This window comes from Lutjanus erythropterus, chromosome 9 (genome assembly GCF_056507025.1).
Source record: "Lutjanus erythropterus isolate fLutEry1 chromosome 9, fLutEry1.hap2, whole genome shotgun sequence".
Classification (NCBI taxonomy): Eukaryota; Metazoa; Chordata; class Actinopteri; order Lutjaniformes; family Lutjanidae; genus Lutjanus; species Lutjanus erythropterus.
Window position 1 is genome coordinate 18858322 of NC_139325.1, and position 121679 is coordinate 18980000.

The 121679-nt window shown below is 39.3% G+C and overlaps 4 protein-coding genes and 1 pseudogene across 17 annotated transcripts in view; 1 reads left to right on the forward strand and 4 right to left on the reverse strand.

Annotated features, from left to right (window-relative positions):
* Positions 1 to 31090: 31090 nt before the first annotated feature.
* Positions 31091 to 36084, forward strand: oprd1b (opioid receptor, delta 1b). 4 transcript variants are annotated; one of them, XM_084725660.1, is made up of 3 exons: positions 31091 to 31435; positions 34338 to 34715; positions 34916 to 36084. In XM_084725660.1, the coding sequence occupies exons 1-3, from the start codon at positions 31182 to 31184 to the stop codon at positions 35433 to 35435; spliced, it is 1152 nt and encodes a 383-aa protein (XP_084581786.1). In that variant the 5' UTR covers positions 31091 to 31181; the 3' UTR covers positions 35436 to 36084. The 4 variants fall into 4 exon arrangements, with proteins under 4 accessions (XP_084581786.1, XP_084581785.1, XP_084581787.1 ...); XM_084725659.1 differs by having other exon boundaries at positions 34338 to 34704; positions 34905 to 36084; XM_084725661.1 differs by having other exon boundaries at positions 34338 to 34693; positions 34906 to 36084.
* A 14528-nt stretch (positions 36085 to 50612) lies between these two features.
* On the reverse strand, positions 50613 to 61638 carry rcc1 (regulator of chromosome condensation 1). Its single transcript, XM_084726356.1, has 10 exons — positions 61497 to 61638; positions 60265 to 60361; positions 57997 to 58184; positions 57716 to 57895; positions 53611 to 53707; positions 53393 to 53515; positions 53074 to 53214; positions 52772 to 52891; positions 52313 to 52465; positions 50613 to 51380 (listed from the first exon to the last, which is right to left on the reverse strand). The coding sequence occupies exons 2-10, from the start codon at positions 60341 to 60343 to the stop codon at positions 51205 to 51207; spliced, it is 1257 nt and encodes a 418-aa protein (XP_084582482.1). The 5' UTR covers positions 60344 to 60361; positions 61497 to 61638; the 3' UTR covers positions 50613 to 51204.
* Positions 61639 to 64022: 2384 nt separating this feature from the next.
* Positions 64023 to 103123, reverse strand: phactr4b (phosphatase and actin regulator 4b). Of its 11 annotated transcripts, none has more exons than XM_084726361.1 (16): positions 102993 to 103123; positions 93945 to 94059; positions 93314 to 93358; positions 83190 to 83354; positions 82813 to 82893; positions 78862 to 79383; positions 75359 to 75700; positions 72921 to 73052; positions 70504 to 71035; positions 69161 to 69465; positions 68426 to 68624; positions 68175 to 68230; positions 67670 to 67731; positions 67443 to 67580; positions 67262 to 67338; positions 64023 to 65590 (listed from the first exon to the last, which is right to left on the reverse strand). In XM_084726361.1, exons 3-16 carry the CDS (start codon positions 93324 to 93326, stop codon positions 65575 to 65577), a joined length of 2640 nt encoding a protein of 879 aa, XP_084582487.1. In that variant the 5' UTR covers positions 93327 to 93358; positions 93945 to 94059; positions 102993 to 103123; the 3' UTR covers positions 64023 to 65574. The 11 variants fall into 11 exon arrangements, with proteins under 11 accessions (XP_084582487.1, XP_084582486.1, XP_084582490.1 ...); XM_084726360.1 differs by having other exon boundaries at positions 102941 to 103035; XM_084726364.1 differs by having other exon boundaries at positions 93317 to 93358; positions 102884 to 103013.
* LOC146321283 (tripartite motif-containing protein 16-like) lies at positions 98921 to 109174 on the reverse strand (annotated as a pseudogene).
* An 8938-nt stretch (positions 109175 to 118112) lies between these two features.
* LOC146321284 (endothelin-2) overlaps positions 118113 to 121679 on the reverse strand; it is a 4611-nt gene continuing 1044 nt past the window's right edge. The window contains exons 2-5 of the mRNA XM_084725662.1: positions 121297 to 121453; positions 120945 to 121058; positions 120171 to 120236; positions 118113 to 119276 (exon numbers count right to left, since the gene is read on the reverse strand). Coding sequence (XP_084581788.1) covers positions 119201 to 119276; positions 120171 to 120236; positions 120945 to 121058; positions 121297 to 121453 — 413 coding nt within the window. The 3' untranslated portion in view covers positions 118113 to 119200. The remainder of the gene's footprint in view (positions 119277 to 120170; positions 120237 to 120944; positions 121059 to 121296; positions 121454 to 121679) is intronic.

Consider the following 121679-nt stretch of genomic DNA (forward strand, 5'->3'; position numbering starts at 1 on the left):
TCATGCTAAACAAACCTTTGTTTTAAAGTCTAATAATTTTGCTGTTACCCCTACCTGAACCTGAGTGTTTGTGATACTGCAATAAATTAATGTTAAATAGATAGTTTAGGTTATTTGAAGAGGCGTTGTGTGAGGTATTTATTGATAGTCAGTGTATTACCTACAGTAGATGCCAGCTGATACACACACAATTAGTAGGAGCAGAGAGGAGAACCAGCATGCAAAGTATGTGGACAGGATCAGCAACTAATTCTATCTTGCAGGACACAGGAATCTCTGATGCAGAGTTTTCTCGGTCTGTTAGTTATTTTGGGTTATTGTTTGACTTTGGTGAATCTGAAAAAACCTTTTAAAACACAGAAGTCACACAATAGCACAAACAAACTAACAGATCAAGGGAGTGGTAGACCAGTAACTTTTGTTCTGAGGTAAATTACTGTTTTTGTCAAAGGGCTCAGGTTAGTTTGGAAAGAGTGATATGTGCTAGTACTCTACTCTGTATCTCCAAACTGTGGGCATGATATGTACCTTTACAACTTGAGTTTAAGGTTGATCGGTCAGCAGGCATGCTCCTATAGTCCTCTCCTGTCCGAGTGGATCAATGACCCAACACAGTGGCCAGGCGCTGCTTAGGCTGTGTGTCTGTAAATAACCAACCTGTTAACAGACAACTGTTTTATCTTAGCCAGGCCAAAACTTAGAGACGACAGTCTGTCGCTGCTGTACTGTAACGTTATTACTGTAGTCCAACAGCCTCCCACTCAAGTTATCGCTAGTTCTCCATCAGCTGTCACCATCATTGTTCAGCTGTTTACCACACTGACAGAGAATATTCATGTATATTATGTGCCTCCAACTGTCAGTGTGAAAGCTTTGGTTATTAGAAGAATTGTTTCTAATTTGTTTTTCAGTATCATTTAAAGCCTCTGAACACCTAGACAGACATTTTCAGTTACTGTGACAGTTTAGACCTCTACTCAGGTTGACGGTGGACTCGAGCTCTGATGGGAATTTATTATGTCTCAAATCTCAGTCTGCCAATAAGAATGATAAATGAATAATGAGTAATTTGTCCCATCCTAACAGGTGCAACAAAGCTAACAGGAGAGTCAGGAAGATTTCAGTCAGTTAGTCTATACGCGCCGACACAGTCCTGACAAGAGGTCTAATCAGACAGATTAACTACAAACACCTGTGTGGGTGTTCACAGGCTTTAAATGACAGAGGCTAAATCATATTTATTGTCATCAAAAAGGAATTAACACTGCAGCTTAAATAGAAAAAAACATTTCTAGAGGATTATACTGCTTTCCTTTTGGAACTGTTTTCTTTTTCCAGGAAGGATGGGGAACCAGATACTGTGATTAACTGTGGTTTTATTTGGTGCACAGCAGTTTTTAAGCATTTTCCTGATTTTCCTTGTATTGTCAAACCATGATCTTTCTCCAAATATTTTAGCCTTTTTAATTAATCCTTATTAGCTTTTCCAATAGTGATTGTACAGCACGTGTGTCTACTTTTATGCCAATGTTGGACTTTGTGGCTTGGGGGCATCAATCTGATGGGGTCACCACAGTGAGAGATGACATTTAAAAGACCACAAGGAACACAAGCTTTAATTAATTAATTTTTTTAAATTTCCAGTTGTGGAAAAAAAATCAAAAAACAATTCTGCATATCTGTGAAACCTGCATTTGACTCCAGACTGATAAAAATCCATGGTCTGTTAATTTTGTTTCTTTTTTTTTCTTAACAAGCATTTTCAAACAATGCACATTTTTTGCATCTTAAAGATAAATTTTGACTCTATCATATATGAAAGGAATGATTGTGACAGTTATTAGCTCCATTGTACTTTAGTTTTGCTGATGTGCTGGATTTAATTATGTTGCAATATTGTTTACTGAGACATGAGTGTTTGGATGGGCCTTTTTTTCCCAATGTGACCTATTATATAAATCCATTCTAGTGTGGCATGTCACGTCATGTCAAGTAAATCAAAGACACACGCTGATGTAAACTCAGTATAGATGTTTCTGTCTCTCTTGGGATCACACATGTCGATTCATCACTAACCGCCACATGCAGGCATCGTCCAATCAGATGACTCCATCTGCTTCAGAACAATCAGACCTCAGGAGTTTAAGTGACTGTCAGTCAGGATGGATTTACTTCACTACACAGCAGAACTATTTGGGCATAATTACATCTGTGTCAGAAGAAAACAGGCATTGCAGCAGTGTTTCAACATTAACACTGCGCTCAGTGGTGTGTTAATGGCAGGTTAAACGCTGCATAATACAGCCTGCCTTGCCTTACACAGGAGAGTCACAGATTCTTTGAATATATTCGCAACTCTTGTAATTGCGTGGCAGCTCGTACTCTTGAAATCTTATTGCCTTGTGCCATCTTTGTTTGAACTGTTTCTCTGCTGTGTAATGATGAGTCTGTAACCTCTCAGCTTCCTGTTGATGCTGCATGCAGCCTCTCTATAAATGGAAATAAATCAGACTTGGTAGGCATGCAGTGTCCTCTACATAACATAATCAGTCAACCGAATAAATGTACTAAACACTTTGCCCTGCAACTATAAATATGCTTTGAGCTATATAATGATGCTGATATATTCTGAAATTTCTACTTTAGGGAAGAACAATGGTGCATTTATGGAGCTTGTCTATATAATTTCTCTCATATTTACTGTGATAAAGTAAAATAATTCAAACATGTTTTAATTTTACAAGACCACCGACTTGATTATAAATAGGTTTCTGAAGAGAAGTAGAGCAAAGAGCCACTGTGAAGCTCACAGTGTGGCGTCTATAGGCCATATATTAATCAGTGGACAGAAGTGAAGCCAAGGCAGAAGTGCCTTAAACCTAACCTACATTGTTTCTAATGGCCAGCAGGGGGCGACCCCACTGGTTTCAAAAAGAAGTCTGATTGTATGTAAAATGACCCTATTTCTCATTTGATTTATTACCTGAGTAAACCGTTTCCCAAGGAGTTTATGGTCTCAGTCACTAGTGTAAAGTCTTCTTCAATACAGCATGATATTCATTTTGTAAATTACGGGCCAATTTAAAATAAAAAAGATGATAAAGCAGGGTATCTTTTAGAGCAGTGCTACCTTGTGATTGACGAGTCATTGTCAGTGAGTCTATCCAGTGCAACACACTTAGCTCATGACACTCAGGTCAAACTGCCAAAGTAGATAGAGCTGATCAAATATGTATCAAGATTCTGTTATTATATGATCTATTTGTTGTCTAAAACATGTTTTAGAAACATATTTTAGTGCACTGTCTAAAGAATGGCACATCTGCTAAAGAGACATACAAAAAACAAGCAAGTTACAGTACATCACCCACCAGCTCCACACACTTGTCACTGCACATGCTATGGTTGCATAGAACCAAGACAGCGACCCCCAAAAATTCAAGGCTTCAAAATGTCCACAAACCAATAGGTGACATCATGGTTGGTTCACACCTGGCACTGGCCATCGGCAACTTGGTAGTGCCTGATTTGGCTGACTCCTGGCTAACCCAAATATGGGTAAACAGGTGGAGCATGGGAGGGTGGAGCTGAAGCAGCTACCTAGTGGCTAGCCGGCTGTGACATCACCCAGCTGTCACTCAAAGAGGACATTCCCTTAATTATGCAAAATTATACAAAATTATGCTTAATTGAAGCAGACGAGTTATATAAAAATTCACAGGCCTTACAATTATCTTAAGTGCCGCTTTTTGTGTCAGACTGTAAACATGTTTATCCCTGCTGGGACTAACTCACTTTTGGAGCGATGTTGGCTTCATTTTTCAGCCCCAGAGGTCATCACTTGAATCTAACTTGCCGATGTTAAATCTTCAATTTTGTTTATCCTTATGCATATGAATATGGATGGAGCCTTGTGTCCATACTCTGATTTTATTTTTTGTGTTTATGAAAATTTTCTGAAAGCTTGCAGATACAGATGCATTATTATTCTGTGAATTTCCCTAAATAGGACCAGACACATTTTGTGTTGAAGTATATCGCAGGTGCTCTCTGAGTCATCTTTAAACAATACTTGGTTTCTGTGTATGCCCTGGGACACACAATACAGAACAGACACTGAGTTGTTACTTTGAGACAGAAGTGAACCTGCTACACTCTCAGCTCTACATAAAGAAAGTCTGACTAGGGATAATTGTTAAGACAAAAGCAAGCTGTACAATATTATCTTCACAGTATTTCTTGAACACTTTCTTGAACACTTTCTTGAACATGCAGCATCAGCTTGGAGGACAGTCAGCTGCATACTTTTAAAAAGAGATCATGACTTTGTTTCTCTTCCAGCTTGTACATACTGAACATAGCAAGTGCTCACAAGGACAAGGGTCTCGACTTAAAGCCCTGTGATCTTGGTTATGTGATTTTTTCCCTGCCTCAGTAATGTATCTTAAAAGCGTTGTGCCAACCTGCTGTAAGGAAACATTATCTCCCTATGAAACTTTTCAATTTGGAACATCTGCAGCCTCTAAAGCATCTGAACCGTCTTCAGCCTTTGAAATGGTGCCATCGCTGCACTCTAAGCAGGCATGGCATCCTTTCAACCTCTGTGACTGTCTCATCCTCTGAGAAGCCTGTGATGCTCTAAAATTAAACTTTCAAAAATGCCATAACTGTTTTGAGTAGACTGCATCAGGTAATCTTTGCTCAGAAATAATAGCCTGTTCAAACAGAAAGCCAATACTTTAAAATATTTTTAAAAAATGGCATCCTCAGCTTGGCTGAAACAAGATCCGCTCTTGTGTTTGTTCAAACTAAAGGGGAATGCATTTCATCAGTGTCTCAATCAGTATTTTATTGCAGCAGAAGTAGAGGGAATTCAATAATTTTGATGCTTAATGTTCTGAGTCCTCTTTAAAAACCTTGTGAGTGGGTGTTAAAATGTTAAATGTTCACCTTTACTGTCGCTGTGTCAGATGAAAGCGTCATGGTTGAGACTTCTTAAATTGCGAGGGAAATGCACCGAGAAAAAGAGGGAATGGATGATCTATAACTCTCCAGACTCCTGTGGAGCCGACTGCCTCATTCTGAGCCTCCTGCCTTTTGCTCTCAAATAAGCAAATGCCGCTTCACCGCTTTTGCTCATGAGTGGCGGGAGGAAATGCATTTGATGTTGAGAGCTGTCAGACTGAGAAGGAATATTCACGTCCTGTATATACACCTGTCTCTTTGCTTTAGAAGTCATTCATGTAGGGAGTCAGAATCCCCAAGCCAAGAAGCTGCCTTATGACCTGCTGAATAAATAATCCAAGCACCCAGTACACTGTAGAGGGAAAACGTCAGTGGTTATTAGCCAGGAGCTTGTCCCACTTGTGTTGGGGTGGCATATGGAATGGAATGGGCCTACCAGGCCCAAGCCCAAGGGCTCAGGTTGCACCTAAACCAGAGCCTGTGAGGGAGGTCACTTGTATTAAAGGGAAAATTTAACACTTTTCATGTGAATGTCCAGTCAGTGTTGATAGTAAATGTAGCCACTTGAAACACTAAATTCCTCACTACTGCTATATTGACCATCAGAGATGTTGAAAACAGAGTTCTCCTGCTCACAGAGCCATGCCAGCAATGCCTACATGGATGCACTGCACACAAGCCTCTTACACCCACACCCATGTTGCTGTGTATGACCCCCTAGCCTATAGCTATTATGTTTATTGGCCAAAACATAGCATTAGGTGACAAAAATACTCATTTAGCCCCCTGGCTACGCAGAGGCGTAGACTAGAAATCCAAGCTGAAAGAGCCAGTGGTTCTTCCTGCAATTCATTGCTTCAATTAACTACATCAATCATCAACACTAATGGACATTCACATGGAAAAAAGTCATTTTTGTTATTTTAACTTAGCATTTTTATTTTATTTATTTATTTATTTTTTTTGCATGGCCAAAGGGGATAGTCATGAATCAATTACAGAGCCCTGGAAATCCAAAACATTCATTTGAGATGTCAAAAGAAAGAAACTATACTTGATACATTTTAAATGTTTATCCACTCAGTCAGGGGCTGAGTCCTCCAAGCAAAATATGCACCCTTCAGCTCTGTGGGGAGGAATCCAAAAAGCAAGGCCAAAACAACAACATCATAAGCTCAGACTAAGAGGCCTCTCAGAGATGGTCCATTTTAAAACTATAACACTGTGATCTAGGGCAAACTTTGAACCAGCGTTAATGGTCTCAGGCCTTAAGCTGTAAGACCAAAAATAATTTGTATTTCCATTGTCACACTGAAAGTGATGCCATGAAACCAGCCTATAACATGACTCCGTGGTCACCCATCCCGTCACTATCATGTGAGTGGCAAGTAGGCAAAGGAAGCTCAAGTTGAGCTATCACATAAAGTTTTCATGCCAGCCATGTACCAGTGACCTACTGCATAAAGGAATAATAGAAACCAATGCAGCTGTTTGTTTGCTGATACTGACCTTTGCTATGACCCTTGACTCACGCCATGACTAGCCCTGATTATCCCTGCTTGGCTCATGGTCAGTTGGAATTTGGATTTGATTTTGTCATGTGCAGTTATGTGCCTGGTATAGATGTTATTGATGGAGTCACTGACGTTGTCTCATCGCCATCCTTCTGCTCCAGTACGGTACAAATCATCATTTAGATGGCACATAAATAAAAACTAAGCAAGTTAGATCACTCTTGAGTTTAAATAGATGACATTAACAGACTTGTCAGACTCTTGTAACTTAAAATAGCCATATTGGAATTACAGTTAGTGCCATAGTTTCGCTCTTCAGCAGGCAAAATGAATTAATACCAAAAATCTCACTGACTGAATCTGCCTGGGCAGTCTCTGTTGATTGCAGTGCAATGTCCCAGGACACCATCCATCAAATCATACCAAAGGCATTTTTGCTTTTGGATACCACTTTGTCCGTAGTGTACCTTGTGTCTTGTGTCTTGTAATGGACCTGTACCATTGTGCATTGGATTTCCAGTGCTGCAAGTTCTCCTACTATATATTTCATCATATCCTCATTTTAGCAGGTGCTGTCGATTCATTGTTGGACATTATTCTCTGGCCAGATAGTGAGCAAAGTCCTAATAACCTCAACTGACCATTACTGTCGGCTGTTGTCCGTGTTTTGTTAACCATTATTCTTCAGTGATGAAATAGCATGAATGAGAAATGTGCCGCTGCGCTGACATCTCTGCATTAATTACTGGCATCTGTCTCCTAGATCAGTGCCAGGTAAGCCCTGCCTATGACCTTTGACTTCTGGTTAGCCCATTGTCAAGCAGTAGGCAGTTGGGAATTGGCCCTGACATAGTGGATCATCTGCACTTGGAAAATAGGTCTATATAGCCACTCCAAGGTGCGAGAAAACTGGAAGCAACAAGGGAAAACAAAATTGGCTGTGGCATGCACAAGCTTGCTTGTGTGTTAGTGGGAAAGCAGCAATTCTATAAAGTTGTATCTATTCTTGTTATCTATCCCTGATCTGTCTGAACGCCTTATTTAACCTGTTGTTTGTGTTAACTGTGTGTATATAATGTTGAGGTAAATTTAGTTATTGTGCTGTTGGCTACACGTCCATGTCCAGGAGCCCATTGTCATAATATCCTCTGTGGGCTTGTGTCTGGGATTTTTTAAACGCAGTATGACACCTGTTTCTTGTTGTCCTTGTTATATTACTGTCTATTTTGGCAGGCTGAAAAAATTGGACATCTTAACTATTCATAAACAGTTGGTGGACTGAAGAAGTCTGACCAGTAGGAGAGTCTCTAACACATTTTGAAACTGACTTTGAGGACCTGCAACTTGTCAGATGTTTGGAGCAAGTCATGTTTGTCAGGAAAGAGAGCCAGGGGAGTAACGTCCAAATAGTACTGGTTATAATATGCATGGTTGCGTAATGTTGGGTGAAATGACCTGGACCAGACGGGGGCACAGTGGTTTGCTAGAGAGAATTCGAGGACAAGCAGCGGGACTCCTTTCTGCAAGATTGCTTCTGGACTTTACCTTCACTGGCTTTTATTTCAGGGTTGCCTTAAGGTCCTTTAAATAGTCACTTCTGAGAAACTGCCAAATAGTAGATAATGCCATCATGTGAAGCAGCAGACCTTCTGCTATGTCAGCCTTATACTGGTATTTTTGAACACCAAACCCACAGAGACACACAATTTAAAAATGAGGTATTCTTGCAGCTTGCAAAACACATTTGTTATCTGTCTGAGTGTGCAGGTAGAACGGGGGAAAAACTAATTTCAACCTCATCAAAAAGCCTGGAGCCTGGCAAGCTGTCTGTAGTCACGCCAGATGAAAATGAGCAAACTGAGCTTAAAGTTGTTAACACAGAGAAATCTGATGACTGAAGATGTGAAAGAGAGAGACAATCAGCCTCTGAAGGGAACACATAAAGAAGTAAAGCATTCCCCAGAACCGCCCGACAGTGAGGAGACAGTCAGACAAACAAAACGTTTAACTTAAATCAATAAAATCTGACTAGTGTTACAGGATGCAATGAGCTGAACCACACAGCCTGTGTCTACAGATGTGATGTGTGGCTGGATATGAATGAGTCTAGCAGACTACAGCCATGCTAGTAGCCCTGAGGCTAAAGTTTGGCAGAACAATACTTAAAAGACCAGTGTGTAAGAGTTATGTGGATTTGTTGTTACAATATGGCAGAAATGTAATATATTCATAAGTACAGTATAAATACTGAGTCTTGCTCAGAAGGATCAGTCGCAAATGTCTGCTACTTTTGCACCTGATTTATTAATACACAGCACAGTCACTATATGTAAGTTATTGATAATTCAGAGCCATGGTCGGCATCATAGATTCTACTTTCCACAAATTTCAATTAGATACAAGAAGGAGGCAAGCTAGACTTACAACTAAACAACCTCTCTGCCCCTGGACTTTCTCTGGTACTAGGGGATGGAGAGCAGGGATGGCAGTTTAAACTAGCTGAGAAAATATTTCGTGTCTGGACCATGGTGGTGGGCAAACTAACCAAACTAACCAGCACTGCCATTCCTATAGCTGCTAGCTGCTGACAAGCCCTGTTGGCCAGGCTAGCCTGGTGGTGATAAAAGACTCAGGTCTGCCCGCCAGAGTGAAGTCATCTTCTCCAGGTGCAGCTGTTTGATTCAGACCAAGCAAACAAAAACAACCTTTACATGAATATGCAAATGCTCCTGAATGATGCCCAAAATGTCATGCTCACTTCATATAGTCCTTATCAACACCATTATCATGTGTAATGAGGGTGAAGCCATTTTCATGGAAATTTTGCTACCCTCTCCTTTTGAGCTGGAAATTATTCAATGAGCCTTGTAGAGCCTTGAGAGGGTGTAAAACTGAGACAGCAACATCCAAAGCTGCTGTCTCTCTTAAGTGGAGCAGGAGGAACAATGCAAGCTGAATGAAAACTGATATTTCTATCTTTTAAAGGAGCAATATGTAGCAATTGTGCATGCAAAAACAAATACCACAGTCTAAATTGTGAGTTGATGGCATAGACTATATATTAAATAGGTTGACATCCTATTAAATATACAATCTATGGTTTCCCCTTGCTACCTCCTACCCAGACTTAAGGAAAACTCGGCACGCTGCAGGAGCAGGATGCACAAAACATTTTAAACTGACAATAACAAGCAACAACAAGTCCTCCACTGTAGGTCAGCTGTAGGTTAGCTGTTTGAAACTGTCACTAAAACTGTCATTCTACTAATATAAAGCTAGGCCTGTTATTCTGAATACAAACGCTCACTGCTCTGAAAATACACTGTTGATGTATCAGTAATTCTATGGTTTATTAATTACAGTAAATATATTACAGATTTCTCCTTTAAACGTTGGTGAAACACATAGCACTGTGCTTTTGTGTCAGGAACATCTTCACACAACTTGATTGTACTTGTGTCAAGAGTTGACAAGTGTTCACAGACATCGGGAATTAAAATTACAATGATCTTTTCCTTTGTGTTTCCCTGCTTTTATCTTCCTCTTGGAGAAATTAACTGCAACAGTCTTTGAATTCGTAATGCTGCTATGCTAGATATGCTGTCAGCAGCACAAATAAGTCCTCAATAACATCAATAAAATATGCCTGAAGGTGTATGTGGCAGGCATAACAATAATATCAGAAGCTCAGAACATCAACGCTCAAATGTACTTTTCTTTTTAACCCGTCTTCACAAGGCACATTTATCAGAAACCTTGGGGAGACCTTGCCTCTCCTGCTCTTCACTTCCCCCTGAGGACAAGAGGAAGCTATAATCTCTACATATAATGTAGTTTCTAATGACACAAGCGCTAATTACCTCATGTATGTAGAAGATCTACCATTCCTCTTGGTGAAAACAGCAGTGATACAACCTTTACAGCTCCATCACTACAATCATATGATGCACCCTGGCTGTATTGAGTCAACAGTGCTTACAGTGATCCGTTTGGAGGTCGATCACAGCCTGGTGGCACCTGGAAAAACACTGTTCCTCCTCACTGTCCTCTGTCATTGTAGGGACCAGCAGGGAGACTAGTGCCAGCTGCACTGTTCATCCTCGCTTGTGTTTTTTCTTGGCTGATGAATCTCACTGCGATGTCTGGCTAACAACACTCTCTCGCTACAAGGATCTAATTAGGGCTTTGGTTTGGAGCCGGCCTTCTCCCATTGAACGCTTTGCCTTAAACATTAGTGTTTGAAGGAAAACAGGAAGCTTAGATTGCAATTAGCCGCTCTGTTGCCAGCTTTTAAAACTTGCCTTCAAGAACAACAACAATTTCATTTGCAGTTGCCACAACTGTGCCCTTCTCTGAACATCTAAATATGGATATAATGCTTTGCTTTGCCTTTCTATAACGCTCTATAACTCTCTTCACATTTTAAATGATCATTAATTTCATGCTGCTTACATAGATTTGTTTTCAAGTATATTTTTCTCCCAGTAATGTCCTTATTGATCCATTTTATATTGTTCTAGCAATTATTCATCTCTTTTAGCAAGTGCACATGTTGTGCTGTTGACACACAAATGAAATATTAATATTCTTGTTCTCTTTTCTGCCGTGGCTCTATACTATATTTACTATATATTTCACAGAATCATCTGAACCTCAGTTGTCTTTCGCTCACACGTATAGTCACATCAATATAGTGATTCCCCTTGAGACAGCAACATTCACACAACACCTGTTTTTCAATTCAGTGCTTTGACTACTAACCTTCTGGAGAAGAGCTGCACAGTGAGTGAACGTAACATTTTCAACTGCATACTTATGTAGAAACCTTTCTTATTTACTTACCAAATTGTATAACTGAAGATGACTGACCTTTGCTGATAGGATATTAGAAAGAAATGAACTGAGCCTTTATTAATAACTTCATGACCTTGTTCTTATAAATGACTAATAATATATGTATTATAAGTAAGTATTCATAAAGACTATGACATTAATTACAGCTAAAAGCCCTTTATAAAGGTCATGTCTAATCAAAAAACTTAAGATAACTTAATTCTTACCCTCCAGTACAGTTATTAAGGCCATTTTTCAACCGGATATATAGATGTGAATATATTGCACATGTTTGCACATCCTCAATAACCTTTATATTATACATATCTATTTATTTCATGATGCTTATACAAAATTTATTTGCAGGTATATTTTTATCCAAAGAATCTCCTTATAAATCAATTTTATATTATTCTGCTATGCAGCAGTTATTTTAGCAAATGAACATGTTGTGCTGTTGACATTGTTAAAATGAAATATTAACATTCTTTTGCTTTTTTTCTGTATCGTGTCACTGTTTGATGCAGCAACAACCCAGTTTCTTTACACTCATCATCAAAGTTTCATCTTATCGTCTTATGTTTAGCACCCTGGGAGGTTCTGTCAATCCTAGATTTGCAGGAACTCAATCATATAATCCCCTCTCTTCTCTCCAGAGTTTAACCCAGCTATATGTCACTGCAGTACTGGGAATTGCTTCTTGCATGAGACATTCATTAAATCTAATCCCCCCCTCCAGCAGCGTTGTTGAATCTGAATGCCCTTCTCTGATTCAGAGACTGATGACTCTTGAACCAGACCTTTTCTTCACAGCAATCTTAAAAAGTGGTTGAATTATTGAAGTAGGCTTTTGCTGCATTGGTGCTGAGCAGGTACAAATCTAGAGAAATATTCAAGTGGTGGCAAGAGGGTTGCATGGAGACTTTTAGAAGTAGCAAATATATAGATTTAGGTGACATTAGAAATCAATCAATTCTTTTATGTCCAAATCTTCAGATATTTTTCCAAATACATGTCTAACACACAGCACTATTGACTACTGTAAACTCCAGTCTGCAACAAGTTCCTTACTCCTTCATGGGAACTTTAAACTCTTGTACATTGCACTTTCATGACTAATCTAAAATTTGACTATGTTTGTCTGCAGAATGAGCAGTTCCAGAGATGTTGGCAGCTGTGGGCTATCTGTAAACCCTGGTGAAGATTTTGGCTTAGTCAGGTTTAATCCATCCCTAACACAAGCAAACAATTCCAAAAAAACCCCTTGCACTCGGACACTGAGTTGTAAATTTCCAACAATACACAAATCTTTAGTTTTTTACTATATTTTTTAATTAGGTTGTCCAAAACTGGGGCAACTTTTAGGGGTATGAGCAGCCACCACATGCTATCCATAACCCTCCTGGTGCCGAGCACTTAAGACAGAGACAGAATGAGTCTCTTGCCAAATCTGTGAAACAGTCAGTACACTACCTGTTATGCATAAGCATTGAGCCAAGTGATAAACTTGAAGTTATTGCCTGGTCAGCCTTAACAAGGAGACATTGTTAAGGCTGAATGGCGCCACGGCCTTTAGACAGACACAAATGTCAGTGGTCCTCAGAAACTACTAACTCAAATGCTATGATGACAATCTTAAACAGCAAGAAAGTGGAGACTTCTGCATGAATAGTGAAGGCCTGAATGACATTTACTCACAGTTAGAAATCAGAAAATAGATTTTATTTGTATATTATATATGGGCTGCCAACTCCACCCTCTTTATTTCCTTCTTCTTTATCTTTTTCATCTCTACTCTGCTGCTTTCTTGACCTCGCTTTCAAACATGTTCGTGACTAAGGTCACTGCCTCCACCCTATCTCATTAGCTCAGTTTCAGTCGATCACAGGAGCGAACGGTGACTCCATTTCCACTCTGTGCTCATTCTTTTTTTTACACATGGGAATAGTGTTACATGTAGTGGAGGTGCTGTAACACCCTGCCAAGTCACCACCCTGTCATTATCAATGCTGCAGTGGCTCTCCACCATGTTTGATTTTTCTTTTAATCATCTGAAATTATAGATAGTACAGCCACATAATAATCAATATAGTGATTTTAGAAAAGTCAGTTCATGTTAGTTATATCATTTCCCCTTGAGATGTCAGCATTAAAGTAATACCCTCTTTCAATCCAGTGCTTTGATTACTAACCCTCTGGAGAGGGGCTGTGTTTTCAGCTGCAGGCTTGGGCCATGTACAAACTTTCACTGATTATTTATAACTGAGGATGACTTACTAATGTTTGCTGATAAGAAAACCTTTATAAATGTCTAACAATGACCCCAGAGTTGCTCTTATTAAAGACTTATAACTGACTATGATATTACTGACGTCTAACCCTTTGAAAAACCTAAAGCTACAACAAGCAACTTTTCTATTTCGTTAATTTTGAGGCCCCTGTGGAAAAAAGCCACAAAATATGACTAATTTCTGAAACTCCACTTCATTTCTGAAATTATCCAAACTGCAACACAAATCTATCCACTCTCACGTGAGCTTCTCCTACTAACAGATTGATGTTGGAAGCCAAAAACAGTTTCATTCACTGCTTTCACTGTATTATCTTGTTTTAAAAGCAGAAAATCCTTCTGGGCCATTGATAACTTTTTATTTAATTTCATCAGTTTATGGAGAAAACTCTCTGACGGGCTTCAGCTACACTGCAGGTTCGCCACTCAGTGTCCTTGCTGGCTGCAGGCTGATGTAAACATCTGTCCTTCAGATGTCACAGTACGGGCAGCAGACCTCCCAGACGCTGACAAAAGGCAGAATTATAGAAGTGGCCGCCTCTGCTCTTTCAGGGAGAATTCAAATGGAAATTAGGCTGCTGTTTCCTTGACAACCACATTTTACCAACTTAAATTTTGTCACTCTGATGACTGAAGTCCTCTCATTCACACCTTCTCCCTTTTCCAGTTGGTGTAAGTCACACTTTTCTCTCAATCTTTTTCAACATCTGCTCTCAAACTCATCTCTCATGCAGTGATTTTTTCATCTTTTTATTCCTTCTCCTTCTTTTTCATCTCTCAGGCCTTTTGTTGTCCTGTATCATTCGGTCCATCTTTACTCAGTCAGACGGCCCACTCGATATTTTTTCCTTTGCTGCATTGATCGCCATATTTCACTCTCCTCTTAAATCCATAGCTCTGGGAATGAATGTCATCATCACATTGATCCGTTAGACACTTCATAACCTACAGCCATATACACATGTACATTATCCTTACTACTGCAGACGTGCAGGCCTTAAAGGGATAGTTCAAATTATTTCAAGAGGGACTGAATGAGGTACTTATCAATAGTCACTGTATGATGTGGTCGGCACGTGCCCAGTTAGGAAAAACAGAGAAGAAGAAACCTTTATGATCAAAAGAGCTATCTTTGGCCAAAAAACAAAAAAACTAGCCACCTTCAAAATTTACAGGAAAAGGCACCACATATATTTCAGTGATGGAATGACTGTAAGAATGATTTTAGACCTACAATGATGATAAATGAAAACTTAAACCGTAAAAAAAAAAAAAAAAGAAAGAACAGTTTTTAATTTCCATACAATTTTTTGCCAAAGGGAGCTTCTAGATGGGTCAGTTGTACCACATGTTGCTCTAGAGCCATAGGTTGCAGACCCCCGACCTGAGCGAATCAATATCAGTTTAAGTGTATGCTATACTTAGAATATTTCCACTGCTTTACCTTTACCTCCTTTTCTGATGGGGAAACTGCTGTTATATAAGCAAAATAATGCTATCTACAACCCAACCAAAATCCATGGGTGAAATCAGAAATTTTACCGTGCAGAACACTGGCAGGCTTACAGTTGCTTGTTTGTTTGTTTGTTTGTTTGAGTTACTGAGTGACTTTGGTGAATCCTAACTATCCTTTTAAAACACCAGAGTCACAGAATAAACAAGGTATAGCAGTGAAAATGCTCTAAATCTAGCAGCACTAAAGCTGATGTTGATTTTTTTTAGGTGGACTTTTATTTAAGTACCTAAAACACCTTTTATTGCTAACTGACCCTGTACATAGCAGTTCATTGCTTAGCTTCTGTGTTGGTACTCCTCTCTGCTTCTCCTAAATGGGGGCGTGCCGACCACCGTCTCCTGTAGGTAATACACTCACTACTGAAAAGTATCCATCCTACATCCTGTTAGATTCCTGCACACTTTGACAATACAAAAAAAAGGTTTTAAAAGTTGGTGCACTGGCATCAGGGGATGTTTCAGCTGAAAGTCATATCCATTTTCACTCTTTTAGCAGGTTTCTTTTTAGCGAGTCACAGGGAGCACTGATGATCATCTGCCACTCCAACAGTCATGTGTATAATTAGATGTGATCTGTGCCTCTTTACGGTGTTACATAAGCCTTTTTCCCCCCTCTTGTTTTCTCATGCGAGTAGCATCTCTTTTTTTTTAAACTGTCTGTTTAGGTAATAACTGTGTTTGTACATTTTTACAAGTGTGTATCTGTCTGTGTGTGTGCAGCCAACGCTGCTCTCTGGCACGCTGTACTCTCTTCCATCTCATTTCACACCTTTCTGACACACACCCCCATATTGCACCTTCACTATGAATTAGTGTAGATATCCAGTGACCCTAGAAAAGATTGTGCAGTGACAATAACAGTAATAGGGACAGTAATGCTGCAGCAATGAGATGAAACTCTGTGTCCCCTGATTCAGTGGAAGAAATTATAAGAAAATAGAATAAATATCTATTTTATTTTCTCTGTCGTGCTGTGTTTCTGTACATGCACAACCTAATTATATTACATGTTGCAGATTTATTCCCTACGATAAAGCATATACAGTGAATTTATAAATACTAAATCAATAGAAAAACACTTCACCAATTAAACAAACCAGTTCAAACCAGTACTGCTCTGTTGGCAGTCCAGAATTGCTGTATGTGCATCAGTCAGTTTGAGTTTCAGTCTTCTCTTGTGCAAGTATAATGTTTCATTTCACACTGTGTATTCACTGATACCTGGTGTTTTTCTTATTTCTTTCCCTCAAGCATAATTTAAATCAATATAACAAGCAGATTGAATATGAATATTTTGTTTGCTGCATCACTGCTTGGCTCAGCTATGCACAGCGATTCTTTTCACAACATTGTTATAATTTATGACTGGCACAGAGAACATACAGTATGACGAGACATGAATTGGCTTTGTGTGGGTCAAGGACAGCAGATCTGCCATCGCACATAACCCCCAGTGGATGACAGCGATGACTAACACTGCTCTTTCAGAAGAAGAGATGCCTCAGACCTTGACGTGAAGAGGAACTGTTGAAAAAAGATTTTTTTTTTCCAAACTGAGGGCTGTCTCTGCCTCTTCTATGGTTCGTTTTCAGTCATTATTAGATTACATCAGGGCTGCAACTAATGATTATTTTCATTATCTGCTGGTTATTTTCATGATTAACTGATTAGTTGTTTATTCTGTAAAATGTCATAAAATGTGAAAAGAGTCCAAAGCAGCATCTTTAAAATGCTTCTCTTGTCCAACCAACAGTCCAAAAGACTCAAATAAAAGCAGTGAATCATATACACTGGTGGAGGGCTGCAACAAATGAATATTTTCTTTGTCCATCAAGTTGTCGTTTATTTTCTTGATAAATTGATTAGTAGTTGTTTGTTTCAAAAAATCAGTAAATTGTGAAAAATGTCAATCAGTGTTTCCCAAAGCTTAGGATGACGTCCTCAAATGTCCTGTTTAATCACAACCCAAAGATATTCCGTTTACTGTCAAAAAGGAGTAAAGTATGTAAAATATACATATTTAAGAAGCTGATATCAGAGTATTTGACAGCAGACCTGCATGAATCAGCATATTACCTACAGTAGATGGTGGTCAACAGACCCAGTCTCACATCAAAATGTGTAATAGCTACATTGCACAGACACTAAGTAATGTACTGCTGTGGACAGGGTCAACAACATAATGTATATAGCCACCTAAAAAGTCTGTTTGAGAGTACACTATATTCAGAATATTTTCACTGCTTTAAGTTGCCATTTCTGCTGGCCAAGAATAACTCTCTACAAACAAACTCTCCATTGGCAAAAACTGATTTTTCCCCCCTTACACGACATGGGAGTTGCTTGTCTACTGCTGCCTCTCTTGCTCAATTTATTTGTGTTATTGTGTGACTTTATTGAATCCAAACTAACCCTTTAAATCACTGAAGTGGCATAATAACACAAACAAACTAATCAGTCGAGGTGGCAGGAGACCAGCACCTCCACACGAGGTAAAATGACTGACTTTGCCAGTGGAGTTTGGTTGGTTTTGACAGAGTGATATTTGGATTATGTTACTGTGGTTTCCCATTGGAAAAGGGTTCTGATGGTGAGGTAAAGTGGTGAAGATCTTGTAAATATTGCATACACAATTGTTTGATTTTTTTTAAGTGGCTAAAATACTTTTTGCTGCTGAACCTGTACACAGCAGCACATTGCTTAGCTTCCTACACAGGTACTCCTGCTGCTTCTCCAAACTGGGGTTGTGTCGACAGCCATTTACTTTAGGTAATGCACTGACCTTAAGAAGCTGGAACGAGCAAATGTTTGATGTTTTGCTTGAGCAATCACTGGAACGATTAACAGAGTATTAAAATAATTGCCAACATTTTTTTTTTTTTGATCAATGAATCAATTAATTAGCTCTTTGTGACATCCGTGTCTCTTGAAACAATGAAGAAGACACATTAGCCCCACCACAGCCTTATTTCAAAAGGCCCTCTCTGGCACTGTTCCACAGTTATCACAATTACTTGTATTCATTAACTGACATAATGTGTGTTACAGGTACAAACGTTTTTAATGAATGCATGCTGTCTCCATGTATCCAACCTTCGCTGGCTGCCTCCACCAGAAATCAGAAAACTAATCAAGTCCTAGAGCCAGACAAATCGCTGTTGCATAACTAATTGTCAGCTGAAACTGCTGAACCTGTGCCCGTTACTGCCGAGTACCGCTGTGAAAAGAAAGAAAAAAACAAACACAGATGAAAACAACATCTTGAGAGAGGCGTTCTTAGATGTACTTTTATAGCAGCTATAGCTCCTGAGTGTCAATCACAGCTATCATGCCGGGCCAAGGTCTCGTGTTAAAGATGATTATGGCAAAACCCTCACATTTTACATTAGGAATCATTTATTACCTTGATAATGATGTTGAGAAAGAAAAAAAAACACTAAATGGATTTGACAAGCATCAGTAACTTTGCAATCAGACGCACTGACGCCGTGAGTTTTACTTGATGTGATAAACTATTAGTGTGACTAATTAATTTCTTCTAAACCATTCAACCAACTCTAAATGAAATATATTTATACAATATCACTTTTGATTTATTCCATGAGGTGTTGTATTTGAAGTGTATCAGTCAGGTTGCTGGTCTGTATTCATCCTGTGTGCAGCCATAAGAGCAGGAAGAAGAAGCCTCTTTGACGAGGCACTACACAAATCCAATTTCCTCTAAGTGATTGCCCAGTTGTGCTGACAACTCTCTAGTTTACAGACTCACAGAGGCTCAAGTACCTCATTTTCATGGCTGCTGATTTAAAATTTTACACTCTCTATTCTGCCTGTCCATTGTCCAATATGAATCACAAATATTATGCAGACGGAAAAGGAAAACAAGGACAAAAATGGAACAGTGACATGTGTGAATTTTGTCCTCAAATAAGGGAGTGTATGAAAATGCCTGCAGTGGGGAGGGGGACTGAATTAAACATTTTATGTGATAAAAGAGCATTATTATTTTCTTTGGACATCACACACTATCAATCATAAACAGTGGAACTGAGGTGGAGCAGATGAGCAGTTTTATGTTCACAGAGAACCTGTCATGGACATCAAACATCTCCACACTGGTAAAAAGGCTCAGAAACGGCAGTATTTCTTAACCAAACTTAAGAAATTCTTGTGCCACATTCTTGTTCACAGGAGCAATAGAACTCATCCTGACTGGAAACATCATAAACTGTCACGAGATGTACACAGACCAGGACAGGAGGATACAACTGGTGATTAAAACCACGCAGAACATCACTGGTACAAACATCAGTGATATCAAGGAGGTAAGGTGCCTGTTTGCCCCACTGCCATACAGCAAGAGATAAAAAAGTGTCCACTGCCATGCCACCAAACTAAGGAGCAGCTTCTTCTCTCTTCGTTTTATTTTTATTTCTACAACTTATAATGTATTCAACCAATTTACTGTGCATACATTTAGTATAATACTTGTTTTGTGAGAAGCAAGAGGGATACTACAACCTTATTTCAACCAATCCGCAGTTGAAAAATTATAAATAAATCTGCCTTGTACCTTGTACATGAAAAACGGCACTGTCTCCTGGAAAATGCATTTATATACAACCAATTTGCCACTGGATTACATTTTCTATTAACATAATGAGGAAATGTTATTGTATCTGGCAAGCAACAAAAATGTTTATACTGAACATATCGGTAAAATTTTCACTGACTGCTTAAAAAAAACAAGCTCATCCAGGCACTGATTAAATGTCCCCACAACACAATCAGAAAGGAGAAAAAAAAACAATTTAGCAGGAAAGGGTTGTGAGGCAATATATTTATGGCAAACACTACAAAATTGTGAAGACAGAGGCACAAAATGAATGAAGTGGGCCCAGGTGGAAAAAAGGCACTGTTTACCCAGTATGAAATTTAGCTGAGGTGCTGGAGCTACAGACTATTAAACTGAAGGAAAAAAGAATCTGCACACCCAAATACTTAAAAACAGCAAGCTTTTAGCCACACACCTTTGTCAAGGAACAGCTAGAGCATGCCTTAATAGTTAAAAGGTTAAAAGACATTACTTGATTGGCCTTGAGGCAGAATACTTGTGTCAATCAGATGAACTTGTGAGGCTAGCCATCAAGGCCATTATAGTCCAAGGACTACAACACAGTGTCTATAGAGACAGCGAAGAAACACCAAGCACACCTAATGTTCACAAATTCACAATCGGCACAACAAGATAGAATCTGCAACAGTAAGGATAAATATTAACATCAGGCTTCAGCTGTCACAAAACACATACAGTACAGCATATAGAATCTATTGTAGTCTATTCATAACAAAACACTTGTGAAAATCCTTATTGAGATCCAGTGGCTGCAGTGTTCATAAAGAGTGGATCCAAAAAACCTCTCTTTGACATAACCTGCTGTGTGACCCCCTCTACGAAGAATAATCTGCTCTGTCCTATAGTATTTATTGTTATATTTTCTGTCTTGTTGTGTACATTGTAAATTTTGTAAATTAGGTGCACTTAGTGTTTCTTGTCTCTGTAGACAGTGTGTCTTTAACTTGTAGTTCACCACACATGGGGCTACAATTCCCCTGATGTCAAGCTGCACAAGTTCACCCTACAGAGTCCTAAAATTCAGAAACAATGCAGCATATTAGCCCCTTCCATTCCCTCCTCTTTTTTCATGTTTTGTTCTATGACATAACAATAGTTTACTGTTTACTTATGACAGTAAATACCGTCAGTACCCAATTGCGTTTATGCTTCAAAAATCATAACAGTGGTGTTCATTTGTGAAGATTATCTTGCTGCACAAAACATCTTGGTATTATAAACTTATTTTCTGCACTAATCCAAAATTTGTCTGTGGAACCATTGTGATGCTAGTCTTGGCCTGCAAGATACGCCATCCCTGCAGCACTCTATTGACAGAAGTGCTCTGCATTAAGGCTAATCAAGCGATGTCTTTTGTTCTGCTGTATTCACTTGATACCTGACAATGCCTTAAAGATCTCTAACCGAACGTTTGCTAACAATAAAGATTTTTTGCATGAATTCGAGTGTGTGGATGATTTTTTTTTCATTTAGACCAGGATGAATTGAAAAAATATATAATTTTGGGATGAGAAGTAGTAGGAATAACCTCCACCTAATCTTCAAAAGATTATAGACTACCTAACCTTGAGCAAAACTTAAAAAAATACACAGCTCTCCCTGTTTTCTGACACCCTTCCCCACAAAATAATTTTCATACATCCCTAAATCCCCAAATTTATACAAATCCAGCTGTAACTAAATCTTCCTTGTAACCAAACCAACAGTGTATGTATTATTAATAGCCATGATTTGGAAAACACTTTCATATGATATAAACATGTAGATGCTTTAAATTATTCTGGTTTGATGTGAGTTTCTCGATCTTGGGTGTGAGATACATTTGCAGGGCAACACATTGCTTGTTGTGTTTTGCACCATGACAGCATCGTACCACAGCAGGGCATCTGTGACTTCTCCATAAATTAATAACACATACATGTACAGGCTGCACCGCCACGTTTCATAAAGGAAATAGTGTTCTTTTGCCAACAGATGTGAAAAAAAAAAACAAAGCTACAACATTTCAAAGCCCATGTTGTTGTTTATCTCCATGTGCCACTGTCACCACAGCAGTCAATGGTTGTGCTCTGCTCACACTCATGCACACTTTTCATTTGTCACACAGAGAAACCCTATTAGGTTTAACAAAATTTTGACTTTATTACAGAGTCCAGAATTAATCAGGTTGCTGGCTGCACGATTTCTCAGTGCAGAAAAGGAACCTGCTGTTTTCCTCTGCCCCAGTCTTTTCCCTGTAATGACTGACTCTCTTTTGCTCATTCAGAGCAGCAAAATAAGAAGATCCAGAAAACGTGTCTTGTGCATTTATGAAGAATGTGACCTGTAAATAGTATGGATGTGAAGTCCCCTGAGAATCGTTGCACAGAAAGCCAACAATGAAATGTGATGTCAGGTTGTCACATTTAATTTTATGGTTTCTTGGTGTGACACTTCCTATCTGTTTTCAGCGTGTGTAAATTCAGCATCCTACAGCAGAGCATCAATAACTGTAAAGATCACCCTTACACAGATATTGATCTACAGTGATTCATTGCTGCGGTGCAACAAAAACACCTTGAATGTGTGACAGCAAAATTACATGACCACATCATAAAGATATTGCTCTGACCAGTAAGTAGCAAAGACAACCTAAACCAAAGTCATGACCAAGACTAGGCTTGACTTTATACCAGGGTATTAAAATGCTCTCTTTGTCTATCAAACTAATACAGAGATGCTGTATTGAGGGAATGTGTAATGCACAACTCCTGAGTGTGTGTTTCCAAACGGCAGGAACAGCTCCACTGTAGTGATCAACTCCGCCTATGTTGAAGGAGGAGTTTTACACAAATACCGTATAATACTGTATACCCTAGTAAAATGTCAGGAAGGTATGAACTATCAACCAGGATGACTATATATACACTAGGTACTAGATGATGAGGGGAGAAAAGTAAAGTGAAGGAAAGTTAAACGTAAATGTGTACATAAATATTTTTGCGATACAATGCTAACCTTTATTTCACTACAATTCAACTTGATATTTTTTATTAGCTGCTTCCTCAGTTGTTGTTAGGAGGGTGACCTTTTACAGCGTCAGAAAAACTTTGGGATCCACTGAGCTACACAGCTTATGAGGTCTGTCTTGTCACTGTTTATCACAAGCAAAAACTTAACTTAGCAACCTACCTTTGAGAGCATCACTTACACCTAGGCCCACCTTTCTTTATGCTTCATTTGTGCTAATAAAAGTTTGACGTGGTCTGAGCCATCTCAGTAAGTGTTGCATTGTAGGATTTACATACTGCTGTGTGTGGAGTGACAGCTGGTAACAGTACAAAAAAGAACAAATAAGAAATGAGTCAAGTTATTGATGATACTGCACAGTGATCCCTGCGCTTGTGGTCTTGACCGGTCTTGAAATAACATCCAGGCTCCTCTTTGTCTCAGACAGAGTAAAAATGTGATTAATTCAGAGAGGAGAACAATCTCAAGTACTACAACACTAGCTATAACTTAAGTGTATTTATAGAAACTAATAATAGTCCATGCCTATCCAGGAACCAGAAGATAACACGAGTTCATAGATAAAGGTTGAACAGGTCAGGCTGATATACGATACATACCTTGGTGTGTGATTGTTAGATAGTGATAAAATGTGGCAGCCAGCAGAGGCTCAGTCCTGCACTGAGCTTCAGAAAAAAAAAACAGGTAACTTACCAAAGCCTCAGCACATGTATTTTTTTTATAGTCGCTCTTCCATCTAAGGCAGTATGTGTGGAAAGATATAGGCAATCTGGAGAAATAAAATGTCAAGATATAATACAGTGTGTATTCCTTGTTTCTCTGACCTTTCAGACTGTATGAAGTATACCGGCTCATATCAGAACTGCTGCTGTGCACGAAATACAGCAACCTGATAGCAGCTATAAAACACATCCCCTCATAACAGCAGCAACATAAAAAAATAACTGTAAGTGCAACAAGTATGACAGTCGATCAATACAAGCTGGCAAGCCAGAGTATTAAACATGATTTATTTAGATTCGATCAATCAGCAGCAGCTGATAGGACTCTGCTTGCCTTGTGTGATCATTTAAAAATCAAACATGCATCATCATCGCTCCATCCTAACACTAAAACCTAACATCAAGGCCTGCACTTTAAATTGTCTGCACTCTGTATTCCCCGCCATGAATATGATGGGTTCAGGGAGGCAGCATAATGCTTCCCAAGGTTTCCATTGGGCTGATGAGTGATGCGAGTAATCATGCTGTCTGTACAGACTAATCATGAGTGATTCTCCCCGAGAGAAGATGAGAAAACATAAACACAGCAATAGCAAAAGTCAGCAGCATTTTGTTGGTGTCAGCTACTGTACGTCCAGACCCATTTCTCTCTCTTTTACAACACATTTTCACCACATCTCAAAATTGTGTACAGAGACAGATATGGCTCATAATGTTCACTCGGCCTGTACCAACCCTGCACTCATACATTACAGTACTTTCAGCCCTCTTCATTAGAGGGATAGATAGCCGCCCTCTAATCTCACCCTGTGTTTCATCATGGCTCCTGCAGCAGTAGCAGGTGTCATATACTATCTCCCACCTAGCTGGAACTGAAATTAAACTTGGTGAATTTACATTGTGAACTGCTGTGTAAGTCATTTCATGCCGGCAGGCCGTGCTGTCCCACATGAACTATTGTTGGTGAGATTGAGTGTTGGGCTTCAGTGTCAGACTTGTGTATACAGGCCAGATAACTGTCGAGACCAGAATTTATTGCCCTCTGGAGGCGTCGTGGGCTGATTTCAATGAAACTGAAGGGAGGTGTCTGTTTGATAACCCCTGCAACCTCTCTGCCCACACCACCTCCCTCCCCTTATTTTACTCTCAGTAAAGGGCACTCACCCTCAAATATCTGTTCCTTTAATGTAAGACAGCGTGTGACACATCAGATCTTGATGTTTTTGTAAATGCATCTCAGATTTTCTGCAGGGCTCGACATTAATGCTTGCCCAGGGCAGGGAAACTCTGTGTTCAGACATGTGGAATGTCTCATGCAGTGTATAAGTGGGCAAGTAAAAAATAATGTGGTGTCTTAAACTATTTTCCTGTTTCTGACTGTGTTGACAGCTCTGATCCCTTATGCACTGTGCAACTGAATGAGTGACTGTCCTGTTTATTCTTTCAGTGTTCCTCCAGCATCCTGAAACTGGCCAGTGTTTCCATTATAGAACGTTACAGTTACTGCCACCACTGCTTCAGACATACATGAAATGTAATGGAGATGCAATCGCACATATCTGCAGAGCTCCACTGAGCTCAAAGCTTGCTATACCAGCTACAAGTCAATGTGATTTTTTTTCTCTGAGGTGGAAAAAATCTCAAGAGAAAACGTGATTGATCATGTGATTCCCACAGCCTCCAGCTCTGCAGCTCTGAAACCTAATTGGGAGACATCCGGTTTTAGGCTTTTTAAATTGTCTTTAGCCTGACATGTAGTTGCTAACTGGCTGTTCACTGTCTGGACAAACTCTGCTGTGTAACTATTATACTGCAACTTGAGCTTATCTACAGACTTTGTGGCTGACTAAATTAATGTAACTACCCATCACACACTGGGAAAAACTCACTTAACAACAATCCCACTAGACTCAGCCTGTGTGTGTGTGACACACACACACACACACACACACACACTGGCTGCCCGTATAAAGGCCATAAAGGTGAACGCTTGGCTGGTAACAAAAAGGTGAGGTTTGGCCGTGGGTGTACTGACCAGAGGTGGAAGCATTTAAGTCCATTACCTAAACAAAAGTACTTAAAAGAAACCAACTGTGAAAATACAACAAGAAAAGTTAAACATTCTAAGAAAGTTTGGTGGTCGTGCAAGTAGAATATTTCTGCTGCCTGAGCCTATACCTCCTTCATAACTACACTTTACACCCTAAAGTCTTGATGTTCATCACTCCTGTGCTTTTTTCTGTCTTTGTCTGATGTAGATAAAAATTGAAGGAACTCAGACTGAAATTACTTTCTTACCACTGTATCTTTTTTTATTTTTTAACAATCCACTCGTCCTTCACCCCTACACGTCTTCACTGTTTTTAATATTTTAAAACAAGATTAAAGACCGACATCCATGCTTGAGGCTCTGTGCTGCATGAAGTCAAAAGCACGGCTCCAGTGCTGATGATTACCGTGCAGACTCTGGCTGCTCTGGCTCTAAATTCTGATTTAGCCCTCCCCTAACTTGAATGTGGATAAAATGATTTAATCACGTGGCTCTTCCAGACTTTCCAAATATTATTATTCTAAATAGATCTTATTGTGATATTGAAACAAGTTATTTTGTGGGGGTTGACACTAAAGGAAAGGTATCCGCCATTTTACAGCCACTTCTTTTACAGTGTAAGTCTAATGGAAAAAGTCTTTTTGGGCTCCAGTGCATCACGTGTCGCTGTCATTACATGGCCTGACCCCCTTGTAACATTGGCTTTACAACCCGGCACACTTACTACAGGCTCGAGTATTTAGGTATAGTAGCATTTTGAGATAAATGCTATTCTTGCAATATACTAAAAAGTCATTTTCACCATCTTAATTTAGCATATTAACATTTGGTAATTGTCACTGTATGAAAAGACAATAGATCACCAGCGTCAATAGGATTAATCCTCTGGGAACCACGAATGTCTGTAGCAAATTTCAATACAGTCCATTCAGAAGTAACTGAGATATTTCAGACTAGCAGTGGACTGACAGAATGACTGACATTTCTATCCACATTTCTATCCATTCTAACTCTTAATCTTGTTGAGAATTACGCTCACGTGTGGATGGCCAGAAATCTAATTGGGAGCTTGAAACTACCCTCCATTAATGAAAGAGAAAGGAATTTTCTGAACTCTCAAAATGATCATTTTAATCACTAGGAGGACACACATGGTCTATCTTTAGAATGAACAGTAAAGCGGGGGGCGACAGAGCTTTTGTTCAGTGCACTGTGCCCATTCGTCTGACTGTCCCAGCATTGTGCCACGCTGATGGTGGTTGCTTAAAGGCGGATTTTGTAAAGGTCACATTGCAGAGTGCATAAAGACTGCTGCAGTTATGAGCACTACAGCCACAGGAGGATTTTAATGTGCCTGTCTTCAAATAAACAATTGCCCCTGAGTAATGCTCTCAAACACACTGCACAGTCGCATGCATCCGCCAGTTTTAGCAGACACATGATCACAAGCACCTGCATGTTTTTGATGGTTTCTGATATTCACGGTCATGAGCCACAGACAAAAGGCAGCGACAGATAAATGAGTGCTTTGATGGATTGTGAAAAGAAGCAGCTGGTTGGGATTAAAAGTCAAACATTTGATTAAGAATTTATGTGACATGAGATGAGCAAACAGAGATGAGCAAACAGAAACTTTTTTATCCACAGACAGAGCCGGGCAGTATTTCAGTTTAATGTATATAAAATATGTATTTAATTACTTTTGAGTATTTTGTTATTTCTATGTTGCTGGGCAGAAAAAAAAGTATATTTTTAACAAGTACTTCAAGGGCTTGTATTTGTGTATTTGAAATACCTAATACCTCTTTTATTCTCAAATAAGACACATTTGTAACACTCAGTTTAAACTATAGAGAGGGAAAACTGTGAAAAAAAAATCTGTCAATCATCATCTAATCAGTCTTGGGTTATGTAAGTGAATCACATGACATGTTGGCTCTAACTCATTGAGAGCTAGAAGAGGTCACTCAGTAGAACGCTGATCCCCACCAAGCAACAGATGATGAAGCACCTACTGCAATAGTTCCACAACTGCAAGATTATTCTGCCAGCATTAACATGACCCCTCAAAACATTATCTCCAGCTGAAGCAAGATTTCTAACTGAAGCAGTTGCTGATCACTTGCGGCTGTTTAAGAAGAGTGAGAGGTCAGCTGTCAAGGGTTGTATAAAACTGAGCAGTCAGAAAACAGAACTGCTGTCTTCACTTTTGACTGGACTATTTCTACAGAGGACTGATAGAGAGCTGAAGATATTAGATATTTGTGTGTATTTTTTTCATTATCAGCATATGAATTCTTGAGTGATGGTCAACAGTATGTTTAGTGATGTCACTGTGACCTTTGACAATCAAAATCTAATGATTTCATCTTTGAGTCCAAGCGGCCATTTGTGCCAAGTTTGAAGATATTCCCTCAAGACCCACTTGAAATATCATGTTCACAAAAATGGGATGCCCTGAAAACTATTAAAAACATAAAGGCAGTAAAAAAAAATTCAATTGAAAAAAAAAAAGACTTTTATTCTATTTAAATATATTTTCCACACTACTATTTTGTATTTTACTTTATATTTTTTTGAGCAAGTATTTGTTACAAGATGCTCTTTAATGTACTTGCACCCATCTCTGTCCATGGATGGGAAATGTTCCAGAGAAAACATATTTTATCCAGCTGAACATGAGCTGCATTGATCAGGCTAAATATTGACCAAGAATGAATACAGAGCTCTCAAATGAATGTGTCTGCATGTTTGCATATGCTTGTTTGCTCGTACAGATGTAACTGATACCACCACAATCACCCAGGCGGTGAATTTAAAGGGTAACATAACAGTCCTGTAGGATTCACTCCTCATTTTGACTGCGGCTGTATGCTATCAAAACCACCTTAAATATTTCATCAGCCATGTTACTGGCAGGTAATTGCATCACTCTTGTGGTTTAGCAAGGTAATTTCATGGAGGTGACTGCCTGGTGAGAACAGTCAGTCCTCTAATGGAGCTCTGCTAACACAGGCCACAGGCCATGGAGAGTGGGAGAAGAAGAAGTACCTCTAGGGGTGGAAGGTAGGCAGCAGTAAGAGGAATGGCTCAATAATGACAGGTCTAATTGAGCCGTGAAGCTACAACAATGAGAGATGCTCAGACTGGGCTTGACTGACAGTGTATGATGGGTTCGCAGGGTGGCAGGTGGAACAAGAGGCTGTTATTTTGGAAAACAGCCAAAAAAAGAAAAATGTGATAAAGCATTATTATATGCTTGAGCTAATTAAAGCACTTTGACAAATGGTAGCCTATCCCTTTAGGCAGTGTATGAATTGGGCAGAAAAACAGTTTCTGCACATCTTGCTTTGTGCACTAGTGAGCTTTGCCAAAGGGAGTGTATGGAGATGCACATACACACACACACACAAAGAGAGAGAGAGAGAGAGAGAGAGCAGCATTTCCTACTACAATGAAGCAAATATGAAGACATTCGAACAAAGTTCTTTAAAAATATTCAAGGAGAAATCTGTAATATATTTACTGGACTACATCACAAAATGATGACCATGATATGTCATCAGACATTAAGGACACATGGTAAGTTGAAATACTGGCTTTTCTAACATCACTACAGACAGCACATTCTCCTTTGAAATCTCCGTTCTGGGCCATTATTGATCACTCCTTTCACATTTATTGGAGTTAGAATTAATGCAGAATGTTTGCTGAATGAGTTAGTGTCTATTTATGAGTTGTAAGAAATCATTAATAATCTTTTAGAAGGGGTAGATGTTTATAACGGTTAAATTAATCAGTATTTCACCGGAGTCTGGCATGTAGTGAGACAGGCAGTCACTGAGCTCCAGTTCCAGAGTGTGTATTTTCAGAGCAGTGGGATTTTGCTTTCAGGATAACAGGCTTGACAGACAACTGACAGTTATGACCAGCTGATGAACTTACAATGCAGGACTCGTCATCACTTGTTATTGTCAAAATATAATGTTGCTCTGATCTCGAGCTCTTGTTTAGTGCCTGCAGGAAGCCTGTCTGTGCTTTGAATCTGGGGAGGAGGGGCTGGACTAAAAACTTGCTTCAACCATAGATCATATATTAAATAAGGATTCAACCTATTTAATACCGTCTATGGCTCCAACTAGCCATTTGGACTGCAGTACTCATTTTTGAATGCTATAGGGACTTACATATTTCTCCTTTAAATGTGAATTCAAAGATTCAGATGTACTCTCTGACCAGACTAAAATGCAACATCTACTGAAAGAAAATAGTGTCATCGTTATAGAAGCAGCAAGAAATGTCAGTGCATGTCACAACAACACATGTCACAGCTCACACTGCCTTTTCAGCTAATATCTGATTTGACGGATTATGTCAAGGCATTAGGTTTTAATAATTCTCCATAATTCTTTATAAAAGCCAAAGTATATTTGTGAAGTTTTTTGATGAAGTTTGCTATAAATAAGAAATGAGCATTTGAGGAGTCAGAAAAGTTCTTTGTTTGATGTCAGTTAGATTTGTTTCAGTCAGAGTTGTGGATTATTAAATCATCCATCTTGTTCACTACATCTGAGCCTTTCTTACCCTCACTACAGGTTATATGAACTTATTTAAAACACAAAAAAGTGAAATTATCTGTGATCTCATCGGTATCATCAGTTATCATATTGGCTGAGAGAAAAACATTGTGCATCCCTAATTAATATACTGTAGTATAGTTAGAGCCCAACCAACATATTCATTGACTGATAATATTGATCCAATATTAGCTTATCACAGTCTGTATCTCTCTATATGTTGTCTGATATGCCCTGATATGAAAACTTTTTTTTCTCACTAAGATTGTTTTTATTTTTATTTTTTTATCTTTATAGGCAACAATTTATGTGTTTTTGATCCACTGATTCAGTCTCAATATATAAATATCTTTTGTTATTATTTATTTATAGTTACTTATAATTATTAAAAATACAGGTGAAAGTTAACTGTATCATTTTGGACAATAAAATTTATTGTTAAACTGTAAAATATCCTGTCTTCATTACGTATCATTGTCACAAGTGTTTGATATCCACTTTTGAGGAATCATCGCAAAAAGTGTGTTTATATATTTTGTACAAAGGCTATTGACTAATATATCAATATTGGAATTATTTTACTCCCTGACATTGGTGTCGGCACCAACCCCCAAATCCAGTATTGGCTGGCTTGTCTCAGTATTATTACTTGCTTATTTATTCATACAAAACGAACATTATCTTATATAGACCTTTGATAAGATACACACACACGCAAAACATGTGCTTAGTGTTTTCTGCCATTTTCTTATTCTTTTCGTGTATAGTTTACTCCATTTTACTTTATGAATTGTCTTTTTCATATTATTTTTAACTGCATTATCCTTGATGCTTTGGAAATATTGTTTATCTGCCAATAAAGCGTATTGAAGTGGACTGAACTGAGAGAGGGAGGGAGGGAGACAGAGAGAGACAGAGAGAGACACAGAGCTCAAACCTCCTCTGGGCGCCTCATTACAACATTTGCCGTCCAGTTTTTCGTGCGCTCCTGTGTGTGTCTCTCTACCTGCTTTGGAAACCTCTGACTTTCTCCGCGCCCTCATACAGTCTCACCTGAATTTATCTCAGAGATGGAGTTCTCCACTCCTCTGCCCGACTCTCTGGGTGATTATAACGAACGCTACTCGGTCTCCTCAACTCCTTTCAACGCCACCTTCTTCTCCGAGGATCTGCTGCCGGCGTCTTCAAGGAGCAATGAGACCAACGAGGCTGCGACCAGGGACACCACAAGTCTCATCATCGCCGTTTGTATCACGGCTCTCTACTCCCTCATTTGTGTGGTGGGTCTGCTGGGAAACGTGCTTGTAATGTACGGGGTGGTCAGGTAAGAAATATATAAAGAAAGAACCAAAGAACCATAAACTAATAAGTAAGAAAAACATACTGGAAAGGGAAAGAAAAAATGTTTTTTTCCTCATTAAGTTGATAATTGATACTACAATTTGCTGTTCGCTATATGCTGATCAGTAAAAAGCAACACAAAAGCCTATACTGTATAATAGTCACATCCAGTATTGAAAATATTCTTTATTATTGTTTTATAATGGCAAACTGCATTAACATATTGTTCATTTTATCATTATAAACATCTACTTCTAAAATATTATTAATCATTTCTTATTGCTCATAAACAGACACTAACTCATTAAGCGAATTTGGCATTAATTTGAACTGTAATTAACGCAAATAAACAATAAGACAAGTTACTGGCCACAAGACAAATTTGAAAAGACACGCAGCTGTGGCGTTGTTGTCAGAAAAGTAACAATTTCAGTGTAGCACATCTTATTAATCTCTGATGTTGCATAATGGTCATTTTATGATTTATTACAGGAAATAGCCTGTATAACAGATTTCTCCTTCACAGCACCTGGAAACCTTACTTCTGGGAATAACTGATATTCTAGGACTCCATTAGTAAATTAAGAATGGAATATGTGTATAAAAATACATGTTGACAGCTATATTACTTCATTTTATGATGGTCCTTTTCAACTGCCCACTCTTTCAGTGCGTCTGAGAGCTGCTCTCTAACACACCCACACACAAACAGGCACACACAAACACACACACACCTCCTCCTACACACAAGAGAGGATGGAGGGAGGGTGGTGCATGTGCACCACAGCTTAGTGTTGAAATTACTTCATTGCACCAATTATTCCTGTCAGGAATAATGCTGTAAACTCAGGTGATTAATTTGCATGGAGAAATAAGAAGCATGTTGAAGCCCCTTACCAGCAAAGCAAAATCAATTTCAGTAATTCATGTACTGAGGATTCTGAGCATCATTTGTTGTTGAACTAATGCAGCTTATATGAGAAAGCAATGGCGGTGATGAAGAGTGGACCTCCAGTGTCATTCAGTCACCTCACTGGACTGCTTCGTAAATCAAATGTGCAAGATGAAATATGAGTTTCTGTGATTTTCAGAATTATCAAACAAAGTGAATATAAAAGCCATTATTGTGCCCACTCTCTACATGGCAAAGCAATTACAGTGAGATCAGTGCATGATGTGCACTGTAATGCATCCCTTTATGTGGATTAAGATAAAAGATAAGACATTCCTTTATATTCATATCTTCAGAGCCTGTTGCTGCAATTTAATTAAATCTGACCCACTACTGTCATATCGTGGTCTCATGTGGAGGAATCCATCTTTAAACCAGGCAGACAACTGTTCAGCTGGCATTCGGACAAGACTGGTCACTGGTAATAGGAGGGAAAAAAATACTCTGTGAATCCAATATCAAGGAGGAGTTTTGGAGGATTTCTCAGTGACTCATTACAGAGAAGTGCAGTTTAATGGAGGCATACATTCACTTTGAGCAGAGAAGCTCTCATGCATTTAGTGTAGTGCCATAAAAAAACATTATGCGCACAAAAAGCTCTTGATATTTTTCAAGGGAAACAGCAGATCACAGGGTTGAAAAAGGAAATGGATTAGATCAAACAATAGATTGAATTTCTAACCTTGAAATGTTTTAATGGGAATCGTGATTCAGCCACACTCTGCGTCTTCTTTGCAACAGTAAGCAGACCTTGAGAAAAAAATTCAGTCTCTCCAACTAACAGCGACTCTTATTGACTGAGTCCCAGAGGACCAGTGTGTAGGGTTCTGCAGCATCTAGCAGTGAGCTTGCAAATTGCAAACAACTCTCCTCACCCTCCCCTTCAAAGTTCTAGGGTATAGTAGAAACATGGCAGCACAACATGGTGGCGTCCATGGAAGAGGACGCCCTTTGTAGATATAAAGGGCTCGTTCTAAGGTAACAAGGTAACAAAAACACAACACTTGACTATTCCTAAGTTCTGCAGCTTTTTGGTCTGTGTTTTAATGACAGTTGAGCAGCTTCCTCCTTTCCCGATCCCTGTACTTAGATATAGAACTTTAATTGGGCCTGAAAAGTTGAGCCTCAATAGGCCCAGGCCCGACAAAATTCTGGCTGAACCCGATCTGAACCTGTCCCTCATTAGCATATTTCAGTCTGAACACAATTACAGCCCGACATTTTTCTTAACACGCTTCCCTCTGTACCAAAAAGTAGGACTTGGCCGTGTCAGGGACAATACATTGGGGGAATTTGAATTGGCAATGACAGACAATGGTAGAAAAATGAAAAAAAAAAAAAAGTATATATATATATATATATACATGACAGGCAATCAAAATGCCGATAATGTGTCAGATGATGACATCAAACTAGGATGTGGAATCATTCTAATTGATTTTAACTGACAACAGCTTATCGCCAAAATGAACAGATTTGGAAAATGATCTTTTGGATGCTTCAGAGGGACACAGCTCGATTCCTATTACAGCCATTATAAAACAAAGCATTTAGCCAGAGCCAGAAGTAAAATCACACAACACACCCAAATTGATATTATTCAGCGAGGAAATGATACAAAATAAGATACAAAGAAGCAAATATAGTAACACTTAAAACTGGATATAGTCTAGCAAGAAAACAATTAAGACAGATGAAAAAATACTACATTAAGACAGCTAATTTTAGTGAAATAAACTATTAAATCCTGTTGCAAGCAGAGTTGCTGTTTTTTAAATTTTTGCCATGTTTTTTGTAACTGTCAAGTTGCATGGAAATTATTTTTCATACAATTTTGAAAGTACAACTAGTTGCTTGAAAGTTTCACCGTGTGAAGCCAGCCTTACACACTGGACCTTTAAAGGTGCTCAGTGCTTTTCCTCCAACCAACCAGGTACACCAAGATGAAGACTGCTACCAACATCTACATCTTCAACCTGGCTCTCGCCGACGCTCTCGCGACCAGCACCCTCCCCTTCCAGAGCGCTAAGTACTTGATGAGAACATGGCCCTTTGGGGAGCCGCTGTGTAAAGTGGTCATTGCGATTGATTACTACAACATGTTCACCAGCATCTTCACGCTCACCATGATGAGTGTAGATCGCTACATCGCTGTATGTCATCCAGTGAAGGCCCTTGACTTCCGCACACCTGCCAAAGCAAAGCTCATCAACGTCTGCATCTGGATCCTCTCCTCTGCTGTTGGAGTCCCTGTGATGATCATGGCCGTTACCAGGGTGACAGAAAAAGGTGAGAGTTTTTTATTACTGAAGAAAAAAAGCAGAAAAATACCATGGTGTATAAACTTCTCTTACCAGCACAAGCTTTTTAGCACTTTTAGTGGCAAGTGTTCAGGGAGTGATCACGCTGTAAAAGAGAAAACATTTGAGCTTGGGTTATTAACTTAAATTAGCCTCTCCACATGGCCCTCTATTAAACGTCTAATTGTTTTATCTCCGCAGGAAACACTGCCTGCGCACTCAGTTTCCCCAAACCTGAGTGGTACTGGGACACAGTGATGAAAATCTGTGTATTCATCTTTGCCTTTGTGGTTCCCGTCCTGGTCATCACCATCTGCTACGGTCTGATGATCCTGCGGCTCAAGAGCGTCCGCTTGCTCTCCGGCTCCAAAGAGAAGGACAAGAACCTGCGACGGATCACCCGCATGGTTTTGGTGGTCGTGGCAGCCTTCATTATTTGCTGGACTCCCATCCACATCTTCATCATCGTCAGGACCATGGTGGATATCGACCACAAGAACCTCCTGGTGATGGCCAGCTGGCATCTGTGCATCGCGCTGGGTTACACCAACAGCAGCCTCAATCCCGTGCTATATGCCTTCCTGGATGAGAACTTCAAAAGGTGCTTCAGGGATTTCTGCCTGCCCTATCGCTCCCGCCTGGAGCAGAGCAGCTTCTCCAGGGCACGCAACAGTACACGGGAGCCTGTGTCTGTTTGTGCTCCTGCACGGACAGAGAGACCGCCGGCCTGACTAGGCATGGATCAGTGGGGAGAAAGAACAGTTCAAGATGACCTCCAGACCGAGGTCACACAGTTCTCCACCACAGGAGTCTGAGTCCACAAATGTAGGCTTTTATGTAAATGATCGATTGTGCTCATATACTGAAACGCCTTTGTCCCAATAGATTTGTGAGACACAATTCTTTAAGGATTATCTTTCAGGATGATCACAAACATGCATGTGCCTGCCTGTGCATAAGGAAAAAATACAAATATACATACATTCATGGAGTGTGTATAAAGCACAAGCATAAAGCAAGCATAATGAACAAACATATACTGTGCAGTCAGAAGGTACTGGGATAGTAGTGTTTTCAGCAAAATAAAAAAGGAGGTTAAAGTTTTGAATCTAAGCTTTAAGAGGATTTGTGGGTCCTCACCATTGACAGTAAATTAGTGGACAGAGTCACTGCAACATCACATTGGTTTGTGGACTACTATTTTGAAGCCTCGAGTTTGGCATTATGGAGGTGGTTGCCATCTTGCGTGGTTGCGTGGGACTGGTGGTTAATGTAATGTATCTTGTATGGTGTTTATGTTGGCTCATCCTTTCAGCAGGAAATAATGCCCAGTCATGATATTTCTCGCATTACAACTATCAGTACTACATAAACATTTGAGGCAAGAAATGTAGTAACAGATGATCCTTATTTGATCAACACTGCCTAGTTGTACAGTTCTAGAGGCTCTGTTGGAAGCTAGAAACAATTTGTGTCTGTTTGTCCAACTTAACCACAGCATTGTTACATTTTAGAGCATAATTACTTCATAGAAAGTGTACTATGAAGAAACAACACATGTAAAATCTCACAAAAATTAAGCAAATCAAGGGTTCTTTGATAGACACAACTTGGCTGCCTGGTCAAAAATTTTTTCTCATATTTCAGCGGAACAGAACACTAAATTATGTTTCAAAAACAGTTTAAACAAGAAATAAACAATGTAGTAACATAATCTTGATCCATATTCATTCATTGGGAAACTGTTTACTGAGGTCATTTAAGACTCAATACAATCACGTTTTTTTGTAACCAACTGAGTTTCCCCCTGCTGGCCATTAGAAAGAGTGCAGGTATAACCTACTTCCACAATAGCTTCAATTTTCACACCCGAAAGCTTTGTCCACCTCTGCTTCTTCTGTCTGTGGCCTTCACATCCATATTTGGTGAACAAAGTAGGACTCAGTGCCTCATGTGTGCATAGTCTCACTATAATCAGATTGTCAGGCAAGGACAATGATCCTAAGCACACGGACAAAGCCACCAAGGAGTCTTTTTATGGCCAAGCAGTGGCCGACGTATGATTGGCCAAGTCAGGCACTTGACCTCAGTCCAAGAGATTGTGTGTTTCACTTGACGAAGACCAGAGTGACTCGGAAATCCCCTGTAGCAGGAAGAAGTGATGATGGCTGCAGTACAGTGCTGGCAGAGCATCAACAGGAAAGATACTGCTGTCTGATATTCAGCTGGTCATTTATTTTGCGCTAAGTATTATAGGATGGTTTATGTCAGCTTGTCGAATGACTTTTGATTCCTTAAATTTGAGACACCATTTAAGAAGGGCTACAATTTCCATACTGTTGCTGTAACTCCTTCAAGTAATTAAAACTTAGATAAGTGCTTTTTTGGCCATTTGTTGGCATAAGAAACTGTAAATACTACATTGGGATGTCGCCTTTTAAGCTGATATGACAAACTTAGCATATAGTTGCTGTTTACACATCCAGCTGTTATGAAGCAACATTATTATTCATTTGGAGTCATGTTTCTGGCTACTTGACAAATGTAAGTTGAAAATTTGCTCCTCTTTTAGTCCTGTTTTTGGTCACCACCAGCTCCTGAAGAAATTATGATCTTTAGGTGCTAAATACTCCATTATGTTCATCAACTCAAATATGTTCACCAGCTAGTTGCCAACCGTGTCTGTCTGCTGTTTGGTGTTGGGAAAGAAGTGCACAGTCAGTTTTAGACTTTTTTCTTAAAACAGATGCGTGCAGTGGGTGAAACTAAGACAAGAAAGTGAGAGTGACCCAACCCAGCAAAGTTGCCAAAACAATAAGCCAAAAGATGCTATAATGCTCTTGAAGCTGAGGTAGAACTGCAGAGTGAAGTGACAATTGACCCTTCCTAAGTTGAGCCTAGCATATAGCATATTTAAGTACAGGAAACAGGAAAGGAGAAAGTTGCCAAGTACTGAGCTTATTCAACTGTTACTGAAACAGAGCAAAGAGGGGTGAAACTTAAGTAGAGTCAAATCTCTGTGGGTTTGTGATTATGAGCAACTCCTTTTACTTTACACATTACTCGATGGAAGTAACAGTCCTCCACTGGTTGTCAAACTGGGCCCCATGTTGGGTAGTATCTTGCTTCTATCATGGTCCAAAGAAAAAAAATTAAGCAATGGAAACATTGCTCACTACTTGGGTAAACAGGATGAATCTTCGATACCACTTGGCAATGGGAGATATTTCTAGTCCACTCGGCCTATAAACCCTTCGGCTCAGCTATGAGCCAGATAACTAATGTTTTGCTAGCAACATCCAAAGTCAATTATGTATGGCTGACAAAGAGTAAATATAATTTGAAACTTTCAGAACAACATTAGCCAGCTATCCAGCCATGTTACTGTCCTCTAATTGATATCAAGATTTTCACAAAGTGCAGAGATACGTCTGGCTATGTGAGACTAGCCGCAGCCTGATGAAGTGAGTTGAATGGCGAATGGGATGTGAGATGATTGTTTCTGTGATGTGAAGTACCAGCAAGTTCAGAGGGGCACAAAACCATTCAGAGGGGCAGTGTATTTCTTGCAGCTTGTGTGACACATTTACCATCCACTTAATTCTTTGGGTCTTGTCATTTATTGTAAGCTAAACAGACTGCATCCTTTATTACTCATTTCAACTAATTCCAACACTGGAACTACTTAGTAGGGATCCATTATCAGGAATCAGTGGACACCCTGCAACCAATCAGAATTGAGTATTCACTCAGACACTAGTGTAAAAAAAATCTTTGACAGCAGCTTTAGAGCTGAGTTTACTTTAAACCAGGACTTTAACCTCATAGTGTTTAATTTCATGTTCAGTGTACTGGAGTACAGAGCCAACTGAGTGACAAATGTGTCTCTGTCTAATAGTTTCTGTATATCTAGACTGGTAATAGTGTTGTCACTCAACCTCAGTGTGACGTTAATGAGAATCCAATAATGTGAATGTTCAGCTGAGACTATATTTTCATCGTCTCTGTAATATTTAAATTAAATGATGTATCCAGTTCCACGCTTCTTGTTGTGATATTAAGAGGAGAAATAATTACTGATTGAAGGCCACACAGATAATAAGAGCAATTTTAATGGAGGTGAAATTCTATGTGACTACAGAGACATGTTTTAGTGTCATTTTTCCACTTTATGCCGATGCACCATAAAAGATGCTCATGAAAGACATCTTAAATAACAGGAAAATACTGCCTTCATGATTAAGCAGAGATGACTGGGCGCTTCCAGCATATATTCATCATGAACTTTAGCTGACTCACTGTTTCCACTCCTCTAGCAGCTGGGTTGCTCTGTTTTTTTTGTTTTTTTGTTTTTTTTTTTGCACAACCAAAACATTCAGCCAACAGTAAATTGAGGAAGTGAAGGGGAAAGCGGCAATCTGTTTCAACTCATAGCTGTGACTGAATGACCTCACACTGGCATGGAGGCGAGCCTGAATGGGATCAAATGCATTAGCGAGCAACAGGAGTTTCTTATACACATTACAGCTAATGGACAGTGTTCCAGTGAGGATGATTGGACACTAAGAAGATCTTTTTTGCACATTTTGAACTAACAGTCAAACCGGTGCCTCTTATTATTTGTTTAACAAGGCATCCATATATTAAGTGTAAAGATAATATTGTTCGGTAACAGCATATTAAGTGATAATGTGATTTATTTTGTTTCAGTGTACTGTCAAGCTGTTGTAACATTAAGCTTCATTTGTAACAAATTCGTAAAATCAAATGTTACAGAATATAATATGTATTTACACTAAGTGCTCTAAATGTTAAGTGAGGCATTCTGAATCTTAATATATCGTTCCTGTCTCCTGTCTGGACTATCTCCTAACTTTTTTTTTTTTTTTTTTTACCATCACTGTAAGGAGATCATTTATAAATGTTTTCTGCAGTGTGGTCAACAATATGTTAAGCTGAATGAAAACATGTACCGTAATGCCTTATTCAGCATTATGTTTAATTTTTGTTTTGTAAAGGAAAGTGCTTGATCTTTAAGTGTTTTCACATTTTGTGTTTCAGCAGACACAGTATATAAAGTACCTTATTATATAGATGTAATAACTGCTTTTGTCTTTTGAAAACTTTAATACAATCATCATATGGAATAGCATAAGGTGTATCTTGTTAGTGATTTTATTTTGAAATATTGCTGTAAATATTTCAGTCTAGAGCCAATATTTAGTTTTTTGTGGTTGTTAGTACAGATGTTAATATTTATACTCTTTTTTAAATGCCAGTGAGGCCTCGTGGGAGGTAGACATGTAATTTGTTGAAGAATGGATTACCAATCAGGGCCTAGGGGCCTCTGACCCAGGTCAGAGGCCAGCAGGTCCTGGGGCACATATATGACACATCTAAAGTGTGTTTGTAAATGTGAGTGAATTATTGAAAGCACAATATGAAACAAGTCAGGGATGATGTTGGGGTTTCTGGACACCAGATGCCTCAAAGAATTAGCTTATTTTACAATGTATTACCTAAATAAAAATAAGGCTGGTGATATTATTTACCATCGTTACTGTCAGCAAATCTTTTGAAAACAACAACAACAACAACAACAATAACAACAACAACAAAATCCCATTGTGCTATTTCAATGCTTTCTGACTCCCACAGTCTGTCCGTGGTTCTCAGGCCCATGTGCACTGGTTCACTGTAAAGAAGTTAGAAAATAGGTCTTGAAAATATACTTTAAAACTTGATATTTTCTGAGCATAGCTGGGCACTGTAGTTTTTAAGCACACTGTATTCAAATAGGCATAAATAGTGTGTTTCTTGTGGACTTTTGTCAGTGGGAGATTTGGTAGTCTGGCTCCCAACCTTTATCCTAAAGGATCCGTTTTCTTTAATTGAATAAACTGACAACCCCTGACTAAGTGACATATATTATGGACATTTATATTTAATGCATAACAGTAACAATGTAAAAGAACTGATAAACTGTACAATAAACTGAAATGGTGAATGCAATATATTTAAAGAATATTAAACTAATATTTTTTAATGGATGTTGAATACAGTCCTCCATTGTTACTGATACTTTTAGGAATTTGTTATACAATTCTCTGTCTGTTTTATGCATGACATAATATTTTATTTTTAATAATCATACATACTCAATAGGTTTGTTTTTTTCTTTTTGGACAAATGTAGTGTTTTCTTCTACCTGACGTTTGGACATTTTTCTGGTAGAGCGTTGGTTGGTTTAACTGTATTTTTCTAATGGAGGATGAGGCTGTTTAGAGCCAGGACTGAATATGAATATAGCTTGTGATCAGGTCTTCCCTGTGCTACTCTCCTAAGAGATTTTTATATTTTAAAAAATAAGCTAAACGTTAAACATCAGCTATCATTTAGCTTTCCTCATAGAAATGAATGAAATGCTAAGGTATAGACTGACACACACCAAAAAAACAGTTTCTTACACCCTTTAAAATCAAAAGGGTCTCATGACCCCCTGTGAAGGTTTGGTGACCCCTACTGGGGTTGGCACCCCAAGTTTGGGAACCAGTGCTCTAGTGAGTATATACTGTGGAAGGATTGATTCAAAAACAAATAACAGTGTGTTGTCGCCCAGTGCAACAGTGTGGCTATAAATGTGTTTTAATAGATTTTGGACAACAATGAAGCTCTATAGCACAGAGGAATAAGTTATATTAAGATTTGGTTTGTTTTTATGATTCACTCGTTGTTTTTTGTCTATTCACATGGTTTGCTGACAGTAAGATAAATACAGAATATCTCCAGCTTTATCATTTTAACTGTTTAGAAGTGACTGACCCAAAACCTCAAGTGACTGCCGCTTTCATCACAGTTTTTGTTTACTCATCCTGGAGAAAAAAGGAATAAAATAAACCACTGCAGTATCTTTTTATCCGGAATTCAGATTCTCATTGAATGTGGAGTGTGTATAATCAACTGCATAGGTCATACTGGAGTGCAAACAGCTATGATTGAATGAGATCCACTGAGACGCTATTACAGATGCATTTAACAATAATATGAGACACGCCTGTGAGGCCCACTGAGGATGTGTTGGAAATGACAAATTCTTGGCTATTTTTGTATCATGGTCCATGATTATTTGTTCAACCGGTTTGTCTTACACACATTAAAGGGCTGAAATCATTCTCTGCTGAAAGACTCATGATGAAACCATGATAAGCAGGCATCAGTCACAATCATTTCTCTTTCATACTTCTGTGGATGTTCAGTCTAAGGCTTGGAGCAGGAGATGTTCAGTCTAAATCCTTCAGACGCTTCTATACAAGACATCACACAGCTCCCAGCAAGAGACCAGATAGACAGTGACGTTTGTCATGGGGGGTTGAAGCTCACTATAGATTTCCCCTGCGCTACGGAGCGATGCATACAGTAAGTCCTCTATGAAATATACATGGCTCTGCCTATATGTTCACTGTGGAAAAGACAATCGAAAAAAGCAACAAAATGAATAATTCAGTCTGGCTCCTGACTTGGCTGGACTACAAGTTGAAATGTGAAAACCAAAAACCTTTATTCAACAGAGCAGTCACACTACAGCATCACTGTCATGTCTGAAAACTCATGTGTAACTGTGATATTTGCCCCTACAGAGACAGCTTTGTTCTGCAATTTTAAAATCTGTCTTTGTTTGCTCTCAGAGGTTGCACACAACAGGCATTTAAAAAATTGTTTGCTATCACACGGGTACCGTTACAAACAGAGACACTATAGACCGCGCAGTGACACATAAATAATTAAACAATTTCATCTTCTGACTCTTAGTCTGGTTGGCACCAACAACTAATTTAATCTAAGATTAGTTCTAATCAGTTTCATTAAAATAAAAAATTAAAATTAAGCAGACCTCGATTAAAAACTAATTTCAGTTTCAAATCAAAGTTTAGTGATTTAAACCAAAATTAAACAGTGTAATCAATATAGAGATGATTGCTTACACAAATTAAGATAAATAAAATAAATAAATAATATTATGTAATATGTAATAAGAGTTTGTTAGCTAGCTAAAAAGATTTTTAAAAAGTTGCATTGATTACCAACTAGCTAAAAAGCCAATTAGCCTAGTTAGATTTCTCATGACGGCTCGGCAGAGTGGCTCATATTTCACCTTCACTGAGAAAAACCTGTTGGCTGAATTAATGGAGAAGTGGCCAAAGGATCAACTGGAGTGAAAGAAAGAAGGGGCACATCATAAAACTCAGTTGAGTTGAATCTCTTGAGGCCCTTAACTTTCTTCAAGAAATGTGATTATTTTGTTCAACAAATGCATAACAGGGACAGACATTTTAAGAGTTAAACCACCAAACGACTGCTTATTGGTTGTGATTCCTCTGAAACAGGCAGATAGGGAAGGACTTGTCACAGATCTTGATTGGCGTTTGCAGTACTAACTACAGGTAAAGACATCTGTCCATCAGGAAAATCTGTAATAAAATAAACAAGGGTTGAAGCTGAGGAGCCAGAGGACATCAAAGAAAAGGATCACATTTTAAATTGGAACTTGGTGGTGCAACATAATGAAATTGAATCTAGGTTGAGAGTAAAAGCTAAATTGATGTTGAAAGAAAGGCTTAAATTTAATCTTTCTTCATTCTAAACTACTTTGGTGCAACATAATTTACAGTTAAACCATTATTTAAATAATAAATAACTAATGTTTCCTCATACCCTCAAACAAATTAACAGAGGGAAATGAGAAGAGATGAAATCTTTCTGAAGCATTCATAACATTTCTCCCTTGCTTGCATCAAAATCTCAGAGCATCCAAGAGTCACGAGGCAAGATTTTGTTTTCTGCTTCATGTGGTCGACACTTGTTATGTGACTTCCTCTACTAATTTGTCTGTGAGGGAGACTTAATGAAAAGATCTACTGTATGTGAGACGTCTTGCTCCTCCGGTCACAGTGAAGATGTTGTATGGAACACAATTATTTTGTTTGGCAGCATGGACAAAAGGATGACTTGAGCTCCATTACACTGTAAAACGACAGTCATATAAATTTTTCATTATAACAGATGTTAAGGCGTCGACAACAGACACCAACATACTGTAAGTGAGGCTCGTACAACACAGCATGTTGGCTTACAGTTTGTGACCTGTCAGTGTCGAGTCAAAACCATATAATCCAAAAATAAAGATGTAAAATACACGCAAAAGAAATAATGAGAGATTCTGCTAATGAATTTGCCAATTTGGGTTGCTGCTGTGTGTGATAGATGCCTGCCGTAATGCAGACAATCAGACCTCCTGGCTGCCTGAGGTGTCTGAAATTCCAGAAGTGCCAAAAGCTCTGAAGCAGCTTTACTGGATGTTTCACAAGGCAGCAAATACTTGGGTATTCCCTGCTGAGGAGCAGAGACAGGGAATCAAGCTGGGCGCCATCTGCCAGCTGACTGTCATGAGGGACTGTGCGAAAAAGGAATGGAGTGGTGAGGGGGAGTTTAACCCTACATTTCCCTTTCTGAGAACCCAAGACCCTTTTTTAACCTTGCTCTTGATGTAGAGAAAAACACCCTCCTTACAACATGTCCAAAATAGTAGTATTAAATATGTGCAACTTTATTGTTTAATAGTGTAACCCAGTTTAAATTATAATATCTTAAAGGCATTTCTAGTTTGCCCCACCAGTCTACACATTAAAGGACCACTGTGTAGGATTTAGTGGCATGTAGTGGTGAGATTTTCTTTTTCTCCATAATTCAGTGTATCTTTATGTGTCTGGGCACTGGGAAAATTTTATCTTTTTGGGGTAACTATTTCCTACATTGCCTAAAATTAATTACTGAAAATGATTACTACCCTGCCTTAAGCCAACATAAAACTTACAATACCCTTCCCCTTTTCTGACTTCCTTTCTTCTTAATCTATTCAGCTGTCAACCATAAAGGTGATTTATATGATCATAGATTATGTGGACCCATGTAGGTAATTAGCACAGAGACGAAATGTCATGGAAATCAAGTAAATAACAAGAAAAGTCAATTAAAGGAATGAGTCATACCCCTTGGTGATTCATTACCGGGGTTTGAAGCCTGTTGTTATCTGGTCAGCGTAACAGATCTGTAAATGTGTGGCTATCAACAGATTGGCCCTTCTGACAAGCCCCGGCACAGCTGTTGGTCCTCCACTGAGGGGCTCACAAGAAGCCCTCAGCCCACTGGACGAGGAGTCCAATCTATCAAGACAATCTCCAGTAATTACAAGCGTGGTCTGCAGGCGACGAGTACCAGCAGCTTAACAGCAAGAGAGGCACTCATTTGTTAATAATATGCTCTTTGGTTTCCTCTGCACACACTCACAGAAATACATGTTTTGTCAGTGCCGATGCCAAAACAACTGTGCCATGGCAACAGCTGAGTATTTTATACATCTAGTACTTCATACTTCACTTAATCCATCAATAACAGCCAGAGGCAACTGTTGTTGTTGAATGATGTGTTGTTTGAAGATAATGTGCTATACATATTGCAATGTTTTTTATTATTATTATTATTATTGTTATTAGGCCAAAAAATGCTGCTTCGTACCTCAGTAACAATGATAGTTATTGACCTATCTGAAGCTACAGAGCAACATTTTTCGGATACAGCAGAAGTTTTATCTGTTTTATAATCTATGTGGTGGAAAGTGAGAGTAGGTTGAATGCTTTCTGGAAATTACACCCTGGATCCACATGTAAAGGACACTGTAAAAAATCTGGTGTGATAATGGATAGTGATTTTAAACTGGACAAGCAGATAAATTCTGTGGTAAAATTGACTGACACAGGTTTTGCATGCTTTTATCATGACTAAGCTTGACTACTGTAATGCACTTTATGTTGGTGTTGGTCAGGCCTCTCTGCTACCTTAAGGCTTATTTATGTGTATGTTTACTTTAATTACTTGTATGGATTCAGACGGAGCCTTCTGTCTGTACTCTGTATTCATTTTGTCCATATTTCTGCTCTTGGGAGTATGTGGGCACTGAAACTTACAAATGGATGCATCTATTTTCTCCAGCACCGAGTCGTAGTTAAGGTCCACCTAAAAAATCCTGGACACAAAAATCATGAACAACAATTTAACAGTCGAACTCTACAAGTCAGTACTACAGAGTTCTCAGTGTTTTCATGTGTTGTCTAGAGGGAAAATTGAGAATTTTCTTTACACAGACTTTTAAGTAATGATGCCTGCAACTGATTAAGGCTGGATGGCTGAAAACGTTTTGTGTAACATACTGTCAGATGTGATCAAGGTTTATTATGACATGGATATATGCATTTAGGATAACACACCAGGTGTCAGAGCACAGCGGTGACCCCGCAGATAGAAATGCTTCCTCACACAGTCAATCTGTCACTGGGGGCAGCAATGATAGAAAATGGAAGATAGATGTTGTGTTATGTGGTATGCTGTGTTTGCTGTGCAGAAATGAATCTTTTCTTTCTACATCTCAGATTCCCACAGACACACATGCAGTATTTAAAGGTATTTTATCAAACTGTGATTCAGCTGTGTGCGTGAGAGACAGAAAGCAAGTATGAAGTTATCTGGACAAAAGCTTCCTGTTGCGCTGTGTTCAACAGGTTCACACCAACAACCCACAGAAAAGCATCTTAGAAGCATTCAAATCATCACAAAACTCTGGATTTCTTGATTAAGACATACTTGAGAAACAGCACTTGGCACTTGAAATGACAAGTTAATTAAGAAAGCAGCAGGGTGACTCGAGAGCTGCAACCTCCCAATCAAGGCAGAGCCAAATGATGCAGACTATTGTGAGGTTATAATTTTAATAGCATGACATGGTTGTTTGTGAATGCGTTGCGCAGCCTGTCAGGAGCCTGTTACAGCTGTGTAGTGTAAAGCACACGCAAAGACAGCGTTACCAAAACAAAAGCTCATGAAAGCCTTATGTACAGCTCTGAGTGGAGCTGCCACTTGCTGTGATTAATTTGGCTCCCTCCATTATCAGTGAATGTGTGGCAATGCAGGTGGCTGAGACTCCTCGGTCTCCTCTGTGATTAGTTTAACAAGAGGAAGATTAGAGCCCACATGCACTATGAAAAATCCAGTTATACTTTCTAGGAGTGAAAAGAATTAATCACAGGATGTCACCGCTGAATTCCTGTATGAATGTTTCTCTTTGTGCTGTACACGCAGGAGAAGGTTCCTGGGTTTAAAGCATTATGAGCCTCTGAATGCCCCAGCATGTGGAAAGCTGTTAACAGATGTCAAAGATGGGTGCTTTTAACAGCCTCTCCTAACCTCGCAGTTTAAATCAGACCCATTTACCTACGCCTGCACAGTGAATGTCTTCAAAAGAGCTAAGCTTTATTGTTTTGGAGGTCTGAAGGTGCATAACCTGAAAGGACAGTGATGAAACAACTGCACTTTATCAGGTTTAATGTCATCTGGAGGTTTCACAAAAAAACAGCGTTAAATTGCTTAAAATTCAGGTGCAGTGGGTGACCATAAAAAATAATAAGTCGATGTCTAAAGGCCACTTAATCAGTGTCATGATAATGTGATATTATATTTTAGAATATTTTACTCTGCTTGATAGTGTAACAGCTCATTATTGAACAAAGGCAACATTTTAGGAAAGAAAATGTTATATCTGAAAAATATTGAGGAGGTGTAAAAACTGCAATCACACCAGTGAGAAATGTCAAATGATGTCATTTCCAAAATAGACTATTTTCATTATAGTAGAAAGAGATCATTCTTATGAAACTGTATGTTATGCCAGTGGAGCAGACTACTTTCACACATAACATTGTTTTTTTTCATATTACACGTCATTACATAACTGCTACTACAATATATAAAGAAAAAAATGTAACCTTATGATCTTTGTAAAACAATGTACTTTTAGAACATCTGTATAAAAACACTAATTGAACGTGTGTTTCTTTTGATACACAGAACCATTTCAGATATTCTTCTGATAAAAAGGAGAGTTGAAGGTTTTATTGATAACATTTTTATGTATAAAAAAACTAATACAAAGCAAAGCAACAGAAAACATCCACAAAGCTTTTGGAAAGGTGTGGAATAAAAGTATTACCTTTCCTATTTTCCTAGTTTAGAGATATCGGCCAGAAAGATGTCTGCCTTCTCTCAAGGAGAGGATACAGCTCAGCTGAGGAGGACGTCATTAACGTCATTTTGCACAATACTGTAGTAACTTAGTGTCTTTGTGGTTGTTTTGCCACAGTTTTATTGTCATTTCGCATCTCTTTGTAGTTGTTATGCATCTGTCTTTAGCTTTGTGTCTCATTGTGGTCATTTTGTTTTGTTTTGGATCTCTTTATTGTCAAATTGCATTGCTGTAGTAATTTTTTCTCTCTTTGTGGTTGCTTTGCCTCTTTTTGTAGTCACTTTGCATCTTTGTAGTCATTTTGTGTCAGTTCATGGCTGTTTTGCTCCTTTTTGCAGCTCTTTTGCTTCTCCTTGTGGTCACTGTGCCCCTGGGCTGCACCCCTACGTCTGTTCAGCAATCCTTCTAAAAGTGTGAGCCTCTCTTCCATGAGTAGATGTGTTTCTTTCTGTGTGGTGGATAAGGTTGGTAGAAAGAAAATAGTTTCTACATGAAACAACTCACAGCAAGGTCTGTGAATTATCTTGAGTAATCAGGTCATGATTTCTGTAAAGAGACGTTGTTGAGCTTTTTAAGTGTTTTTTTTTTTTTTTTTTTTTGCCTACAAGCCAAATACCATGTTAAATTATATTCCAGAACAGTGCCTACAATTCAAATGTATTCCTGACAGTTCTTCTTTGTCACAGGACTAACGGTGACTCAAAACAAACATGGGGAGAGGTTCACTCTGATCAATTAACTGCTTATGAAAGATACTTTAGCATTTCAAAGCTTTCTGAGAAGCCGTTTGCCACGAGCGTTTTTTAATGTCATCATCAGGGCTATTGGCTAGATGAAAGAAAAATGAGACAAGCAAGGACCCTGTGCATTTCACCCCTGATAAAACACAAAAGCATGTAGCTTTGATGCACTTGTACCATCATTTGCATCCTTAAGTGTTGCTAATTTACATTCATGACTGGGTGTGCATGGAATGTGTTGTTTGCATATATAGTAGACATAAAGCAGCGAGGGTGCCACTAACTGCTTAATGCCAGCAACTTTTCCTCTGAACCTCCCTTCAAAGAAGAAAAGTGACATTGTCTGCAGGACTAATGTTAATGTCCAACACTACTGTAAGGGTACAGCCAAACTCCAACCCCAATTCCAAAAAAGTTGGGATGCTATGTTAACTGTAAATAAAAACAGAATGCAATGATTTACAAACACCTCTGAAGTTTTTAAGGTTCAAACTGATAAACTTGATTTTTTTTATATACACTCATTTTGAATTTGATGCCTGCAACACATTTAAAAAAATCTTAGTCCAACAAAAGACTGGGAAAGCTATGGAATGATCATCTGTGTGGAACACTTCAGACTGTTTTTGGAAATCATGGACGAAGTGTGTTAGTGCCCATGACATCATGGGTGACTGTCACATCTCTGAAGGCACCATTAATGCTGAAAGGCACGTACAGGTTTTGGAGCAACATGACGTCTTTTTCAGAGATGTCCCTGCTTATTTCAGCAAGACATTGCCAAGACACATTCTGCATGTGTTACAACAGTGTGGCTTCACAAAAAAAGTTTTAAAAAAGCTAAACTGTCCTGCCTACAGTTCAGAACCGTTTCCCATTGAAATGTGCGGTGCATTATGAAGAGCAAAATTCAACAGAGACTGTTTATAAACACTTGTTTATCAAATAAGAATGAGAAAAAAATTCACTTTCAAAACTTCAACAGTTAGTGTCATCAGTTGTCAGATGCTCACTGAAAAAAGAGGTGATGTAACACACTGAAACGTATTGCAGGAATCAAATTCAGAATTAGTGCATATTAACAAAAAAACAATAAAAATGATCAGTTTGAACATTAAACATCTTGTCTTTGTATTGTATTCAATTGAATATAGGTAAAAATATTTGCCAACACAATGGACCCTCAGAGACAGGACTGGACTGCAACAATAGCATCTATTGGAACAGTGAGGCAGACTATGAGGACTGGGTGATATGACAGTATTTACCATGAGCCAGACTAGTCTCCTATTAGAGATTACCCCTTTAATATGTCTGGGTGTATTTCACTATTATGGATAACAATGTAACAAATCAACAAACATGATTGCTTTATGGCCTTATTGTAATTTATTCTTATTTCTGCATCAATTTGATGAAGTTTAATGATTTGTATTGTATTATTTTATTAATGTATTGAATTATTACTGTCAAAATAGATGTGTGAAGGGTTTTATCCACATCACCCAAACCTACAGGCTACAAAACCTTTTATCTGTGAAATAAGCAGGAAATGTTGCCTTTATTCACCCTGAATAATCATGGACACAACTTGATCTTTAACATTACAAGTTATTTCTTTATGGCAATAGTTATAAGAAACAAAATCACTTAAATGACGATCAGCTCATCGTCATCATTTGTTAACAAAGGTCTTCAATATTGGCTAAATATCAACCCTTATTGGATTTTGTTTTCCCCCTTTCGTAAGCATGGTGTTAAATTGAGCACCCTGACAGCATATTTGTGATTACAGACCAGACGGACCATGACTACAACTTTTAATTACTGCTCTAACTGCTAACTATGTTGCTGCTTCATTAATTGTCTATTTAATGTCTAAAAAAAGGTTTAAAATGTCCATCACAATTTCCTGAAGCCAATTTTTAAATCTTCACATCCAAGAAGCTCAAACCAGGAAATATTCAGTGTTCTTGCATAGAAAATAACTTAAATAACAAAAAGTAGCTAAATATTAGATGCATTAGATAAGAGAAGGCTTAAAAACTTAAAATGTAATCTTTATTTTCAGACAGGAAAACCAACAAAATGCAGGATACAGTATGTCATGTTACCAAATGTCCAAATAGTCACAACAATGTTGTTAGCCCAAGGTGAAATAAACAGTAGTCTCACATATTAAGCTCACCAAGTATAAATGTCCCGTCTGAACCAAGGTCAATGAAATTATTGCTTAAAAGAAAAAAAGAACATTAAAAAAAGACCTTCATTCAGTCATTTAAAGGCTTGCACTCTCATTTCCTTTATGTACATGTCCAATACTCGCATTCACAAACACCACATTTTTCATCTTACAGTCATACTAATGACCTTCAATGAAACAAATTTAAAGATAACACCAAAAAACTAGATTTAAAAAAATAGTTTCTCATTTGTCATGATCTACTGAACACCCATGAACAGTTTCCCCCACACAATGAAGAGAAGAGTTTCCATAAAACGGCCTGAATATCACTTCTCCCTCAGCTCAGCACATAGATTAACCCCTTCCCCAGACTTAGGCATCGTGAACAAGGCCCCACCACAGAATAGATCAAAAGATCTCCCATCATTCTTTGCCTGACAAGGACATCAGCTCTCCTGCTGGTCTTTGACCAAAAGAACTGTGTGCTGCCCTCCACTGGAGGCCATCAGTACTGTGCGGTTCTCCAACTGCTTGCCCATCATCTTCACGGGGCTCCACTCATCATCCTCCTCTCCTGTGCCAAGCTGCAGGTTGGTGCCCATGCCCCAGGCATACACAGATCCTGGAGTAACCACAGCCAATCAATGAGTGGAGTGAACATCTTTTATTTCTCTCTTAGCTCATTACAAGCATAAGAAAAACGAAGCTGACAAAAATGGAATTCACATCAGATAGCAGTATAAAGAGAACCTGCTGTAATAAAAGACTTCTCTATTGTACATCCAACTATACTCAAAAAGACATGTTTTCCTGACAAACAGCTCCTGCATGTGAACAATGACAGTCCTCTGGAAACAGCAAAGGCAGAGGAATCAAGCAGCGGTTTGACCGTCATATAACATGTTAGAGAGTAGGTCAAAGTGGATGGTTGTGTAGAAAGAATGCAACTTTGACACAAAATATTGTGTTTATGTATGTAGATCTGGGCCACTCTCCTGTTCAGAGAGATTTCCTGCTGTCCAGGATCTCACAACTGTACCAGTCAAATGTTTGTTCACATTTTCTCATTTAATACTTCTGTATTTTTTATAATTTTTCTACATTGCAGATTAATATTGGAGATATCAAAACTATGAGACATGGAATTATATCCTAAGCAAAAAGACAGAGCAAAATGTCTTGGCTTTTTAAGAATCAAAAATATAAAAGACTCACACAGTCTTCTGCATGTGCAATCAAAGATTTAATAACAGCGTTAAGTCTTCTTGCTTTTTTATTGTCTTCTCCTGCACCTGTTGACCTGTAAGTTTGCAAGGTTTCCTGCTCTTTGATATTTAAGATTCTTCAAAGTAGCTTTGCACACTTTTGGTATAATCTGAACCATTTCTTGTAAAAATGAAAAAACACTGAATGAGAAGTGTGTCCAAACTTTTAAAATATCAAGATATTGTTTATAAGACATATTGTCCCATCCTGGTTGTAGATCTACCCAACTGGCACAGCCATTTTGGTTTACAACCGTTGGAAACTGAAAATGAATGACTTGTTTCTCACCTTCTCTGGTGACCGCGAAGCTGACAGACGCCCCACATGTCACACTGGTGGCTGGCTCAATCCCCATCACAGGTGTGGGCTTACTCTGCTCCTGGGCCTCAGGACCCAGACCAAGACGCCCATACTCTGCTCTGCCCAGGCTATATACCTGTCCTAAAAGATGATGAGAAAACATTAACTGTTTGTCAAAATTACCAAACTACTGATGTGTCAGAGTGGATTCTACAATTTTTACTTGTGTCTTTTAATATACTTTTGACATCTTAACATTTTCATGTTAAACATCATCATGCAATTTCTTGAACAGATTTGACTCAGCTGAGACTTGACTGCTAAAATACGAGTTGTATCATCAGTTGTATATTATCTGTGAACCTATTTATTACCTGTTAAAACTGAAAGTTTTAAGTCTCAACCTGGATCAGACGTGATCTGAAAGAACAGTTAGTAGGAGCTTACCTTCAGCATCAAGACATACTGTGTGATGTTGTCCTCCAGAGAAGTAAACCCAGGAGGTGGTAGAGTTCTTGAAGTTTGCCAGCTTTTCTGGGAAAAATCGCATCTTGATGCTGTCGGTGCCTGGGCAGATGAGTACCAAAAAAAGGTGTAATGACACGTAAAATAATCTGCAATGTCTGATGCAATTCACTTTGAGCAGAAGGTGAGAAACTAAATCAAAATTAACCAAAAAGTACTGTGTGATACCACAACAAAAACTGGATCGAATTCAGAAGTACTAAACACTGATGTTTCACACTCACCCAGCTGGTGATAGTTGGTGAGACCAAAACCATAAACATGTCCGTCCTTTGTCAGAGCAAAGGTGAAGTACGCTCCACAGAAGGCATCTATGAAGTGAATTTTCCCTCTGATTTTTACTGTGTTTGGTGACAACAAAGGCTCTGAAATGAAAGGGCACAAAGTCAGGTCAGTCGAGTCACAGTAAAACACATTACACACAAGACATAAAAAACATGTTTTGTTAATATAATCATAAATAAGAGATTAATATACATGCTCTATCTTGTACAATTGTATTTCAAAATGAGTCATTGCATTGGAGAGGCTTGTGCTACTTACTGAGGCCTTTTCTGCCTCCTCGCTCTGAAAAAAACGGAGCCACTCTTCCCAGCTGCCCCTGCTCACCATTGCCTAATGAGTAAAGATTTCCATCCAGTGTAACCAGTACCACATGGTCGTTACCTTTTAAAGGATTCATGAAAATGAAAGTAGAAGTTAGAAGTTAATATGCAATGTACAAACAAAAGCATATGGCACAAAAGAGGACTGTTACTTACCTGATGCAATTTTCACAACAGGTTTTGGCATGTCAATTTTGATAGGAACATTAGATGTTTTCATGGGCTCCAAAAGACCTATAACACCAGTGTTATCCTGGAAAAAGAGTCAAGCATATTAATAGTTAAACCCAGGGATATACAATACTCGTGTTTTGGGTACTGAAAAGTATAGCACGGCTGTAAACAGGGCTATTTGAGTTACAAATTCTCTCCTAGAGGTTTCCATTATCAAGAACAGAACTGGGGCAAGCAGTATAATGATTACAAATACATCTCTAACTATACAGAGACACCTACTGTAGCAGGACTACCACGGAGGTGGCTTTGATTACTTCGACAAGTGTTTATATGTCTGTCTGTAGACAGATACTGCAGTCATAAAACTTTACAGGTCTGTAGTTGAGATCAAAATTAAGGCTGCATTTTAAGAAACTGTGTGTAAACATGTCGCTGGGCATGGCAGCTGGTGTGGTCCTATTGCAACATGGTCTTTTGTTATGAAATATTTCACATTTATGCATATTTTGATGCCAGTTGAGCATAGTCCTAAATACTTTAAGTAATACTAAAGTCAGGGCTCAACATTAACACTTGCCTGGGACAAGTAAACTCTGTGTTCAGGCAAGCAGAATGTCTCATGCAGCTGAGTGAAAGAATAAGAATAAAAGAATAAAAGTATCTAATTTCCTGTGTTTCTGACCATGTTATTTTTGGCTTACAATGCTCCTCTAGCCACCTAAAACTGGCCAGTGCTGAGCTGTCTGCTCCACTGAATGCAAAACTAGCCAATTAGGATCTACGTGTCATTGCTATATTTTTTTTTTTTGCTACAGAGGAAAAATATCTCAAGAGAAAAAGAAATTTATCATCCGATTCCTGCAGAATGTAAAATCAATAATACAAATGACAATACAAATCAATATCATTGAACTTTTTGTATTTTGACATTACAATGGAACAGTCTTTTTCAGTGCTGTCAAAAATCATGTAAGAGTGCAGCAGATAGGCACAAGTAATAGAGAGGTAATTGCCAGTGTGCCATTGAATATTAATAAGGAAAACCCAAGGAGTAAACTAGGAGGGGAACTACTAAGTGCAGCGATACTAAAACAATAAAAAATGGCTTAATGAAGAACATCAGGCTGTGTGTAAATTACTGTTTACTAATTATTACTCCTTAATTTTCTAAACTTTGGAGTCATTTTCCTTCTACGATGGAACATACACAACTGTCAGAGATTTGGTCCCATTGCCTCAGTAGTTTAAATTTTATAAGTAAACACGCACCTGATAGAAGTGGCAGGATAATTCACCACCATTAACATAAAGACCAAGAGTTTATACTGCAGTAATACAAGTGTAGTTGACCACAACACTGTGATAATCCAGCACAATAACCAACAAAATAGACAAAATTTGCAAAGGATTTTTCTGAACTAGGGATCTGTCAAAACATTTGTGGGGCGACACTGAAGCTACAGGTTTATAATTGAGGATATGTTGGACGTAGAGAGCCTGGTGTGCTTGAATAATGGTGACATGAGTGGAAAAGACAGGAAATGAATCTAATCTTGACCTCACATTAAGAAGACAAATGAAATGTTAGTGAAGTGGAAGTGACATCAGCCATGTATCTGTTCATGATAATGGTCAAAGATATTTTCCTGCAGTTGTGCCAGATTTTTTGATGGAGCTCTGTGGAGGAGGGTGAACACATTATGGCCATGAAAATAAAAGTATTGATGAAGTGAAAATCTGTCAGTGCAGATAAAATACTGATGTTACAAGTAATTGCAGACATGAGTGTGAGCTGGAAGAAAGAGGAGTATTTTCTGCAAATTCTTAGTTTCTGCTACACTACCAAAGAGTTGTTTCTTGCTGGGAACATGGACTAGCTCAAGATCAAGTTTGATATGGGGGGGAAAAAAACGAAATTAAAGCATATAGAGATATTATAGTGTGAGCGAAAGATTTTGTTTGAGTTACTGGAAACAGTAATCATAATCCAAGAGTGTATCTTTTTTGATATCTATTATGTTTTTACAAATGGGGACAGATGACTTGCTTTCTCAGTAACAGCAAGAAGAGTGGAATGCGTTTATATATGCACATCCAAACATTTGTAATTTTGTTGACATTGTACAATGAGTAGAGATGACAAACCCTGGAAAGTTTTAATATATTCAGACTATGTACTAATAAGCTTTGCTGCGCATGCTATACATGTTCAAAATCAATAGTCAGAACAATATTCTGTCATTTGCTCAAGTTCCAGTCAAAAGTAACCCTGAACAGCATTTTAAGTAGTATCCAAACCAAATGGGACTGAAAGGAAATGAGCCCATCAGTACCACTGAGTTTGCAAATGCATAAGAAAATCAACAAGATTAATATGGAGGATATTATGTATGGATAGCAGATTGTTTTATGTTTTTAACTCATCATTTTATCATTTGTATTTACCCAGGACTAACCAGAAAGCAGTGATAATAAGTTGATTATCCTGGTAAAAGTAACAAAAGCAGAAGGAATGAGGAATCTTTGAACAGTGATGGGCAGATATTAAGATTTAAATAAGGTAAACGGGCAGAAAATTTGAACAAGAAAAGAAAATATTCCAAATGACATATTAAAGATTATAAGGACTTATCCTGCAGGTTAATGTGAATACTGGGCGCTTGACTCCACCCAGAGACAATATTGGACAATAAACGTGTCATGTCTAAAACATGATGTTAAGGTGTTTTGTTTACTGAACATCATTCACTGCTTTTGTAACATGGGATAATTCAAAAGCATTATACAAAATTGAGATGTAGTGATCTACTTTTTTTCAGTTCCAACCTATTATCTGTAGATACCAGTGCTCTTTTTTTCATTATCATTATCAATATTATTCTTATGAGGCTGAAACTGAACTTCAGTCTGGAAAGTTTATGTAGTTTGAGCAATGGCATCCATTGAGAGACACTGTAGGATTCTGACTTGTGACATTCACATGTGCAGCTGATAGGCTGAGAGACAGCCCTCCTTTACAGAATTCTTAATGATGAATTTTACCTTGCGGAGCATGAGATGACACAAGAATTCATCTTGTCGAGATTCAAGTTATCCGTTTACGTCTGCATCACATGGAGGGACTACTAGCGGCTACGGGCATGGTTTTAGGTGTGACAACAGTGAGAAGCATCCATGGAAGTGACTCACCAAACAATGGTGGCTCCTGAAGAGGTTAGCATAGCTATGGCGATAGCATCAGTTATATCAGAACTGGAGAGTATTTCTTCATTGAAAGAGGAGCAAAGAACAGAACTGAAGGCTTCTCTCCACGGAAAAGATGTTTTTGCTCTTCAACCGCCCAGCTTTGGCAAGAGCTCAATCTGATCAGTTGAAGTTAGCCCTTGTTAGATGTGATAGACAGATTGTTTATCCAATCACCTGGCAAGAGTGTTTTGAACATGCCTGCCCTTTTCAAAACAGTTTCTAAGGATGACTTCCAAGATTGTTGTGTGTAACAAACCAGTTCAAGTTTGTAATCCTATGTTCCAAAATCAAAATGTTACTGTTTGTTAGTGTTTGTCATGCATCTGTAAAGTGCTTGTTCACAACATAGTGGTTTATGGTGGTTTCTGTTTGCAATTGTTTTAAACCACGAGTGGAGTGGCTAATACAAATTACTAAGCTATAATTCAGATGTCATGAAGAAATGCAACATATTTCCCATATCCTAAATGCAAATACATAGAAATGAAAAACACTATTCAGCTTTCACTTTGCACTATTAGGTATAATGATTACAACTGCTTATACGGGATCACGTCTGTCCTGTTTCTAATATAAAGTAAAACTGTTCTCTAGAAGAGATTCGGAAAACATTATACAATGGTAAAATGGGCTAATGACTGCCAGCTCTGAAGTGACTTGTACCCATCCTGAAAACCAGTGTATCTTGAATGGAACCAAACTGTACATGCTGTGTTTTTGTGATGGTCAAGTGCAAGTTCCATAATTGACTACATTTAGAAAACATTAGAAACATTTAGAAAATATCTCTCACACACAAATACGCACACTTCCAAGAAGTGTAACTAAGGTAACTAACCCTGAAGGCACCCCAGATGTACACTGTTCCATCATCAGTGAGTGCAGCTGTGTGGCTGTCCCCTGCTGACACCAGGATCACCTTCTCCTCCAAAGTCACCTTTCCTGGAACCATCTCAGATGTCGTCCCTGTGGTGTCCCGACCAAGTGCCCCTTCGTCATTACAGCCAAAAGTGTAGACCTGCAAAAGAAAACAAAATATCAATTTATTCAGGAAATTCAACATCCTTATTAAAAATATTAGCAGCATTAGACAGAAAAAAAAGACAGATGGTCCCTTACATGGCCAGTGTCGCTCAGGCACACAGTGTGCATGCCCCCTGCAGCTACTTGCACGATTTTCTCTGGCAGGGGCACAAGGGATGGCTTCTTCCTCTGCATGACGTCTTCACCTTGACCCAACTGTCCAACATCACCCTGGCCTAGAACAAGAACCTGGCCTGCCTCTTTGGGATGACTTTTGTGGGACACTGTTACACACAGACGCACAAAATTTCATATGTTTGTCAGAAGTATGACAATTACAGATGCAGGTGAAAAGCTTACTCTAATTGGAGAAGACTCATTAGGCCATTGGACCACCTTATTTAGCTTTAAAAACTCTCAAATCGGACAACTGAGTTCTGAAACAAAACCCTGAAACCTTAAATTAACCGTGCCTAAACTGCAATTGGACACAAAAACTGCAAATGTGAAGAGAAGCAGGGTGGTGGCTTAATGTCATAAAAGTTTCAAAAATAAACATGACTGAATGAGCCAGTCAGAAGAAAACCACATGTGCCTGTTGGTAAACTGGGACTCTACAGGAGAGTGTTACAAGACCAAACTTGTCTGTGGCATAGGAAAAACCTGCTTGGTAGACAAGTTAGTAAATGTACACCATGAGGGTGTGTCGTGAAATGCTTAGAGCCAAATGCTTCCCTTCCACAAACTGGGTGTGTTGTTATTAGGGATGTAACGATGCATCATGAGACAGCTAAAAATTGATACAAATGTGTGACAACTTAAATCGGTTGAGATGAAAAATCAATCGCGATGCCATTTTTAAAGGGCAGAGCCTGTAAGACTCTGCGAGACCTGCCCAACCCAGAGAGAAAAAGGTATGGATGCTTCTGACAGAGCTCGGTGGATATATCGTGCATAATTTTGCACATTTCAAATTTCAGAATTTCTGTTTCCTACACCCACAGTAGTGTTAGCAGGATGGAGGAGTGAGGATGGGAGGAAGCCACGAGGAAGTTAAACTGCACGCTCTTGCGTTTTCACCCCTTGAACCAGGAGATTTGTCTCCGTGCTTTGAAAATCTTTTCTCTGCGTTTCCTCCTGGTAAATCTGCAGTCATGCTGCCATCACTTGCGCTCCTTGCGTACCTGCTTCTTAAAGGTGATGAGAACCAACTTTCTGGTCGGCTTATTGCATGTTTGGCCTAAACTCGCCAGTGAATTAATGAGGGCACTTGGGCACATCTGATAGATGTATCGTGCAGTGCACTGGTGGTGCAAGGAGCAGGACAGGGCAGGATACCCCTGCACCTCTGGCGCAGGACGGCAAAAGTGGATTTGGTCACACCTTGAATAAATTAATTCCACTGTGCCCCGCACTTCCACTTGCGCTTTAGATCAGTGTAAGATAGGACCCCCTGTGTTCAAAAATGAAGAGGGCGAGAACATCACAGACAAGGTTAAGGCTTTGTGCAAATACTGCAAGAGGATGTTAACCTACAGAAGTAGCACAACCAACATGATGCAGCATGTCACCTGGCACCAGAGGTTGCGCTAGACTTTTTCATTGTCTGTCATTGTGACTGACAGGGTCATAAAAATCCCATCATAATCTATTTTTACCTGTCACTTTAATTTTTAAAATGATAACGGTGTATGTTTTAATTACGTCTAATTAACTGTGTTCATGTGTGAACTACAGATGCTGTCCTGAGAATTAGATCAGAATATTGTCCTTATTTGCCCTTTCACACATGTAGCAGACAACACGAGACTTTGTGTGTCAGACGTGTTTCATCATGTTATCATGTACACAGTTTGATTTACGAGAGGTGTGGCATCAGCCTGAGCAGAATGTACAGAAGGAGGAGGATGAGGATTAGCAAACTAAGTCTTAGCCTGGCAGGAGAGACAACTCCTAGTGATATGGGATTTCAAAATTGAACTATGAACAGGATGTGCAATTTTACTATTTCTGTGTGAAACTCTAATGTAAACATTAAGTAAATAAAATCAAGAGACTGGCAAGCAGTAAAAAGTATGAAGCAGCTGCACACTATATTCTCCAATGACCTGCTCTACTTGCAAACCAGCTCATACAAACTTTGGACGAGGGGGCTGGCAGGGTTAAGAATGTTTACTGTCCGTTCCAGCTGATTTGGACGATTATGTGCATTCACACATACAACTTCTCCAAGTAATGTGTAGATAAGTGCAGAGTTGCAGTGCATGTGTGAAAGGAGCTATTATGGACTTTTCAGTAAGGAGAAACATACACAAAAAACATCAACTATTTTTGTCAACCAGTATGTCAGTGTCAGTGACTTACCTTTCACTTTCTTGACATCTTTCTCATCCTCCAAAATAGCCTCAGACTTCCTCTTGGTGGTCTTCCTTTTAGCAGGCATGACAGCAAAACTTAAGATCTTTGGGAATAAGTAGATTATATTAAATTATGTCAAAAAGGCAGCTGCGAAGTTTACAACACGTAATAAATAAATAAGAAGGCACAGGGAGATCTGAACTGCATTGGACATTTGAGTGCGAGGTAACGGTACATTCGTGGTAAACAATATTAACATTTTCATAAACTCACAAGCCAAATGGCAATCACAGTTGCCTGACAGATGTTAACCAGAAGCTGTTGGGGTTCAACAGCTGTCAGAGAGTGATTTCAATGGCTGGCCTAGTGTCAGGTTCTTCCACCGCATAGACAGCTGTGCTCCCATTCCCTTATGAAATCAACTTCCGGAGAATAAGGACAATTTAAACTGTAGTAAAGCTCAGCTCTGAGTCATTGACTCTATGATTGGACACAAACATTTTCTAAGGACATCTCTAGAGAGTGCTGTCAGTGTTTAACATAACCTAGATGCATACCGCAGTAGTTTAAAATAGGAAGCGTGAGCAAACGTTACCGCTGGCAATGCCCATGTGTCCTTGCTAACATTCAAACAGCTAGGCTACCTAACAAACTGCAACTTACGTGGCTGAGCCTGTATAGTTGTAAATAAATGGGACACAGTCAGCTACAAGCTAATGCAAATAAGAATGTAAGACGTTAAGTCACGTTTTGGCCATATAACGAATGTTAGTTGACCCCGGTATATAGGCTAAGCACATAGCTAGTCTATATGGTTGAGGGTTGTGTCTAGAAGGGAACCCTGATTTGTGAGACTCTCGCGGGATCTGTACGCGTTGTTCTTTCATCGTGCATCGTGTACAAAGTAATTTTATTACTTAATTTGACAACTGTCTTATTAAAATATGGGTAGGTTCATAGCCAGAAAACACTTGGTTAGGGTACAGGAAAGATCACGGTTTGGGTTAAAATAATTACTCACACGAGACCCGCGGGTCTGGGGTTCCCTTCTCGACACGACCATCATGCAGAGCTATATGTTAGCCAGTGCTAACGAGCTAGCCCGTTAGCATTACATATAGGAATGGAAAACTACAATAGCGTAATTTCATGAATAAACGGTATACACATTACTTAAGTAGTTTTTATTGCTGCTGTCTTTTCCAGCTGGACGGTCTAGAAGCCGATAATTTACTAACCTGTGATATGTAGAAGGTTGCAGCTTCCCCTGCATTGACCGTATGCAGCCCGTTCCCGGTCTTGAGGCACGCAGCACCACAAACGGTTGGAACCACGCGTACGACGTCACGTTCTTTGGAACCTCCGCCTCTTTAAAGAGACAGCAGCACTTACGTCTGGTCGTGTCTACAAGGGAACCCCGGACACGCGAAAGATCTCGCGAGAGCGATCATTTGGACCCAAATGTGACTTTCCCCCTAACACTAGACGAGTCTTTTCCTTCCTTCAACCTGCCCACATTTTAACCACAGCGTTGACTTTTTGTAAAACACAATTAATGTGCAAATTTGCACGTTTAAGAGACAAAGCGTATAAATCTCGCGAGAGGTCCACATACCAGGAGTTTCCCTCTAGACACAATCGTATGGAAGGAATGGGAAAGGCTCCTTTGCTCATTTGCTTAAAATAGTCCATTACAAGTCCTTCCTCAAATGTCATTTTACTTTGTAATCAAATTAATTAATTAACTGTACAGAAGTGAAACTGTTCATGCAGCAGTATGACTTCTGTGAGTGTTACATCATATATTTCCGCCTATTATTGAATTATTATTGCTGATGTATTAACATGTAAGTAACATGTTAATGTCTTGGTTTATTTGAACCCTAATACCAGAGTTATTACAGTTGAGTAGTTTCTGTTTTTCTGTCTTTATTTCAATTCAGTTTAGTTTTTATTGTTTAATATGTTCTGGAGTGGGCTGATTCAAAGGTCTGGACTCAGACTAGGCATTTCCTGGATATATATATTTTAATTCTTTTTTGAATTAGTTTTGTTAGCACTACAATATCATTGTTAGTTTTCACTTTTTGCAAAGTCTAGTCTTTATTTTTATTCACAAACTAAAATGTTTTTTTCACACATAATCTTAGTTTTGAATTGAATACTACTTGTCCTATCTCACAGGTGCTTTATTCTGTTAAGCACAAAATTTTAGTTTTAAAAGAGGACAGTATCTATTGATTAAGTTCATGTTTGCCATTGGTCCTAATTGTAAGTATTACACACTGTCAGGGGTGGAGGTACTGTGTCAGTTATTTTGAAGGAGATAAACACAGATGCAGCAGACACATTTACTAATGTTCTCTATTTTTTTTTTTTAAATGCAAACTACCTTTAACTTAACTAAAATAATAATAATCATTTTTTTCTTCAGATGACACTAACTGCATAACTAATAATGTTTTCAGTGAAGTGAAGTTCCTGACATACAGTATAGTATGTTGTAAACATCTGTGGTGTTGTTGTCATCTTTGGCTCACTGAATTAAATAAAATAGTTATAAATGCATTTTACACCCTATCATATATTGGATGAACATAAAATAAATCTAAATACACAATACCAAAAATGTCATGGAGGGAATTTGTTATGGTACAGCGTTACTTCAAGGCAACATTTACATTTTAACATTCTGCCAGCAATTTCCTGCAAATGTTTCACACTGTGAATCTTTAAAATTTTCATGGAATCAAACAAAATTTCAAAATGTTTGGCATTTATGGTCAACATTTTTTTCAGAAATAACCATTAAATGTAGAGCTCGATACTGGATTTTTGGGGCCAGTGCTGATATTAGGAGGTAAAAAAAAAATTCAGTATCAATGTCTTAGCTGTTATTCTTTATTTCTATATATATGAAATTAAGTTTCCCATTACTTAATTATCAAATATAGTACATTGAACAAAACTTACACTTTACTCATAAAAGTGAATCTAATTTTTTCCAGATTGTAAAATGACATAAAAAGATCTTTTCAGACCATTTTTGTGGATAGAAATGACAAAAGGGATTCAACATGACCTCCTAAGAGTGTCAAATTAAAACACTGCTATTGGTTTCCAGAGGGTCCTGGAAGGGTCCTTTTTTAAAAAAAATACTGCACCATAATTGAAGATATCATGTCAGTGTAAAAGACAAAGAATGTGTATATTACGTACAGACAACTCTGTAACATAGAGGGTTAATTTGTCAATTTTTGCCGTTATTCTACAGCTGCAACAATGCAACTTCCTCGTCTACAGCATCACCTCATCATATGAGATCACTGTTGAACTTTTGAATTTTTTAAAAAACAAAATACAGTTTAAAACTTTTGAGAGGTACGTTTATAATACCAACACTATTCCCACTTGACTATGAAGAAAAAAACTCCATGTTGTGTTCTGCAGTCGTTGCAGTGTGATCAATACAAGTTTTTAAAATTTTTAGGCCTAAAAATCAGATTATTGGATATAAGACTTTTAAAGGACCTTTTATAGACACTTTAATTATGGATAATGAATCTAGAACCATTTCCAGTTTTTGATCCTCACAATGACTGACAAAATCACAGCCTGCCACCAGGTGTCGCTGCAGCACCATGTTCTTACTTTAGAGGTCCCAAATTAAATTTCCCAGCAAATTTCCACCTGAACACAATCAATAGGTAAGAGATGTCTATTGATCGAAGAGTCAGGTGCAGCAGAGTCATTGCACTGAAGGATCCAGGAATTGTAAGGTTTTTAATTAGATCCAGATGTGACTATTTACAATTAAAAAGAAAACTGTCAGTCCATACAATTCCACATTCAATTTAAAAATGAACTTAGTTTTACAGAAAAGGTACAATTTCATATTCCCATTCTTTGTAGCATTTAATCATCAACTAATATTTTTGTGCTTAAAAAAATAGCAACCTATAATACTTTTATATTTAAAATTTCTTTTCAAATGAAAGGAAGACAAGATATACACAAGCATCAGTTAAACCTATAATCAACCTGTACACAGCATAGAGAACCCTGTAAGCTACTGGCCAGACGACAATACGAGATAAAACATTTCTGCAGTTTTAAAAGGTTCCAGCCAAAATGACGAATCCCTGTTGACCGTTTATACATTTTCTGATTTTTTTGGATAATTCCCTGATCTACACTCACAGCAATTTACATTTAACTCCTAGTATTGACACTACGAGCATGACCTTATTCAAAATGGCTACAGAATGCATTGCATGTTTGATCTTTAAAGGGAAGTACAAAAAACTCATAAAAAAGTATAAATGAAGAGAGATTTTCCAGATCCAATGGTGCTGGACTCTTGTGTTGGCTCATGCAGTGGATTGCAGAAATCAGTGATATGAAAACCAGCATCCTATAGTCCTTTAGGCATTGAGTATGTTGGCACGCATTTAAAAAAAAAAAAAAAAACACCAACAGCTTCCTGACCTGCACCTTTTTCTATATCTAGATTGACGCTTAAATGGCCACCTCACATCACAACCATAAATACAGGCAAGCCAAATAAAAAAATGCTCAAATAAAAGCTGTCACTACTCATGTGATCAAAATTACAATATAAAATATCTTGTGCATTACAGAATATTTTGTATTTAGATCTTTCCAAGTTTCATTCTAAGGTATAACAATAGCAGTCTGTACACAATTTATATAAAACATACACAATATCCCAGAGATGTCCAGTCCAATAACAGAATATCCCAGTCTTCATCCTCCAGCCCACTCTCGCTGCAACCATTTGTCTCTATTATCTATTATTATTACTGTGTGGAGTATTATAAGTCATCATCATTATTATTACTATTATTATTGTATGTTATTACATTAACAAGATGAATTAGCTGTTCCATATACAGTAAAGAAGAAAAAAAGGCAACACAGAATGAGGCCGCTTTAAAGGTTGCAACTAGATCCAAGTCCCTGAGGGGTACCACATCACAGCAGACTGAGAGTAAGCCCTGTAGGTCCTCTGTCACGTCTCCACTTCATTGGCACGTGGTTCCCCCTGTCGTCCGGGAGAAATACTGCATCTGGTCCTCACCCGCCACCACCTCAGTTTACTGAAAGCAATGTAGTGGAAGGGCGATGGAGGGCAAGCGAGAAGCATTCTGGTTTTGAGTCAGTTCCAGGTTTTCCCCTGATGATCTGTACATTACATTCGGGAAACGTTAAAAGGGCGGTCTGTCTACACAGGGAGCAGCTCCTTGCCACACAGAGATCTTAAGTGCTTCATAATCCGTGAAGAGGGGTGGGAAGCTAAGGCCGATGAAACCTAAACAAAACAAAGATCTCATGAGGCAAGAACACACATTTACAGTCTGATTAAAGTTATAATCCAGATTTTTGATGCTATTTAAGGACAACATTTTTTAGCAATAGCCATTCAATGTATTTACAATGTCTATTTACGTCTTAATATAGTAGGGTTCGAAATTAGTGTCAGGGTCCGCCTTTCCCATGCTGGATTATATTTGCCTTCACATATAGTGTTAGGCAAGTTACTGAAATTTGGTAATTAGTTTAAGTTACTAATTACTACTTGAACTTCTTAATTAATTAATTAAACTAATTTAATTACTTTACCAATTACTGCATATAAAAGTAATTAGCATATAGGGAAAGTAATGTTTGTGTTATTGCTTTAATTATCTAATAAATGCATACAATGCAATGCAACAAGCTAACATCACCTGAGCTGTCTTGTGCCACCCTTGTGGGTTCAGGTGATGTTAGATCACGTGTTAGTGAAAAGGCTACATTCGTCTGCTACATCTGCTCTTCTCTGCAGGTGTCCATTCAAATTTCAGCCACTTTACTTGTATTATTAATTTGTATAAGTAATTAGTTGCATGGTTCCACCAAAACCAGTGGGATTACACTAACCTTTTTAATGCATTATTCACAATACTGTTCACATGCATGAGGGATTCCCAGGAAGCAATGAATGCATATAATCCAACATTACTAACATTACATTAATGTAATCTCATTGATCACAACCTCACTGTTCATTGTTCACCGTTCTAACACTGTATTCAGAGATGTATTAAGTTACTGCTAATGAAACCCAACATTTCTGTTGCAGCTTCACATTACAAGTATTTAGGGGAAACCATGGAATGGCTTTTATTGTGAAGCTGTCCCAGGAAGCACTTGTCACTGTGGTTAACACTGCAGGCAATCCTTTGTCTGCTTGGGGTCATAAATCAGGGATTCTGCAGGTTTCAACAACTGAAATTTAAGACTTTTTAAGGCCATTATGAATCAATTTCATATTCATACTGGCAAAACAGTAGATGCACAGTTTGTATTAGTGTTCATTGGTTCAATGTTGGTTTTTGTTTTGAAGTTGTTATAGTTTGACTAATACAGCTTTTCCCAAAAACACATTTAAGAGCAAGACTAAATTTAATGCAACTTCACAAAAGCAGCTTTAACTAAAGTTCAGATAATTGGATTTTTACTTTTTTAAGGACCTGCAGAAACACCGATTTATTGATTAATCGCTATTAAGAATTTAACCAGTTCACAGGTTTTCTCACAGTTTGTTTTGATCTGCCTTGTTAGTCTAGACACGACAGTAACTGACCCCCATTTGATATTGTTTTGTTTGGCTGCACTATTTGTTATATAAGAACAGATGGACAAGAGCAGCCGGTTTGAGTGAGAGCTTTATTGTTTTAATACTCTGTATAAATTGTTTGTGCTTTCATGCCTTTTCATGACTGCCAGAATTGTTTAAATTCAACTTAAAATGACAAAATATGCATTTTTACACTTAATAATCATTAATCAATTTGATTATTGTTTGTTATTTTCTTCTGTTGTACATCTGACAGAGCAGCTGTAACTTGTTATCACGGTAACCACGGGTGGCACCAATTCAACCAGGAATGAAACATGAAGGAGTGTAATGTTAAGATCCAAAAGATAAAAGAGATACCTCGTGTAGATTCTGCTCTCTTCATGAACCTCCATTTCAGTGCTCTTATAATCGTTGAGCTCCTTCCGAATCGCTGCCTGGGTGGAGCAACAGGAAAGAGACAGTCAGTTAAACGATTTGTTGGGTGCATTTACTTGGTTTGTGAAGTACTTGTTGGAAAAGAAGCAAACTGAGTGAGTACCTTGTCAGCTGGAGTCAGCTTGGTCCACGGCTTGTCTGCTCTCCGATCATAGTCTTGGGCATCTGTGACTTCCACGTACTCATGAAACCGCAGGATTTTTCTTGCCTGTAGTTCTGCAACTGTGGGTCTTTGACTCAGCTGCGATAAACAGAGTTTTTATGTCAGTTTAAAATCCAGCAAATACATGTTTTGACACTCTGATGTCTGTTGTGGATGTGTTGCCTCACCTTCCTGGTCAGCCGTCGCTTGATCTCTCGAACTTCAGCTTGTCTGTCAGCCTGATTTTTGGCTGAAAAAGAGAAACCAACGAAAAGAAGAAAAACAACAGAGCTTTATTTAGACGCTGCATGAAAGCCAGGTTTGATGTGCACCAAAGGGAGAGTAAAAGCACTTTCCAAAATTAGACATCTGAACTGTAATCAATGTTTCAAACTGTCTTTTCAAGCCAATTCTTGCTATTGCTGCATGTATAAAATGTTATTCCTTTTGTACATGGCCTGAAGAATGTTAAAATGTGGCTTTTTTTTCTATTTTTCATTAAAAAAAAGACAATCCATAGATAAGTTGTCAGTTAGATTTGAGCTGTGATGTTTGTTAAAACCCACAAAAAATAAGTTCAAACAATTTAAAGAGCAGCAGACTCCAAACAGAATCACTCTTTTTCAATGAAGGCATTCTAAGGTTCAGTCATGGAAAACAAAGGTGACAAGGAAAGAAAGACTTGATACTAACGTTGAAGAATGTTTCTTTGTTCAAGCTCCTCAGCAGTGGGTCTCTGGCTAAGTCGCCTGAAGTGGAAAAAAAAAAAGAAAAAGAAGAGAAGGACTATTTTTACACAGTTTCATCACTTTGTCATTCAGGCAATAAGTAGGACAAAGATCTAAGAAATGATCTTGTTATTTCTTCAGGAAACAGATTCACTATCAGTCTAAAGGACACAAAAGAAAGGGAATATGCACAAAGTTAAATCTGTCTGTCTTTACCTTGTGAGTGCAGTGCCGATCTGTGTGCGGATGGCCTCCCACTGCTCTCTGCTCTGCCAGGTGAGGCCAGTCTGTCCTGGAGGCTGGTCATCTCTGCTGCTCCTCTCCTGGGTAAACCTGTCCCTGTCTGGGGCGCAGGGTCGACTGCTCAGCTTCAGAGCCAAGGTGTCCTTCCTTTTGACCCGGCTGGCCAGGGCGCCTGGATACAAGGCAAGCAGAGATGAGGTCAGGTGTGAAGGAGCATGAAACAAAAATGCAATTTTGAAGTCTTCATAAAGTACGGTTATTCTGGTCAAACCTTATTTTACAGTACACTAACAAGACGTAACAAGCTGTACTTTGTACCAAATTAGATGAAATCTAGAAATAATCTTCTTCATTAGACAGTATTAGACCCTTACTTGACTTTATTAGAGGGTAATTTGGAACTGTACTGTAAACTAAAGTGTATTATTTCCCACTGTTAGACCCTTTTTTGAGTATATTTGAGGATAATTTAAGACACATTACAAAACTGTACTGTAAACTAAAGTGAAAACACATAATTGCTAATTTCCCTTTACTCTCCCCGTTTTGTTGTAATGTGTCCCTGATTAACCTCTAATAAAGTCTGACAAAGGGTCCAATACTGTCTAAAAAACATATTATCTATAGTTTTTATCTAATTTGATATAAAGCACAGCTTGTTCTGTCTTATAAGTGAACTGTGAAATAAAGTGCGACTACTATTCTTACTAGGTGGGGGCTCATCCTCCTCATCTTCATCGGAGTCTTCATCTTTATAAAGCACAGGCCCATCTGAGTCGCTGTCCTCCCCATGCATGTCATGCTCTCCTTCCTCATCCTCTTCCTCCTCGTCCTCTTCCTCCTCCTCACTGCTGTTTCCCCCTGGGACACAAACCCCAGCATCTCCAACCAAACATCTGCGACTCCGTGGCTCCAACTCTGGCTGGGGGATCTCTCCATCGTACGCCTCCTCCTCCTCATCATCTTCCTCCTCTTCTTCTTCTTCTTCTTCCTCCGAGTAGTCATCTTCAGATCTAATGGAAAGGGAAATACATAAATTAATAAGCAGTGTGGATACAGATAAAGCTGCTGGGGTGGGCGTCACTAGCGTTACTGGGCAAAAGTTCTGTAATGACCTTTCATAATAATGTAAATTAAGTGGTCTGAAAGAAAACCAGACTTCTATTCCTCCTTTAGACTCTGTTTTCAGGCTTAAGAAAATATAGTCCATGACGGTAGACTTTGGCCAACCAGGTTGGTAAGATAGAAGATCAAATACAGACAATGTGGGTTTGTGGCCAACTGAAAACAAGTATTTGATGAGCTGCGAATGAGACTCAACAATCAGCTGTCTTTCTGTAGAACTGCTTACACCAACTTTTAACACACAGATGTAAGTTCTGCCACTAGGGGTCTCTCTCACATTAAAACAATTACAAAAGATGTTGTTTGAGGATATTGTGAAGTACTGTGGGATCATGGGAGTTGTTTTCTTAAGTATTTCAGCCGCCATTGCATATGGAAAATCCTGTTTACGGACGAAGGCAAAGTTTTAGTCACATTCACCAACTTCCCTCCTTACTCTGACGTATCCTGTGTTTACCTGGAAGTTATAACTAGCAGCTCGTAGGAAACACACAGTTACCTAGAATAAATTTTGTAGAAGATAGGTCTAGCTTTTGACAACTGACACACTTAAAACTAGTTTTTATCAAATTAAGATGTAAGTAACCAATCGTAAACATAGCATGCTTTAGCCTAACCTATCCCACCCTCACCCTTCTAGCTATACCTGACTTTGTAATGGTGAGGGATGGATGAAGATGACAGAAGATTCACTCCAGCTCTCAATGGGATCAAGTACAAAGTGTACAAAGCTTAAAAAATGGATGTGGAGCCATCTCACGGTCATATATAAGGCTGGAGCCCATGGAGGTAGATATACTGCAGAAAGGCCTAAAATATTGCTGCAGCTGCGCTCTTTATCATGTAAACTTGTTTTTGCTTGTACTGACTCGTGATGTTGTCTTGTTTTAGAAAAGTTCTTCCATTATGATGCGTGTTCAACTCACAGTTTTAGTGGTTGGATGCTGACAGGAAGGGGGCGACCACGATCCCCCTGGTACTCTGGAGGAGTTTCGAAAAGCAGTGTGTGTGCACGCTGTAACCCGTCTGGGTGCGGCTGAGCTGGGCCGGGACTGGAAAGCGCTCGCTGGATCATGATATGGAGTGGGACAGGAGCTGGGCGCTGAGGAGATTCAATGGTTGGGCTCGGTGGGTCGAACAGCATTGGTATGGGCTGGGGCAGTGGATGGGGGTAGGAGTGCTGATGGTGGAGGTGGTGGGTATGTATGTGCTGGCGGGGAGGAGAGGGTGGTATGTGTGTTGGAAGGGGTGGGGAGGGAGGAGGAGGAGGCAGCTGGAAGCCCACAGGGAGGCTGCTGTGGTCCTCCAGAGAGAGTGGCGAGGGAGTGATGAGATGGCTTGAAGCAGAGGAGTCCTCTGTGTTGCGTTTGGTGACGGGGGTCGTCCTCTTAGGAGGCATCGGTGGAGAGGGCTTGGCTGGCACGAGACTGGCACCACCGGTGGCTTGGGTGAAGTCACCTGCAAATGGAAAAGCTTGAGTTAATAGGTGCAATTATGAAGCAAAAAAGATAAAGCTTAGGCTTGTAAGTGAGCTGCTAGCAAGTGCTTTATTTTTCCATCTAGTTTGCCACTGTGACATGAGCGCACATGCATCAGCTCTACATGTATGATGTACCCGACATGACAGAATACACATGAACAAATAAAAATACTGGGATTACATGTCTGACTGAGCATCATAGCACACAGAAAGTGTGTCACATCACATGATTGTGTCAACATGAATGCACACAGTGACCTAACCAACCAGTGTGCAGCATGTGCCCCAGGTCACAGAGACGAAGAAGATACACACAGCCTACATGCTCTACACAGCCAAATTCTAAACCTGCCGTCAAACCTTGTTTATGAGCATCTTTAAAGGGACAGTTTAGATTATTTGATGTGTGGCTGTATGAGGTACTAACAGTCAGTGTATAACCTTCAGTGGATGGCGGACACGCCCCCAGTTTGGAGAAGCAGCCAGCATGGAAGCTAAGCAATGAATTGTGGACAGGGTCAGCAGCAACATATATTTTAGCTATTTAAAAAAGGCCCACAGAAAAAATCAGTATAATGTCAAAGTGTATGCTACATTTACTTCAATCAGCCTTTTCTACCAAAGCCAAATATCCCCCTCTGCAAACCAACTGGACTCCATAGACAAAATCAGTCATTTTACCTCACAGAGTTGCTGGTCTGCTCCTGTCTCAATCTGTTAGTTAGTTTGTGTTATTGTGTGATTTCAGAGAATCAAACTAATCTTTTAAAACACAGAAGTCACACAATAGCACAAACTAAGTAACAGATCAAGCAGCGGTAGTCCAGCAACCTCGATGCTCTGCGAAGTAGTTACTGATTTCGCATATGGAGTTTGGTTGGTTTGGAGAGAGCAATATTTGACTCATAAAAAGGCAGTCTCCCATCAGAAAAGATGTTTTGACAGCAAAGTAATGCAGTGAAAATAGTCTAAACATTGCATACACTTAAACCAACATAGGTGGACCTTTTTGAAGTGGCAAAAATACCTTTCCTTGCTGATGCTGTCCAAAGCACTATATTCCTTTGCTTCCGTGCAGGTGCCCCTCTATGCTTCCCTAAATTGGGGGTGTGCTTCTAATGTTACTAATACACTGTCTATCGATAAGTACGTCATACAACCCCACTAAATAATCAGAATTATCCCTTTAAGGTGCATAAAGCTCCTTAAACAAAATGCTGAAATGCAAACCCTCCAATTACTTGCATGCACATTTGTATATTAGCTGTAGAAATCTTAAAACTCTGTAAGCCACATTGATGTTAAAAGCCATAGCCGTGCTCCTGAGCCATAATAACAGATCAGTGCTGCAAGACTTGAAACATGCAGTAGACTAGACTAAACTGGATTACATCCTCCTCTCTAAATTAAGTCAAGCCCTTATGTTAGAACCCTTTCACCTCCATTCATCCATCCATTCACATCCACCCATCCATCCCAGTTGAGCAGAAGCTGAGTGGATTAGCACTGTAAAAATCACTTGATGCATTGCAGGCCGCACCTGCTGAAGGCTCTCTCATTCACATGCCAAACAACAGAGTATAGCATCAAAAACATTCACCTGCTCACTCACACAGAAATCGTCTCTCACGTACACAAAGCACCCCGCACACACATTATTATCAGCTTATTATGTGCATGCGGCTCTTATATACCACACCCAAAGAAAAGCAATCAAGGCCAGTAAACAAGTTAAAGGCATTGGGGAGGAAATATGTTGGCAGCTAGAAAGGACGCGACACGATGAAGAACGCAGACGCTGAAGGGGGGGCATTCCAGACACGGGCACCCAGGCCACAGAGATACCAGGGGGCTTCCTTTTACCTGAGCGCAGGCCTCCGGCCCGCCGGCACAGGTAGACGGGCAGGGACAGGTAGACATCGTAGTCGCACTCTCGCTTCCAGCAGGACCAGTAGAGTGGAAGCTGAGCGTTCTCTCCCCCCTGCAGGGCGGAGACTAACAGGGAGGAGATGGAGGCCTTCAGCTGGAGTGTTTCATGAAAACATGTGCTGTGTATGTTGTTGTACAGATTGGATGCCCTATGAGGATGGGGTGTTATTGCATTTATCATTCTGTCCTTCAGTAAAAATAAATACCCAGACTCTTAAAAACTATTCTCGTTTTTAAAGGAATAGCAACACATTTTGGGAAATATGTTTATTTGTATTTTTGCCAATAATTGGATGAGAAGATTGATATCCTGTTAAATGTCTGTTAAATATGAAGCCACAACCAGTAAAAAGTTAGCTTAGCTTAGCCTTAAGATTGTAGGAAGAGCACACCTGGCTCTGTCCAAAGGTAACAAAGTCAGCCTACCAGCTCTTACTCCTTGAAGTTGAGCTTTGTGCGCCTGATTATGTAGATTTGCCCAGATTTTGTTGATTTGAGCATTTTTCCTTGATTTTTGTACTTTTATCATGGATACATAGTAGGCTACATAGGTAAATAGTTTCTTTTTTGTCTGTTTATACCATTGCAAGTCTGCACAGGCTGATTTATTTTGAAAATTGATGGGATGCTGCTAAGGAATTTTGAAAATAGAAATTCCTGTGTCTGACTTCCTGTCCGGCTCGATCTGCTCTGTAAAACCTGCAGCGCCATCTGTCAAAAACAGACTTGGCGCATATTCTCTGCAGAGCAGAGCAGAGAGCCACATCTGGGACATGGTGTGACGCATTTTCTAATTTCTCACTTGATTAATGTAGAACTTAGCAGTACAGCTGAAAAAAATACTACAATAAAATATTTAATTTCAGTCTATTGATAATTATTGATAATTTCTATCGGCCTATGTTTAATAAAGACCAGGAGAACAAATGTTGATTTTTTTTTTAGTTGATTTTGAATTTGACCAGTTTATCAAGGCTCACAGGTAATAGACTTCATAAACAAAACAAGAAACTGTGCTGCGCTGGTGAGCTGAGCTGTCCTGTTTCTTAACAATTAACTCAACATCTGCCCTCATTTTTCACTCCATGCTGTTTCTGTTATTGTGTCACATGTCAATGGTGCAACTGACATCACACCTGTGAAATGACTGGTTGTTTGCATGTCACATGTTAATGAGCCAGGGCAGGTTCCATTTCATGTATTAATGTAACACTAATGAGCATTTTATTTAGCAACTGATGAAATGTCTATTGCTGATACATATAAATACTGTTATTGCCCACGCCTTGTTTAATGCAAAAAAAATTGAAGCTAAGATAATCTAACTGTCTCTAAGCTGTAGCTTCATATTTAATAGTGAGATATGATAATGGTTTTGATTTTCTAACCAAACTCTGAGCAAGAGAATGAATATGTGCAATTACCAACAGGACAAACAAATCATTTAAAATGTTAATGTTTCATAACTGACTTCACAGACAGCTTTAGTGAAATGTCAGCATTTTTGTTCGCTAAATTAGATTTCTGGTTGGCTGACTCTTGGTAGTCAAAACTTTGTGAAGCTGAAAATGATGGTTGGTGTCAAAGTGAGCTGCATTATATTCCATTTCTATCTGCTACTAACACAAACCAACACAGCCTCAAGTGAAAACCAACAGGACATCTTGTAACATTTTCCCCATTTGCCTAGTCGCATGACTGTCTGATGAAATGACTGATAAAACATGTGAGAAAAAGAAAAAAATATATTTAAAAAAAACCTGCATAATTCAGTCACAGAGACGCAACTAAAGGCATGACAATAAGTGCACATGAGGCCCAACAAATCGTCAGATCTGCAGATGAGATAAAAATGAATCAAAGTAGACGGCCTTGCCCGAGTGGGAATTAAGGCAAGATCCCAGATGAGACGAACCCACAGTAAACAACAACAACCACTACACTGCATCTCTGCGAGCAGCATCCCACAGCCACAAGAGTCCCTGTTATCTTCAGAGTGTAAAATGCTGGGGAAAAGTTGCAGCTAAAATAGTCCAGGCGTAAGAAGTAATTAGCTGGGGAAAAGCTGCTCAAGCTGTTCAGATAACATCATTACCAGGGTGTGTGTCTGTGTGTGTGTGTGTGTGTGTGTGTGTGTGTGTGTGTGTGTGTGTGTGTGTGTAGCTAGCTGTGTTGAAGACTTCTCTTTGCCATCAGTTGTGCACTGACTCATAAATGTACATATTGTATGGGCCAGTGGGAGAACTACATGCGAACTGAGCAGACGTGAGTGTTGATGAAGCTCATGTGACTGTTGACTGTGGCTGCGTGTGATCGCGTTGAGTCTCTCCATCACCTGTTAACACAAGCACCCACTACTCAGCAGAACTTACCCAGCATGGCAGCGTTGCCCCTGTTCACAGGCTTGGGTGGGGGCAGAGGGGGCTGCTTGGTGCCCTGAGAGGTGGAGGTCGGGGCTACAGATGACTGCTGAGTGGACGCACCCGCAGAGGAGACGGACCGGACGGGTTTGGACGCCACAGCCGAGGGGGCTGATGGAGAGGGGTACTGGGTCGTGGGGTGGTTGGATGGGGTGCGAGGTTGACCCTTGCTGCCAGGCTCAGGGGTGGAGCTCATCAGCCATTTTGGAGGCATGACAGACTGTTTGGGTGGCAGAGGTTCACGCAGGGTGTCCCGCAGGGATTCTGGGTCAGGGATGCAGGGGCTGTCTGACTCTGAAAACACAGTATCATGAGGACACATTATATCAGGGCATCTACATGTATCAACAGCAATTAAAAGACTTTTAAATGCCATAGTTTAATTAAATTTAAGTACTTGAGTTTGCAATAAAACTAAACATCTAATGTGAAAATATGGGAGTACTCTTCTGAGTTCAAGAACATGTTGTCCAAATATCTTTATTAGTAGAGCTGCAACAATTAATCAAATTGATTCTAAAATTAATCACCAACTATTTTGATAATCGATCCAAATTCTCTGATTTCAGCTTGTTAAATGTGAATATTTTCTGGTTTCTATACTCAATAGCAAAGCCATCCTGAGCAAAGTGTCTAAGAAGTGTATGGAGGTCTTTTGGGTTGTACAATGTAGATGGCAAAATAACCAACTAATTGTCAACTTTACACAAAGTATCAGTCTTACAACAGCAACAAATCCACACATGCACCTGCTAGCTTTCCACCCAAGTGAGGCAGCGTTGGTACCACACACGAGTGGAGCAAGGTCAAGTTTTATCATTATATTCCGATGCATTAATACAGATGGGGACGGGGGGTGTGCAAAAGAATGAATGAATGAATTTTGGTAAAAGTGACAGCACTAGTTAGCAAATATCATTCTTTGTATTTAGTGTCTGAATTAGGGATGTGCATGGGACCACACCAAGCCAATCAGCAATAGATGATAGTTGACAGGTGCAATGACATGAATGAGACTAGCTGGAGAAAGGGTTCAAAGTCGAAATTAAATCCAATGAAACTGGAAGCATAACTAATGAGGTAGCCAGACATACCCTAAGATGGTCACCAGGGAACAAAATCTGCAACTACAAATAGCCTAGACTAAATCAGATGAGGCATTTTGGTCTTGGAGTTAATTTTAGACAAACTTACAGAATTCAATCATTTAAGCACACAACTAAAAAAAATATTTAACATGTATAGTGTTTTTAGACATTTGTAATGCAAAAATGTTACATATTTTAGCTTTAAAGACCTGTAACGACTATTTAAAAACTGTACTTTCATCTTTTCTCATTATTGAATTAGTGATATGTCCTTATAAATTACCACTCTACATAGCTATAAATGTTTCAGTCCAGGGACCGAGCAATGAGCCATTTTTTGCTGCTTCACCACTCAAAGCGCTCTCTGTGATAGCACTTGTTTGAGAATTGCATTATCTAGGGATCAGCTGTGAAGATAAACAGAGTAGGCGGCTGCAATTACCACCAAAACCCCCACCTCCCTCTGCCCACCCCACCGCACCCCCCGAGCGGCTCCTACGCTGCCGCTGCTGCTCCCACGCCATTCCTCTGCGCTGCAGCTCTGAAGTTCAGGGTTATTTATTTACAGACGTGCTTTTATCACTGTGTCGTCACACAAGCAATGAGGAAATAATCCAGAGGAAAGGAGGAAGTGAGCGCTAAGAACAGAGAGGAGCGAGAAAAAGAGGACAGAGAGCAGGAGATGTGATAAAGATAGAAAGAGAGTGGGAGAGGGAGAGAAAAGCAGCATCAGAGAGAGACAGAAAAAAGGTGAGACAGAGAAGAGAGATGAGCAGGGACACATGAAGGAAAGTGGGAGAAAATATCTATTCACCTAAGAGAATGGGCTCTTTACTGATAGTAGTTCTGCACTGGCGTTTCAATACGGTGTATAATGTTATACATGAATGAAAATGGTGAAAAACATTGATCAGTGCTTCCCAAAGGTTATGTGCTCAAATTTCTTGTTTAGATCTTTAGTTTACTGTCAGAGAGGATGTGATGGTGTGTGCCCACCGGTAGAAATGTGAAATTACAAATAAAGAGCAGGAGGCATCCCACTCAAAGAAACTAAAAATTTCCTTTATCACAGCCAGGCTGGTATTTAATTGCACCTGTTAACCTTAAATCCTGTGGGCTAAAACTTGCAATACTGTTCTCATTTCGAACCTTAAAGCTTCCATTTTCAAAAAATATCGCTTTTACTGTTTTTAACTTAAGTGTGAAGAAGTACAGTACATTAATCTTACATTTTCCTAATTGGATTTACAGAACAATTACTGTATCATGATACCGTTACTATGATATAAAATTATGTATAACTGCAATAGAAGAGTTTGGCCATATCACCCACCCCTACCACAGAGGCAGTGGTACTGCCAAATGTTTAGATTAAAATAATAAATCTCTTTTGTAATTTACAAAGCTAGTTACTTTTATTGTAACTAATTTCTTCTAAATGTGCTATATATTCATATAAATTTAAAAAAAACATTCAACTAAAATGCAGAATTTCAATGGCCAGTGACATATATATTACCATGCCGATCACGATTTGTCATCAGGTGGTGATTAAGGTGTTTTGCCAATTAACTAGCTAGCATTCTCTTGGTTGAAGCGACACAAAATTAATATATATTTTTTTAATAATGTTAAGAGACAACTGTGCGCCAATAAAAGCTGTCAAAGCCCAGTTTATTTTAAGTCATGTTACACATTTTTTCTAATTTAAGTGGAAGCTGGTCCTTGGGAATTTCTTAACAGTCAGAAGTGGGCCTTCAGTTACAAAAGGTTGAGAACACCTGATTCAGGTTTCATCTCATCTTACTAACATACAAAATGAAAAACATAAAAACGAAAGTGGTTCATGTGTCAGATAAGTGATAACTGGACAACTAAGATCTAAAAACAGCCAAAAGCATCATTATTTCTCAAAGTGTAATGCTTCAGTAAAATCAATTAGCTCTGGCTCTTCACCAATTATCACTGAGCTGACAGTGTTAGCGTTAAAGGGCAATAATGGGTATAGTGATCGTGCCACATTAATTAGGAGAGGAGAAGAGAGGACGATCTATTCCCTCATGTTCCTGAATAAGAAGCGTAGCTGGAGCAGGGCCCCTGGGAGCCGACAGGAGCCTGTCTATATCTGGGAGGACAGCAGCACATAAGCAGGAAAGTGACAGCAAGAGGGAGTGAAAAAAATACGTCGACTTAAGACTTGCCTGTGATCTTCAAGCATGTATGAACGAGGTCAAGTTGCAAAATATACGTCTTATCTTTGACTTTCTCACAGGGAGGAAAACGCAGCAGTGGTCTGATGATTACAGCTTTTCAGAATTGGTGGATGATCTCAGATTTTAGGGGGGTAGAACGTCAGGAATGACTCACCTCTACGGGCCCTTCCCTCCTCAGCAGATGCATGTCGAGGGAGTGTTGGCTTCCAGTCCGTTTCTGCAGGCCGACTCCGCCTGCCATCCTCCGACGGGGCCTTCTGCAGCCCGGGCCTCTTCTGCCCATCCTCAGGGTGAAGTCGGCCCCCACGCCTGCCTTCCTCCATCTGGCCATGAATCTGGCCCTGCCAGACCATGTTAGGCTTCCATTCACCCTCAACATGTGCACGTGACCCCACCCCTCCCCCTCTCCACCCATCTTCATGCAGTCCTGTGCCCCTGGAGCCAAGAGCGCCCCGGCGGTCTCCGTTTGCAGGAGAGCGGATCCTGCGGTCGTCTGGCTGCGGGAGCCAGGCTGGGTTCATCCTAAAGTCTGACTCTGAGGGGAGTTTGCCCTGGTTGCATGGGCTTCTGCTGCCACTGATGACTCCTCCTCCTCCTCCGACCCCGGTGCTCACAGGCAGAGTATGGCCGTTCTTCACATAGGGCTGCTTCAAGTTTTGTGTATCTGTATCTGCATCTGAAAAGGTAGGATATACAGTATGTCACAAAAATGAGTACACCCCTAACGTTTCAGCAACTATTTTATTACATCTTCTCAAGGGACAATACTATAGAAATTAAACTTGGATATACTCTAGAGTAGTTAGTATACAGCTTGTATAGCAGTATAGATTTTCTATCCACTGAAAATTGCTCAACACACAGCCATTATTGTCTACATAGCTGGCAACACAATTGAAAACACCCTTAGTGATACCTGTACATCTCGTTCAAACATGCAAAGCCACCTGTCCTGTTCATAACATATAACATATTCATGTTTTTGCCTGCTTGACTGGACCATATAAATTTGTGTGTCATGGATTAGAGCTGTTAAATTTGGTGCTTTGGGTACAATTCTCATATATTGGCCCCTGGATGTTCAACATGGCACCTCATGACAAAGAACTCTCTGAGGATGTGAGAAATAGAATTGTTCCTCTCCACGAAGTTGGCCTAGGCTATAAGAAGATTGGTAACACCTTTAAACTGAGCTACAGCACAGTGGCCAAGGTCATACAGCGGTTTTCCAAGACAGATTCCCCTCTGAATAGGCCTCGCCAGGGTCAACCAAAGAAGTTGAGTCCTCGTGCTCTGCTTCATATCCAGAAGTTGGCTTCAAAAAACAGACACATGAGTGCTGCACGCATTGCTGCAGAGGTTGAAGAAGCGGGAGGTCAGCCTGTCAGTGCTCAGACCATATGCCGCACACTGCATCAAGTTGGTCTGCATGGCCATTGTCCCAGAAGGAAGCCTCTTCTGAAGCTGGCTTACAAGAAAGCCTGCAAACAGTTTGCTGAAGACAAGCAAGAGTATGAATTACTGGAACCTTGTCCTGTGGTCTGATGAGACTAAGAACTAACTTGTTTGGCTCAGATGGTGTCCAGCATGTGTGGCGGCGCCCTGGTGATGAGTACCAAGATAACTGTGTCTTGCCTACAGTCAAGCATGGTGGTGGTAGCGTCATGGTCTGGGGCTGCATGAATGCTGCCAGCACTGGGGAGCTGCGGTTCATTGAGGGAAACATGAATTCCAACATGTACTGTGACATTCTGAAGCAGAGCATGATTCCCTACTTTCGGAAACTGGGCCGCATGGCAGTTTTCCAACATGATAAGGACCCCAAACACACCTCCAAGATGACAACTGCCTTGCTGAGGAGCCTGAAGATGAAGGTGATGGAGTGGCCAAGTATGTCTCCAGACCCGAACCCAACTGAGCACCTGTGGGTCATCCACAAGCGGAAGATGGAGGAGCTGGAGAGGATTCCAGTAACAACCTGTGCAGCTCTGGTGAATTCCATGCCCAAGGGGATTAAGGCAGTGCTAGATAACAAAGGTGCTCACACAAAGTATTGACACTTGGGGCACAATTTGGACATGTTCACTATGAGGTGTACTTACTTGTGTTGCCAGCTATTTAGACAATAATGGCTGTGTGTTGAGTTATTTTCAGAGGACAGTAAATCTATACTGCTATACGAGCTGCACACTGACTACTCTAAGTTATATCCAAATTTAATTTTTATAGTATTGTCCCTTGAGAAGATATAATAAAATGGTTGCTGAAACGTGAGGGTGTACTCACGTTCATGGTGAATATACAACTATCACACATAAAAAAAAAAAAAAAAATCCAACTAAGATGAGGTATTGGTACTCATTGACTAAAACAACCCAGTACCATATAACATTCCATCCTTTTTCTGGGAGAAAAATTAAGAATTGTATGGTTTGCTTGTAGCCAATTATTGCAAGCATTCCTCAATTTAAAGTGACATGTGATTAGTCCACTAATGTAGCAGCTACAACTCATACAGTTTGTGGTGTTGTTAAGTTGTGTGTGGTGTATTTGGCAATTCAGCACATTGACATGCCACCAAAAGTCTTAAGTATGCCTATACTACACACCTGTGATCTCAGGCTGTGATGATAACCGCGGGGTTGAGCTCCTCACCATCATCACCACAAAATTTTACTTTGTAGGGATATGTGCAATGTATTTGAGATAATTGCATGGATCTAGCCTCTGACTGGTCAACAGACTCAACGCCAGGCATCATGCTAATGACAACAGCAACCATTTTCAACATGGAAATAAATCAAGCTCTGATTTATCGTTATGGATTATTTTACAACATTTCCAAAAAGACGCTGCAGGTCAAGGCTTGATTAAAACAGCTTTTGACAGTAATATAATTGCACCAGAGCTGACATTGTAGGCACAAAGGTAACATGATTGTTAGCCTTTGCTACTCAGCTTACTGCAAGGCTAAACATGGTTATTTAGGCAGTGGCAGGAAACCATGATCCTTCAAGAATATGTCACCACAGTAAGAAAAAATCCACACTGTTGCAGTCGTACTGTGGCCGCTGATAAAAATAAATGTAGAAAATGCAAAAGGATCATTTCAGGAATTCTTCTATTTACATGATGGGTATCAAACGAAGTACTCTATTGCTTCTGGATATTACTTTAATGGTACTGGTATTAGTATCGTTAATTTTTAAACGATACCCAGCCCTAGATCCAACACTGAGTCATTCTGAGTCATCAAGCAAATGCACCAGCAGAAAACTAAATACTAAATATTTATTCAACCTAAATTATTCAAAATGTTTTAATGCTGGCAATGTCTTTGTTTGATATTGTTGTTTATTGCTCCCTCCCTCTTGAACATGATGATGTTCATGATGATGTAATACAATTTATCAAGCAAAAATGGCAAATATCTGCTGTTTCTTGCTTCTCAGATGTGAGGATTTGCCGCTTTCCTCTGGTTTATACTGTTGTATATTGAATACCTGTTGGTTTTGAATGGTTGGTCAGAAAGATCTAGTCATTTACTTGTGGGCTCTGAGTTATCATGATGTGCAATTTTCACTATTTTTTGACATATTATAGACTGAGAAATAACAGACTGAACAGAGTAATCAATAACAAAAATAATATTAAGTTGCTGTCTTGTTCCACGCTAAAAAAACAGGAAGGTGCCCTTAACCCAAGCCCCATAGACAGAGTCTGTGTTTGTTGGTGTGATGAAGGAGCAGCTGTAGGTTTAATAAATGGCTTCTGCAACAGCAGGGCCTGCATTACGCTTGCACACACCCCTCTCAAAGCTATTTTGCTGCAGGGCACAATTCGTTCCACTTTTCCTCAGCTCTGGAGAGTGGCATGCCATTTTAAACAGATATTACATTACTTTGAAAAACAGCAAGGTGAAAGTAAATTTGCCTCTTTTAAATATGTCTCAGACACCTGCTGTTTAGGAGGACAGTGTTTCTGCCATAATGTACTGATGACTTAACTGTACTGTCTGTGTGGGTGGGATCGCCTCGGGGTGCTGCTGTCAGATACAGACACCGTTGTGGAGAGAGATCAGATGAATCACAAGAAGCACTCTTACCGTTGTCCGGCACCTCCTTCAGCACTCCCTGTTCTATGAGCTCCTGCCGCGTACGCCTCGTCGACATCTTTCTTTCCAGCTCTGCCGTCAATAAACAGAATTTACGTTACACACAGTTTTCTTAGTGACCTCATTCTCAAGAAAACAAAAGATTCAAGTTAACAGTTCCTGAATAAACAGGATATTTTGTGAGCAGTCTATTGTCTTGTTGTGGCTGCGCTGAAAACATTAGGACAGCTGAAGGGGCCAGTAACATTTGCAGGAACACATGCATTGAAGAATTCTGATGAAAGCTGAATGTAACTGATACGACCCAGCAGTGAGGAAGGAGGGAGGTTCATTCACTCTTCGAACACAATGAGTTCAACATCACAAACCTTCCGAAGTTTCCTTGAACTTCTCGCTGCTTTTCTTCTTCCGCCACTTCCACGGCTTGAAGATCTTGCCAAGGGTTGAGAACTTGCCCTTACGCTTTGGAGTGCTGTCCCCCGTGCTGCCCCCCTCTCCCACCATTGTGCTGTGGTGCTGCTCAGCTTCATCATCTGAAATAAAAAGCAGTAATTCAGTGTAAATCCAAACACTCTAAAGAAAGATTTGTTTGGCTTGGGAAGTAAAATAGACTAATATTTTTAAGCACTGGCCCCACGAGCCACCAAGCACCTAGAGTTGGTGGTCAAAGCACATTTTTGGAAATTTAAAACAATTTAACACAGCATCCCTTAACTGTGAAACTTGAGTTGTGATGTGCTGGTTCCTTAAGTCATTGTTTTGAATGCAAAATGAGCTAGAATCTCAGCTAGCTGAAGAAACTAGTGGCACCACACAACAGCATGTTATGTCCTTAAATGTTTTGACATGCATTTCTAGGTCTTCTTTAAGGATCACATTAGCAGTTGGAGTAGGCTTTGTAAACCCACAGTTCAGCGGGTCTGACATATCAGTAACTAGCCAGTGACAAGTACTGTTTGCTTTTTTCCTCCATGGTTTAAATAAAAGGCGTGAATGGGGGTATTTGTGGAAGTGTAATGTATGGGGATACCCGGAGCCACATGGAGCCATCAAAACAGACTTTTTGGTGACCACAGAATAACATGGTTAATGTCCATCACTGGATAGCAATATGTATCGTGATAAGACACATCATCAATAGCAATAGTTCCACTTAAATACAGGTACATTATATGCAAACTGCCATGAAAGCACCTAATGAACATAAACAGCCATATCATATCCCTTGATAACAGAGTGTGCTACAAGCAACAGGCAAACAGCCAATCATTTAGGGGGTGTATTGTTCACTTGCACCATCAACACAAGAGAAACAGCGTGGAGTTACAAAATGAGACAGGCCAACTCGCCAGGGACTCGGCTATCCAGAGGGAGCTTTGAGTAGAAATGCAGCTCCTTCATATCCAAAGGAGACAGCTGAGGTAGAGAAACTGGAAAACGTTGCTGGGGAGAGGGAGGTCTGGATGGATGGATGGATGGATGGGGCCATCTCTCGTTATAGTGGATACCCTCCACCCTTAATTAAAAGCCTCAGTGCTTGCTCTTGGTGGGAACAACCAAGTTAATAAAGAGCACAGTCTGATCCTGCTCCGTTTGAAAAGTGCCACGAGATAACTTTGTTATGATTTAGTGCAAAACAAATAAAACTGAACTGAATGGAATGGGACAGTTACTGTGTAAACTGTGGAGAAATACCATCACAACCAAGACAGGTAACACCACAAACTTATTTTATCACTTTAGCTGCTTCCTCCCTTTGGACTACACAATATGTCACCAGCCACCACCTGATCAATAATTATTAATAGAAGGATATGAAAGTTCTCTATCATGATAGATTCTTCAGTCATACTGCCCTGGTCTAAGATTTGTGCGACTTGAAACAAGACAAAGGAGCATGGAAAAATCAGAGTATAGATCAATCAGCAGTCACAATATTCTGACAGAGGATCTTTCTCTTTTCACTGAGCTCATCTGCTGCCTTTGTAAAAAGGCTGTTATTATCTTTAGCTGTGAGTTCTCGGGGACTGAGTGTGCTTTGGCAGGGTGATGCTGAGAGAGCTCATGGACTCCTCCACATATCCACAGTTAACAGGAGAGGTCTGACGCTGGCGTTCGGCCAGCATTTCTCGCTGTCAAGTGCTCACATTCCTTGGCTGGATGGAGACTAGTGCCTTATCAGCCTTTCAGCCCTCACTGCCTCTATAGAGAAGAGAGGCTCGCACATGGATGCAGTCATACAGTCACAGGAAAATGGTCAGTCATCGTACATACAGCTAACAATCAAGAAGCTTTTTAAAGAACGTCGGTCATTATGAGATGCTGTTAAGGCTTTAAAGTGCTCCATTTAATGGCGTTCTGCAGCCATGGTTACATGTTCTGGGTTACATGATTGACAGGCCAACTGACAGAGTGCTGAGCTCAGAGAGAGTTTCAAACATTAGCTCTTCCAGGGCTGCAGCTGCTGTGTTCAGCAGACATAATATTTACCAGTGCAGAGAGAATGGAGTCCGATTTGAAACATCCAGCCCCATGCACACACAGGATGTCTCGGCGACGACAACGCCTCACAGTCTGATTATCTGAACAATATGCTCCCACGCAATACCTACAACACTGATGTGGCGTACTTAGCTGTCCAGTAAAGAACGCAGAAACGTATTAATAACAATGTCATTCCTGGGTGGAGATGGAGTCTTCGTTTGACACAAGCAGCAGGGACGTCAGGGTTAGCTCCGGACCAGCGCCCCTGGAGCTGGCAGGGTTTCATATCTTGCTAAGGGACATTTTAGCATGGTGGACGGTTGCTGACACAGGATTCAAACCCATTTTTGCAGCTGAAGGACAGAGTCTTTAACTGCTGCTCCGCCTCAATGCTGCTGGCGGGGTAAAATTTGAACTGAATGCTTACACAGTGTTTAAAAGCCTGACTGTTGCGAAAACCTCCACAACAGTTCAAATAAGAACTGTTTGAACTCATGCACTATGATAATGTTGTCATTAGGTCTGTAAGTCTCTTCTTTTGTCGTCAACCCAAACATATTCAGTTCACTGTCATAGAAGACTAAAGAAACCAGAAAATGTTCACATTTGAGAAGCTGGAATCAGAGAATTTGGACATTTTTTCTAAATTAGAAAAATTGTTAATGATTAATTTAACAGTTTGACAACAAATCAATTAATCAGCATTTGTTGCAGCTGTAGTTGTTATTTCCTGAATTTCATTTTTGACAAGACTTTCAAAAAATAGACACTCGTCTACCTGGAAAAGGGGTGTTAAGTGTCCAGCTTCCATGGCGATGGGACTTGAAACAGCATGCCATGAGGAAGCAGGGAGCATCCAGCAACCCCCCCAAAAAAAATCAACTTTCCTGGATATATCCCAACAGAAAATGCCAGAAGGACAAGTTGAGCTGTTCAAAACTACAGCAGAAACGGTCCGGGTTCAAGGGACATGTCCGCACCATGGAAATCCAGCTTATCTTGGCGAGGTAGAAATCTGAGGATTCAGACCAGCTGCCATAACATCCAGATTAAGCACTGCTTAAGGCTGCTTCCCTGTGAACCAGAACCGAGGTTCTCACACAGCAGACTGCTCTGTCAGACGAGCCTCTGACACACAGTGGCTCAGCTGAAGCCAGTGAAGCAGGATAAGAGCTGCCTGTGCCAGGCCTGCACACTCCAGAGCACTGCAGAGATGACGATGGCAGCAGAGGACTCAGCCCATGCAGAAGGCATCTATTTGAAAAAGATGACTGACCATATCCTTAGGAGACTTGTACATTAGCCAGCGATGCCTGATTAGAAAATCCAATCAATTCAATCCACTGACACAAAAAAAACACCAAAAAAGACAAAAAGTACAGTACATCCAATTCAATTATCACATTTGAGAGAGCTGGGGATCCACTCAAAATTCTTCACAGAAAAACTCAGCATGTCATTGTTTCGACTGTAGTGAGAAGAGGTCTGGTGTGTGGTGGCACCACAGCTGTGTGTGACTGACTGTGGGTCTGGGAACGGGAGCAAAGGGCAAAAAAAAAGAGCTACAAAGAGAGAAAAAGTACAGGAGTTATGGACCGGGGGGGGTGGGGGGTGGGGGGGGTGTAGCCTGGAAACACAGGGAGGAAACGGCACTCCACCCTGATTCTGTGACCGAGAACAAAGACAACCTCTTCCCCTCACACTCAATAACAGTCATGGAAACACACACAGTGCTGCAAGGTACAACACAGAGAAACTCATTAATATGCTGACAGTTAAAACATCTAGACAATATAAAACATATTTCCATTTAGAACCACAATTCTAGTCATCATACTCTGTAATCAGGAGCTCTGCCAAGATAAGGAACACCAGTCAGGAAACATGGGGGTGGGTGACACTATGTGAGTGTGTGTGTGTGTGTATTCCTCTGACGTACCCCTATCCTGAAGCCACACCTACCCACCCTCTCAGACATCTCTCTCTCTCTTTCTCTCTCAGAGAGGCCAGATTTCCCTCTAACCTCATGATTCAATGAGTCATGGCAGGCCTGGTCAGGTGAGCATGTGGTTCAAGGGGATTGTTGTTTTAAAAGACCCGGCCTTTAGCCGAGCCGTCCTGATCACTTACATAAGAAACCCCCCTACATGGAGTGCAATGATTGGGAAATACCACTAACCTCATTATAAACCGTAACCCTTGGCAGGCCTGATTATGAATTTTAATCTACTTGATTGACAACACAAAGAGGTTATAATCACTGCAAATGCTTCTTGTGGAACACTGTGTGCCCTAAAATCATTCAACTATTTAAAACCCAAAAGCAATAGTCAAATAAATAACATTAGAGCAAGCTGTTGAGCTAAGAAATCTTTAATTTTTTCTTATGAATCCACTACTGTTGGCATTGGCCCCACAAGCCACCAAGACCCTAAAATTGATTGCCAAAGTACACTTTTGGAGGCCTAAACACAACCTTCCTGTGACACTTTTCCCATTAATTGAGGTGTGGTGTTTCCTGAAGGCATCAGTTCTGATAAAAAGTGAGAAACTGGTGGCCTACATTACGCTTTTAGATGTGTCATATTCTATCCACTTAAACTCCTGCTTCCATTCACTCCTAAATTTGCGCTGTCGTTTGGTTTTTTCACATTCCACCTTTTGTATTTTTACTTCTGTAAAGGTTGTGTTAGCAGTTAGAATATGCTTACTGACCCCACTTCAGTAGCCCTGGCATCTAAGTAACTAGCCGGCAACAAGTACTGTTTGCAGAATGTTGAACTAGAAGGCATGAAGGAATGGCGATACTTGTGGAACTTAAATGTTGTGCTGGCAAAGGCTTGCAGTATTGTTTTAAACCTTGGAGGTCACAGAATAACTTCTTGTGGCCATGGTCCATTGGGCCATGGTTAATGTCGAACCCTGATTTTGGTCTGTAGGTTTAAACCCTGTAATATAAAAAACTGCATTATATAAAGGTGGAAAAATTAAGGAATCAATCCAACATTATGTAATACCTCTCACAGTCAGACACAATCTCTATTTCCAATAATCCCTTCATAATAAATGCCTTGTCAATATCCATTTTTACTGAGCATAACTCTAACAAGAGAAAATAAGTGCACAGCACATGCATGACTGTGTAAAAACACAGCTGAGATTCATCCACGTGATCCCAATGATTTAACATTCCTTGTAGTGGTGAAAGTGAAGGGGGGGTCAGTTAGAGAGGAGACTGTGCAAAGTTGATTATACAATCTCCAGCCCTTATCTCTCCTCTAGGGTTTCATCCATTGAAGAACTGCAGAGTAGTAAACTGATTTCATGCTGTGTCTATGTTGCTGTTGAGGAATGCACAACTGTGTGAAGTACAAACATGAGTGAGTCCTGAAACTCACCGCCATTGTTGTGTTGTTGTGGGTCCTGAGATGGGGTCTCCACACGAAGGCTCTGTCCCATGATCCAGCCCCCGAGGGGCCTCTACCTGTCGTGCACCCAGAAATGTAAGCACCACCCTGGAATGATCAGCAGCTACACCCACCTCCCTCCTTCTTCTACAAACTCTCTTGGTCTCCTTCCTTTATGTCAGGTCTTCTTCTGTGTTTCTCTCGTCTACCCTTCCTCTACGCCTTTCACTTCAGTCCTTCCCCTGTCCCTCCCTCTCGCAATCTCCTTAAGACGTTCCCTCCCTCCTCTCTCTCCCTCACTGACTGACCCTCCCTCCTTGGCTCACAGCACAGGTCAACACTCACTGAAAGATGCCGACCATTCCTGTGAGAAGGACGAGTTATGTTTTCAATTTAATGTGTGTGCAGTGGTATGCCCCGAAATATGTGCATCCAGTAATGTATGTACAATGCAGTCTAGGCTGTGTGTTGCAGCAGGTCTCATGAGAACAAAGACTTAGAGGATCATAACACTCAGATTCAGACAAAACATCAAAAGAGATGGGCAACAATTAGTTGATGAATCAATTAGCCGCTTGGAAGAAAATTAGTTGCCAACTATTTTGATAATGGATTAATCATTTGAGTTATTAGCTTAAATGCTACTTTTCTTTTTGAGTTTTGCTGTTTCAGACTGTCAGCTAAACGAAAGAAGCAATTTAAAGATGTCACTCTGGACTCAGCACTCAGGACATAATCTCAAAAACAATCAGTGAATTAATCAATGATGAAAATAATCATTAGTTGCAGTCCTACATTACTAGGGGTAGGAATCTCTTGATTCAGAGGGCTATGATGTAATTATATAATAGTTATCAATGCATCTTATGCATCAAAATGTTAACTCTTAAACCAGGGGGGCCAGTCGGATTATATCTATCTACAGTTGCTCATGTTCAGCCATCCTCACCAAAACTCAGGAAGCAGACTAGTATGGAATGAAAACACAGTGCACGTTTACGTCTGTTACATTCTCTCGCATAGAACATGCAGCCTATATCTTATAATTGGCATAAACAATCATAATGTTGAGAATTGGGTTTTAAATTTTCCAGTTATTGACTTTTCTGAACGGATTCATGATCTTTCGAGAGAGAGTCATGATGCAGCTAAGAATCCATTTTTCCCACAACCCTATACATAATTAGGGCTTCAAGAAAACACTGATACACTTGAGTATCACCATATTATATTTTGTGATACTGTATCGATTCTCAGAAACGCTGTATTGTGATACATGCAAAGTTTCATGGCAGTGGTTCATTTTGTGTTGCGTTTAAACCCCCGACCACTAGATTGCAGTACTGTCATCTATCTTCACTGTTCTGACTGCATAAAAAGGGAACTTTTTTGTGCTATTTATAATACACTTTGACAGTTTTCTTAAAATTAGATAAAATAGCAATTCGTCACCTTTTTTACAGTTTTGCAATGTCAGTACACAACCCCTATGCATTACAATAAAAAGATTTTACCAACACAGAAAAGCTAGACTTAAAACCTCAGAGTTCAGACCAGATTATGTACCCTGAAAGCATTTCTCTGCCTGACACACTGGTGTCAGTATTTTCTCGCCTTGCTGGCGCTGAAATGACAAGGAGAACAGAAGATAGAGATATAGACAGCGTCTGTATGAGCTATTCCTAATTTAGTAATGCATCAGACCTGACAAACAAAAACCTTAATTTAGTCTGGATATGAAGGATGCAGCGGAGAGAAAGTGGAGCAATTTCAATCAATGCCCTCAATCAGGAGAAATGTTAAGCAAGATCAGAGAGTTTTTGTGGGTGCTGTGTAAAGGTCAAGTGTGTCTGCTTTGCTGCTCCCACTCAACATCTAAACATGAACAGACAAGAATCAGCAGAATTACAGCTGCTACGATGACACTGAACTTGTTAATGAAAGATCAAAAGTCAACTTGACAAATGGGAAGATGTGTTGATCAGACATATGTTGCCATTTCTGTAATATTAAGCCACTACTACTGTTGTTCACAACTTGCAGAGGGTGTTTATCATGCTGCTCACCTCTCTTAATGCCTCCAGACACCATTTTATGCACATCTCCGAGTCTCTTATCACAATTTGAACAGTCTTGGAGGCATTAGCATGACTTTGAAACATGTTTGCCAAGGAGAGCTGCCCTGTTTGGGGCTTGAATATAGAGAGGCAGAGCATGAGAGGAAAAAGAGACCGCTTTCTGTAAACTCAAAGAAAAAAAGGGGAGTGCGGACTGGACCCCCTGAATTAGTGCTTTGATTCCTTTTGAGGTTTGTCTGTCTGCAGAAAACCTTGTCCTACTGCTCCTCAGAGGAATCTGGAGCATTGAGCCATGTCATTATGTGTGGATAGATCAGAGTTTTCTGAGCGTTTGGCTGCATCTCGGGCTGTTTCTAAAGATGGAGAGCTAGTGTGTTCGGCAGCGTTCCTTTTCTCTCCCTGTGCCCCACATACAGCCTCCACACCGGGCCGGCTTCCAGAGAGAGCTGAGCCAATCCGCATGAGCCCAGAACCTGTTGGCCTGACCTGGATAACAGACTGGGCCAGGCCACTTTAGCAGGCAGGCAGACTGAGGCAGGTACACACACACACACACACACACACACACACACACACACACACACACACACACACACACACACACACACACACACACACACACACACACGGCGCCAGCCAACATGGGGAAGAGTATGGAGTATGTCACTACTGCAATACTAATTCACAGCTCAGTCTTTTTTTTCAAATGTCTTAACATATGCTACCTATTTTTGTGTAACTATATATCTATAAGGATGTTTTTTGTTACCAGAAAAGCAAGTTAACAGATAAAATGATAAGGACAGAGAACAGGCAGCAATCTCTAAACAAGTCTACAGTTCAATGACATTTTGGAAAATATGCTTATTAACTCTCTTTCTGGCAGTTAGATGAGAATACAATAATAAAGCGGTTAAATTTAACCAATTTATTTTGACTTTAATCATCCTACTTTGAATTTAGCCACTTTACTTATCAAGGCACACAGGAAAGAGACCTAATAGGTCGAGATACAACCAGGAAATGGAGACGTGGTGTTGCTCACACTGTGTGTTTCTTTGTTTTTATTGTGCTTAAGTCTGGAAAGAGTGTAATGTTTGATCAAATACACTCGTCTGGACTTACTATAAATGGATGGGTGAATTTTTTACATTTTACACTTTTATGATTGTATGGGTTGGATATGTTTTATACTTTTTATTGTGTTGTGCTCTATGAGTGAATGTTTTTACTATTTTTGCCTTTTCTGTCTCTGCATGAGCTCACCATGTTGAATTGTACCATGTTGATAGGGAAATAGAATTGAAAAGTATTGTAGTGAATTGAACTGAATTGAACTGATAGACTTAAAAAGAATTCATGTACATATTGGTGTGCTGACCTTTTGTTTTTTATTAACAATTTCCTCACCATCTGCACTTATTTTCTCACTCCACACACAATGGTGCAACTGAACAACACACTTATGAAGTGATGCTGTTCACGTGTCATTTGTAGCACACTCCTTTATTCAGGGACATAATAAGCTATTTATGAGCCAAGACGAATTTCTTATGTGCTTTCAGGGTGGTTTGTATTTAATTCATTTAAGTGAAACTATTGAACATTTTATTGAACAATTACACCCCGATTTGTAAATTTACATCACATGGACCCTTGCAGACCCTCACACACTTGCTGAAGCGAAAAGGATAACAGTCTCTTTAGCTGCATTTATGTTATTTATGCAGGAAAAATAAACAGTTTGTTGATGCTTTTGTGGTGACCTTCATCTAAAATTCAACTTGGATCCTTTTTTATTAGTTGTTTCCCCTATTATTGTTAATGATTACTAAAAAATGTGTGAGTGTGTGTGAGTGTGTGTGTGTTGTTTGTTTGAGAACCACTAGTTTAATTAAAGTCCATCACTTACAACACACTTGTAGATGTTTTCCAGTGCTATAGTGAGGATAATTGTGTAAGGCTTTTATTATGAAGGTGCCACAGGAAGGCTTCAGTGATAGTCACTAGCGATAGCTGAGCACAAGTACTTTGGACATTTTAACTGCCTTTTGTTTTGTTTTATAAAAGGGAACTGTTGAAGAGCTACAGGTGACAGTGAACCAAATGTCAGCAGTACACACACAATTAAGGTTAACACTTCCTTTTCCTGCACAGCTGCTGGGTTTAGAAGAACAGGAAGGGTCAGTGCTGCCATTCGAGCGTTTAAAAGCAGTTACGCAGCTCATATTCTCTAAAATGAAAACGTAACAATGACATACAATATTCATAAAATCATCTCCTCTGCAACACAGCACACACACAAGACACAGGCGTGTGCTGAACAGAGGAAACCAATCCCCCCGATCAGGCTCTGAGGCTGAGAAGTCGTACTGCCAGAGTCTTGAGTGGCTCATAAAACGTACAGAGGTTAGAGAGACTCCATAAACACACTGGATGTACAGCAAAATGAGTGGATCTGCAGCTCTCTCCACAGCATTAACGTTGCACTTAACAAACCACAACGAGTAACTCGCTACTCACCACGATTTTCCATTACAGAGTTTGAGGCACACCAGTCAACGGTTCCTGAAAAACAACAGAGAATCACCACCAGTTTAAGAGGTCAGCTGATACACACCACGTTAAACCTGTGTGGTCAAGGCAGTTATTCAGTTTTCCCTCAAACATGTTTTTTTTGCAAGTGATGCTCACAGAAGCATCAACATTGTGGTCTTGGATTATGTAAGTGCTTTCATTAAAATTCCTTACAAGCCCTAATGAATCCTTATGATATAAAAGTATGTAAAGTATCTGATCATCACTGACCACTTTCAAGCCATATGTAGTTACTTTTGTTTAGCCAAAGAAATTGTTAATTAAAATCAGCATACTTATCAATATAGGTGTGTTTTTACTAGATTATTCATTTAGTTAACTTTAAGACTTTAAAAAAGTGTTAGCATTACTTTTAAAATTATTGAAAACTTTTTTTTTCACAGAAAAAGAACACAGACAAAAAGTATTTTCTTTCCAAAACATATTGGAAAAGTAATTAATCTTTCAAAATAAATTTAATGCACAATCCTTTAATATTTTTTGACGTGTGTGACATTGTTCTGTCTGTGTTATGGATTTGTGAAAATATATAAAAGGTAGACATAAACAAACATACACTATAGAAAGTCATGGGTGGGGTTGGGGTGGTTGAGGTCCTCAGCAGCAGTTGAGCAGTATTTCTTCAGGTCTCCAGCATGCTTAAGACAGCAGCTCCACCCATCTTAACCTCTCTGATAAAGAAAAAACAAAGAGGATTAAATCATAGTTAGTTGTGAACAGTTATTGTATTGCTCATTATAATATCAGTATAATTTTTTATATAATAAAAAAAAATCAGGTTTGTGATCACAGTAATATTACGACAAATTGATATAATGATGTCAAACCATTACACAACAACAACAAGTACTGATGAAAGCAAAAGTAACATTGCTCGTAACATTGCACAGGTTTTATATATAATAGGGCTGCAATGTTTAATCTATTATGACTCTTCAATCAATTATGATTATTAACCAAAGCATTAAATGAATCGTAGACTAATCAGATTGAACATGCCTCAAATGTACAAACCATTGTAATATGAAAGTCCAAGATGACTATAACAACAAAAAGGGGAAATACAAACTAATTTCACCACCTCAAGTAGAAGCACCCAGATAAGTACGAGGAGAGGCAATAATCCTGTGAGGGAAGCTCAATAGCTACGGTGAGTGAGACTGTCAACAATATGATCATCGCAGAAATCCTACTAAATACTAAAATGCTGTGATATTATTTTAGGGCCATGCCACACAGTCCTAGTGTATAGAGCAAAATTCAAGGTGTAAATGGAGTCAAAAAGTTCACAGCACGAAGGTGACATCACGCCTGATCTAGGAGATGCAACATAAGGATCCACTTTTCCTGCCTATCATGCAGCAAAGCTGCCGTTTTACATATTGTGCTTCAGGGCCAGCACCAGATATTATTAGTCCAGTTGGAGTCAAGCTCACATAGAGCCTCAAGCTGCTGCCCTGCGTAGAAGTGCCATCGCCAGAGAGAAACTATTAAACATCAGGAAGGAACATCAACTCATTTGTAATTTATTTGTAATGTCACTACCTTGAGCAAATCTGCTGTAACCGCACATTTTTTTAAGGTTAATAAAAGTTGGACAATGGAGATGTATGGAAGAATGGAAGAGGAGAAAGGAGAGACAAAGTATGAAGTTGTACATACTTTGCAGCAGGACAATGTGAGGAACTTGTATGTATTTGAATGCGTGAATGAATGAGTGCAGAAGGACAAACTGAAACAGAGAACACAACAAGGGCCCTTAAAAAGAGACAAAACATAAAGGTTCATGAAAGTGTGTCTAAAACTTGAAGCAGACGGACTGCAGGACTACAGGAGAACACCGCTACGGTAATCTAAAAAGAGACAATAATGCCACAGTGATCCTCAAAACTGGATGACTGAAGCGTGAATCGATTTCCATTACGTCACACTGATGGTAGTGTTAAAATCTTGTGGGAGAACAGTTTCCTGGCACACACTCAGACCTTTGCTTCCAACTGGGCATTGTTCAGACTGTTCACATGTGAAAAAAAGTCAAAACGCAATCATCGAAACACTTCAATAATATAATTAAACACTTTTGTTGGCCAAGTGCATCACTTCATAACCATGAACTAACCCTTTTAAGTACCTGAAGTGGGCAATTTATGCATGATGATTTTAGCTGACTGGGCTGGCAAAGCAAATACTTATTGAATAGGGTTTAGAAATATTAAAGACATACATTGGCAAAAGACATGGCAGGCTGATAAAGCAGAGGGCTGCAGAGCAGGTAAAAACAGAGTCAGCTGTGGTTTAACTCTACAGAGACTCTTGGAAACTGAACTACCAGTACATCTTATTCTGGGTAACAGAAGGTTCTCATAAAAGAAACTGAGCAGGCTTTACTTTACTTCACCTGTTGCATATTGTAAATATCAACTTCTGTTCTTGTTAGCTCAGAGGAAAGATGATGAATTCTAGGGTGGCACTACACTATAAGAGAGGATGGAAAAACTATAAAAAGTAGTGTGATGCATTTCTTGTAGATCTGAAATGATTACTCTGTCAATCAAGAGAAAGTAAATCAACTATGTTGATAACAGAATGATTGTTTTACTAATTTTTTAAAGCAAAAATTTCAAACATTTGATGGCTTTCACCTCCCAAATGTGAAGATTTGAGTTTTTCTTTACCATACGTGACATACTATATATCTTTGTGTTGCCTGGATCATAGACTGCATAAATGTGGATGTAGTCACCAGTTCTGATAAGTGAAGTCAATGAGGAAGTGACTTAAACCTGCATTCTTTCTCATGGCCAGCAGGGAGTTCACTGACTATAAAAAGAAGTCTGATCGTTTAGAAGTCTATGAGAAACTGACTGATTTATTACTACATTTAACAGTTTCACAATGAGTTTATGGTCTTAATAATTAGTTTTCAACTCTTCTTCTATACAGCATGATGGTCATTTTGTAAACTATGGTCCCATTTATAGTAAAATAGATGACGATAAAGCTTGACATGCTTTAGGGCACGGCTATGTCAATCTACAGCGACCTGTCAATCAGGACAGAGGCATAGCAATGCGTATTCATAGCACTGTGTTCATTGTCATAGCTGTGAAGCTGTTTTTGGTTGTCTGTGTTTTCATCTTTAACCCTTTCACAGTGTGTTCATGAAGGTTAGTTGTATTTTGGTGACCTAAAATCTCTTGTTCAGCATCCAGTTGTACCAAAAAACACTCCAAGGGGGTCACCCGTTCATTTTTCCCAGTAAGTAGCTAGCTACATTTTTTACGTTTTATGCCTGTTTTTCTCTAGTCAAAGTTTGCATCCTCATGTTTTGTTTTTTTTTTACAGTCTATGGGATTGGAAGAAAAAAGCCATTTACAGACTTCACTTTGGTGCGAAAATAATCATCAGATTAATTGATAATGAAATAATCATTAGCTGCAGCTGCTGTTGAAACCGTTACTCAATAAATTGATAACAGTTTTGTGAATCTTATAATCATTTAAGTTGTTTGTAAAATTGTAAATTCTATGTTCAAGACATAACCTCGGGCTCTAAAGAACTGAGCAGAACTTACTAAATCACTTAAAAAAAGAAAATGATGAAATTTAAATAAACATTAGTTGCAGGATTAACAGCTTCATAAAACACTGGAATGCAAATCACTGCAGCCACATCTTTTTCTGGCGATTGAGAAAAACAAGCACTGACATTTGCTTTTCATGACAAACCAAAGAGGACACACCATGAGAAAAATGTGTGTGATTATCAGTGAAAAAACTACATGTATGACCCAAACTCCGACCCTAAACGAGGCCACAAAAATTCCTTCAGTTCCTCTCTCAACATTACACATGAATTTTATTGCAAAGTTATTCCATCTGGTGGTCTAATGGAGCCCCTTATCATCTTATATTTGACTGAGTTACTGGTTTAACCAAATTGCAGCATCAGATAAGAGTGAGAGCCTCTTACAGACTTGATGGTGTCCAGGCCACTGAAGGCCCTTTGACATGACTATTAATATAATCATTGTCCTGCATTAAATTCACGCTCTCTGTCTGTCTGAGGCACATGTGTGGGTGTGCAATGTCCTGATACACAAATCAGACGTGTAAACCAACTGAGACAGTTTCCTAAAATCATATTCTGTATTTTGGCATTCTTCTCTGTTCCTCTTCCAGGCCAATTTACTGGCTGATTCAAAGCTGAACTTCCCTATCAAAAGAAGAAGCCTGAGAAACAACACCTGGACAACAAACAGGCCAATAATCCTACCTTACTTTACATAAAGTGGAGTTAAAGTATTCTAGCTTTCATAGTAGAGAGCAAGCAGACTGGAGGAGAACCCTAACACCACTGAGAGGAGGCAGATGTATCCGTGGTCGCAGATGAAATTTTTTACACTCCCGCCCAGTGCCACAGCCTTGGCTGGATGACTCAAAATAATCGAGCTGAGTGGTGAGCGTTTCGCTCTATGCGGGGAAAGAGAAAATATCTTTGGTGTCTGAAAGTACGAGCGGATTTGAGGCAGTGAGGGGGTAGAGCTCCAAACACAGAGAATTTTCCACCATTTCAGCCACAGCCTCATATGTTATGTATGCATAACACTTGCACGCATCACTGCATGTCAAGTATAACATAGACGATCCAAGAAAAAAAAAAAGAACTGGCTTGAGCAGATACATTCCAGCATCAAATATTGCCATTTCACTTGCTGTTTCTGTCACGCTCTCAGCCAGTCTCAGAATGTGCCCATAAAAAAGGGATGTTGATGGCCTAGTTCCCTTTTGAGTTGTTAACCCTCTCCCTGCTCTCTGCCACACACAACGGATCGATACGAAGGTGATGAGTCTGACTCGACTGCGCAGGACCTCTGACACTCACCGTCATGAAGGATATTTTCTCTGGCAGCCACCACAAGTCACTTCACAGCGCTGGGCAAACAGATCAAAGAGGACATGACGCACACAAACAAATGATAACATAAACACCCAACTGGAGCTTGAATATTCTGTAAATAAATGAGTCAAGAGTTACCTCCCCACCTCATCAATCCCCACTCATACTATAATCTTGTCTACAACTCTATACAATCAGAAGCAACTACTTTGTTTGAAGACATCCATTACAAACCCACATCCTCTACCACGGATGATACCGGCTGGGATTTTGTCCTCTTCCCAGCTTCCGTCCCACAAACACACTCACCAGGAAAAGAAGCCACCAATCAGGTATGTGAAAGTAGCCGTTACAGACCGCCTAGAAGTCGCGACTGTATAATCTTCTGTGGAGCGCACACACCCTCACTGGCGCACTCTACTAGCGCTGATTCAATTACGATGGGAGCGGAAACGGCAGCAGCTGGCTGAGTTATGCCATCTTTAAATAGCAGTGCGCTTCTCACTCCAGGGCTCGGGTTTTTGGGCACAAAAAGCCGCCAAAGTCAGTGGAGGAAAATCATTAACTCCACACTTTAGACTTCTTAACAAGTTACGCTCTTACAAAAGTGATTTAATACCAGTAGGTCCTGATTCAGGTGGACTGAGCTGAAGCATACTTACAGGCCTGCTCCAGAGAGGTATCAATGTGTGGAGCAGAAAAAAGTGGCTGCTGTTTGGAAAGCAAAGCCGGACCTGCAGTGTCGCCGCTTGGACCTTCCTGCAGTGTGTATCCGAGCTGCACAGTTTCCGCACCCCTCTCCGAAGTGGATGGACGAGGGTGTCTGTTCCCAATCCGGGCTGGGTGAGCGTCATCACCGAGCCTGCCCCAGAAAAGCATCACTCACCACAGGGACCAGTGGCCCACTTTTACAAGGAGCCCAAAATGCTCCTCCTCGCCTTTGCTAAACTTTTCTTCCTCAGTGTCCCTCCACCTGTGTGAAGAAGACTGCACTGCGGGGGGACGTGCCTTCACTCACCACAATGCACCTTCACTACATGGCACTTTACATTCAGCATCTCCACCTCAAAACCTGGTCGTCCACCTCTGCTCCCCGCCTGAAGGAGGGAGGATACGGGAAGGGTGGAGGAGAGACATTTAGCTGAGAGCTCTGGAGGAATCTCAGGCACACATCAGTCTAATCTGTGGTCTAACCAAATCAATCAGGCCCAGCTGACAGCTTAACTATCTGTGGTTGCCTCTTAATGGCCCATTAAAGTGGAGGGGGGGGGCTTCCAATGGGAAGCGGAAAGAGCTACAACACAAGCCATGAGGCAGCATTTTTTTTTCCTTGGAAGAGCACATTAACTTCAGAAGCTATTACACCACAGGCAGATGAAACCAGAGGAAATGTTACTGTACAGGAGGTGAGATGCAGGTTCAAGAGGGAGAGGAGGCACCTGACCAGACTATTAACCAGGCTTTAAAGGGAAAATCTGGCACTTTTCATTGCATACTATGCACAATATACCTGAAACATGTACTGTTAGTAGTTCAATATACTTTTGTGTAAATGAACAATAGCTTATATCTTTTAGGATGCACTACTCAGCATAACTCATGTTACATCATGAAAGCCTCCCTACCATGGTAACCCAAACCAACAATGAACTACATAAAAAATACACACCTAATAAAATGAAACCTTACATTTTATTTGAAGCATTAATAACATTATACTAGAGCTGACTTGCTGTCTGTTTTTTTCTATAACATTGTTGTTAGCATCACTATTGCACTGTGGGATATTTATGCTGGTGTAGTGCTATTTCCCCAGAAATAGTATGCACTTCATATACTATTGGTTTCACAGTAAAGTTTCTGACATACTGCTTTAGCATAGTAAATAGCATGTTAGTTTGGAATTTCAGATGCAGCCTGTGTTTTCCTGCACACAGAGCCATACAGCAGTGCCTACATGTACCAGGATGCATTTCAGGCAAGCTTGTGACTCCCACACCCAAGTGGGAGTCACCACCCTGGCCGATTGCTAACACTTTGTTGGCCAAAACATAGCGTTAGGTGACAAAGATATTCATCTAGCATGCTCCCTAGCCACCCAGAGGTGGAGACAAGAAATCTGAGCTGAAACAGCCTGTAGTTCTTCCTTATATCCAGTGACATCACTGGATGCAGGAAGGACAACAGATTTTGCAGCAGAAGAACTGTTTTCTTCATCAATATAGGACACACTGAGAAATTTATTACTTCAATTAACTACATTTACCATGAACACTGACTGGAAATCCACATGAAAAGGGATGAATTTTCCTTTTAATATAACCCTGCGTGTGGCAGATTGACAAGTGAATACTCATTAGAATAAATACAAGACAATAAAACAATAATTAAAAAGTCTCTCTCACACACACACTTTTATGCCTGTTGAGAACACAGTCTTACAATGAGAGCTCCCATCAGTAGGTGTGTCTTGAACTGACACTTGCAATCTGAATAAACTGCTGAATAAATATAGTCCTTATGGCATCCGATATTTATTGTCCTTCAGGAAATATATCCACACTCCTTGGTCATTAAAACAACGAATGAGTAAAAAAAAAAAATGGAAAAAAAGAAGAAAGCTTTGTCAACCAGAATTCTACAATTACCGCCACTGAAAGATGCACGAACCAAGTGAATCACGTCTTCCATCTTTGCCCGAACAATCCCTCTTCGCCCTAATTAGATCTAAATGTAGCGCTCATTTTTAAATTGTCTCGCCGATATTAGACTTACTATTACTTAAGCGTTTTCTTTCCTGAGGCAAGATTCAAATTACCTGAGAGGTTGACTCAGTCTACCGTGTGAAAAGCATCAAATTAAAGCAGCCGTTACCCCCGGCAGGAGGAGAAAACGGAGCCGTACGTATGTGGACGGTTTGTGTGCATCGACCTGCCTCCTCCTCTCTCCCCTCTGCGAGCGGATCTCGCGCCAGTGGACTCAAGATGCTGATGAGTGAACGGGTCAAACCCGTCACAACGGGTACAACGACTTCCGCTCATACCCTTCAAATTAAAAGCATCTCCAATGAACGACGTTTTGTACAAAACGCTATTAAAATACAGGAGAAATACGGTGGGACTTGTTATCAGTTATCATAATTTTGTATTTTTCATTTAGTTAGTTTGTTTTTGTTTTTAATTCGGTTTAGTCTCCATTAGTTTCGATATTGGGTTTGCTTGTTTCCGTTTATTTTTTATTGTTTAAACTTCGTTTTAGTTTAGTTTTTTATTAATTTCAGTAATAGTATTTGATTTTCTAACTATAATATAGCGGGTATTTGTCAGGGGCAAGATTTATGAAGTCCAGAACAGGTATTACAAGACAAAGTTTAAATTAAACACACAACGATGCGTCCTCATGCTTGTAGTGTTGACACACTTGACCAAATTGACAGACTAAAACTAAAGACATTTCCTGGCATTTTTTTTTTGTCAAATTTTATTATTACTTAAGTTTTGTAAATATATTTGAGTTAGAATTCGTTTTTTCTAAAGTTTTTTTTTTTGATTCAGTTAACTGCTCTTTTGTTTAGTTTTAGTTAACTATCATGTTTATTTAATATATTTTTTAACTTTACGTTAATATTTAGCGTATATTACTCTGACACCTTCCACTCTTGTATCCATTCCTTTTTGTATTGATATTGTTTATTTTGTTTATTTATGTTTATTGTGATCGGATGCTCTGCATTAATGTGCGCTAGCAACATTGTATCATATGCAGTCATGCTTACAAAGGTTAAAAAAACACACGATACAACCGTCGATACAAACAGACTAAAATAAAACAGACAACCAGTCACTGACACATCAACGACTAAATACAAACCGCCATTTAAAAGAGCAATTGGGACAACAATGACTGAAAACGACAGTTTGGTTTGCTTTTCCTATGCATGCATAGGCCTAGAAGCAGATATCCATTTGTCAATCTTTTAAGTTAGCTAAGGCTTTTTATCTTTAAAGCCTTGTGCAGCCCTGTGCTTTCAGAAAGGTGCTACAATTGAAACTGCTTTGATTTGGAAAATGAACAGCTTTCCAATTCAAGCAGCATCCTCTGTCTGATGCCTGCAGAGTAGATAACAGAGCGTTTCTGGAGGCCTATAAATATTTTTTCCACAGTGACGCTCCGTAATGGGAAAAAACCGACATACAGACCTTAAAGGTGCATCCCACTGACAGAGTCATCCGACTACAAATATCGACGCACACGATCTACATCCAGGAGATCACACGCATCCTTTGTTGTGCATGGACGCCTGTGCAGAGATCAGTGTTGGAAAATGGGTGGTGAAAGACCAGCGATTTCAGCGAAAAGACAGCACAATAACATTCACCCTGTGGTACCCGCGATGTGCAGAAAACCGAGGTGTTTAAACACAATGCTGCAATGCAAACGTGCAGTTTACTCGTGATGCCGGCTTGTTTCGTATCGGCTATCTTGGAGCGCAACTTAGGTTTTTGTCTGCGGATAGATCTCCCCTCCAAACTCACTAACTGTGGCATATTTGCTCTCCCGGGACCTCAGCACGCACATTACCTCCTCCTGACTCACCTTCCTCCGCCTCCTCCTTTGTAATTAGTGCAAAAATAGCAGCCCGGTCATTCTCACCTCACACTTTCCCCCTCTTCCAGCACCCGGTCCAAACATTTCACGGACTTACCGGAAACCATCCCCAGCTTGGCATCTCGGTACCGGTAGTTCTCTGTGGAAGCTGCTGCTCCACTGTGGGCGTTGTCAGCATGGCTCCTCTTTGTGCTGTGAAGACTCCAGTACCCACCAGGCATTGCATTGCATTGATCTGGGGGTGGGGAGGGGGTGCGGGTGGGGGTGGAGGAGCATTCCGTTATATTATCCAGCAACTCCCCAACATGATAATGAAATAACAGATGTGTTCACTTTTCCATCCCCATACCCACGTTTTTATTCATAAACAATTCCATAATTTAAACCTGCAATAGATCCTGCTGTCAATTTATCACTATATCAATTTTCAGTGTCAGTAGGTTTTAATTAGCATTTGCATGTCTTACCAAAGCACAACTGTAATATTAAAAACTGTAAATAAATGAAATAAATAAAAATAACATTAATGATGTAAATAGCAAAAGTTAAAAAGTAAATAAAATAGATAATGAAATTAAATTAAATATGTAAGTAATATAAGTAATCAAAGTATTCAATCAAATCAAGTTAGTAAAATTCACATACATAATATGATTTTAACAATAACAATAGATAGAAAAACAATCAAACAAACAAATGGAGATAGTGGCAGTAAGCTGGACATTGTACAATGTATATTCATAAATTTCTATATGTGTTTCACTGGATGTTTCTTTTGTTGTGGCAGGAAGTGACATATTTAATGGTAAACACTGCACATTCTTTGTTTCCTGCTGAAATCAAGGGTAATGTCTTCCTTTCTGTTACTTTACTTTGGAATTTTGAACAGGTTTTTTTCTTTCTTTCTTTCCCCTTTTTTCAAGCTTTGGAAAGAATTCCTCCCTAATGTCTACACCACTATTATGGTTTTTGCCATACCATATCAACTTTATGCCTTGCTTAAGCTATAATGGAATATGAATGGGGTCCAATTAAAAAATACAGCACAGCTTATTCTATTGTCAGTGCTCTGAAACAGATATTCATACCATGGTGATAGACACATTGGGACACGGACACCTCTCCAAACACCTTCATCCAGAGACTGAACATGACTCAGTGGCTGCTGGCCCATACTTACTCACTGCTGACACTCTACTGCACACACTTAACTGCACTATTTCATATACCCACACATATTTATACTACTGTCCATACTGTATATTTGATCTATTATGTATACACTGTCACATCTCCAGCTGTCTATTCTATGTATACTAACATTATTGTATTTGCCTGTATATTTTGTCTGATGTAACTGCTGCACAGCGCGTTCACACTCTGTATATCTTTGCATATTCTTAACTACCCCTTTCTGTTTATTCTATTGTTATCACCACTGCATATTAGTACATACTCTGCATTTTAATTCTTTTTGCATTTCTGGTTAGATGCTAAACTGCATTTTGTTGTCTGAGTACTTTTACCAGTCCATGCAGTGACAACACATTTAAATCCAATCTATTCGGCAAAAATAAAATCAGTAGCTACAGAGGCCCAGACAACTATCAGGTATCATAAGCTATTTTGCCCTTCACGAATTCTGTTAAGTGTAATTCATATTTTTCCAGTTGTACTTGTACTTTACTTGAGTATTTTCTGTTCTCTGCCATGTTATAATTTTATAGCCAACTCCACTACATTTCAGAGGGAAACATCATACTTTTTACTCCACCACATTTATTTGATAGCTTTAGTTAATAGTTAATTTACAGATTAATAACACAACATATAATCAGTCGGAAATGAATTATTTATTACCATAGGTTAAGCTAAGGTAAGATTTTTATTGGGGAAATTCAAGCTTCTCAGCAGCAGCCCACATTAAGTATTTAAAATGAGTACCATCTTTAATAGCTGCAACATTAAAGTCATGCTTCCACTTTAATACATTGATGATTATAATCCAGAAATATAATATATATGGTACAGAAATTAGCAATAATGAGTACTTTTACATTTGATACATTAAGTATATGTTGATGCTACATTTGTGTTATCACTTTTACTTAAAAATATAAAATATATACATACTACTTCCACCAATGGTTAAATAATAATTGAAGTTTTCTGTGACCCCAGAATGGCCCTATATGTTATGCTAGACCACCATCCTAAGTGAAATATCTTTTTTATCAATATTTTTATTGTTTTTTTCCAACTTAAAGACGCAATAGCAGTGTAGAGGTGAAACACCACAGGTGCAAGTCACAAATGCATCATTTTATATCTCCCTACCCTTCTCAGCACCCCTTATGAGATTAGAACCTTAGATTAGAAATCTGAAGTATTAAGTATTATTGGTAATATGTTATGTCAATTATTGATTATGATCGCATTAAAGCAATACCAGTATTATAAGCAGAAAACCCTTAAACCAAACAAACATTTCGCTCCTCCATTGATTTTTGGACAATGACTTTAAATCTACCAACATAACCACAGTTTCCTAAAGCTGTAAATCAGAGCAGCAGCTGTTGAATTACTGAGATGATCAAAGCACACTTTCTAAAGTTTTCGTCAAACAGTTCTGTTGTTAATGAAATTAAATGACTTGATGTTGCTGTGATGTTCTGTAGTCATAGTTTTAGGTAGCTGAGGCCATCTACTGGCCATTTACAATAATAGCATGTTTCTAATGGTGTTTTTAGGGTGAGGACGTCACATCAAAATATACATAGTGCACTGTAACAAATTTCTGTAATTTTCACAGCATTGTTACTGTAAAATGAAGAAATCCTTACTGCATAATATTTATACAGCAATTTCTGTAGTTTTTACAGAATGATTACTGTAAAATGAAGACATGCTTACTATATAGTCTGTATACTGTAAGCCGCTGTATACTTATTATTAACAGGAGAATACAGTAAATATATATTACTGTAAATCTCAATACGGTCATTTTTAGCAGGATTATTTTTTCCAGCAGTCACGTAGTAATCTGCCTTTAACTGATTCTTATTCTGTTATCATCAGTTTTTGTAATATTTTCCATGCACAGTTGAAAACTATAATGGAAATATAACATAAGAATCAACTTTCAACAAAGAAAACAATGGAATCACTCTCTAGCAAATATAAATAAATTGTTTTGTTTTCATTTCACCATTTCATTCCATTTCTGTGAAAACAATGCAAAATCAAGAGAAAACATCACAGGCCTTCTAACTAAGTTTGATCTCTGCAGTGCAGACACACCTCAACATGCACTGTATAGCACCACCAATAAATCTTTCTTTAAAGGCAAACTATGCAGGATTTGCCCCCCAAAAAACAAAGCATAGACTCATACAAAAGTAATCACTCTCAGTCATCACCCTCAACACCCCAGAAGTGTGTGGCAGTGCCTGGATCTGCAAAGACCAAGCCCTCCACCCGTACCTTCTTTTCTCATTCTTTTGTGTTGTGCTGTACTTGATACACTTTACCAACCTTACCCAAAATGGTATTTGACATCTTGGGAATGACACTCATCAATCAACTATCCTTCTGATGCATTTACAAAGGGCAACTGGCAAATCTACATATTCTAACTTCAAGATCCTGTCTATGAGCTCACACAACTCAGCAGTATCTGCAATATTTTCTGGAAGTCTAAATCCAGCATAGAGAGGCTCAGTGAATGTGGTATGGAGTCTGTGAAGGAGAGTCATGGTTTCAGAGATGTTGTAGTAAGAAAGAGGACCTGCGTTATGATCCAGGTAAACAACAATTCTGGAGAACGGATGGTGTGAGATGGGAATTATAATGGTATGTCTGCATTTATATAATTGTAACATATTAATGCCCAAGATTTGTCAAATCCACATTCATTTACAGGCCCTGTTATACTGATATTCTTGTATGCAACTGTTATTGAAACTTTCCCACTCCACTTCACTTCCCAGTAACAATGTCCAGTCAGACCCTGGTATCTGTTAAGGAATCTGTCTTTGTGACTCAAATATAACTGGCCCACTGGCATTAATGTTGCTTTTCTATTCCCATCAGACAATGACAAACGTTTGTTTGCTGTATTTGGATCCAGAGTGATTTGACAAGAATATTTCAAAAATTCAGCTCTGGTTCCGGGCTCTGCTTGAGGTGGTAAAACATCCACTTCAGTCACTGGCGGTGAGATCTTTGCCCACTCCTCATTCAGAACAGCCTGCACTTTATCTCTGGCTTCCACTGCTGTCACACCCTCAAAAAAAGCACAGACAGACATCAATGCTGTGTAAGTCTGCAGGTTCATTCAGATGTGACAGTGAGGGGTAGCTGTTCAGGAAATGGAGGTGATCATCTGTGTGTGAGAGCTGCTCTAGCTCAGTGTCTTTCCTCTGCAGCTCAGTTATCTCCTGCTGCAGTTTCTCTTTGAGCTTTTTAGCTCAACTCACTTTGGTTTTCTGCTTGAATCTGATCTGCTTCACTTCAGAGCCTCTCTGCTCAATCAGACGGATCATCTCAGCGAAGATCTTCTGACTGTTCCTCACAACTTCATCAGCAGAATGATTAATAGCCTCCACCCTCTGCTGGAGCAACTTGACTTCTTTCTCTCTGTTCTGGACTCTCTGTTGGATGTTTTGGCGACTCACCTCAAGCTCTTTCTCTTTCTCGGCCCTTTCTGCTGCAGCAGAGACTGTGTTGTGGCCTTTATGACCATCCATAGAGCAGAGGTAACAGATGCACTTCTGATCAGTGTGGCAGAAAATCTTCATCACCTCCTCATGGCGAGAGTAGATGAAGCTTTTAAGTGGCTTCAACCACATCAGACAGGACTTGAAGGCTTTCAGCTTCCTCCCAGTGCAGTAATGATGGGCCACACCTCCAGGTCCAGCATGGGAATGATCAGTTAAAGCAGCATGAAGTCCCACTTTCTTCAGTTCCTCCACCAACTCTGCTAACATGGTATTCTTCCCCATGACAGGCCTTGGTGTGAAGCTCTGCCTGCACTGAGGGGAGCTGTGTGTTTTCCTCTCACTCTCTTCATCCCAGCAGTCACCAGAATAGTCATCAGATGAATGCCAGTAAGTTTCACGTTCTGTCACCAGAAAAAGCTGTCCTCGTTTCCTTTATGTTTATCCACTGATCTGTAGTGCATGGACATTCTAGCTCTTGTATTTCATCACATGGTATTTATGCCAATGTGGTGGGAACAGTCCCAGTAGTCCAGGAGAACTTGTGTGTGTAGAGTAAATGCAGCCTGGGCCCAACTCCTCCCTTGGCCAATCTCCTAATCAGGGCCAGGCAATATATGACACCAGTAGGCCTTTGTTCTCCCTGCCTCATGCCCTGTCCCTGCTGTGGCTGCTCTTGATTATCTGGACCAGGTATGTGCCAAACACCTTTTATGCAGAATTGTACCTGTATTGCAATTCCTGTTTTGCTTCATTTTTGCCCATTATTGTTTAACTACTGATTTGTGATTTAGTTCTTCCCAATTTTGCCTATTATTTTGTCACAGTAGCCCTTATTGAGTTTCCATTAGTCCAATCTTTAGTTGTTGTGCATTTCTTAAGCCAACTGGGATACATTTTTGTTTGTGTTTGATTACTTTGTGAGTTTCTTTATTTCAGGAGTAGAGAGCCATATTGGTAAGAGGCTAGACACCCGAGGTGAGTAGTTGCACTGGGACACCCCAGACTGCACCATTTTTGTTTGAGGATTGCTGTGTCATTTGATGTGCCAACTTGTGGTGAGTAGTGGTAGCACCCCTAGGCACTCCTCTGTGTAGTCTGCCTTTCAACAATTTCAGTTTCTAGTTTCTTTAGTTTTGCTCATGTTGGGCTGAGTTTTAACTTTTGTATCATTCACTTTTTAAAATTTATATCAAGGCTTTTTTTTTTTTTTTTAGCATAAATTGTAATAAAGTAATTTTTACATTACATTTTTGGTTATTTCTTGTTTTTTAATAATCTTCTTCCTCCAGCAGCTCCAGACCCTGCTTCTTGCTTTGATTATTTTGCTTATTCAATAAAATTTCTGCTTTAATTGTGATACACACATCTCAGCCTCTTAATCAGTAATGAGCCTGTATGCCTTACCACCTACCTTTAAAAATGATATTCAAGGTACCTTAAAGTATTTCCTGGGGTGAAACTCCCCAGGTGGTGTTGTCTGGTTTATTCTTTACTCTTCCCTTATTGACACCACAAATCTATACCAACCCAAACCTACCTACCCCCTCACCACACCCATCTTTAAACTGTTAAATCTGCGAAAGGGGAGGGAACAGTAAAGGTCTGTACAGAAAGGACTTTGAGCTTCTTAAAGCAGGAGGGGCTTAGTCTAGCCAGTAAATTAAGTCTGGGTGGAGTAATAAAGTCATGCTCCTTTCCAGGAAGAGGTTTGGTTTGAGAGATGTAGGGTATGTTTGCTCTCAGTTGAAGTCTATGTTGATTATGCATCTTACACTTACTGCCAGTGAGTTAATTTTTGGGATTTATCTTACCTAATTATTATTAAACTGGACCCATAAAGCTTTGATAGTTACCACAGCATTAACACAAGGAAACCTTTGGATCTATCAGGGAAAAACTCAGCTAATAGAACTGTATTTATTTCAGCTGAAGAAGCTAATAGTACATTTATAAAACACACCTAATCCATCACTTCCTCAGTGGCTAATATAGGATGTTGGCACCTGTCTTGATACCGTGGTGCTCGTAAGCTTGGTTTATGATTTCTTTGTTCAATTTTGCTTACAATATGAAAACCTTTGTGATATGACAACTTACAATATTGTAATCAGATAAAACAACACCACCAATCCCAGGAGATAAAATTTTGACATTTGAGTTTCAACTTTGCATTTGAAATGTTTAGAATGAGCAACCAGCATGACACTGCACATACTGTATGTGCAAGACAACATTCATAGTTTGTATATTTCATGTACCAGTGTTACCGGTATAAGACATCCGTAGTTCATTATTTATATTTAAATTATTGTTGTATGATGGACTGAGAATTTTTAATTCAATTAATTCCAATTTAATTCATTACTTCCACCACTACATTTAAACATTGTGTAATGAGGATGATTTGAAGAGTCCAACTCTTGAACTCATCCTCAGCTTCCTCAGGCTGATTGACAAACGATTCTGTGGTGGAAAAAGTGTAATTATGTTCAGTAAAAATACCAACATAAACAGTATGTTTTAAGTCTTGGATTCAGAAATCTAAAGTATTACTGGTCATTTTATTTGTAAAAGTATTGATTATGTTGGTGGTTGAAGTATTAGAAGAATTTTAAAAGGAACATCCTCAAAACAAAACACAGCAGCAAGTGTTGAATTGGTGATATCATCAGGTGACACTTTAATTTATTTGCCAGTTGATTGTGTCTCTTTTGTTGATGTTGTATGAGCCACATCAATGTGTGCGAGAGATCTGTTGTAGTCTAAGTTTAAGGTAACTGAGGCCATCTAGTGGTAAACAACAGTGATAGCATGCTTCTCCGCCGACTTCAGAGAGAGGATTTTTTTTTTTCCAAAAATATGCTTTAGTTTTAATTTATCCTAAATACCAGTGCTTACCTACCAGTGCAATTGAATTTTTCTTAGATGATATCATGCCTGCAGTATTTATTAGACTGAAACCTGGACAGTTCAAAGCTTTCATAATTTTCACACCAATAATACAAGGAAACCTTTTGATCACCAGGGAAAAACCCAGACCAATAAAATTTCCCTTTTTTTCCTTGTGAGCATTTGATGTAGCAGATTACATCTGAGGATGCCAATGGTACACTTATACAGGGGTGTGGCACCATATCTGAAATCATCCTGGTTTCGCAGGTTATCTGATTACTCAATCCATCATTTCCTTAATGTTTGAGAGGGGTGTTGGCACTTGTCTTGACAGCATGATACTTGTTGGACTTTTAAAGCTTAGTGTATGATTTATATGACCTTTCCAGTTTCCTTGTCAGTACAACATCAAAACATTTGTGGTAGGAGAATTTACCATCCTCCTGGAAATGGATGAAACAGACCTACTGTAAAACCATCAATCTGAAGAGATAAAACATTGACAATGTTGAGTTTGAACTCTGAGTTTGAAATGTTTAAATTGAGCAATCAGCATGACACTGCATGCATATATATGCCAAATGTCAAGTCTTTAACTTTAACTACCTTATTCCACTGTAGAGAATAACACATTATTTATCTGCAGTTCATTATTTATGTTTAAAACCAACCATTTTAAACTCAACTGACCCTTTGCTAAGCCCCTCCTCCAAACAGCAACTGTCCAATCATAAATTAGCAACCGCAACTAGTTCTGAAAGTTTCTGTAATATGCAAAGATACCAACATCCCATATACTAAGACACCATGACCTACAATCACCAGTGCAAAGTATTGGTATTTGACGACTCAGCAACCAAACTATTTTTCTCCAGAATTGCTTACTCCACCTTTTAAACTACTGATATTGTAATATTAATCTGGCTGGCATCTCTTACTGAAACTGATATCACTGATTAAGTAACCAAAAATGAATAAATGAAGCTTTCCTTTGAACTGGCAGTGATGACAAGAGTATGTCGAAAGTCTTTCCAAGACATTTTCTCAAGGGAATTATTAGTAGTGACAGTTCCTATATTATCAAAGATTATATTACCCCTCCGTCATGTGAACCTTTGCACTTTGCCCTGTTATTCTATGTAAGTCACTCCTCTCCCACCAAGGCTGCATAACAGCAAGGTACCACACAGTGTTGCGCAGTATGGATTGTTCCTGTTCCTGGGTTAAGTTGTTCGGATGTTGACACGAACAGGACAGGCAGCTGTCTCAGCCTAGTTTAAAAAGTAAAAACACGATTCTGTGCCCTGGTGGTAAAGAATCATTGCAATGCACAGTAGAGGGTAAAACACACACCTACTCTGCTCTAAGGGTTAGTTTATATTCTCGACTGTAGGATCCACTTGCCCTTGCATGAAAAAATACAGTCTTTTAGGAAAACACCCCCACAGCAAATCCCCAGTAACAGTTGTGTGCATGTGTATTGGCCTACAGTTTGTGTGTGTGTGTGTGTGTGTGTGTGTGTGTGTGTGTGTGTGTGTGTGTGTGTGTGTGTGTGTGTGTGTCGGCTGGACGCCGGGCTGTTGCTTCACTGCACATTCCTGGGGAACAGCTGTGGAATATGTGACCACTGGTTCCATCAGGATTGTTTAACTCAGTCTCTGCTTTGTCAAGTCACTGATGAATAGGTGCTTATGAAGTGTGCCGAATAGATTCCACACCTTTATTATAACAAAATAAATGCTGAGGCATGCAACTTATGACTCAACAAGAGGGGAGCAAAGGGTTTCTTGTTGCCACATCAGTTATTATAATGTTATATCTATTTTAAAGCAATTATTTTAACATATGAGCACAATTTAATTCACTTATTGCTGTACTTCTACTCTGCTCACTGAGCTGAAAATGTGAATGATGCAAAGGACATTAAGAGTGGGAACATGTTTTTACCAATCACGTTCAATTCTGAGACCCAAAAACAACCTTTTGAATGAACAAGAACACAGAAAGCATATACGGATTGTTTACTGACTGTGTTGAATTAGTATTACTTTTCTCTAGTGTAATGGTAGTGTTTGAGTCATTTAGTCTGTTCAGTGAGAGTGAAATAGAGTGTTATAATAGCATTGCTCAGCCACACTCCACTGGGACTTTAAGGAACAGGGGCCGTAAATATGAGACTGTCAACTGTTGATCTCAGCTTGGCTGAGATTTAGTCAGTGATGAGAGTCTGACTCTGCTGTACTGTCAACTCCAGCAGCCTCCTACTCAAGCTAATGTTAGGGCTCCTTCAGTAGTAACATTTACCATTCTCTGGAGGCCCAGAGATTCTCTCTGAACTGTGTTGCCGACTCGGGCTGGATGACGTATTGCCAGTCTGACGTATTAGGCCTACAGAAACTTCACAATCTGCAGACCTTAATTGCTTGGGAACAATGGTAATTGAGATTACTGATTTAGGGAAAAACACAATTACAGATGAACAAGTCAATGTTTCTACACAAATTTAAGATAGGATGTATGTGTAACCCTAACCCTAGCACACTTTTTCCAAACTTCCCAAAATCTTAGATAAACTCTCCGTTAGGATAACTGTTAGCTGTTCTCATTTTTCCACATGTAGTCATAGTTAACTTACTAACTAGCTTACATTAGCTAATGGTAGTGTTTCCTAAATATTGCTAACAGTAGTGTTAACTAACAACTAACAATAGTGTAAACTAACATGCTTAACACTTAAGTTAGGAAGTTTCTGTAATATGGCCCCAGATGCCATGGTGACTTCTCCCAACCAAAGTGCATACAAATCTATCAGTTATGTAACTGATATTTAGAGCGCTGCCAGCGGGTGAAACCTCTAAGTGTTGATATTAGGAGCCACTTGACGGATACTTGTGGTCAAGAACCCACAATCAGACTTCAGAAGGTGCATATTTTCACCTGGTACATTTTGTGCCTGCATTGGAAGAATTTCTCTAAACCATGTCTCTCAGATATGCGACCTATCAAAATTTTTAAGTGACTTAATATTTCTTCAAGTACAGTATGTAAAGATACCAACATCCCATATGATAAGATTAAGAACCAGACAGAAGAAATCCACAAAAATGTGTCTTTGACAATCAGCTTATGTAACTGTCTGAAACCACACTGCACATGATGATGATGATAATACTTTATTCTGATTTTTTTCTTGCGTTACAGCAGCTCCATTTGCAACATCACAGAAAAAACAAAAATAAAGACATACATTAAACATATTACAATTACAGTCACGGAAGGCAATATTCAAGGCTCCATATTTAATTTTAGGAATGACTTGTGTACAAAAGACTTCCTCAGTCTAATCATATTAAATTGTGGAACCCTTTATCTCTTCTAATGTTCAGAACATGGTTGTTCACGGTGTTGTTTGTCACCCTTAATTTGTTATGCTGTTATATTCAGCCGATTCATAAAGTTTTTTCCAGAGGATGGCCTACAGTCTTTGAGCAGATTTGTATTTGATGGAGCAGTTATGACTTTGAAGTAGTGGACAGACAATATTGTAGCACACTCATACTCACAGAAGTGAAAAATAAATAAATAAATTAATTTTTTTAAAAAAGAAGAATTTGTGTTTTCCTTTTTTGATAGTGCACATTTGAGAGGCCAAATTAAATGAAGGATGCTATGATTGCAGTATGCTTTTAAATCACAAGACCTCAAATTAAAACAAAACTTAAAGCTGTCCATGTGGCCATTTCAAAAGCAACAGATGCTTACATGTGCCTTCATATTTAAGTTATTTGGTCATCCTGACAATCTAGTTGCTTATGAAACTATAGATACTTTATGTTGATGATTTTGTCTGCGATGTTCCTGCAGCCACCCAACACCCTGAGACTGGCTGTGCAGAGGGAGATCTGTTTATATCTCATCACCTTTAATGTCGATATTTTCTGCTTAAGATAAGCTTAAGGAAACCACTATCATGTTAGATCATTTCCTTTTATTGTGGCCATATAACAAGGTGGACAAATCTCCAAAACGTTGTAATCTTTAACTTTGGCATTTTAAAGACAGCAGAGTTAAAAAGGTTTTGCAAACCCAAGTGAGCCAGTAATATGATATATGTAACCTGGTTCTTGTAACTTGCTTTTCTTGTCATTTTTCTTCATTCTACAACATTTAAAACACTAACTTTTTACGCTCAGTCCCCATAGATCAACTCTATAGTCACATAATGTAGATTTAAAGCAGCTAAAGGTGCCAAACGCAATGGCAGACACAACACAACAACCTGACCCCCAGGAGAGTTTATGGGGTGACTGAGTCCTTCAGACAACAGCAAAGAGAGGGAGTTATTGAGGCAAAAGGATCAGCAGGAAAAGGTGAAATTTTGGGGAAGAGGAACTTCCTGTTTTGGAGCTCAAAGTTGGCTGAAGTAAATACAATGGTTAGATCAGTCCTGTGACTATATACTGTACATACAGTTTAATGTGAGAGTCATGATAGTCAGCAGACCTAATTATCATTAACCTCTTCATCTTCTACTCTCCTTACCGGAGACCAATTTTTGTCATTTTCAGTGGAGGGTGGGGGATCTTTAAAGGAAGTAGGTCAATAGTATATGCCACATAAAAATGGTTTATATCATCTGAAAGCTGGGAAATGGACGGCTCAGCACTGTGGGTCAGGTTTTTGAGTCATAAGTAATAAACATTGAGTTTGTTTTCAGTTTGGAGGTGAACTTCCTCCTTTCCTGCTATGTGCTCAGCTTGTCTATGTTGAAAAGAAAACCAGCTTTTAAAGATGGTTAAAAGATGTTTCGGGGGGAACCTGTAACAGCCACCACCCCACACCTGGCATTTATTATTCAAATTTCAGCTGTGAGTGCAAAATATAAAACTGAAAACTTATGGATCCATTTATGACGATTATTCATAATACTGTTTGAGAGCCATGCAAATTATGGGAGTTTCACAGGGGAAACAACAAAAAGGAGGGCATCATGAAAATACAGGAGGAACCCAGGAAAAACAGGTGTTTACAGGTATGGTACCCATAGAACCCGTTGGATATATTTAGTTGTCAATTTGAAAATTGCCACGTCAGTTTTTCCCTTGCCAAAATTTAGCCTAACTTTGGAGCGTTATTTACCCTCCTTCCCAAAAAGCTAGCATTGACATGGTTGGTACCACAATGGATGTACGGACCAAGATAGACAAAAGTATGTCACACACTCACTTACATACATAAACATGACCAAATGCACAATGCCCTCCAGACTTACACCTGGTGGAGACAATTAAGAAGCAGCTATGTTAGAGAGAGCGATCTGACAGGATTGGCTCGAGGAATTTATTACACAGCAGCTAGTTAGTCTTCATTGATATATAGAGGTGTTTACTTCTATTATTTTCAGTGAAGGTCACTGACCTTCTTGGGTGATGTGTCAACTTAATACAGAAGGAAGAGAAGATGTGTAACGAACAGTGTGGCTTTGTTCTATTGAGCTGTTTGAGTAAGTCATTAATTAACCACCTGTGCTTTCCCTGCAATAACATATCAAAATGTCTGCTGTGAAAAGGGCCTCATAATGAACGAAAATCTATACACTACAGTTTTATTTATAAGTTTTTTAAATATTTGATGAAGATTTCATATTGAAACAATACTGAATTGTAGCTGTACTTTGTAATAAATGAACATGTAAAATAAATAAATAAATAAATAAATAAATAAATGAATAAATATGTTTTCTTTTGTTTTCTTCTCAACCAGAGAATTATAAAAGAGAAAAATAAATAAGCTAAGTCACCAAACACACATTTTAAAGGCAATTTTACGACTATAAACCATTAGTATTTTATTCTAAATAAGGACCAAATGTGTGACCATGAATCACTTGGCTTAATGTAATATGAGCTTAAAGTAATGGACCTCTTTCACAGCAGCCATTTTGACATGAAATAGTAGGGTTACCATTACTACTACTTAGGTGATACCAACGATAATAATTAAGGTTTTGTTCTATTCCATTCTATTCAGCTGAAACAGAGTTGTGGTGCTGCCATGGGGCCTTAATTAGTCTCTGGTACTTTAGCCTCCTATTTATCAATATAGGTGCTGTGAAAAAAAGTCTGTTCATGGTTAGATTTCTGCTCAATTTGACAGTTTATAAACAAAGCTGAATATTTGCCTACATGTGGTTTACTATGTTCAGTGGAATATGTATATTGATTCATGTTTTGTTTTTATGATGTTATGGTGGAAACAGTAAGGTGGTTCACTGGAGTCTCTGCTGTTCCAGCACCATGGACAGAGTTCTGCTGAGAGTCCTATTTTATCATTACTTACATTAGTTAATCATTACTAAGCATTTTATCTGTTTGTCATATAATCATTATCTCTTTATACTCCCTCAAATTAAATAATACGACTCACCATGTTTTAAACCCCCATAATGGCCACATATGATTTCCGGTGATTAACCTGAGACTGACCTGTTGCTTCTTGCTATTTCTCGTCTTGCTTTCTTGGACCGACATGAATGTGGAAAATATTTCCTGTTTTTCTATGTGGGACACAGACAGCCAGTTAAACCCTGCCAGTTAAAGTAAGAAAGAGTAAAGAGGATTATACAGACAAGAAGCAAATATAGTGCAAGTGATAGTAACAATATAACAATAATGCCAATTCCTCTAAAGTTAGTGCATAATTAAAGCAATAAAAGTTAATAAAAGTAAGGGACAGACAAACAAAAAGACAAAAAAACCTCTTGATTAGAGATAAAAGAGCCTTAAAACAGGGGGTTAGGGTTAGAAATCATGAGTTTTAGCTAACAGCACTAGCATTGATTACAGACCATGTAACACACAAGATGCCACGATTGCCATTCAACCTGTGGCTTTTTACATGTTGTCATTCCTACACTTACAGATCTTTGTTTGACGCAGTAGCAGATTAGTGTATTAAATTTAGGCTATTGAAAGTGACATTAAACATGCACTGCAAATGTTAACCAGGAGCCACACAAAACGTGTCTGAGGGCAGCCAATGGCTTGCAGGCCACATTTTGCTTATGATTTCCATAGAAAGCTGCAGCAGGCAGCTCTTAGCAGGGAGAAACACCCTGACCATATTGTTACGAATGCTGTTTAAATGAGACTCACACAAATTGCAAATTAAATTAAATAAAACCATTGTTGAACACTGATCGGCAGTAGCATGATGCTCTGAATTTGCATACTTTTATCAGTTTAACATCTCATTCAATATATATATATGTATATATAGTGACATTTGCCAAAAATTATACCTCTAGGGTCTGCAGGTACTCCAGTTGGTAGGATTAAGTTCAAACAAACGTGCAAAGTTGAGAAGTTTGACCATTGCAAACTGCAAAGATGGCTGCAGGGGGCCTCTCCAGAAAAAAAAGTTGAAGAAGTATGACAGGAATGACATAAAATGCAATAAAACAGGAAATCCTTCTCCTGAAATCAGATCTACATTAACACTTGAGGCTTATCATTCATCAGTGTTATTTCATCAGACATCAGATTCATCAGATATTCACTGTTTTATTCATTAGATGACAGATGACGTCTTTTGCAGTAGTTTTCTGCAGCTGCCTGCTTGCATATTCAGGTGAGCGTGGACGGTATGTACAGTACAAGCAGTCAGAGAGGGACAGGGGGTAACAGAGCATTTTGTACCTCTCTCACCTCTCACCCCCTCAGCAAGGTTACAAAACGCTGCATGCCTTCCACAGATCCTTGTGATAACACGGGCTGCGCTGCCTTTGAATAGCAAGTAAACTTATTACTGATGTGAGCCGTGAATTCCTGCACCATTCATCCATCTCAGGCGTCCTTTTGAACTCAAAAATGTGTTTGCTTGTTACACAGTTGAAGCACACATGTCATCTAAAAGAATTTATTTTCCCTCAAATGATTCTTTACAGTTTAGTTGATTTACAGTAATCAATTTATTTACACAGTGCACCTTGTGGAGCAGGCCATAAATCAGAAAATTAGAGGTAAAAGCAAGATTTCTTTTGTTTTGTTAGTCTTTAGTCTAAATCTATTTTACATTCAAAAACTTTGACAGAAAGATGGTAAAAAAAACCAATACAGACTTGATTAAATTCAAAATGATTTGCTTTACACTTCTACACAATAATCCGTGAGAAAGAAACACAACTTTAAGTATTCCACATAACTATTTTCCTCATAACAAAAGTAGTTTTATAAGTTGAAAATGCTAATGATAAATATGTTGAACTATAAAGGAAAGACAATACATGTATTTTATAATTTAATGAATAAAAACACACCATGTATGTCAGATATTCCCATATGTCCAATATGCATGTCCCTGTTCCTCTGTTACATCCATCTGTCACTGCTGGCCTGGTCAGTCTGCTCCAACTCTTACAGAGTCAAACATGACCACAGGTCTGGCCTGATAGTTGCTCCTCTCCATGTTGATCCTCCACATCTGTTTCCATGATGTGTTTGCAGAACTCTGTCACGTTTTCCACCTTCTATCCCCGGGTACAAACAGACATCTTTGTGGCACTGTGGCCTTCCTGCATTGGCTCTGTCAGCAGCCTTTTGTGTCGCCCCTCTCCATCAAAGGAGTGTCATTTGTTCAGGTGCTCGCTGCTCTCTTTTCTCTCACTCTTGCTGCCTCAACAGCCACGCTGTCTTTAGCGAGCACTCTTCCTCTGAGCCTTCTTTGAATCAGGTGCATCCAGAACCCTTTTGGACTGGCTGGCAACAGCTCTGAGGGGCAAAAAGTCAATGGAGTGTCTATGAAAATAGGCACACAGCAGCTATTCAGCTATTCACACTGATCCCTTTAGTCTAACTATAAACAGCAACAATTGTGCTGTTAACAAGAGGCTGCAGTGCGTGAATGGGTTATAAGTACAGGATTCTCCTTCAGGTGACAGGGGTTTGTGTCAAGTCTAGTCTAGTCTAAACAGTAGGATTTTAGTCTAGTGTGTCATTAGAAGTTAGTTTTAACAACATTTTTAGATTTAGTTGACTCATATTTACATGTTCTTTTAAATGATTATTTTCAATTTTAAGTTGCAGTTTGGTTAGGTTTAGGCAACAAAACTACTTGATTAGGTTTTGAAAACAAAACTACTCTGTTTGTTTTAGGAAAAGATTATGGTTTGTCTCTGCCATGCGTACGTAAATAGCCACATTGACTTTTCTCAGCCATGCTAAGCTATATACACTTTGTTGAAAATAGCCATAGTGATCACACTGATGATTCCACCCCACGTGCAAATAGTGTTGTTAGCTATGGACTACTGGGTGCTTAGTTGTCTGAGTCACAATTTAACAAAACCACTTGGTTTGGTTTACGAAAAGATCATGGTTTGTCACTGCCATGCAGGTACATAGCCACATCAGCTATTTACACCCTGGGTGCAAATAACATTGTTGGCCATGGACACCTGGGTGCTTGTATCTGACATACCAGATTATATACACTCAGGTGTGAACCCCACCCCAGGTATAAATAACCAGTGTCTCATCCACCCTGCATGCAAATAGCCACATTGGCTATTCCACCCTGGGTGCAAATAGCATCTTAAAAATATTATATGAGTTTAAGTGAAGTTGTGAGAGTTTTTCCAGGTAAACTTGTCATTCAAAGCTCACCTGAGGATGTTGAGTATGTAGAGTTGACGTGTCTTCACAGATCTCTTTGGGGAGGTGATTTCAGGGCTGCACAGAGGGAGGAACATTATCGTTACCAAACAGGAGCAGTGCCTTTATACAGACTCACCATGAGATTCCAGTTTGTCTCTTTAAATGTTTTATTGATATTGGCAGAGTTAAAGAATATCCCAACTTATATAAAAGCACTCAATACTATTACTTTATACTCTCAGTACCTTGAAAAAGTCTTATCTTTACGGGCTCACTAAATGTTTTACATCACAAGAAAATAGAGCACTCTCCCAGTTTAAACCATGTTGACTTCATGTGACATCTGCTGTCTCGGCCTAACTGTCACTCACTGTCTCTGCGGTTTCTAGGGGATGACGTTATTTGTTTGGCTTTTCTAGAAAATGTGAATTCTCCACTTAGCTTTTAATTCCTTCCAACCTCCTACATACTTCACTCCTCGGGCCTTGGAGCCAATCAAAAACATGCGTTGTGCACCAGCCTGAGATTATTCTACTCCCTCAGGCTTCAGCTGTATTATTTGGTGATCACACCCTCAGACAAGCAGGACTTATTGAACACAGCAACAACACTGTCAGGCTAATGGTAGCATTGCGGTGAAATAGTGTTCCCTCACATTGCACCACTCCTTTTTCCTCCACAAAGGATGATAATACCTGCATGTGCAAACTAAGCAACCTTTAATGGAAACACACAACTAAAAATACTTAAAAAGCTGTTTGGGATGTTCAGGCCCTGACTCACATGCGGCTGCAGAAGTTGTTGCAGGTTTGATCATCACGGTTGGCACAGCTGCAGCGGGAAGTAGACCTTCTGCGACGGGACAGAGCGCTGCCCAGACCATAAAGTGTTGTCTTACTACAGAGTGAAAGAGAGACACAGTGCCATGAGGTGATATAAACAGTCTGCAGACTTTGCTCTTTGATACTTCGTGGCCATTTAATTATACAGTAATACTGATAACGTGTTTATTCTGTAGCTATCAGGCTCATAGTGACAATGCACTGACTTTGGGTTGCTAAACAAAAAAATCACCATACAGAGTATGTTGCATGTGTGTGTCCAAGTTTGTTTGTGTCCATTTTCTCATGCTCACCTCGGTGTGTTGACCCAGATGATGTCCAGGTGGCAGAAGTAGTGGCACTCAGAGTCCAGCTTACTAGTGCAGGCGCAGCGTTTGGCCCTCTCTCTCTGCTCTGGAACACTGCCAGCAGCCTCCACTTCCAGCTGTTTCACCACCGGAAGACCAAAACCTATATAATCCAAGACAAAGAGCCAGTCAGTAACAGAGATCTAAGCGCAGCAGCAACTCAAGCCAAAACAAAGCATCCGTCAATAGCCCTGCCACTGCTTTGCTCTTTTACTGTTTCAAAACACTAAATGAATGAATATGTTACATCACTAGTACATTATGGACAGAATTTGCAAGTGTGAACATGAAAAAAGTCATCAACTATTCTTAACAAATTCCATCTTCTT

Bases quoted from the DNA above. Each gene is read 5' to 3' on its own strand.
- oprd1b (XM_084725658.1), top strand. From the start codon at position 31,182: ATGGAGTTCTCCACTCCTCTGCCCGACTCTCTGGGTGATTATAACGAA. The intron at 31,436-34,337 runs GTAAGAAATATA...CCAACCAACCAG, and splicing joins GTAATGTACGGGGTGGTCAG to GTACACCAAGATGAAGACTG. The intron at 34,685-34,878 runs CAGAAAAAGGTG...TGGCCCTCTATT, and splicing joins CATGGCCGTTACCAGGGTGA to AAACGTCTAATTGTTTTATC.
- rcc1 (XM_084726356.1), bottom strand. From the start codon at position 60,343: ATGCCTGCTAAAAGGAAGACCACCAAGAGGAAGTCTGAGGCTATTTTG. The intron at 53,516-53,610 runs GTAAGTAACAGT...ATCCTTTAAAAG, and splicing joins TGTTGTGAAAATTGCATCAG to GTAACGACCATGTGGTACTG. The intron at 51,381-52,312 runs GTGAGAAACAAG...TGGTTACTCCAG, and splicing joins CTTCGCGGTCACCAGAGAAG to GATCTGTGTATGCCTGGGGC.
- phactr4b (XM_084726357.1), bottom strand. From the start codon at position 88,764: ATGGGACAGAGCCTTCGTGTGGAGACCCCATCTCAGGACCCACAACAA. The intron at 69,466-70,503 runs GTGAGTTGAACA...CCTTTCCATTAG, and splicing joins AGCATCCAACCACTAAAACT to ATCTGAAGATGACTACTCGG. The intron at 67,339-67,442 runs GTACTCACTCAG...TGCTCCACCCAG, and splicing joins AGCTGACTCCAGCTGACAAG to GCAGCGATTCGGAAGGAGCT.